The sequence below is a fragment of the Bos grunniens genome, chromosome 3 (genome assembly GCF_055505025.1).
Source record: "Bos grunniens cultivar Pamir isolate PY7600 chromosome 3, Bosgru_T2T1.0, whole genome shotgun sequence".
NCBI classification, from domain to species: Eukaryota; Metazoa; Chordata; class Mammalia; order Artiodactyla; family Bovidae; genus Bos; species Bos grunniens.
Window position 1 is genome coordinate 31043595 of NC_141167.1, and position 144179 is coordinate 31187773.

At 39.1% G+C, this 144179-nt stretch overlaps 1 long non-coding RNA gene and 1 pseudogene across 1 annotated transcript; one reads left to right on the plus strand and one right to left on the minus strand.

Annotated features, from left to right (window-relative positions):
- Positions 1–8115: 8115 nt before the first annotated feature.
- On the minus strand, positions 8116–69234 carry LOC147375418 (uncharacterized). The gene is made up of 2 exons (XR_015161545.1): positions 69068–69234; positions 8116–8567 (listed from the first exon to the last, which is right to left on the minus strand). It is a non-coding gene; the product is annotated as an uncharacterized LOC147375418 (long non-coding RNA).
- LOC147375419 (large ribosomal subunit protein eL14 pseudogene) lies at positions 53247–55964 on the plus strand (annotated as a pseudogene).
- Positions 69235–144179: the final 74945 nt, after the last annotated feature.

A 144179-nucleotide genomic window follows, 5' to 3' on the forward strand; every position in this document is an offset into this window, starting at 1 on the left:
TGTGGGAAATTCTGAAAGAGATGGGAATACCAGACCACCTGACCTGCCTCTTGAGAAATTTGTATGCAGGTCAGGAAGCAACAGTTAGAACTGGACATGGAACAACAGACTGGTTCCAAATAGGAAAAGGATTACGTCAAGGCTGTATATTGTCACCCTGCTTATTTAACTTAAATGCAGAGTACATCATGAGAAACGCTGGACTGGAAGAAACACAAGCTGGAATCAAGATTGCCGGGAGAAATATTAATAACCTCAGATATGTAGATGACAGATATGTAGATGACCACCTTTATGGCAGAAAATGAAGAGGAACTAAAAAGCCTCTTGATGAAAGTGAAAATGGAGAGTGAAAAAGTTGGCTTAAAGCTCAACATTCAGAGAATGATGATTATGGCATCCATTCCCATCACTTCATGGGAAATAGATGGGGAAACAGTGGAAACAGTGTCAGACTTTATTTTTTTGGGTTCCAAAATCACTGCCGATGGTGACTGCAGCCATGAAATTAAAAGACGCTTACTCCTTGGAAGGAAAGTTATGACCAACCTAGATAGCATATTCAAAAGCAGAGATATTACTTTGCCAACAAAGTTTCATCTAGTCAAGGCTATGGTTTTTCCTGTGGTCATGTATGGATGTGAGAGTTGGACTGTGAGGAAAGCTGAGCACCGAAGAATTGATGCTTTTGAACTGTGGTGTTGGAGAAGACTCTTGAGAGTCCCTTGGACTGCAAGGAGATCCAACCAGTCCATTCTGAAGGAGATAAGCCCTGGGATTTCTTTGGAAGGAATGATGCTAAAGCTGAAACTCCAGTATTTTGGCCACCTCATGTGAAGAGCTGACTCATTGGAAAAAACTCTGATGCTGGGAGGGATTGGGGGCAGGAGGCGAAGATGACAACAGAGGATGAGATGGCTGGATGGCATCATGGACTCAATGGACATGAGTTTGAGTGAACTCCGGGAGTCGGTGATGAACAGGGAGGCCTGGTGTGCTGCGATTCATGGGATCCAAAGAGTCGGACATGACTGAGTGACTGAACTGAACTGAGGACTCAATATTTTAAAAAAGTAAGATCATGGCATTCAGTCTCATCACTTCCTGCAAATAGATGGAGAAAAACTGAAAACAGTGACAGATTTTATCTTCTTGGGCTCCAAAATCATTAAGATTGTGACTATAGCCATGAAATTAAAAGATGCTTGCTCCTTGGAAGGAAAGCTGTGGCAAACTTAGTATATTAAAAAGATAGACATCATTTTGCCAACAAAAGTCCCTGTGTTAAAAGCTACAGTTTTTCCAATAATCATGTGTGGATGTGAGAGGTGGACCATAAAGAAGGTTGAGCGCCAAAGAATTGATATTTTTGAACTGTAGTGCTAGGGAAGACTCTTGAGAGTTCCTTGGACTGCAAGGAAATCAAACCAGAAAATCCTAAAGGAAATCAACCTTGAATATTCATTGGGAGAACTGATGCTGAAGCTCTAATACTTTGGCCACCTGATGCGAAGAGCTGATTCATTGGAAAAGACCCTGATGCTGGGAAAGATTGAAGGCAAAAGAAGAAGAGGATGGCAGAGAATGAGATAGTTAGATAGCATCACTAACTCAATGGACATGAGTTTGAGCAAACTCCGGGAGATAGTGAAGGACAGGGAAGCCTGGCATGCTGCAGTCTATGGGGTCACAAAGAGTCAGTCATGACTTAGTGACTCAACAATAACAACAACAAACTTTTGTGGACCTGAGGCACTGTGCCTGCTGTGACTAATGGGTAAGTCAGCTCTGACAAAGGGGTTGAAAGTACAAGAAAGCAAAATGGGAGATGAACCACCACACGGAGATCAGGAGGCTGCTGCCACCAGTGAGCAGGGCTCAGGAGCAACACGTAACCACTAGGTGTGGGACCCACCAACCCCTGCTACTAAGCTGGAGTCTTCATTGCTCCCTCTAATGCTCTGGTCACCTTACTGCTGATACTGCTGAAACTGCCATCACAGAAACTGCTGGAATCATGGCAGCTGCCACTGAGCAGAAAACACCAGGCTTACCATTGCCGGAGATACTGCCATTATCTCTGGTTTGGGGGTTTTAATTTCTCCCCCTTTCTTATCTTCATGTAATATTTGGCAGAACCTGACATGGTCAGCAGATTTGGGAGTCTGGGAGTTGTCATTTGCAGGATTCCAGTCCTAGCAGGTAAAACTAAGAGAACAAATGTGGGGTTAGTAATCAACCAATGAATACCTGGCACATGGATGTTAAGTTTGAGATGTCTGTGAAACATGCTAATGGAAATATTGAGTGAGGTCACTTTTAAGGCAATGTGAAGAAAGAATTGGTCAACTAAGAATGAGACAGAGTAGGACCTTGTGGGGTTCCTGGGTGTGAAAGCCTTTCTGTGTTTCCCGTATCTTGTTTGTAGTAAATAGGCTTCAGCCTCCATGAACATCCATGAATTCCAAAGGGCAGATTCTAACAGTTGCTAATGAGAGAAAGGAGAGAATTCAGAGACAAAAAAGGAGCATTCAAGAAATATAATAAAAGTGCACCCTTGGGACAGGATCCTTTGCCTGGCAAAGCAATAAAGCTATTCTTTTCTTGTTGTTGTTTAGTCATTAAGTCATGTCCAACTCTTTGTCACCCCATGGACTGCCACTCACCAGGCTTTTCTGTCCTTCACTATCTTTTGGAGTGTTCTCAAATTCATGTCCACTGAGTCTGAAATGCTATCTAACCGTCTCATCCTCTGCCACCCTCTTCTCTTTTTCCCTTCAATCTTTCTTTTCTACTTCACTGAAAACACTGTCTCTGACATTCAAATTGGCAGCTGTGCACAGAGGTTGAGTTTTCAGCATCAAGATCACCAAAGTTTTTTTTTTATCAGATAAAAGAGGACAAAATGGCAAAGGAAACTAAGAAGTAAGAGAGAAAAAGCAGGCATTTGTGTAAGTTAGATGGTGTATGGTCAGCGTGTTAAATCCTGCTGAAAGACTGAATAAGACAAAAACATACAGGTGCCATTGGATTTCACATCATGGACTTCATTGATAACCTTGACAAAGGTCATTTCAACCAAGTGCTATGCATAGAAGCCAAAAATGGCTTCACGTTTTCTCATTTATTTTTTGAAAAGCCCTGTGATGCGTGGATTATTACCATATATATCTACTGAATGGTGGAATAAAATTTCCAACTCAGGTTTCTGATAAGTCCAGTTTCCTTTCTACTATCTCAAAATTTTTTTAAATAATCAAGGTCCTTCCTTTACAAGCAATGACACTGCAAAATAAAAGGTTCCAATCCTTTCTTGCAAAAGTTCTGGCCACATGCAACTGGGTCTACATGGAATTTCAAATTAAAAAAATATACTTAGATACAAAATTCCACAGCCTGTAGGATTTCTCATTGAGAGGGACTTTGAGTGTGTACAGATGGAAACCAGGAGCAGGTATGGTCTTCCCATTACCACCTCCCCCAACACTTATTTTATCATTCTTCCGTAAAGAGCAGGGAAGATTTTGTGTTCTGATCCCTTTATTTTAAGGAAGCAGCAGGGAACTTTCGATCATAACTGCCAGCTAAAATTCCAAGGAAGCTGTCTGCATGTGAGTCAGGCTCAGAAGATGAAAGGTCAAGTAATAACTGGTGAGGTGATAGGAACTGCAAAAGAGGAAAATGAAAATCTATTGAAAAATGGGGAGTTACTGTGGAAGGCTAAGTAGCTGAGAAAGACCCCAGGAGAACATTTTCATCTGATTTCAGAAAGTCCACAGAATCATGGCCTGAAATGAGTGGCATCCACCGAAATATTAAGATGGAGAGGAAGATTTTAGCAAGAATGACGTTTTGTCATCTCTGAGGCTTTAAATTATTTGGAGAAAACCAGGTACATTCCTTGTGCCAGTTCCTAGACTTCTCTCTCACCTGGATTTTTGCAATAATCTCCTTATTTGTCTCCCCACCTTTGGTACACCTCCCCAGAATGACTCTCTCCGCAACAACTAAAGTGATCTTCCAAAAGCCCAAATCTAACCACCCCTTTAAACTCTCCAATGCTCTCAGGATAAAGTGAAAATTCCTTAACATAGTCTACTTCTTTTGCCTTCTCTACCCCTCTCCCACACACACACACCTAATGTTCCAACTACAATATAATATCCTATTGGTTGTGTTTCTCTGGAGAACCTTGACAAATATAGGGTCTTTAACACTTGTTATCATCAGATCTTATAGAATTGAAAAGAGTCTGAAGGAAATAATCTAAGTTTACATACTGTATACAAGCAAGTATAATAGAAGCAGCACAGAGTTCTGGAGTCAGATTGCTTGTTTTTGTATCCTAACTCCATCTCTTGCTTTGAAGAAATTACTAACCATTCTGCACACCAGTTTTTCTCATCTGAAAACCATGATACTGGTAGTGCCAACCTCAAGTTCAATGTGATTTTGAAATGACCTAATATGTGTCCAGCCCCTCTGTTAATGGTCTATTAAGAATTTTATCAAAGTCTCACTTTGTTTGATATATATCTGTATCTATCTACATTTATCAATCCATCCATCCACACATAAATATATATACAACGTATATACCATATACTTGAGCAGATTATATTTAGAAGTTTAATTAAGATGATATTATTTAATAGTATTTTGTAACAGTTACATGACTGCCCATGTCCTTCCTGTCCCGTCTCCTTTCATGCTTCTTATGATAGATGGAGACAAGGAGTGTCTTTTTCTCTTCACTTAGTACTTACGCAGTTTCTCTGCTTGAAGGAGCTGAGGCATACCCAGAGGGAATACTGGCTCTGTGACAAAGACTGTACTTGGGTATCACAGCCCAAGCTGGATAGTGCAACTTTGTCTTCTAGAGAAGCAGAATGATCAATTTCATGATATAGATAAGGATAAAGAAGATTTTGTTTAGAAAAAAAAACAAACAAACATTGACTCATGTTGGGACACAGCTGATGAGGGACACAGCTAGCACCAGAAAGTAGTTTTCTGCAACTGATGCAAAGCAGCAATATCCAGCCAGGCAATTCTGATGCCTACTAGAGCTATGACTTCTTCAGTTTGTCCTATTCTTTTTCTCACTTCCTAACTTCACTATTGACTTCTTCATTTCATCTCTCACTTCACAGTTGATCTTTCTCTTCTAAGTTGTGATAAAGACAAGGTTATTTTTTCCTGAGAGCAAAGTGTCAGCAGGTCTTTTGTTTTTTTGTTTTTGTTTTTTTTTTTGAGGCCTCACTCCTTGGCTTGCAGACAGATGCCCTCTTGCTGTGTCCTCACATTACCTTTCCTCCACTGATATCCCTGATATAAGTGATATCCCTGATATCCTGGTATCTCCTTGTATGTCCATATCTTCTCATTTCATAAAGCACCAGTAACGTATACAGATAACAGTCATATTGGCTTCATTTTAGCTTAATTGCTTAAAAGACCCTATTTCCAAATACAGTCACAATCTGAGGTACTGAAGGTTCAGTATGAATTTAGGGGGACACAATTCAGTCCACAATACTTACTAATGGATAGCAGCCATGCTGACTGGCATGAGATGGTACCTCATTGTGGTTTTGATTTGCTGCTATCCAAAAGTCTTCAAACAATAAATCCTGGAGAGGGTGTGGAGAAAAGGGAACCCTCTTACACTGTTGGTGGGAATGCAGACTAGTATAGCCACTATGGAGAACAGTGTGAAGATTCCTTAAAAAACTGGAAATAGAACTGCCATATAACCCAGCAATCCCACTGCTGGGCATACACACTGAGGAAACCAGAAGGGAAAGAGACACGTGTACCCCAATGTTCATCGCAGCACTGTTTATAATAGCCAGGACATGGAAGCAACCTAGATGCCCATCAGCAGATGAATGGATAAGAAAGCAGTGGTACATATACACAATGGAGTATTACTCAGTCATTAAAAAGAATACATTTGAATCAGTTCTAATGAGGTGGATGAAACTGGAGCCTATTATACAGAGTGAAGTAAGTCAGAAAGAAAAACACCAATCAGTATACTAACACATATATATGGAATTTAGAAAGATGGTAACAATGACCCTATATGTGAGACAGCAAAAGAGACACAGATGTATAGAACAGTCTGTTGGACTCTGTAAGAAAAGAAAAGGGTGGGATAATTTGAGAGAATAGCATTGAAACATGTATATTATCATATGTGAAGTGAAGTGAAGTCACTCAGTCGTGTCCGACTCTTTGCGACCCCGTGGACTGTAGCCTACCAGGCTCCTCCGTCCATGAGATTCTCCAGGCAAGAATACTGGAGTGGGTTGCCATTTCTTTCTCCAGGGGATCTTCCCAACCCAGGGATCGAACCCAGGTCTCCCGCATTGTAGGCAAACGCTTTAACCTCTGAGCCACCAGGGAAGTTCACCATCATATGTGAAACAGATCACCAATCCAGGTTTGATGCATGAGATAGGGTGCTCAGGGCTGGTACACTGGGATGACCCTGAGGGATGGGATGGGGAGGGATGTGAGAGGGGGGTTCAGGATCCAGAACACATGTACATCCATGGCTGATTCATGTCAATGTATGACAAAAACCACTACAATATTGTAAAGTAATTAGCCTCCAATTAAAATAAATAAAATAATAAAAAAATACTTACTAATGGGGTTTATGTGCCTATTGTACATTGTCCATGCTTGCTAAGCCTCTTCAGTCATGTCCAACTCTCTGGGGACTCTATGGACTGTGGCCTAGCAGGCTCCTCTGTCCATTGGATTCTCCAGGCAAGAACACTGGAGTGGATTGCCATGCCCTCCTGCAGGGCATCTTGCTGACCCAGGGATGGAACCCACTTCTCTTACATCTCCTGCATTGGCAGGCGGGGTCTTTAGCACTAGTGCCTCTTGGGAAGCCCATTGTACGTTGTACCCTTTCTCAAACCTTGGATCATACTAGACATTGCCAACTTCTCTTCAATTTTCGTGCATTACAAGCTTGACTTCAAAATCACGGATAAAAGCATGATAATATGACATTATCAAAAGGAATGTAGAACAGTATACCTTCCTATACTGCTAGAGTTAGTGTTGTTGTTAGTCGCTTAGTCGTGCCCAACTCTTTTTGACCCCCTGGACTGCAGCCCACCAGGCTCCTGTGTCCATGAGATTTTCCAGGCAAGGATACTGGAGTGGGTTGCTGTTTCCTTCTCCAGGGGATCTTCCCAACCTAGGGATCTAACCCAGGTCTCCTGCACCGCAGGCAGATTCTTTACCGACTGAGCTACAAGGGTGTACTGCTAGAAGCTAAGTTAAAAACCACTTTTTTGAAACTCCTTTGCAATTAGGGTTCAGGATGCAAGTTAGGATTTTCAAATTAGGTGTGTTCATGTGAACTTTTAAGATAGGAGTAGAAGAGAGGTCATCGTCATGCTTGACTCTTGTGCAATGGCATTCCTATAACTTACCTCTAGTCTTGAGCATCAAGATAGTTACAGCACTGAGCAGATTCAGTGCTCTGTTGCCTAGTCACCAAATTCCTGGAAGCCAAGTGCAGTGGTGATGACGGCAATAGGAGTTTCACAATCTGGCTTCCTGATTTTTCCACTGTAGTCGTTGAGGTAAATTCTGGAACTCAATAGTTTCAGTAGCCACCCCCAAATTCCTCACTTTTTGACTGCAACAAAAATATCAGCTATGGGATCGAGGGGGAGGGTCATTCTTGTGATGTACTGTAACACTCCACACTCCTAGCCCTTTGAACACTTTAAAAGCCATAACTTCCTTGTTAAAAGATCTTTAAAAATCCTTGAGTGATATATGTTTCCAACACATATGTCTGAGTGATATCATTATATTACACGTAATATAATACGACTTATGAGAGAAAACTACAATATTTGTGTTAAAGAAATAAACGCGTAAAAGAGCATTACAGCCAATGTGGCCTGAGTGTTTAGAAGGTTTAGACAGGATGAAATTCATGAACCTCAAAAGACATAATTAAATTCAATCTAAAGTCCAGTGGCTATTTAAAGAAAAAAATGCCAGGAAATTAATGAGCTACTACCCATTTAGAATTCATTAAACAGTTTAGACAGATGATTTGAAAGGAAAAAATCATTTCCATGTTTATACTACTAGCTTTATTTCTTGGGAAATAAACATGCATGCATATATATATATATATATACACACACACACCTAAATGGTTGAAGCTTGCCTTACTTTACTAAAAACATGAGGAAGGAAAGAGGCTCTATTTTAATACCAATAAAAGCGACTAGTAAATAAAACTTGGCTGAGTATCAAAAGAGCGAATTCCTTCTGATGAACCTAAATTTAAAAAGCTCCTCAATCTTGTATATTATCCTGAATTTAGGACATTATCTTTCCTAAAGGACTAGTCCCAACAAAAATAACTGGGCCGTGCCTTGGTAACTGGTCCATCAAAGAATGGGGCAGCCTCTGCTTCGTATCCAGTTGTAATATCATTCAGACGTAAATTTGTCTTGTAAATCAGAAAAGGCATCAGAGATGTTTCTCTCCTGAGGTCAGTGGTATCAGTCAGAGCCCTGCAGGAAAATGGAAAGCACACTCAAAAAGATAATCGAAGAGGGTTTAATGAAAGGTCTATTTACACTTAAGGTCAAGGTTAAGGGACCCAAGACTCAGAGACTAGCAATAGTGATTTACTGCAGCTTCTGCTATGCATACTCTCTTTTCCCTGTCCATTCAGAACTAGAAACCACTGTGGCCTATAAGCTCTAACTGGGCAGACAAGATGATCATTACTGGAACATGGTGAGAGCTTCAGTTATGGGAGAAAGTATGCCTGGCAGGAGCTGTAGCTCAGGTACAGAAAGGCAGCTACTGATAGCCTAGCAGAACAATGGAGCTGGCAATGATACACAAAAAGAAATGTCCCAAAGTGTCAGGGAACATTTAACAAGAGGATTCCTGCATGCTGTTTTCTATTTCTCAAGGATTCTCTGTTCCTTATCAGTTCCTATTCCAGAAACAAGTAGAGCTGCATGAAGTTCTCAGGACTGAGGTCATAGGATGAGACATGCAGTGACTCTTTTCAGCATCAGCAACCTTGTATGCATTAGACTATCCATATAGTGGCTATTGATAAAATTTCATCCTGTGTAATAGCTGAGTAATCATCTTACTAAAGATATATAAGCCTGCATTTCTGCTAATAAAGCACCCTTGCTCCATCAGAGCTTGGGTCCCTGTGTCTTTCTTTATTTCTTTCTCTCTCTCTTTCACTTTCTTATCGTCGACTCTGGACCACCAGGTTCCGGTCCATTAAAGGACCACAGCACCAAAGCCCATCCTACGTGGTTGGAGAGTTACAGATTTTGTGGCAAAACAAACAACAAACAAAAAAACGTGCTTCAATATGACATACTGATCAAATGTTTTGGGGCATGTTACTTATGTGTTCTGAAACTGTCCTCTCAATTTGAAAATAGGAATAATAATGCCAAGGATGTTGGAGGGATCAATGGGAAAAATACATCTAAGAGTGTTCTGAAAATGATAAAACACAAGAGAATGGCATTTATTTTAATCATCATTTCTATTGTGTTATCTTCATTAATCATCATTGTTATTATTATCATCTTCAGAGACACTCTAACTTCAAAAGAAAATTTGAATAAGCCATCTTATGACCAAATATGATTGTCTTATATGCAAGAATGTTTCATCGCTTAGTAGTCCCTGCTGGCTACTAATATTTAAATATCAGGGATCCAGGTACAGTAACATTTTCAGAGATTAATAGAATAGTCTTAAAAGAACTTATAGAAACACAAGTGAAAAGTCTCCTAAATTTTTGTCTATGTGAAAACTGGGAGAGATGTTCATTCAGTGGGTCCTTAAATCTAATGCAGCAAACAGCACAATCCTTGCAACGCCCACCTCATGCATCCATAGGAGACATTACAGAGCCTAGAGATACCATTAGAACAAAGACAACATTAGAGTTCAAGATAACATTAGTATCTTCCTTAATTCAGCATTCCAAGCAGTCACCAGTGAGTTATTGATTGGAGGTGGCACATGAAATGAATCATATCCACTATCCCTGGATATTCAACTGATAGGTACTTTGTTGAAACATACTGGTTTAAGTATTGTCTTGGGTTTCACAGTGGGTTAAGGATTTCAATAAATTGGAGAAAGTCCAGAAAAAAGCAATCAATTTAGTTGACGTTTTTCCTAAAAATGAGAAGACTTGGGAAGGACAAAAGTAAACTCTTCAAATATTTGCAAGGCTGTATGCTAAAGAAGGGACAATCAGCTTCATTGTGGCCCTATAAAAAGAACTAGAGCCAATGCATAGAAGTGTCTGAGAACCATCTATCAGCTCTTTAGCATCCAGAGCTAACCATCATGGTATAAACTTTAAAAATACTAAGTTCAGCTAAGCCGGGCTGAACCTCTAACAGAGGTGTTTTGAAATAAAATAATTCTTGATTTAGGAGAGTGGGGAAGCTAGACGACTAGTAATAGCCATTCCAGGTGTAAATTTCCACAGTTCTAGGTCAATCTGGGTGTTCAGTGGTGCACAGCAGTTCTCAGAGGGCAGTACATACTCAGAGCCATACTGGTTCATTTGGGAATCTTCAGATGGGTATAGAATTGGCAAAGTCCCATTTGATCCATTTGCCAGCTTTATTTTATAATGTGTCAGCCAGAACACCTATAGCCAATATTTTTGCCCCAGAAAGTAAAGCCCACAATGCAGTAAATTATCTGTGATGCTGCCAAAAAGGAATTTCACTCTCAGATCAAATTTGGATTAAATGTAGTAAATCCAGAGCATTAGTGTTTAATCAAAAAGTTCTGTTGATGTACTTTAAGAGAATAAAACTCCCCTCCTTTAAAGGTCTGTTTGATGTAACACTTGAAAGTTGAGATGCAATCAATCATTAACAATGCTTAATGTTCACTACCTTCTAGAAATACAATACAGTCAAGGTGCTGAGGTGTGAAAACTGGCCAAAGCTCAATTCTCATATTAGATGAAACCACTTTTGAAGTATCATTTTCATCTCTTCATTTGATTTAGCCATTTCTTCAGTATATCACCTTGATCCATCACCACTTATTTAAATTAAAACTTTACCTGTTTCTTGAGTCTCCAGGGACATGTAGACAAAAGAGGACATAACATAAAAGACACAAGAAGAGCAGATTCTAGTTCCCAATTTCTGTGTAAAATGACCAAGCAGCAAAATGGGATTTAGATTGACTAGGTATTTATTTAAATATGAGCTAACAAATGTCTGCAATGCTGCCTCTTTTGAGGACAACCTTGAGCTCATAGATTCTGTCTTCTCTGTTTCCTTAACTCTCAGCACAGTACTTGGAACATAACAGGGATTAATAGGTATGTAGTGAATTGAATCAAATATAAACCGCCAAGTGCTGCCTTCTCTGTACTCCTCAGAGTATTCAATGTGTGCAATTATCTTGTTTTTTTTTTTTTCTTTCTTAAGTGTGTTTCCCACACTAGCCTATGAGCTCCTTGACAGCCCAAAGGATTACACCTTATGTCACTGATTCCCAGTGTCTAATTCAGTGCCTGGTGGGCACTCCTTTAGTGTTTGTTGAAGGAATGATTTCTGCAGTGATATTACATCCACATACTCAAACAGGCTTTATTGAAGCCTGAATGGTTTTCAGAGTGACTGGAGTCCTAAATCAACCATTTACAAACAATATAATCTATGGAAACATATTTATTCTCTATGAGTTCAACATCCTTATTTGTAAACTAGGAAGAGTAGTAATTTAAATATATGACATTTATCACTTACAAAGCTCTTTCATGCATATATTCATTCTATTCTGTTTTCATCTTCCTAGTCACAGGGATGTACTCTAGGCAAGACAGTCACATGACAAGTAAGAGAAAAGGCTTTAGAGTTGGGTTTTCTGATTTGAAGCACAGATTTGATTCCTTAGAGATTTGATTTATTAGATATTAATTAGATATAGGGAGACTTACTCCTATGCCTCAAGTTCCTCTTCTATAAAATAGGGACAGTAATAGTACCTAATTGACAGATTGTTGCATGTAAAGCATGTAGAATGGTGTCTGGCACATGAATACAGAAATTTTAGCTATGCACATGACTATTATTGGTATTTATGCATCTCTGCCTTCCTTTGAATAGAACCTGGAAGCTTCCGTGTATTATTTAACCCAATTATCTAGCTGCTTAAACTGGAAATCATCATCATCCTCTTCTAATGACATTTTCTTGATAAAGTGATATTGGCTCATATTGTCTTTTTATTAATTTGATGAAGGCAATGGCACCCCACTCCAGGAAAATCCCATGGATGGAGGAGCCTGGTAGGCTGCAGTCCATGGGGTCACTAAGAGTCGGACACGACTGAGCAACTTCACTTTCACTTTTCACTTTCATGCATCGGAGAAGGAAATGGCAACCCACTCCAGTGTTCTTGCCTGGAGAATCCCAGGGACGGGGGAGCCTGGTGGGCTGCCGTCTATGGGGTCACACAGAGTCGGACACGACTGAAGTGACTTAGCATAGCATAGCATACAGCTAAACTTTTATTCCTCTAGTCATTGAGTGGTCTATAGAATCACTTAAATCCAACTTTAGCCTGGTGATCTAGCCCCTCTACAGTGAGATTCATCTCAATTAATTTTTCTTCTACCTTTCTAGCAACTCTCATTAAATGTTTCAAAATTGTCTTCCCTCTCCCTAACAGACTTTTATCTCAACATCTTAGTCTCTCTTCATAGTGTCTCCCAAATCCATCTTTATACTACTGAAAATGTAGTTCAGATCATACCATCTTTTACCTAGGCAATTGAATCAGACTCCTAACTGATCCTTCAGCTTGTAGTCCCCCAATTGCATCCTCTATTCCACAGTCAGGCCAACCTTTCTTAAGCACTGCTTAAGTATTATGAGCCTCTCCTCAACCTTATTCAATAAGGTTCCAGATTGCTGACAATGTAAAGGTGAAACATAAGGTTAACATCTGTAGTTCACTTAACCAGCACCCCTTTGCCTCTCTAGGTCTTAAGTTCCAAAATTATATGTGAAGGGAGGGACTTCTCCGGTGGTCCAGTGGTTAGGACTCCATGCTTTCACTGCAGGCGGCAGAGGATCAGTCCCTTGTCAGGAAACTAAGATATTGTATGCCACTAAAAAAAAAGGGCGGGGGGGAGTGCTAATATTTATTTTAGAACCTACCTAAGCTAGGATGATGCTAAGCCTTTCTACTCCATCTCGATTCTCATACATTCACTAGCATATGTCTTCCAGGAGACATAGAAACTACAGCAGGCTACTTTCCTTCCAGAACAGACATGATGCCAGACTTACTCACCCACCCGCATTGCCCTCTGTGAGTCTCCTCTTTCACTGGTTGTCACTTTTATTTGTATCTGCCTTCACAGTCTGCCTCCATTTCCTGGCCGTGACCCACTGGATCAGTGATGGAATTTCAGAGTACTCAGATGGGCCATGATCTAGTATTTCCTTAACGTACTCCTTTAATGAGCTGCAAGCATAGAAATTATTAGCAAAATGTGCCTTTTTGAGCTTTTGGAACACTGTGAGAGCTAGAAATATGTTCCAGCTTCTAGTACTGCAAGGTGGGCATCATTACCCCATTCTTAATGGAAACTGGAGCTTAGGGGACAGTGAAGTACCTGGTTCAAAGATGCACAGTTAGCAAGTAGCAGATCCACAATTAGAGTCCAAGTGGTTTGAGGTGAAATCCTATGCTATTTTCCAAGTACATGCTTCTTGCACAGATAGCGAAGTAGGTCACTTTGTTCTATGTACTTACACAATTCAGTAGTAAAAACAACATATCAAATTAGATGGGCTGGTGAAAATTCTTTTCTGTACTACTGTCTTCATTCCTAAACTCTCCGGAATAAAGTAAACTCTGACTTCTCATAATCAAATAGCCGAAAACATCCCCTTACACTATGGAGGCAGCGTGAAAGAGAAAAGGCTTAAGAATCAGACCAAATCGTAGTGTACTAGCATGATGACCTTGAGCAAGTTATTAACTCTCTGGAGGCATTTTCTCATGTAGAAAATGAGAAAGTACTTCACTGGGTATTGGGGAATGAAAACCATATTTTAAACACCTAGACAAATCAACAAACATTAACTCACCATCTCTTTTATTCCCTCAATGACTATCTCCTTTTTCTGCCAATAAAGAATGTTTTTAAAGAAGGAACTTATTTTGCCCATAAAATTCTACATCTTTCAATTATAGTCTTCCAAAGAAGACTGAATTTGGCTTTGTTTTGAGTGTTAACACTTTCATATAAAACAGCATCTATTGGGAAGTGTTGGGATCAAATGAAAGATCAGTCTAATTCCTTTCTGTAGATTCATTATTCAAGGAAGGCTAGAACCCACTAGCTGCCAAAGCCATGAGTAAAGCGCAATTTCAAAAACTAAACCATCTTACCACATAAAGAGCAATACAATTCTAACCTCAGAGTTATCCAACCTCAGATGGAGAGAAATGAAATAAAAATATGAGTTATATAAGTGAGGAGCCCAGAGCCAGTTTGCAATATTTTCCAAGAATTTCTTTATAAAAGCCATGGAAAAAACACGGAATAGTTATTTTGGCATTAACAGTGTGTGTGGCAGAGCACCTCACAAAGTTTTCTGATTAGTTTTTACTGCTATTTTATTATACAATCTGTGTTGTATAAAATTTTCAAAGTCAATTAGATTCAGAAGGTCCCTATTACATGATCTCAAGCAATATTCCACTCAGGGAGAGCTTCTCATCCTCAGTCTACAGGGCTGAATATTTACCCCCTGCTTGAGGGAAGAAAAATAGTGGGAGGGAAGATAAGAATAGCCATAAATGGTTATGAAACACTGTACTTCATAGGGTATTACTAATATTAAATGAGGTTACAGTACTTTTTATTCATCCAAATGTTACTTTCTTTGAGAAAACTGGCATTGAATTTAGCTCTGATAATATTTTTCTAGGTTTCACTCCTTTGTAAGTTCTTTATCCTCTGCCTCTAAGCTAGTCAGTGTCCATGATGGGATGCCAGCCTACACCCTCTTCTGTGATTCTTCTTGACAAGCTATGCATATTTACTGATTCAGTCTCTAACTCTTCATTGGTAATTCTTAAGTCTCTAGCTGCAGTTCACAATACTCTTGAGCACAAGAAACCATAGATCTGATTTCTAAATATCTTCACTTGACATGAAAGAGAAAATGTAAAAATTTAGTCCAAAATTAAACTTATCATACTTACCCCCAAATTTCTCTTTCTTCATGACAAATTAGTCAAAAGTATATCCATGGGGGTTTCCAGGCAAGAGTACTGGAGTGGGTTGCCATTGCCTTCTCCGATAATAAACCCTAATGTTTACTTAGAGGCTTTCAACTCAAGTTCTAGAGTCAAAGCAGAAGTCTAAACCATAATTAAAGGGAATAAGAATTCCCCCAAAGTATCTGCCACTAGCAAATACTCAGAATCTGATCAATTTATAGCAACATTATTTTTTTTTAAATAAACTTTTTGAAAAAGTATAACTGATGTGCAAATTACCTCTTTTTCTAGAACATAATGGAACAACAAGGAACATATCTGCTTTACTCCCTAAAACAACTTGAAATCTGTGAAGAAATAAATACAAAAAAAATTAGTCTTCAGGTATTGGACAATAGGTAGCACAAGACTGAGAGAAGGGAAACAGACAAGATGAGTCCTTTGCCCAGTCTGGTGTTGAAGAGCAGTCTAGAGTTGCAGAGTAGTCTAGAGAACACTCAAATAGATCAGAGTTTGACAGGCAAAATTTGCTAGAATTTGAGAGATGCAGTATCAGATTGTAGGGAACTCCAGAGATCTGCAGAGGGTTCCTTCAAATTTCTGGCTGAGGACTATTCTATGCTTGCATCAAAAAAATCATCTGAAGTCAGGGAAGAGCCATATAGAGGGCTGAAAGAGCATGTGTCAACCAACTAGAGTTAAATAAAATATAATAATTAGGGCATCAGATCAAGTTCTCAGAAAGAGGGTCATCTTAATAGTGGCACTAAGTTAGCTTTAGACATAAATATACTCTGGACATGCCTTTAAAAATCTTGAAAGCAAACAACTGATTCCAAATAACTTAGCCACATGCCAAAACAAAAAACTTTGCATTATATAAAGGAATATAACAAAACTCAACACCTAACAGTGTAAAATCACAATGTCTAGCATCCAATACAAAATTAACAGATATTCAGAGGAGCAAAATAATATAAAAAGTAATCAGGAGAAAAATTAATAGAAACAGACCCTTGTGTGATGAAATTAACAGACAAGTATGTTAAAGCATATGTTCTATGTATTTATGAAGACACAAAAAACATAAGGAGGATGCAAAGGAAAACGCAAGAGATAAAAATGAGACTCAAATGAAACATATATAAATAAGAAAAGCAATATCTGAAATGAAAAATAGATGGATTATATCTTGAAGAAGAAAAATTAACTTGAAGATCTAACAGTTGAAACTGTCAAAACTGAAACACATAGAGAATAGGAAGCAGAGCATCAGGACAGACCAAAGGAAATATTCTTCAAAATGAAATATGTTGTCTAAAAAAATTCAAGACCAGCAAAGCAGTATGAAATTCACATCCAAGCAGATCTTCACTGTAAGATTTGTTAAAGGAAATTTTTTAGACAGAAGAAAAGGCTACCAATTGGAGATTCAGATCTAAACAAAGGAATGACCCACCGCCAGAATGGTAAATATATATTTTCTCATTGTTAATATCTTTAAAACAATTAACTTAAAACAATAATAACAATGCTGAATTATGGAACATGGAACATAGACAGAAGTAAAATTAATAATAATACTAACACTAAGTATAGGAGAGGGAAACTGAAGTATGCTGTTGTACAGTTCTTACACAGTACATATGGTGGCATAATATTAATTGAAGGTGGACTGTAATAAATTAGAGAAATATTTTGTAAACCCTAAAACAACCATCAAAAAATTTAAGGAAAAGAGATTAAGCCAATAGTGAGGAAGGAGAAAATACTAAAACTATTCATTCCCAAAGAAGGCAGGAAAGAGGATAGAAAGGAATAAAGAATAGAAAGAAAACTAGAAAACAAATTGCAAGATGGCCATTTAAGGCCACCAGGTTGATAATTACATTAAATTTAGATGGCCAAAATGCCCCAGTTAAAAGAGGGTGATTTTCAGACTGACTACAAGAAATCCATTTTAATACATACACATTGATGTCTAAAAGTTCAGTTCAGTCGTGTCCGACTCTTTGTGACCCCACAAACTGAAGCATGCCAGGCTTCCCTGTCCATCACCAACTCCTGGAGCTTGCTCAAAGTCATATCCATAGAGTCAGTGATGCCATCCAACCATCTCAGCCTCTATTGTCCCCTTATCCTCCTGCCTTCAATCTTTCCCAGCATCAGGGTCTTTTCCAATGAATCAGTTTTTCCCACCAGCTGGCCAAAGTATGGGAGTTTCAGCTTCAGCATCAGTCCTTCCAATGAATATTCAGGGCTGATTTCCTTTAGGATTGGCTGGTTTGATCTCTTTGCAGTCCAAGGGACTCTCAAGAGTCTTCTCCAACACCACAGTTGATAAGCATCACTTCTTAGGTGCTCACCTTTCTTCATGGTCCAGCCCTCACATCCATACATGACTACTGGAAAAACCATAGCTTTGACTAGACAGACCTTTGTTGTTGTCTAAAAGTAGAACTTTGCAAAAAGTATACCCTGTTTACATCAAACAAAGGAATATTGGAATGATTATATTAATATCAGGCCAAGTAGATTTCAGAAGAAAGATTACTAGAGTTAGAGAGGAATATTTTATAAAATGATTAAAAATGTTACTTCATCAAGAAGGTATACCAATCTGAAAAAAAAATATATATATATATATGCGTGTAAGAACAGAGTTTCAAGATACTATGAAGCAAAACCAAGCAAAATTGAAAGTAGAAACAGAAACATCCACTACTACGGTTGGGTATTTCAAAACTTTACTCTCAGCAACCAGTAGAACAAAAAGAAAAATACCAGGATGTAAAAATCTTTAACAACACTCTCAGCCCACTTGACCTAAATAAAATGTATTGGTCATTCCACTCCAAAAGCAGAACACAAATTTTGCAATAAGATAGATCACAGTCTGGGCTACATGTCAGGTCTCAATAAATTTACTCATACATAATTGATCTGACCACAAGAAATTTAAACTGGAAATGGATGTCAAGAAGATATCTGAAAAATTTCCAAATATTTGGAAATTAAATAATACACTTCTAAAGAGCTCATTAATCAAAGAAGAAATAAGGGAAATTAGAAACTATTTTGAACTGAATGAAAATGAAAACACAACACATCAACACTTGTGGAATACAGATAGAGCAGTTCTTAGTGGGAAATTTATAGCACTAAATGCTTACGTTATAAAATAAAGTTCTTAAAATGATCTAAGATGCTATTTAGGGCTTCCCTGGTAGCTCAACTGATAAAGAATATGCCTGAAATGCTGGAGGGCTGGGTGGAATCCCTGAGTTGGGAAGATTCCCTGGAGAAGGGAAGGGCTACCCACTCCAGTATTCTGGCCTGGAGAATTCCATGGACTGTATAGTCCACGGGGTTGTAAAGAGTTGGACATGGCTGAACAACTTTCACTTCACTTCAAGATGTTATTTAAGAAACTAGGGGAAAAACAAATTTACCTACAATTAAATACACTCATTTTTAATGTACAGTTTAGTAAGTTGTGATAAATGCATGCTATCTATATGACCATAATCACCACCAAAGCACTTTGTGCTCTCTGAAGTTAGATTATCCCTACTACCACTATCACTGATACAAGCCCAGGGTGACAAGTGATCTGTTGTTAGTCATTATAGATTATTTTTGCTTATTGTAGAATTCCATATAAGCGGATTAATGTATTATACAACTCTTGTGTCTCTGGCTTCTTTTTCTCAGCATGTGTTTTGAGATTTAGCCATTCCATTTTATGTATCAATGCTTTTTTTTTTCCTTTTATTACTGGGTAACATTCCATTATACGAGTGACACAATTTGATTATCTACCTACCTGTTGATGAGCACTTATATTGTTTCCATTGACTACTATGGGTAAAATTGCTATGAACACTTGTGTACAAATAAGTTTGGGACTTGACCCAAATTTTCACATTTTCTTGGCTTCTTCTTCCCTTACCTGCTTCCACCATTCCTTTACTGATAGCCTCAGGGATATTTTATTAATTAATCACTTGCTCCAGAATTCTTGGCTCAGAATCTGTGCTGAGAAGAACCCAATCCTTTTTTTTTTTTTTCTGCTTCACAATTAGCCTTGGTTTATTTGACATCATCCAGACCACCATATCTCTCTCTTTAAGGTTAGACTCTTGTATTTCATTCAGTCACAACACGAGCCCCTGACTTCATGTCTAGACATCTCTTATAACATGTTAATGTTCCCATCCAACAGTTAAACTACCAGTGTCCATCTATAAAGGAGTGCATTTGAATCATTTGTATGAGCATGAAGGTTATAAGCATATAGAATTTAAATACAACATGTGGCACAGCCCAAACTGACTACTTGCATTTTCTTTTTTATTTTTTTTAAATTTTATTTTATTTTTAAATTTTACAATATTGTATTAGTTTTGCCAAATATCGAAATGAATCCGCCACAGGTATACATGTGTTCCCCATCCTGAACCCTCCTCCCTCCTCCCTCCCCATACCCTCCCTCTGGGTCGTCCCAGTGCACCAGCCCCAAGCATCCAGTATCGTGCCTCGAACCTGGACTGGTGACTCATTTCATACATGATATTATACATGTTTCAGTGCCATTCTCCCAAATCTCCCCACCCTCTCCCTCTCGCACAGAGTCCATAAGACTGATCTATACATCAGTGTCTCTTTTGCTGTCTTGTACACAGGGTTATTGTTACCATCATTCTAAATTCCATATATATGCGTTAGTATACTGTATTGGTGTTTTTCTTTCTGGCTTACTTCACTCTGTATAATAGGTTCCAGTTTCATCCATCTCATTAGAACTGATTCAAATGTATTCTTTTTAATGGCTGAGTAATACTCCATTGTGTATATGTACCACAGCTTTCTTATCCATTCATCTGCTGATGGGCATCTAGGTTGCTTCCATGCCCTGGCCATTATAAACAGTGCTGCGATGAACATTGGGGTACACGTGTCTCTTTCCCTTCTGGTTTCCTCAGTGTGTATGCCCAGCAGTGGGATTGCTGGATCATAAGGCAGTTCTATTTCCAGTTTTTTAAGGAATCTCCACACTGTTCTCCATAGTGGCTGTACTAGTTTGCATTCCCACCAACCGTGTAAGAGAGTTCCCTTTTCTCCACACCCTCTCCAGCATTTATTGCTTGTAGACTTTTGGATCGCAGCCATTCTGACTGGCGTGAAATGGTACCTCATAGTGGTTTTGATTTGCACTTCTCTGATAATGAGTGATGTTGAGCATCTTTTCATGTGTTTGTTAGCCATCTGTATGTCTTCTTTGGAGAAATGTCTATTTAGTTCTCTGGCCCATTTTTGACTGGGTCATTTATTTTTCTGGAGTTGAGCTGTAGGAGTTGCTTGTATATTTTTGAGGTTAGTTGTTTGTCCATTGCTTCATTTGCTATTATTTTCTCCCATTCTGAAGGTTGCCTTTTCACCTTGCTAATAGTTTCCTTTGTTGTGCAGAAGCTTTTAAGTTTAATTAGGTCCCGTTTGTTTATTTTTGCTTTTGTTTCCAATATTCTGGGAGGTGGGTCATAGAGGATCCTGCTGTGATGTATGTCAGAGAGTGTTTTGCCTATGTTCTCCTCTAGGAGTTTTATAGTTTCTGGTCTTACATTGAGATCTTTAATCCATTTTGAGTTTATTTTTGTGTATGGTGTTAAAAAGTGTTCTAGTTTCATTCTTTTACAAGTGGTTGACCAGTTTTCCCAGCACCACTTGTTAAAGAGATTGTCTTTAATCCATTGTATATTCTTGCCTCCTTTGTCAAAGATAAGGTGTCCATATGTGTGTGGATTTATCTCTGGGCTTTCTATTTTGTTCCATTGATCAATATTTCTGTCTTTGTGCCAGTACCATACTGTCTTGATAACTGTGGCTTTGTAGTAGAGCCTGAAGTCAGGTAGGTTGATTCCTCCAGTTCCATTCTTCTTTCTCAAGATCGCTTTGGCTATTCGAGGTTTTTTGTATTTCCATACAAATTGTGAAATTATTTGTTCTAGCTCTGTGAAGAATACCGTTGGTAGCTTGATAGGGATTGCATTGAATCTATAAATTGCTTTGGGTAGTATACTCATTTTCACTATATTGATTCTTCCAATCTATGAACATGGTATATTTTTCCATCTATTAGTGTCCTATTTGATTTCTTTCACCAGTGTTTTATAGTTTTCTATATAGAGATCTTTAGTTTCTTTAGGTAGATATATTCCTAAGTATTTTATTCTTTCCATTGCAATGGTGAACGGAATTGTTTCCTTAATTGTTTTCTCATTATTAGTGTATAGGAATGCAAGGGATTTCTGTGTGTTGATTTTATATCCTGCAACTTTACTATAATCATTGATTAGTTCTAGTAATTTTCTGGTGGAGTCTTTAGGGTTTTCTATGTAGAGGATCATGTCATCTGCAAATAGTGAGAGTTTTACTTCTTCTTTTCCAATTTGGATTCCTTTTATTTCTTTTTCTGCTCTGATTGCTGTGGCCAAAACTTCCAAAACTATGTTGAATAGTAATGGTGAAAGTGGGCACCCTTGTCTTGTTCCTGACTGTAGAGGAAATGGTTTCAATTCTTCACCATTGAGGATAATGTTTGCTGTGGGTTTGTCATATATAGCTTTTATTATGTTGAGGTATGTTCCTTTTATTCCTGCTTTCTGGAGAGTTCTTATCATAAATGGATGTTGAATTTTGTCAAAGGCTTTCTCTGCATCTACTGAGATAATCATATGGTTTTTATTTTTCAATTTGTTAATGTGGTGTATTACATTGATTGATTTGCAGATATTGAAGAATCCTTGCATCCCTGGGATAAAGCCCACTTGGTCATGGTGTATAATCTTTTTAATGTGTTGTTGGATTCTGATTGCTAGAATTTTGTTAAGGATTTTTGCATCTATGTTCATCAGTGATATTGGCCTGTAGTTTTCTTTTTTTGTGGGATCTTTGTCAGGTTTTGGTATTAGGGTGATGAACCCAATCCTTTTAAAACATCACGTGAAGCAAGTACTCTCAATATAATGCTTATACTTAAGATTTTCCTAGAAATCCCTCATTGCCTCCAGACTGATAGCCAAAGTCAAGTCTTAGTACAGCTTAGGCACGAAATTGCAGTCCCTGCTCCAAGAGGAAACATCTTCTTTCTCCTAACATTCACAGAACCATAGGGTATATGTAAGAATAGATCTTGAGGTGTGGGATCTAAGGAGGCAGAATACAAGACTAGATAGGCAAGAATTTTTTGACTCGAGATTCAACATTCTTGCAAGTATATCTGTCAGGTCAGTCCAGTTGCTCAGTTGTGTCCGACTCTTTGCAACCCGACGAATTGCAGCACGCCAGGCCTCCCTGTCCATCACCAGCTCCCGGAGTTCATTCAAACTCAGGTCCATCGAGTCAGTGATGCCATCCAGCCATCTCATCCTCTGTCGTCCCCTTCTCCTCCTGCCCCCAATCCCTCCCAGCATCAGAGTCTTTTCCAATGAGTCAACTCTTCGGATGAGGTGGCCAAAGTATTGGAGTTTCAGCTTCAGCATCAGTCCTTCCAAAGGACACCCAGGACTGGTCTCCTTCAGAATGGACTGGTTGGATCTCCTTGCAGTCCAAGGGACTCTCAAGAGTCTTCTCCAACACCACAGTTCAAAAGTATCAATTCTTCAGCGCTCAGCTTTCTTCACAGTCCAACTCTCACATCCATATATGACTACTGGAAAAACCACAGCCTTGACTAGATGGATTTTGCTGGCAAAGTAATGTCTCTGCTTTTTAATATGCTATCTAGGTTGATCATAACTTACCTTCCAAGGAGTAAGCGTCTTTTAATTTCATGGCTGCAACCACCATCTGCAGTGATTATGTAACTAGTTCTAATTCAAGATTTTGGATTTTAAAGGACCATGCCAAGCCACTTCAGTAGTGTCTGACTCTGTGTGACCCCACAGACGGCAGCCCACCAGGCTCCCCCGTCCCCAGGATTCTCCAGGCAAGAACACTGGAGTGGGTTGCCATTTCCTTCTCCAATGCATGAAGGTGAAAAGTGAAAGGGAAGTCGCTCAGTTGTGTCTGACTCTTAGCGACCCCATGGACTGCAGCCTAACAGGCTCCTCTGTCCATGGGATTTTCCAGGCAAGAGTACTGGAGTGGGGTGCCATTGCCTTCTCCTAAAGGACCATACTGAGATGGAAATGCAAAAAAAAAAAAAAAAGATCAGAAAGTAAGAGAAGTAAGAATATTAAAATGGATTTATTAGGTGAGAATAGAAATTCTACTATCTATGTTCCTGATAAGGATCAAGGGGATATTCAGTTTATCAAGGCAACATATACTATGCTATTATGTTATTTATTCTACATAAAATGCTATTGGCATCTTTGAGAAATTCAGTGACATCTATCTTTTATTGACCAGAGTGGGCAGGGGAGATGCTGCTGGAATTGTAGAGACCAGAAAATAATATTCAAGCATCAGAGATAAGGTGGACATAATTCCCAAAATGGGAAGCAACCTTGGAGTGGCAATTAAGATGCCTTGGCTTGCAGGGCTCTGTGGGCAATAGCTAATATATCATAGAATTTCTAGGTGTGAAATAGGTGGACAACACTATCTCCTAAAGTTTGCTCACATTCATGTCCATTGAGTTTGTGATGCTATCTAACCATCTCATTCTCTGTTCCCTCTTCTCTTTTTGCCTCCAATCTTTCCCAGTGTCAGGGTCTTTTCCAATGAGTTGGCTCTTCAAATTTGTGGCCAAAGTATTGGAGCTTCAGCATCAGTCCTTGCAATGAATATTCAGGGTTGATTTCCTTTAGGTTTGACTGGTTTGATTTCTCCTTAAAGTCCAAGGGACTGTCAAGAGTCTTCACAATACCCACTCATGACCCACTTTATAACATATCCGTTTGTTGTCTTTCTCTGCCTTATTCCCCAGTGTGAAAGAGCTGTTACATGAGACTCTATTGCTTCCATTTCCTACCAAGTTACTTAAATTTAAGCCAAAGCTCAAGCTCTGAATTCTAGGAAATTCTGACTAAGCAAGGAGGATGCAAAATTATCGTTATTTCAAGGTGATGACTATCTATCCAGAAAGTCAGAGACATAGCAAAAGCTACAATGAAACTCTAGGACTAGGATTCAAAGCACTGATTCATGATAAATATGCACAAAAATTAATAACTTCTATATGTCAGTAATAATAAAAATTGAGTAAAAAGGGAATATACTCAACCTAAGGAAGACAACAAATTTGGAAAACTCAGCAGTGGCCACAGGACTGGAAAAGGTTAGTTTTCATTCCAATCCCAAAGAAAGGCAATGCCAAAAAACGCTCAAACTACCACACAATTGCACTCATCTCACACACTAGGAAAGAAATGCTCAAAATTCTCCAAGCCAGGCTTCAGCAATACATGAACCGTGAACTTCCTGAAGTTCAAGCTGGTTTTAGAAAAGGCAGAGGAACCAGAGATCAAATTGCCAGCATCTGCTGGATCATGGAAAAAGCAAGAGAGTTCCAGAAAAACATCTATTTCTGCTTTATTGACTATGCCAAAGCCTTTGACTGTGTGGATCACAATAAACTGTGGAAAATTCTGAAAGACATGGGAATACCAGACCACCTGATCTGCCTCTTGAGTAATTTGTATGCAGGTCAGGAAGCAACAGTTAGAACTGGACATAGAACAACAGACTGGTTCCAAATAGGAAAAGGAGTACATCAAGGCTGTATATTGTCACCCTGCTTATTTAACTTATATGCAGAGTACATCATGAGAAACGCTGGACTGGAAGAAACACAAGCTGGAATCAAGATTGTTGGGAGAAATATCAATAACCTCAGATATGCAGATGACACCACCCTTACGGCAGAAAGTGAAGAGGAACTAAAAAGCCTCTTAATTAAAGTGAAAGAGCAGAGTGAAAAAGTGGGCTTAAAGCTCAACATTCAGAAAACGAAGGTCATGGCATCTGCTCCCATCACTTTATGGCAAATAGATGGGGAAACAGTGGAAACAGTGTCAGACTTTATATTTTTGGGGCTCCAAAATCATTGCAGATGGTGACTGCAGCCATGAAATTAAAAGAGGCTTACTCCTTGGAAGGAAAGTTATGACCAACCTAGATAGCATATTCAAAAGCAGAGACATTACTTTGTCAACAAAGGTCCGTCTAGTCAAGGCTATGGTTTTTCCTGTGGTCATGTATAGATGTGAGAGTTGGACTGTGAAGAAGGTTGAGCGCCGAAGAATTGATGCTTTTGAACTGTGGTGTTGGAGAAGACTCTTGAGAGTCCCTTGGACTGCAAGAAGATCCAATCAGTCCATACTGAAGGAGATCAGCCCTGGGATTTCTTTGGAAGGAATGATGCAAAAGCTGAAACTCCAGTACTTTGGCCACCTCATGTGAAGGGTTGACTCATTGGAAAAGACTCTGATGCTGGGAGGGATTGGGGGCAGGAGGAGAAGGGGACGACAGAGGATGAGATGGCTGGATGGCATCACTGACTTGATGGATGTGAGTCTCAGTGAACTCCAGGAGTTGGTGATGAACAGGGGGGCCTGGCGTGCTGTGATTCATGGGGTCGCAAAGAGTCAGACACGACTGAGCAACTGAACTGAACTGACATGAAGGAAGACAATGACTATATTCTGGGCCATAAAAGACATGAATTATTGGGAATACATGCCATTTTCTAATATGGAAAGCTTAATGTTATAAATATGCCAGTTCTCCACAAATTAACCTGTAAATTTAATAAAATCTTAATTAAAATTTTAATTCTTTAGACCAACAGCTTAATTTCAAAAGATATTTTAAAAAGTAAACACACGAAAATAGCCAGGGATATTTTTAGAAAGGGTAATAAGAGATAAATAACCCTGATAGGCAAGTCTGATATAAAGCTATAGTTAAAAAATTGTCCATTACAGCTGTAGACAGTTCAGGAACCCAGTCCAAGTAGAAACAGATATAATATATGTTAAAAGTGGCATAACATATCAGAGGGGAATTCTTGGATAGTTTTTAATAATAGCACAATTGACTAGTCACTTGGGAAAAAATATATCCCCCATCACCATTCACATAAAAATAACTTCCAGATGTAAAAACAGCATCTTAATTTGTTTTGTGTTCTTCCATACCTTTATTTTGGCATTTTCTTTTTCTTAACATTAAGGATTGCTTGCATATAATGTTCAACTTGTTTTCTTCATTTATTGACATTTACCTCTGGGTAGTGGAGTGGGACTGAGTTTCAGAGTGATAATAAAAAGGAGTTTATCATAAATTAGTTAGTTCATTCAACAAGCAATTATTGAGTGCCTGACATGTGCTGGACTCTGTTCTCAGGGATACAGTGAACAATAACTCTGCCCTCCTGATGCTGCATTCTAGTGGGGAGGAGAGAGACAAAATACATAAGTAAATATATACATCATGTGCTAAATGGTGAAAAAATGCTACAGAGGAAAATAAAGCAGAAAACAGGATAAGGAGGCCAGGTTTCACTGAGAAAGAGACATTTGAGTAAAGACATGAGAGAGGTGGGGGAGAGAGCTAGGTGGATTGGGACTATATGCTCAGGCAGAGGAAACAGTGAGCAAAAAGATCTTAGGAGGGAGTGAGCTTGGCATGTTCACTACCCTGGAATGGGTGCTGTTCCTTTGCATTGTTTGGAGAGAGAGTAGTAGGAAATGAGATCAGGAAGATGAGGCCTTGCATGCAGGGTCTTCAAGGTGTTTGAGGATGTGGTAGTTGCTCCCAATGAGAGAGCAAGTTGTTGGAAGTCTTCAGGCCAAGGACAGGCATGATCTAACTTAGTTTTTCTTAACAGGACTACTATGTGGTTGCTATGGGGAGAATTTTGCAATAAGGAGCTCATGATCTGAGTCAAGTCAGTTCCTGGTCTTATTTTTGCTGACTGTATTCTCCATCTTTGGCTGCAAAGAATATAATAAATCTGATATCAGTATTGACCATCTGGTGATGTCCATGTGCAGAGTCGTTTCCTGTATTGTTGAGAGAGGGTGTTTGCTATGACCAGTGTGTTCTCTTGGCAGAACTCTGTTAGCCTTTACCCTGTTGCCTTTTGTACTCCAAGGTCAAACCTGACTGTTACTCCAGGTATCTCTTGACTTTCTATTTTTGCATTCTAGTCCCCTATGATGAAAAGAACATCTTTTATGATGTTTGTCCTAGAAGGTCTTGTAGGTCATCAAAGAACCATTCAATTTCATCTTTTTCAGGATTAGTGATTGGGGCATAGACTTGGATTACTGTGGTGTTGAATGTCCCAAAGAAAGGCAATTCCAAAGAATGCTCAAACTACCGCACAATTGCACTCATCTCACACGTTAGTAAAGTAATGCTCAAAATTCTCCAAGCCAGGCTTCAGCAATACATGAACCATGAAATTCCAGATGTCCAAGCTGGTTTTAGAAAAAGCAGAGGAACCAGAGATCAAATTGCCAACATCCACTGGATCATGGAAAAAGTAAGCGAGTTCCAGAAAAACATATATTTCTGCTTTATTGACTATGCCAAAGCCTTTGACTGTGTGGATCACAATAAACTGTGGAAAATTCTGAAAGACATGGGAATACAAAGCCACCTGGCCTGCCTCTTAAGAAACCTGTATGCAGGTCAGGAAGCAACAGTTAGAACTGGACATAGAACAACAGACTGGTTCCAAATAGGAAAAGGAGTACATCAAGGCTGTATATTGTCACCCTGCTTATTTAAATTATATGCAGAGTACATCATAAGAAATGCTGGGCTGGAAGAAGCACAAGCTGGAATCAAGATTGGTGGGAGAAATATCAATAACCTCAGAAACACAGATGACACCAACCCTTATGGCAGAAAGTGAAGAGGAACTAAAAAGCCTCTTGATGAAAGTGAAAGTGGAGAGTGAAAAAGATGGCTTAAAGCTCAACATTCAGAAAACGAAGATCATGGCATCCGGTCCCATAACTTCATGGGAAATAGATGGGGAAACAGTGGAAACAATGGCTTACTTTATTTTTTGGGGCTCCAAAATCACAGCAGATGGTGATTGCAGCCATGAAATTAAAAGATGCTTATTCCTTGGAAGGAAACTTATGACCAACCTAGACAGCATATTAAAAAGAAGAGACATTAGTTTGTCAACAAAAGTCCATCAAGTCAAGGCTATGGTTTTTCCAGTAGTCATGTATGGATGTGAGAGTTGAACTATGAAGAAAGCTGAGTGCTGAAGAACTGATGCTTTTGAACTATGGTGTTGGAGAAGACTCTTGAGAGTCCCTTTGACTGCAAGGAGATCCAACCAGTTCATCCTAAAGGAGACCAGTCCTGGGTGTACACTGGAAGGATGGATGTTGAAGCTGAAACACCAATATTTTGGTCACCTGATATGACGAGCTGACTCATTTGAAAAGCCCCTGATGCTGGGAAAGATTGAGGGCAGGAGGAGAAGGGTCGACAGAGGATGAGATGGTTGGATGGCATCACCGACAAAATGGACACAGGTATGGTAGACTCCGGGAGCTGGTGATGGACAGGGAGGCCTGGCATGCTGCAGTCATGTGGTCGCTAAGTGTCAGACACAACTGAGCGACTGAACTGAACTGAACTGATGTTTAATGGTTTGCCTCGAAAATGAACAGAGATCATTCTGTCATTTTTTTTTCTTTTTTTTTTTTTCTTTTTCCCCCGAGGGACTGTGCCTCTTTTTACAAACATAGCCCAAATTGCCTGATTTTCATGAATTATTACAAGGAACATGGTCATTTTACTAGTTTACACTGAAGTGTGAATTAGTGTTTATATTCAGGAGCCGTCCAATCCCCAGGGCCTATTACTCCAAATGCATTAATCTGTATTAGAAACTCAAACTATATTAGGCTAAAGGGAGGAATATTACAGGTAGATGGAACTTTTTCCATGTTCCTCAAATTAAACACACTCAATCCAGTTATGTCATTCTCTGTGAACTGAAGTTCATAATTCTTAGGATGACATTCAAAGACTTTTTTGAGACTGCACCCAAGTACTGCATTTCTGACTCTTGTTGACTATGAAGGCTACTCCATTTCTTCTAAGGGATTGTTGCCAACAGTAGTAGATACAATGGTCATCTGAATTAATTCCACCCATTCCAGTCCATTTTAGTTCACTGATTCCTAAAATATAGGCGTTCACTCTTGCCATCTCCTGTTTGATCACTTCCAATTTGCCTTGATTCATGGACCTAACATTCCAGGTTCCTATCCAATGCTCTTTACAGCATTGGGCCTTGCTTCTGTCACCAGTCACATCAACAACTGTGTGTGTATGTGTTTTTGCTTTGGCTCCATCTCTTTATTCTCTCTGGAGTTATTTCTCCACTGATCTCCAGTAGCATATTGGGCACTTACCAACCTGGAGAGTTCATCTTTCACTGTCCTATCTTTTTGCCTTTTCATACTGTTTATGGGGTTCTCAAGGCAAGAATACTGAAGTGATTTGCCATTCATTCCCTTCTCCAGTAGACCACATTTTGTCAGAACTCTCTATCATGACACATCTATCTTGGGTGGTCCTACATGGCATGGCTCATAGTTTCATTGAGTTATACAAGGCTGTGGTTCATGTGTTCAGTTTGATTCATTTTCTGTGATTGTGGTTTTCATTTGTCTGCCCTCTGATAAATAAGGATAAGAGGCTTATGGAAGCTTCCTGATGGGAGAGACTGACTGTGGGGGAAACTGGGTCTTGTTCTGATGTTCTGTGCCATGATCTGTAAATCTATAATCCAATTTTCTGTCAATGGGTGGGGACTGTGTTCCCTCCCTGTTGTTTGGCCTCAGTCCAAACTGTCAACCCACACCTCTACCAGAGACTCCTGGACACTCACAAGCAAGTCTGATTCAATCTCTTTTGAGGATACTGCTCCTTTCTCCTGGCTGCTGGTGTGTAGATTTAAGGGATTATATCTGCTAGTCAGAGTGCCTGAGGAATATGGACAGACGTTTGTGACATTGTACAGGAGGTAGTGATCAAGACCATCCATAAGAAAAAGAAATCCAAAAAGGCAAAATGGTTGTCTGAGGAGGCCTCACAAGTAGCTGAGAAAAGAAGAGAAGCTAAAGGCAAAGGAGAAAAGGAAAGATATACGTCTCTGAATGCAGAATTACAATGAATAGCTAGGAGAGATATGAAAGCATTCCTAAGTGAACAATACAAACAGGAAAATAACAGAATGGGAAAGACTAGAGATCTCTTCTTCATGGGAGATAGATGGGGAAACAGTGGAAACAGTTTAAGACTGTTTTTTTTGGGCTCCAAAATCACTGCAGATGGTGATCGCAGCCATGAAATTAAAAGACGCTTACTCCTTGGAAGGAAAGTTATGACCAACCTAGATAGCACATTAAAAAGCAGAGATACTACTTTGCTAACAAAGGTCCATCTAGTCAAGGTTATGGTTTTTCCAGTGGTCATGTATGGATGTGAGAGTTGGACTGTGAAGAAAGCTGAGCACCAAAGAATTGATGCTTTTGAACTGTGGTGTTAGAAAAGACTCTTGAGAGTCCCTTGGACTGCAAAGGGATCCAACCAGTCCATCCTAAAGGAGATCAGTCCTGGGTGTTCTTTGGAAGGACTGATGCTGAAGCTGAAACTCCAATACTTTGGCCACCTCATGTGAAGAGCTGACTCATTGGAAAAGACCCTGATGCTGGGAGGGATTGGGGGCAGGAGGAGAAGGGAATGACAGAGAGTAAGATGGCTGGATGGCATCACCAACTCGATGGACATGAGTCTGAGTGAACTCCAGGAGCTGGTGATGGACAAGGAGGCCTGGCGTGCTGTGATTCATGGGGTCGCAAAGAGTTGGACATGACTGAGTGACTGAACTGAACTGAACTAAAAGATCTCTTCAAGAAAATTAGAGATACCAAGGGAACATTTCATGCAAAAAAGGACAGAAGTGGCATGGACCTAACAAAAGCAGAAGATATTAAGAAAAGGTGGCAAGAATACACAGAAGAACTATACAAAAAAGATCATCATGGCCCAGAGAACCACGGTGGTGTGATCACTCACCTACAGCCAAATATCTTGGAGTCCAAAGTCATGTGAGCCTTAAGACACATCACTACAAACAAAGCTAGTGGAGGTGATAGAATTCCAGCTGAACTATTTCAAGTCCTAAAATATGATGCTGTTAAAGTGTTGCACTCAATATGCCAGCACATTTGGGAAACTCAACCATGGCCACAGGACTGGAAAATGTCAGTTTTCATCCAGTCCCAAAGAAAGGCAATGCCAAAGAATGTTCAAACCCCACAATCACACTCATCTCACATGCTAGCAAAGTAATGCTCAAAATTCTCCAAGCCTGGTTTCAACAGTATGTGAACCAAGAAATTCCAGATGTTCAAGCTGGATTTAGAAAAGGGAGAGGAACTAGAAATCAAGTTGCCAACACCTGTTGGATCATAGAAAAAGAAAGAGAATTCCAGAAAAACAGCTACCTCTGCTTTACTGACTATGCCAGACCTCGACTATGTAGATAACAACAAACTGTAGAAAATTCTTAAAGAGATGGGAATACCAGACCACATGACCTGCCTCCTGAGAAATCTGTATGCAGGTCAAGAAGCAACAGTTAGAACCAGACATGGAACATAGAACTGGTTCCAAATTGGGAATCAGTCAAGGCTATATATTGTCATCCTACTTATTTAACTGATTTGCAGAGTACATTATGTGAAATGCCACGCTGTATGAAGCACAAGCTGGAATCAAGATTTTCGGGAGAAATGTCTATAAAACCTCAGTTATGCAGGTGACACCACCCTTATGAAAGAAAGTGAAGAGGAACTAAAGAGCGTCTTGATGAAAGTGAAAGAGGGGAGTGAAAAAGTTGGCTTAAAACTCAGCATTCTAAAAACTAAGATCATAGCATCTGTTCCTATCTGCTGCTGCTGCTGCTGCTAAGTCACTTCAGTCATGTCCAACTCTGTGTGACCCCGTGGATGGCAGCCTACCAGGCTCCCCCATCCCTGGGATTCTCCAGGCAAGAACACTGGAGTGGGTTGCCATTTCCTTCTCCAATGCATGAAAGTGAAAAGTGAAAGTAAAGTCGCTCAGTCATGTCGACTCTTAGAGACCCCAAGGACTGCAGCCTACCAGGCTTCTCCATCCATGGGATTTTCCAGGCAAGAGTACTGGAGTGGGGTGCCATTGCCTTCTCTGCTGTTCCCATCACTTCAGGGCAAATAGATGGGGAAACAATAGGAACAGTGACAGACTTTATCTTCTTGGACTCCAAAATCACTGCAAATGGTGACTGCAGCCATGAAATTAAAAAATGCTTGCTCCTTGAAAGAAAAGCTATGAGCAACCTAGACAGCATACAGAAAAGCAGAGACATTTCGTTGCTAACAAAGGTCCTTCCAGTAAAAGCTATGGTTTTTCCAGTGGTCATGTATGGATGTGAGAGTTGGACTATAAAGGTGAGTGCCAAAGAATTGATGCTTTTGAACTGTGGTGTTGGAAAAGACTCTTGAGAGTCCCTTGGGGCTCAGACAGTAAAGAATCTGCCTGAGTGAATAAGATAGCGGAGGAGTAGGTAGACGTGGAGTACATCTCTCTCCACGGATACATCAGGACTATACCTTCAGACACAGAAGTGCATGCAGAACACCAGCTGAGAACGGACAGGAGTATGTGATCAGCGGAAAAGAATATAAAGACCCATGCAAAACTCAGTAGGACCAAGGAACTATGGGAAAAAGCAGGAGTGATAATAGGACTGGACCTGCCTTTGGCGGGTGGGGGAACTGAAGCAGGGGTCCAATCCCCACATCAGAGCACCTCTCTGAGTCAGAGGAGAAACATTTAAGGCTGAGAGTGAAACAGCTTGTCTGTGGCAGCGTAAATGAATGAGAATCAGACAGTCCTCGCCACAGCCATACATACCCCAGACTGCACAGCTGCTGGGAGCTGGAGTTTAGAGATTGTGGTGCAATCCTCAGGCGAGGGCTGCTATTGACTGCAGAGTTACGGATCAAGGGGATGTGAAGGAGGATATTATGGTGGGAAATGCCTGTGGAGGAAAGCCGGGCAGCCATGGAAGCAAGGCGATACTGCTGAGTCTCTCTCGCCAACACGCCAGCATTGGCAGCTGAACAATAGAGAGGCTGGCCCATCAAATGCCTGACCCACTGAACTACAGAGTAGGACCCCACCCAGGGTGCTTCTTTAAGTGACTGATGTGCTGATCTACAGAGTAGGACCCCAGCCAGGGGAGCCCCCTCTATGTGCCTGATGCACTGAACAACAGAGAAGGACCCCAGGCAAGGGAGTCCTCTAAGTGCCCGAACAGGGCAAAGCTACAGAGAAAGACTGGCCAAAGAGGCCTTCTGATTGCCAGCTACAAGAGGCTTTTGAAAAAAGACTCTGATAGGGGCATAACTCCTGGGGTGGAGGCAGTCCATGCCCCTGCACACTTGGTGCTGCCAGGGTGTCCACAAGCCAAGCAGCTGTGACACCTTCATGCTCAACTCTCACTGGGGCAGAGCTGCCACAGGCAAAATAGTCTTGTGTCTATGAGCACAGGGTCACTTCAGTAGTGTCCAACTCTTTGTGACCCTGTAGACTGTGGTCTGTCAGGCTTCTTTGTCAGGGAGGGGTATTCTCCAGGCAAGAATACTGGAGTGTATTGGCCAATACTGGTTGCCATACCCTTCTAGAGCACTATATTTCCTGCTGCCCTAGCCACCAACTCCCCTGAGTACCTGGTGCTTCCAGAACTCCTGCGACCCAAGCAGCTGCACCACCTCTACATTTGGCCCTCACTGGGTAGACCCAAGTCCTCCAGGGCAGTCCCAGAAGCAAATCCCAGTGGATGACCCAAATGCAGAGGTGGAAATAAAACTACAATTGAAACCCAGGGGCAGTGTGACTAAAGAAGAAGACCAAAGCCTTCCCACAGCTGTACAAGCTGCAGATTAAATCCACAGGATCAACTAGGCAGACTCTGTGCCTATGGAATATATAAAAGGTCATTGAGAGCTCCCACAGAAGAAAACACACTAGTTATGATGGCTGTGGCTATTGGAAGCAAGAACACAGAGGCGTAGGAGCAGATTAGAATATGAGCTGCCCCCACAGCAGGTCCAGAGATCAGCACGGTGTTAGAGGGCATCCTAGGGAGGAGAGGTGGACTGTGACTCCCAGCGAGGGAAAGGACTCTGACAGCAGTGACTCAAGAACAACATTTATTATTCTTATGTTTTGACTTGTTCTGTAGATTCTTTTGGATTTTTCTTTTCTTTTTCTTCCCCACCCCGCTGTTGTAGTTGTCGATTTTATTGGCACTATGAAATATAATTAAGCTTTTGAGTTTTCTTTTTCTTTTTTTTTTCTCAGTCACACATTTATTGTTGTTATACTGCCTCTATGTTAGGCTTTTGCAGTTCTGAGGAGTTTCCCCCCACCCCCCCACCTTTTCTCTTTTTTAATTTAAAGTTTTAAAACCTATTTTTTTTTTTCTACACTTATTCCTTTGTTGGCCTTTCCCACTGTTCTTTTCCCCTTGCAGTTAATCTTTTATGTATATAAATTATTTTTCATTTACCTCTATTTAACTTTGCATATCTATTCTTTCTTTCCTTTCCTATCAATATATTTGTTAGTTTTATTTTCATTGCTTTAGTGCCCAATTGGCATCTTGCTTTAGGTTTTTTTCTTTTTTTTTTTTTCCAGTTTATGCTTTAGTTAGTTTTGTTCTGGTAGATATAATTTTTGGTTCCCTTTGTTTGCCAGGTCAACCTATTGTACTTTATTTTTGTTGGACTGTTTTGATTTTGCTTATAGGTGTATATGTGTATATTCAGTCACAATTTTTATTGTTGTTATAAATCTCTGTATCTACGTTGCGCTTTTGCAGTTCTGTGGAGTTTTTCTTCTTTCTTTCTTCTTCCATTTTTTTTCTGTTCTCTTTTTTATAATTTAAATTTTGTAAACCCAGTCTACTTTTTCTACCTTTACTCCTTTGTTTGCCTTTCCTGCTGCTCTTTTCCTCTTGCAGTTAATCTTTAGTGTATATAAATCTTCTTCATCTACCTCTATTTAACTTTGCATATCTATTTGTTCTTTCTTTTCTTTCTTTCCTTTACTTTCAACAAAGCTGTTAGTTTTGTTTTCATTGCTTTATTCCCCACTTGTCACCTTGCCTTAGTTTTGTTTTACAGTTTGTGCTTTAATTAGTTTTGTTCTTAGCTGGTAAATATAATTTTTTATTTCCTTTGTTTGCCAGGTCAATCTGTTGTACTTTACTTTTGTTGAGCTGTTTTGACTTTGATCATGGGTGTATATGTACATGTGTATATTGCATTATTTTAATTATTATTTGCCCAATTTTGTAACTGCCATTTTTGGGGGGTTCATCTTTGGTTTCTTCTTTGTGGATATTTGTTTTAATCTCACTTAATGCCATAACAACCACTTGTGGAATCTTTGTTCCTGACAAGATATAAAGCCCTGAGCCTTTGAAGTGGGAGCACTGACTCCAAGGCCCTAGACTATCAGAGAACTAACCCTAGGGTGTATCAAATAGAGAGAATCACACAAAGGAAACCACTGGAATACAAGACCTGGCATCACCCAACCACCAATAGTACATTGTGCAGGACACCTCATCTAAACAACAAACAAAAGAAAAATACAAACCCAGTCATCAGGAGACAGGATTACCACCTCACTCAGCCTTGCCCATGAGAGGAAAAGCAAATAAAACAAACAAACAAAAATTCAGCCCAAATCTCACCCCATATGAAGCTTACACAAACCACTGGGCAAACCTTAGGAGGGCAGAAACCAAAAGGAAGAAAGAATTCAACCTTGAAGCCTGGGAAAAGGAGACCTCAAACAAAATAAGTTTAAAAAAATAATGAAAAGGCAGAGAAATACTACACAAATGAAGGAACAAACTAGAAACACAGAAGTCCAAATAAGTGAAGGGGAACTAGGCAAACTACCTGAAAAAGAATTCAGAATAATGATAGTAAAGATGATCAAAAACCTTGAAAACAAAATGGAGAAAATGCAAGAATCAATTAACAAAGACCTAGAAGAATTAAAGAATAAACATCCAGAGACAAACAACACAATCACTGAAATTAATTGAAAGTAATTGTGAAAGTAATTCACAATTACTTTAGAAGGAATCAATGGCAGAATATCTGAAGCAGAAAAAATAATCTGTGAGCTGGAAGATAAAATGGTGGAAATAACTTCTGAAGAGCAGAAAAAAAGAAGAAAGAACGAAAAGAACTGGGGACAGTCTCAGAGACCTCTGGGACAATATCAAAAGCACCAACACTCAAATTATAGGGGTCCCAGAAGAAGAAGAAAAGAATAAAACGTATGAGAAATTTTTTGAAGAGATTATAGTTGAACATTTCCCCAACATGGAAAAGGAAATAGTCAATCAAGTCTATGAGGCACAAAGAATCCCATACAGGATAAACCCAAGGAGAAGCACACCAAGACACATAGTAATCAAACTAACAAAGACTAAACACAAAGAAAGAATATTAAAAGCAGCAAGGGGAGAGCAACAAATAACATACAAGGGAAACTCCATTTGCTTAATAGCTGATCTTTCAGCAGAAACTCTGCAGGCCAGAAAGGAATGGCAGGATATATTTAAAGTACTGAAAGGGAAAAATCTACAGCCAAGATTACTGTACCCAGGAAGGATTTCATTCAAAATTTAAAGAGAGATAAAAAAGTTTTTCAGATAAGCAAATGTTAAGAGAATTCAGTACCCCAAACCATCTTTACAACAAATGTTAAATGGACTTACATAGTCAAGAAATACAAGAGAAGAAAAAAAAAATCTACAAAATCAACCCAAAACAATTAAGAAAATGGCAATAGGAACATATATATCAATAATTACTTGAAATGTAAATGGATTAAATGTGTCAACCAAAAGACACAGACTGGTTGAATGGATACAAAAACAAGACCCATATATGTGCTGTCTACAAGAAACCCACTCCAGACCTAAAGACACCTATAGACTGAAAGAGGATGGAAAATTTTATTCCATGCAAATGGGAAGCAAAAGAAAGCTGGAGTAGCAATTCTCATATCAGACAAAATAGACCTTAAAATAAAGATTACAGGAGATAAGGAAGGACACTACATAATGATCAAGGGATCAATCCAAGAGGAAGATATAACAGTTGTAAATATCTATGCACCCAACAAAGGAGCACCTTAATGCATAAGACAAACACTAACAGATATAAAAGAAGAAATTGACAGTAACACAGTAAATAATAGTAGGTGATTTTAACATCCCACTCATACCAATGGACAGATCATCAAAACAGAAAATTAAGAAGGAAACACAAGTCTTAAATGATACATTAGATGAAATGGATCTCATTGATATCTTCAGGACATTCCATCCAAATGCAGAAGAATACACCTTATTCTCAAGTGCACATGGAACATTCTCCAGGATAGACAAACCTCAGTAAATTTAAGAAAATTGAAATTGTATCAGGTATTTTCTCCAGCCACAAAGCTATGAGACTAGATATCAATTACAAGAAAAAAAAGAACTGTAAAAAACACAAACACGTGGAGATTAAACAACACGTTTCTAAATAACCAACAGGTTACTGAAGAAATCAAAAGGGAAATAAAAAAATTTCTAGAAACAAATGACAATGAAAGCATGGCAACTCAAAACCTATGGAATGCAGCAAAAGCAGTCCTAAGAGGGAAGTTTAAAGCAATACAATCCTACCTCAAGAAACAAGAAAAACATCGAATAGACAACCTAACTTTATTCCTAAAACAACTGGAAAAAGAAGAACAGAAAACCCCAAAAATTAGTGGAAGGAAAGAAATGATAAAGATCCAAGTGGAAATAAATGAAAAAGAAATGAAAGAAACAATAGTAAAGATTAATAAAGCTAAAAGTTGTTTATCTTTGAGAAGATAAACAAAATTGACAAACTTTTAGCCAGACTCATCAAGGAAAAAAGAAGAATCAAATTAATAAAATTAGAAATGAAAAAGGAGAAGTTACAACAGACAGTGCAAAAATACAAAGGACTATGAGAGTATTATGAGCAACTATATGGCAAAACAATGGCTAACCTGGAAGAAATGGATAGTTTCTTAGAAAAGTTCAATCTTCCAAGACTGAACCAGGAAGAAATAGAAATTATTAACAACCCAATTACAAGCACTGAAATTGAAGCTGTGATTTAAAAAAAAAAACACAAAACTTCCCAAAAAACAAAAGCCCAGGGGCCAAATGGCTTCACAGGAGAATTCTATTAAACATTTAGAGAAGAGCTAATGCCTATCCTTTTAAAACTCTTTCAAAAAATTGCAGAGGAAGGAACACTTCCAAACTGATTCTACGAGGGTGCCATCACCCGATACCAAAACCAGTCAAAGACAACACGAAAAAAGAAAACTACAGGCCAATATCACTCATAAACATAGATTCAAAAATCCTCAAAAAATTTTAGCAAACAGAATTCAGCAACACATCAAAAAGCTCATAAACCATGATCAAGTTGGGTTTATTCCAGGAATGCAAGGATTCTTTAATATATGCAAATCAATCAATGTGATACACCATATTAACAAACTGAAAGATAAAGACCATATGATCATCTCAATAGAGGCAGAAAAAGCTTTTGACAAAATTCAGCACCCATTTATGATTAAAATTCTTCAAAAAATGGGTATAGAAAGAACCTACCTCCACATAGTAAAGGCCATATATGATAAGCTTACAGCAAACACTATTCTCAATGATGAAAAACTGAAAGCATTCTCCAAAGATCAGGAATAAGACAAGGGTGCCCACTTTCAACACTACTATTCAACATAGTTCTGGAAGTCCTAGCTATAGCAATCAGAGAAGAAAAAGAAATAAAAGGAATATGGATCAGAAAAGAAGAAGCAAAGCTCTCACTGTTTGCAGATGACATGATACTGTACATAGAAAACCCTAAATATAGTATCAGAAAATTACTAGAGCTAATCAGTGAATTTAGCAAAGTTGTAGGATACAAAATAAATACACAGAAATCACTTGCATTTCTATATACTAACAATGAAAAATCAGAAAGAGAAATTAAGGAATCCATCCCATTCACCATTGCAACAAAAAGAATTAAAGACCTAGGAATAAACTTACCTACAGAGACAAAAGAACTGTACACAGAAAATTATAAGACACTGATGAAGGAAATCATAAACAAATGGAGAGATATTCCATGTTCCTGGGTAGGAAGAATCGATATTGTGAAAACGACTATACTACCAAATGCAATCTATAGATTCAATGCAATCCCTATCAAATTACCAATGGTTTTTTTCACAGAACAAAAAATTTCACAATTCATATGGAAACACAAAAGACCCCAAATAGCCAAAGCAGTCTTGAGAAATAAGAATGGAGCTGGAGGAATCAACCTTCCTGACTTCAGATTATACTACAAAGCTACAGTCATGAATACAGTATGGTACTGGCACAAAAACAGAAATATAGACCAATGGAACAAGATAGAAAGCCCAGAAATAGACTCATGCACCTGTGGGTACGTTATTTTTTACAAAGGAGGCAAGAATATACAATGGGGCCAAGACAGCCTCTTCAATAAATGGTACTGGGCAAACTGGACAGCTACATGTAAAAGAATGAAATTAGAACAATTCTTAACACCATACACAAAGATAAACTAAAAATGGGTAAAAGACCTAAATATAAGACCAGAAACTATAAAACTCTTACAGGAAAACATAGGCAGAACACTCGATGACATAAATCAAAGCAAGATCCATTATGACCCACTTCCTAGAGTAATGGACATAAAAACAAAAGTAAACACGTGGGACCTGTTTACACTTAAAAGCTTTTGCCTAGCAAAGAAAACTATAAGCAAGGTGAAAGGACAACTCTCAGAATGGGAGAAAATAATAGCAAATGAAACAACTGACAAAGGATAAATTTCCAAAATACACAAGCTGCTCAAACAACTCAGTGCTAGAAAAACAAACAACCCAATCAAAAAGTGGTAAAAAGGCCTAAACAGAGATTTCTCCAAAGAAGACATACAGATGGCTAACAAACACATGAAAAGATGCTCAAATCACTCATTATTGCTGCTGCTGCTGCTAAGTTGCTTCAGTCATGTCTGACTCTGTGTGACCCCATAGACGGCGGCCCACTAAGCTCCTCTGTCCCTGGGATTCTCCAGGCAAGAACACTGGAGTGGGTTGCCATTTCCTTCTCCAATGCACTCATTATTAGAGAAATGCAAATCAAAACCACAATGAGGTATCACCTCACACCAGTCAGTATGGCTATCATCAAAAAGTCTACAAAAAATAAATGTTGGAGAGGATTTGAAGAAAATGGAATGCTCTTGCACTGTTGATGGGAATGTACATTGATACAGCCACTATGGAAGGTGGTATGGGGATTCCTTAAAAAAATAGGAATAAAACCACCATATGACCCAGCAATCCTACTCCTAAGCATATACCCTGAGGAAACCAAAATTGAAAAAGACACATGTATCCCATTGTTCATTTAACACTGTTTACAATAGCTAGAACATGAAAGCAATCTAGATGTCCATTGACAGATGAATGGATAAAGAAGTTGTGGTATATATACACAGTGGAATATTACTCAGCCATAAACAGGAATGCATTTGAGTCAGTTCTGATGAGGTAGATGATTCTAGAACCTATTACACAGAGTGAAATGATTCAGAAAGAGAAAGATAAATATCATATTCTAATGCACATATTAGAGCAGGGGCTTCCCTGGTGGCTCATAGGTTAAAGCATCTGCCTAGAATGCAGGAGAGCCGGGTTCAGAAGATCCCCTGGAGAAGGAAATGGCAACCTACTCCAGTACTCTTGCCCAGAGAATCCCATGGAGGGAGGAGCCTGGTAGGCTACAGTCCATGGGGTTGCAAAGAGTCGGACATGACTGAGCGACTTCACTCACTCACTCACTCAATGCACATATATGGAATCTAGGGAAATGGTACTGAAGAATTTATTTACAGGGCAGCAGTGAAGAAACAGACATAGAGAATAGACTTATGGACATGGAGAGAGGGGAGAAGGTGAGATGTATGAAGAGAGTAACATGGAAACTTATATTACCATATGTAAAGTAGATAGCCGATGGGAATTTGCTGTATGACTCAGGAAACTCAAACAGGGGCTCTATATCAACCTATAGTGGTGAGATGGGGAGGGAGATAGGAGGGAGGCTCAAAAGGAAGGGGTTATATGTATATATGTATACCTATGGCTGATTCATGTTGCTGTTTGACAGAAAACAACAAAATTATGTAAAGCAATTATCCTTCAATTAAAAAAAAAGAGAGAGAGAGAGATAGAGAGTCCCTTGGGCTGCAAGGTGATCAAATCAGTCTTAAAGGAAATCAGTCCTGAATATGCATTAAAATGACTGATGCTGAAGCTGAAGCTCCAATACTTTGGCCACCTGTTGGGCAGAGCTGACTCATTAGAAAAGACCCTGATGCTGGGAATGATTGAACGCAGGAGGAGGAGTGGATGAGGAATTTGTATTAAAAGGAGATGGTTGGATGGCATCACTGATTCAACGGACATGGGTTTGAGCAAACTCTGGGAGCTGATGATGGACAGGGAAGCCTGGAGTGCTGCAGTCCATCGGGTCGCAAAGAGTCAGACATGACTGAGTAACTGAACTGAACTGATGGGGAGAATAGGGTGACAGGAAAGCAGATGAGTCCACTGAAAACCTAGAGGAAAGGACTGATAGAGGTCAGGGTCAGGGTGGTGGCAGGACAGGTGTTGTATGATTCAGTTCATTTCAGTCACTCAGTTGGGATATATTTTGAATGTAGAGCTAGCAGGATTTATTGACTATCTAGATATTGACTGTAAAAGAGTGAGTAATTCATGGAGTCACAAAAGAGTCAGACATGACTGAGCAACTTTCACTTTCAGATTACATTTTTAAGCCATGAGAGTGAATGAGAAAACCAAGGGAATGTGGGAACATTTCAGTGATTCATCATAAATATTAAAGTTTTTACAATAAATTATCAGTTCAGTTGCTCAGTCGTATCCATCTCTTTGCGACCCCATGAATTGCAGCATGCCAGGCCTCCCTGTCTATCACCAACTCCCAGAGTTCACCCAAACTCATGTCCATTGAGTTGGTGATGCCATCCAGCCATCTCATCCTCTGTCATCCCCTTCTCCTCCTGCCCTCAATCCCTCTCAGCATCAGGGTCTTTCCAATGAGTCAACTCTTCACATGAGGTGGCCAAAGTATTGGAGTTTCAGCTTCAGCATCAATCCTTCCAAAGAACATCCAGGACTGACCTCCTTTAGAATGGACTGGTTGGATCTCCTTGCAGTCCAAGGGACTCTCAAGAGTCTTTTCCAACACCACAGTTCAAAAGCATCAATTCTTTGGCGCTCAGCTTTCTTCATAGTCCAACTCTCACAACCATTCATGACCATTGGAAAAACCATATCCTTGACTAGACAGACCTTTGTTGGCAAAGTAATGTCTCTGCTTTTCAATATGCTATCTAGGTTGGTCATAGGTCCTTTCTTTCCAAGGAGTAAGTGTCTTTTAATTTCATGGCTGCAATCACAATCTGCAGTGATTTTGGAGCCCCAAAAAATAAAGTCTGACACTGTTTCCACTGTTTCCCCATCCATTTCCCCTGAAGTGATGGGACCAGATGCCATGATCTTAGTTTTCTGAATGTTGAGATTTAAGCCATCTTTTTCACTCTCCTCTTTCACTTTCATCAAGAGGCTTTTCAGTTCCTCTCCACTTTCTGCCATAAGGGTGGTGTCATCTGCATATCTGAGGTTATTCATATTTCTCCCAGCAACCTTGATTCCAGCTTGTGCTTCTTCCAGCCCAGCGTTTCTCATGATGTACTCTGCATAAAAGTTAAATAAGCAGGGTGACGATATACAGCCTTGACGTACTCCTTTTCCTATTTGGAACCAGTCTGCTGTTCCATGTCCAGTTCTAACTGTTGCTTCCTGACCTGCATACAGGTTTCTCAAGAGGCAGGTCAGGTGGCCTGGTATTCCCTGCCTTTCAGAATTTTCCACAGTTTATTGTGATCCACACAGTCAAAGGCTTTGGCATAGTCAATAAGGCAGAAGTAGATATTTTTCTGGAACTCTCTTGCTTTTTCCATGATCCAGCAGATGTTGACAATTTGATCTCTGGTTCCTCTGCCTTTTCTAAAATCAGCTTGAACATCTGGAAGTTCATGGTTCACGTATTGCTGAAGCCCGGCTTAGAGAAATTTGAGCATTACTTTCCTAGCGTGTGAGATGAGTGCAATTGTGTGGTAGTTTGAGCATTCTTTGGCATTGCCTTTCTTTGGGATTGGAATGAAAACTAACCTTTTCCAGTCCTGTGGCCACTGCTGTTTTCCAAATGTGCAGGCATATTGAATGCAGCACTTTCACAGCATCATCTTTCAGGATTTGAAATAGCTCAAACTGGAATTCCATCACCTCCACTAGCTTTGTTTGTAGTGATGCTTCCTAAGGCCCACTTGACTTCACATTCCAGGATGTCTGGCTCTAGGTGAGTGATCACACCATCGTGATTATCTTGGTCATGAAGATCTTTTTTGTACAGTTCTTCTGTGTATTCTTGCCACCTCTTCTTAATATCTTCTGCTTCTGTTAGGTCCATGCGATTTCTGTCCTTTATCGAGCCCATCTTTGCATGAAATGTTCTCTTGGTATCTCTAATTTTCTTGAAGAGATTTGTAGTCTTTCCCATTCTGTTGTTTTCCTCTATTTCTTTGCATTGATTGCTGAGGAAGGCTTTCTTATCTCTCCTTGCTATTCTTTGAAACTCTGCATTCAGATGCTTATATCTTTCCTTTTCTCCTTTGCTACAAATAGCTGTGAAAAGAAGAGAAGCTAAAAGCAAAGGAGAAAAGGAAATATATAAGCTTCTGAGTGCAGAGTTCCAAAGAATAGCAAGGAGAGATAAGAAAGCCTTCTTCAGTGATCAATGCAAAGAAATAGAGGAAAACAACAGGATGGGAAAGACTAGAGATCTCTTCAAGAAAATCAGAGATACCAAGGGAACATTTCATGCAAAGATGGGCTCAGTAAAGGACAATAAATTATACTTATATACTATTTGTTCAGTTTTAAAGATTAGTAAAGTGCTAGGAGAAAATGTATCCAAAAATTTATATCATCTATAGAGTAAAACATTCTAGGCTTAATACCAAAGATAGACTTATAAAGGAAGTCACTAACAGATATGATTGTGTAATGTTTTCTTTCCTATAAATCACAAATCACATAGATAAAAATAAACTGATATTATGCAAAATTAGTGCCAATGTATATGATATACAAATGTCTAATCTTTATATGTAAATATTTTTGAAAATTAGTAATATTTCAAGATGAAAAGTAAGTAAAGATTTAAACTCAAAATTTACAACAACAACAAAAAAATGAAAATACTCATTAAGTATACAGGAAATGTACAAACTAAAATAATAACAGTTTCACCTAATTTGGTAAAAACTATCTATTTGATAAGACTTAGTTTGGGGAGTGGCTCTCAGAATAATACGTTCTTTATACTTTGACTGTAAGTTTGTATTAATTTCCTGAGTGGTGAAATCTGAACCTTAAAACACACATCATCTTGACTAGAAAGACCACCTCTCGTAATTTATCTTAACAGAAACGCTTTTGTTTATGGATCATGTTTCATTTAAAAGGTGGTGAATTATAATATTTAATTTAGTAAAATAGTAGTTATTAACTCAAGGGAGAGAAACTTAAATAATTATTAATAATATTAGTCAAATAAATAAATTTTGGTACATTTGTGCATTATGCCATTATAGGCATGAAAATCATATTCTAGAATGATAGTTATTTACAAAAATATTTGTGGGTGAATATTTTGTTTGTTAAATGAACAAAGTTGATAACAAAACAAAGGGTAACAGCTTTCCATAGTAAAATAATTATAATCCTATAATCTGCAGAGAAAAATCTGAAAGAACACATTTGAAAATATCCAATTCAGCTTTGTTTGGGTAGTGAAATCATAAGTGATTTTTCATTTTCTTCTTAATTATATTTTCTCAGTCTTTTACAACAACAACAAAAACAAAAGCAAAACAAGAGAGAGAGGGAAAAAAAGGTTTTCTAAGTTTATGTGGTTAAAAAATGAAATCAAAATAAAAAGGAGTAAAAGAAGAAGATCCAACAGTTCTGGTTGCCATCCAGTATTATATAATCCTGGAGTTCTTCAAAACCACTCAGTTGTATGCTGACAGCTTGAGCAACGTCTGGCATGAAAGTTACAGAACATCTTTGTCCCAGCAAATTGGATGGCTGGGCGTACAAATAACTTGCCCTTTATTTTATTTATTTGCACTCTGACAAGGCAGTTTTCCCTGGTATTATCATTTTGCCTTTCTGTTATAAATTCAAGGCATTTTACTATATACTTAATATACTTTATGGCATCCAGGCAAATAGCTCCCTTCAAGTTGAATGTTAATATTCCACTTGACCAATGAGGAAACTGAGGCACAAAGAATTGGAGTAACTTGCACGATGTAATCGACAAGTAAGAAGTAGAGCTAAATTTCAAAAGCTTGTCCTCTATCTCCAGAATTTTTCTTTTTCCTCTACATTTTTTTCCTAAAGAATGAGTGGGGAAAATATGATTTCAGTGACAGAAGGACATCAATTAAGTGACAATAAATCTAGTGTGAAACAACTTGACCCTTTTTCATTAAGTTTTAAACCCAACTAAACAGAGAAAAACTGCTTAGTTTTGTAAGAGTCTGTCTATACAAACTTTTCAGCATTTGTTAATTCTCCTTATTTTAATAATAAAAGGGCAGATCTAATGTTGAGCGCCTCCTTAAAATTTAATAATATTGCTTGATCTCATTGTATTTAGTTTTACCTTCTATTTAGAACAAGAGACATTGGTTTTTTCCATATATAGCTATAATATAAATTTTGTCTTTAAATAATTTAAATTTTTCATAAACATATTTAAATAAAATATTCTATCATTAACAGTATAAGTAAGACACCAACTATTTTAAAAATTGCCAAGGGTAAATGCAAAGGCTTCTAAAATATTATGTGCTGCCTTTTCTCTCCACTTTAGGAATCTGAAGTAGGACACAGTTAACATTTATTAATCCTTATTGTGTTCTAGTAGTTTCTATCTAGGACCCCACTTAATTCTCACAATTGTTCTGTGAGTTTGGTATTGATACACCCAGTTTACAAATTTGGAGATGGAGGTCCTGCATGGGTATGCAACCTAAGGACATCCAAGTAGTAAATGGTGAACTTGAGATTTGAGCTCAAAGTACTGGGTCTCTAAGGACTTAGTTTTAGACTATGCCATTCATAGAGAGATAGCTAACTTGTGTGCTTTTTGCAATTCTTTTCAAGTATGAAGTCATGAACATATAGTAAATCCAAGAGAAGTTCAGTTACTGGGATTGTTGTGGGCCAGGGTTGACACTGATGGCTTTGCAAAGTGGATGTGGCTGATTTAGTCTTCTCTGGAGAACAGGTGGAAGGAGATTCAAGTGCATTCTCAAGCAAACAACTGAAGTACCTTCCATACCATTCAGGCTGGCTGCTGAAACACAGCATCTTACCGCCCACCTGCTTTATCTCTGCAAATGCTCAGGGAGGGACAGCATTGTAAGTTTCTATCAACAGTTCACACCTTACTGTGAATTAATTTTTGATGATGTTAATTAACATTGATGACAGCAAGTTGAAACAATGGAATGTGATCCAAGATGTCATCAAAACACAAACACTACCAAATAGGCAGTGCGAAAGCAGTGAAGCTGAGACTCAAGTGTCTGCTCATTTTGATAATCACCAAGTCACTACCCACTTGGCTGTGTAAAGGGCTTTTCACCACAGTTGCTCAAATGTCAGGGGCATTCTTTACGAAAGCTCAGGACAGTTGTCTGGCTCATACAAATTTTCTAATACATTTCTTACTGTTGTGTTAGTCATTCCATTGTGTCTGACTCTTTGTGACCCCATGAACTGTAGCCCTCCACTCTTCTCTGTCCTTGGGATTCTCCAGGCAAGAATACTGGCATAGGTTTTCATTCCCTTCTCCAGGGGATCTTCCCAACCCAGGGATCAAACTTGGGTCTCCTACACTGCAGGCAGATTCTTTACCATCTGAACTACTGGGATAATATAAAAAAAAAAAAAAGAGTCTGGAGATTTTCAAGACTTTATGAAACACATGGTTAAAATTTCTGACCAAGCTTTCTAGCCTGTGTGTCGGTAATATTCTAGTCAGGGAAACAACCCTCATGGGCCTCTGCTGGCCAAGTCTCCGTGTTTATTGTTGGGAAGATCACTTTCAGCCCAAGGAGGTCACAGGGTTGACTTGACATGCTTCCTATCCTTTCTGCTCTTTAGCTGGTCATTGAAGACATTTAAACCTGACACCTCAGATCCTTTCATCCTGAAAACCAGATGTGCTCAGCTGGAGAGAGGAAAGGGTGGAACAGAATCCAAACGCTCCATAGAGAAGAGGGCCAAATGGACAAGCAGCCCAAAGGTTTGTCTTTTCTGCCCGCTCCCTGACCTCTGCCTCCTTCCTATTCCAAAATTGGCTTCAGCTTTCCATCTAAAAAGAAGGCCAAGTTTTATCAAATCCCCAGTTCTGAGCAGCCCATGAGACCCTGAGGTGTTTGTGTAATTTGCTACCGCATCTATACCACCCTGGCCCCTGAACTCATCCAAACTTCCTCCATGACTGCCCTAGATTATGAAATAATTTCTTTTCTCTTCCTTTCAAAGACAATTCTCTGCATTCTAATAATGTTTATCAAACAGGTAACCATGAAGATAGTGGCTACCACTGCTTGAGGGGGTTGCTGTCAATGTGATTAATGTAAGCATTTTACACACCTGGTTTCTTCTATCCTCGCTTCCTCCACTTCCACAGCATGGTCTTCACTAAAGATACCATGAGCTGCCTCCAGTTCCTCTGGGTACCTTACACAGTCTACCTCCTCAGTTCAGTTCAGTTCAGTTCAGTTGCTCAGTCGTGTCCAACTCTTTGAGACCCCATGGATTGCCGTTTGAAGTGGTATAATGGTGTAATCGACCCCATGAATCTATAGATAGATATATATATATCTATCTATATCTATATATATATAGATAGATAGATAGAGAGAGATATATCACTACTATCTATAAAATAGGTAAACTGGAAGGACCTGTTGTGTAGTGCAGGGAACAATACTTAAAATCTTATAATAACCACAACCTATAATGGAAAATAATCTGAAAAAGAATATATGTATATAATATATATATAGAGAGAGAACTGAATCACTTTGCTGTACACTTGAAACTGACACACTATAATTCAACTAACCTCTATAAAAAATAAAATAAAGAATATGTTTAAAAACCAAGGCTGAGACTCAGAACATTTGAGTCCAAAGCTCATACTGTTTCCATCATATCTATCATCCCATAACTATTTCTCATCTAATTGTTTTTAATTAATATAATTAAATTCTGTTGAGACATGCATAGAAGATGAAGCTCACAGCCTGGTGTTCTCCCCTGTGCTGAGCATCCACTGAGAGAACGTTTGTCTGTAGGTTCTGCATTCGACATCGCTTCCTCCCTCGCCTTCACATACCATAGCTATAATGCCATGTCTTTCCCTTCCACTCAAAAAAAGCATTCTGTAAGGTACATAGAGAGGTATTTTTACAGAGTTAACCTGACTCCATCTTGATATATTGTTATCTAAGTGATAGCCTTCCACGCTTCTCTCACTTCCAGGGTCATCTTCTTCAGAGTACCACTTGGCTTATTATTATGGATGGTCTCCCACATTTGGTCTCCCACCACTGGAAGCCCCTGCTTGTTTGGAAGTAGTCCTCACCTGAAACTCCTGGACTTTACTTCCCCTTGAGATGGTGCGGTACCCCCTATATAAGCAGCAGCATAGGCAGAAAAACCATGCCCCCCAATGCAGCCCCTTACCTCTGTTCTCCATTACACCACTTCAAATGGCCTTAGTAAAGTTTGAGAAGTTCTCTGAACAAAATTCAGAATATGGTAGAATGAAGCAGGGAAGATAGGCAAAAGATAAAAGATACCAATAGCAGACACCACCATGTTCCAACAGGACTTCAGAATGTGCCTGATAGATCTCTAAGAAATGAGAGATTTTGACAGTCTCTCTCTCCTTTAGTGAGTCCTGCCTACTCTTGCAAAGACCTGGCAGAAGCTTCTTTACTTTTAGATCTAATTCTCAGACAGCACTGTGAGGGAGGTATGATGAGCATCTAAAATCCTCAGACTTGGGATTTCCTGGGTGGTCCAATGGTTGGGACTGTGTGCTTGTGCTGCAGGGGTGCAGGTTTGATCCCTGGTCAGGGAACTAGGATCCTGCATGCCACATGGTATAGCCTAAAGTTAAAAAACAAACAAACAAAGATCTTCAGGCTGAACTAACACCCAAGGGTAGAATTCTTCCAGTAGTGTTAATTTTTTTAAATTAAATTTTATTGGAGTATAGTTGCTTAAAATTAAAAGATGCTTACTCCTTGGAAGGAAAGTTATGACCAACCTAGACAGCATATTCAAAAGCAGAGACATTACTTTGTCAACAAAGGTCTGTATAGTCAAGGCTATGGTTTTTCCAGTGGTCATGTATGGATGTAAGAGTTGGACTGTGAAGAAAGCTGAGTGCTGAAGAATTGATGCTTTTGAACTGTGGTGTTGGAGAAGACTCTTGAGAATCCCTTGGACTGCAAGGAGATCCAACCAGTCCATCCTAAAGAAGATCAGTCCTGGGTGTTCATTGGAAGGACTGATGTTGAAGCTGAAACACCAATACTTTGGCCACCTGATGCGAAGAGCTGACTCATTTGAGAAGACCTTGATGCTGGGAAAGATTGAGGGCAGGAGGATACGGGGATGACAGAGGATGAGATGATTGGATGGCATCACCAACTCAATGGACATGGGTTTGAGCAGACTCCAGCAGTTGGTGATGGACAGGGAGGCCTGGCGTGCTGTGGTTCATGGGGTTGCGAAGAGTCGGACATGACTGAGTGACTGAACTGAACTGAGTTGCTTGACAATGTTTTGTTAATTTCTACTGTACAGCAAAATGAATCAGCCATACATATATTTCCTCCCTTTTGAACTCCCTGGTTGGGAAGGTCCCTGGAGGAGGATGTGGCAATCTACTCCAATATTCTTGCCTGAAGAACCCCATGGACAGAAGAGCCTGGTGGGCTATAGTCCACGTGGTCACAAAGAGTTGGACATGACTGAACAACTAAGCACACACCATTCAGCAGCATTCCTTTTATTTTTATTTATTATTTGTTTTGAGTTGTGAGTTAAATTTTATTTGGAGGAAAATGAGGACTGCAGCCCGGGAGACAGCATCTCAGATAGCTCTAAGAGACTGCTCCAAAGCTGCAGTGGGGGAAAGTCAATATATAAGGTTTTGTTGAAGGGGGAGTACAATACCATGAAGCACCCATTTTACAAAGGTTTTTGTTAGTCATGAGGATCTGATAACACCATGAAGGGATTTAGTGCTTCTGTAGATAGGAAGGGATGCAAGCATTGAGATTATAAAATCTTTCCTAAAAACATCCAACTATCTAAAGTCCTGTCCCCCCAGATTCCCTGGAGCTCAGAGTGCCTCACTCCACCCTGAACTCCCTCAGGGGGTGTTGAAGGTCAACAGCTATAGCAACATGGGGTTCAATCTCTGTAGAGGCAGATGGCAAATGGCTTTGTTGTTCAGTCATTGGCACTGCTCTTGGTAAGTGCCAATTTGTAGTTGACATGGCCCCCTTGTTGTCATAAATCCAACCATACATTGGGGGCCATTTCCCACCATTTTGTCCAGTGTTGCTGGGAAGGCTCATTCCCAGTTCTGAAGAAGGTTTTTGATAAGACATTCAATGTGCTATTACTGGACTAGGTCTTAATAGTCAAAGATCTCTGGATACCTGTCTTCTAGTTATGGTCCAGGAAAGTATTCCTTCTCATTGGGTCTTTCCATACCTAGAGTTACACTGTTATAATCATTGATCATATATCAAGCTATACTTTAATCAACTGCTTCAAGTATAGTCATCATTTCCATTGGAGGCTCAGTCATATACTTGGTAATACAAGAAATAATCTTGTGAAACAAGCAAAATACAAATGGTATAGTTAATAACATCAGTGGAATTAAAAGTAAATATTTTAGCCATGAGCCTCCCACACCAGTTTTTTGTTTGTTTGTTTGTTTGTTTTTTAAGATCATGAAGACTAGGGAATGAATCACTTAAAGCAGAAATCTCATTTTTCATGTGGTTCAAATGTGTCACGTTAAAGGATTCATCAGGTATGAAAATACAGCATTCAGTTTGAATTGTAGCACAGACATCTCCCTGGAATGCTATAAGGTGTCAAGGGCCTTGCAGTTGTGTAGCACTGCCTTTCTTATCATAGAGACAGAATTCAATAGGCTAATAGCCCGATTACTATCATTTAAAGGTTATGAAAGTTGTTAAGGCTTCAGTTCAGTTCAGTTTAGTCGCTCAGTCGTGCCCAACTCTTTGCGACCCCATGAATCACAGCACGCCAGGCCTCCCTGTCCATCACCGACTCCCGGAATTCACTCAGACTCACATCCATCTAGTCAGTGATGCCACCCAGCCATCTCATCCTCTGTCATCCCTTTCTCCTCCTGCCCCCAATCCCTCTCAGCATCAGAGTCTTTTCCAATGAGTCAACTCTTCGCATGAGGTGGCCAAAGTACTGGAGTTTCAGCTTCAGCATCAGTCCTTCCAAAGAAATCCCAGGGCTGAGCTCCTTCAGAATGGACTGGTTGGATCTCCTTGCAGTCCAAGGGACTCTCAAGAGTCTTCTCCAACACTACAGTTCAAAAGCATCAATTCTTCGGTGCTCAGCTTTCCTCACAGTCCAACTCTCACATCCATACATGACCACAGGAAAAACCATAGCCTTGACTAGACGAACCTTTGTTGGCAAAGTAATGTCTCTGCTTTTGAATATGCTATCTAGGTTGGTCATAACTTTCCTTCCAAGGAGTAGGTGTCTTTTAATTTCGTGCCTGCAATCACCATCTGCAGTGATTTTGGAGCCCCCCAAAATAAAGTCTGACACTGTTTCCACTGTTTCCCCATCTATTTCCCATGACGTGTTGGGACCAGATGCCATGATCTTCGGTTTCTGAATGTTGAGCTTTAAGCCAACTTTTTCACTCTTCACTTTCACTTTCATCAAGAGGCTTTTTAGTTCCTCTTCAATAAGGCTTAGATATGGTCAATTACATCCTCCAACCCAACAGAAGGCACACACACACACACACAAACTGCTACTGACCACTCATCGAAAATAAATTTCCTAGGAGGTATCCAATCAGAGCCCAGAGAACAGAAATCCACCTAGAGAACAGGGAACCTAGAAGTACTAGGCACAGGTAATTGGCCAAAACCAAATAATTGGATTGAGTTTTAAACTAGCATAGAATCATGTCCACAATAGAAAATATGTGACTGATAGGCATAGGTCCAAGGAATCAAGAAAACATTATAAATGATCATAAAATTCAGATCAGCATCTTAGGCAAGCTATCTGCTTCTGATGCCATCTTCTTCTCATTCTAGTGCAGTGTAGTTTCCTCTGTTTGAGCACTGTTTTAAGGTGAGTTTGAGGTCAGCAGGCCTCTCTACAGACGAGTCCAGCTTAGGAGCCTTTTAAAAATAAGTTGTTCCCTCTTGCCAAACGCCACCAACATGGTGTTCAGGCACTTCATAGAGGTTGGCTGGGTGACCTACACCTCCTTGGAGTCTTGTGCCCAGAAGCTGGTCATGATTGTAGACATTGATAATCAGAACAGGACTTTGGTGGATGGACTTTGTACTCAAGTATGGAGCAAGGAGAGATAAGAAAGCCTTCCTCAGCGATCAATGCAAAGAAATAGAGGAAAACAACAGAATGGGAAAGACTAGAGATCTCTTCAAGTAAATTAGAGATACCAAGGGAACATTTCATGCAAAGATGGGCTTGATAAAGGACAGAAATGGTATGGACCTAACAGAAGCAGAAGATATTAAGAAGAGGTAGCAAGAATACATAGAAGAACTATACAAATAAGATCTTCACAACCAAGGTAATCACGATGGTGTGATCACTCACCTAGAGCCAGACATCCTGGAATGTGAAGTCAAGTGGGCCTTAGGAAGCATCACTATGAACAAAGCTAGTGGAGGTGATGGAATTCCAGTTGAGCTATTTCAAATCCTGAAGGATGATGCTGTGAAAGTACTGTATTCAATATGCCAGCAAATTTGGAAAACTCAGCAGTGGCCACAGGACTGGAAAAGGTTAGTTTTTATTCCAATCCCAAAGAAAGGCAATGCCAAAGAATGCTCAACTACCGCACAATTGCACTCATCTCACACGCTAGGAAAGTAATGCTCAAAATTCTCCAAGCCGGGCTTCAGCAATACGTGAACTGTGAACTTCCAGATGTTCAAGCTGGTTTTAGAAAAGTCAGAGGAACCAGAGATCAAATTGCCAACATCCGCTGGATCATCAAAAAAGCAAGAGAGTGCCAGAAAAAACATTTATTTCTGCCTTATTGACTATGCCAAAGCCTTTGACTGTGTGAATCACAATAAACTGTGGAAAGTTCTGAAAGAGATGGGAATACCAGACCACCTGACCTGCCTCTTGAGAAACCTATATGCAGGTCAGGAAGCAACAGTTAGAACGGGACATGGAACAACAGACTGGTTCCAAATAGGAAAAGGAGTACGTCAAGGCTGTATATTGTCACCCTGCTTATTTAACTTATATGCAGAGTACATCATGAGAAACACTGGACTGGAAGAAGCACAAGCTGGAATCAAGGTTGCTGGGAGAAATATCAATAACCTCAGATATGCAGATGACACCAACCCTTATGGCAGAAAGTGAAGAGGAACTTAAAAGCCTCTTGATGAAAGTGAAAGTGGAGAGTGAAAAAGTTGGCTTAAAGTTCAACATTCAGAAAACAAAACAAACCAGATCATGGCATCTGGTCCCATCATTTCATGGGAAATAGATGGGGAAACAGTGGAAACAGTGTCAGACTTTATTTTGGGGGGCTCCAAAATCATTGCAGATGGTGATTGCAGCCATGAAATTAAAAGACACCTACTCCTTGGAAGGAAAGTTATGACCAACCTAGATAGCATATTCAAAAGCAGAGACATAACTTTGCCAACAAAGGTCCGTCTAGTCAAGGCTATGGTTTTTCCTGTGGTCATGTATGGATGTGAGAGTTGGACTGTGAGGAAAGCTGAGCACCAAAGAATTGATGCTTTTGAACTGTAGTGTTGGATAAGACTCTTGAGAGTCCCCTGGACTGTACAGAGATCCAAACAGTCCATTCTAAAGGAGATCAGTCCTGGGTGTTCTTTGGAAGGACTGATGCTGAAGCTGAAACTCCAATACTTTGGCCACCTTATGCAAAGAGTTGACTCATTGGAAAAGACTCTGATGCTGAGAGGGATTGGGGGCAGGAGGAGAAAGGGATGACAGAGGATGAGATGGCTGGGTGGCATCACCAACTCAATGGACATGAGTTTGTGTGAACTCCGGAAGCTGGTGATGGACAGGGAGGCCTGGTGTGCTGCAATTCATGGGGTCTCAAAGAGTTGGACATGACTGTGCGACTGAACTGAATTGAACTGAACCGATGGAGACAGGCTATGCCTTTCAAATATATCAGCTCACTGATTTCCTCTTCAAGTTCCCACACAGTGCTCACCAGAATTATGTTGGAAAAGCCTAGGAGAAGGCAGATATCCCTGCAAAGTGAGCGGCCACAAGGTGGGTCAAGAAGATTGAAGCCAGAAAAAAGAAATCCAGGATGACAGATTTCAATTGTTAAAAAGTCACAAAGGCATTGAAACATGTATAATATCATACATGAAACAAATCGCCAGTCCAAGTTCAATGCATGATACTGGATGATTGGGGCTGGTGCACTGAGATGACCCAGAGGGATGGTATGGGGAGGGAGGAGGAAGGGGGGTTCAGGATGGGGAACATGTGTATACCTGTGGCAGATTCATGTTGATGTATGGCAAAACCAATACAATATTGTAAAGTAAAAAAATAAATAAAATATATTTGACTATAAAATTAAAAAAAAAAAAAGTCACAAAGGCAAGACTCATCAAGTTTGAAGTTAAGAAACTTGAAAAGGCAGCTCTCTTAAAAGCTTCTCCCAAAAAAGCACTTACTGTTAAGGGGACAGCTGCAGAAGCTGTTGCCACTGCCAGTGTTCCAGCAAAAAGAGAAAAAAAAAGATGACCATTGCGGGTAAGAAGGCATCAGCCCAGGAGGTTCCTGCCCAGAAAGCTGCAGGTCAGAATGTAGCACCTTCTCCAAAAGCTCAGAAGGGTCAGAAAGCTCCAGCCCAGAAAGCACTTGCTCCAAAGGCATCTGGCAAGAAAGCATGAGAACATAAACTATTCTAAACAGAATAAGGTGCTTTTTGACATGCTGGCAAATTAACATAAATAAGTGGTTCACACTCTTATATTGAGGCATCACTAGCCAACCCCTTGTGGTATACCTTGACTGAATTATACTGGGACATTGTGATATGGTGACTGAGATCTGACTTCTTGGACATGAACTAGGGATTCAGGCACTTGATTTCTTTTCTAGGTGTTGTTGTCTATGTTTGTGTGTCCTTCTGGAAGGATGAAATGTTTGCCTTTTTCTCGAGTTTTTACTTAAGTTTTATTCTAGATCACTTTGGAAAAAATGGTGCTTTCTCTTGGTTCTTTAATGCACTCACCATGTAAACAATTATAAGGGCTGTATAAAAAGTTACTTGAACATGTCTCCTTCACCACAGGCTTCCAATCTAAGACTTAAGAGACCATTCATTCTTTTATCTTTGTGACCCTAAGGAAGAAAGAGAATCATCTTCAAGCTGTATCCATAGAGCTGTATTTTGAAGACCTGCTAACTGAAAACAATATCTCACTCAGATTTGCCTTAGACAATTTTAAAGCAGATTATTTCCATCCCTTCTGTCCTATGGAACAACACTCCCTTTTGTGTTTCATGTGCAAACCTGTGGGTTCTTTTGGTTGTTTTGTCCTTGTTGCTGCTCTATATAATTAGAGAATTTCTGAGTTTGCAAAAAGCATATGAGTTGTCTAATCTAGTCTCTATACATTAGCAATATCCTCTGCTACTGTTGGAGAACTTACTACTTTGGTGTCAGTGTAGTCTATTGTTGGGTGATACTTAAGGCTTTAAAAGTTCTTAGTCTATAGTGATAAGAAGACTGCTTTCCTAGAACTTCTGTTCTGGATTCTATTTTTGACCTTGAGACATCATCATAGAAATATACTTAATCAAACCATAGTTTTTTTCTCTAAATGTGTGAGATACTGCTTTTATTGATCTCACTAGAATGTCCATCACTTCATGGCAAATAGATGAGGAAACAGTGGAAACAGTGGTTGACTATTTTTGGGGGCTCCAAAATCACTGCAGATGGTAATTGCAGCCATGAAATTAAAAGACGCTTACTCCTTGGAAGGAAAGCTATGACCTAGACAACATATTAAAAAGAAGAAACATTACTTTGTCAACAAAAGTCCATCTAGTCAAGGCTATGGTTTTTCCAGTAGTCATGTATTAATGTGAGAGTTGGACTAGAAAGAAAGCTGAGTGCCAAAGAATTGATGCTTTTTAACTGTGGTGTTCGAGAAGACTCTTGAGAGTCCCTTGGACTGCAAGGAGATCCAACCAGTCCATCCTAAAGGAAATCAGTCCTGGGTATTCATTGGAAGGACTGATTTTGAAGCTGAAATCCCAATACTTTGGCCACCTCCTGCGAAGAGCTGACTCATTTGAAAAGACCCTGATGCTGGGAAAGATTGAGGGCAGGAGGAGAAGGGGACAACAGAGGATGAGATGGTTGGATGGCATCACCGACTCAATGGACATGGGTTTGGGCGGACTTTGGTAGTTGATGCTGGACAGGGAAGCCTGGTGTGCTGCAGTTCATGGGGTCACAAAGAGTCAGATGACTGAGCGACTGAACTGAACTGAACTGAGAATGACTTATCCCTATACAGAGCCATAATATTCAATTAACTAATTTATTAATAATTGCCAAAAGCTTGTAAGGTATATATAACTGTTTCCCTTTTATAGGTGAGCAAATAAGTTGAGATTTAGCTATCCTATGAACATATGTTTATAACATATTGATGCTTTTGAACTGTGGTGTTGGAGAAGACTCCTGAGAGTCCCTTGCACTGCAAGGAGATCAAATCAGTCAACCCTAAAGGAAATCAGTCATTGATATTCATTAGAAGGACTGATGCTGAAGCTCCAATACTTTGGCCACCTGATGTGAAGAACTGACTCATTGGAAAAGACCCTGGTGCTGGGAAAGATTGCAGGCAGGATGAGAAGGGGATGACAGAGGATGAGATGGTTGGATGGCATTATTGACTCTATGGACATGTGTTTGAACAAGCTCTGGGAGTTGGTGATGAACAGGGAAGCCTGGCGTCCTGCAGTCCACGGGGTCACAAAGAGTCAGACACAACTGAGCAACTGAACTAATCTGAATGTGAAGGCATGGTGATAAGAGGGTATAGAATGTTATAGATAACAAACATTGTCTCTTATCTGTGTAGAGATTGCGACCTAGTCAAAACTCAAAAGAAGTACGTCTACATGTATAGACAAGTGCTAGGGAAATAAAAAGGGCAAAGTGCCCTGAGAGAATTTCCAGGGTTTGGGAGCAATGGCTGCAAGCTGAGTGTTCAGGGAAAGGAAGTTCTCTTTTAAAAAACATTCAAGAGTGACATGAGAGACAGGAGAAGTATGAGTCAAAGACTCATCTGAAGAGTTAGACCTGCAAGTAGGAAGATCTAGGGTAAAAGAGTTTCATGTGGTGAAGGAACTTCAGGAAGGCCAAAGTGATAGAGCCCAGTGATCAGAGAGGAGAGCTGGACAAGAAGAGTTTAGAGTAGGCATGTAGAGTGTGTTGTTGGTCAGGCACTAAGTCACATTTGACTCTTTGCAGCCCCATGGACTGCAGGATGCAAGGCTTCTCTGTCCTCCACTTTCTCATGGACACAAATAAATCCAAATTCATGTCCATTGGATCGGTGATTCCATGTAGAATATGATTAGGTATTTAAGTCAATGTTTATTTTAAGCCAATGGAAAAAGAGTTTTATGCAGGGGAATGACATGATCTGATTTATATTTTGAAAGAAATCTGTCTTGCTACACTGTGTAGTATGGATTAGGGTGAGGAATGAATAATGATTGGAAGGAGAAAATATATGAAGCAAGTGCAGCAATGAAGAAATGAGATAATAGCAGATACAACAATGTTGAAAATGGAAATGGAGAAAAGTTGATGAATAAAAGTGTTATTTGCAATGTAAGTTATATGTGGTTTGATAATGAATTAGAGATGAGTAAATGATAAGTGAAGGCTGAATCCTAAGTTTCTGGCCTAAGCAGCTTCTTCAATTAAATCACTTATTGTAATGGAGGAAGACCAGAGTGGGAACAGATGTTAAGGATGAAGGCAAGATTTTAGCTTTTCAGAATGCATGCATTTCTTTTTGAAGTCTAGTTAATTTACAATATTGTATTAGTTTCCAAAGTATAGCAAAGTAATTGTTATACATTTTTTTTTCAGATTCTTTTCATTATAGGTTATTGCTGTACCTATTTCATATATAGTGGTGTATATCTGTTAATCCCTTCCTACTAATTTATCCCCTCATTTTCCCCTTTGGAAACCATAAGTATGCATTTTATAGAATACCTAACTTTTTAATGAAATCCGTTCTTTAATGAAATCCATCCATCTAGACCTAGATGGATTTGCAACTCACTGATTTGTTCATTTTGACAAATATTTTTGAGCATCTTCTTAGTTCTGAAAACTATGTTGGCCAATGGAAACACAATATATAAGACAGGACCCTTGTGTATAAGAGGCTCACTATCCAGTTTGGAGGAAAAAATGGTAAATCAGTGATTAAGTATTTTAAATGTTGTGATAAAGATATACAGAAGGTGCCATGGACACAGAGAACATAGGTAACTAACATAAATTAAGATCAGAAAAAGGTCGCTGGGGAGGGAGGAGGGAGGAGGGTTCAGGATGGGAAACACAGGTATACCTGTGGCGGATTCATTTCGATATTTGGCAAAACTAATACAATATTGTAAAGTTTAAAAATAAAATAAAATTTAAAAAAAAAGAAAGAGTAAATGCCTTCGATTCAAGGTTTTAACCCTGATTTCAGCCTCTCAAACTGTGTGTCTTTAGACAGGTACCTAATTTCTCTAGTTTAATTTCTATTACATGTTATCAAAATACTAATTTTACTAGATTATGAAGTTTAAAAAGTAGTCAATATATGTTTAGGGAACCCTCTTTCCTGATTAAATCCTCTTTCTGATCAATATCTTTTCAATTTAATAGAGAGATACAGGGAGTGTGTTTTAAACAATTTTTATGAAAGAACATTTATTGGGCTATAAAAAAAGCAATGTTAACATTTTTACTTGTTGGGACATAGAGTTCTACAATTTCTTTTTATGGGTAAGCTTGTTTTCCTTCATCTTTTTTTTCCTCTCCTGCACTCAAAGCCAGCTCAAATATGGTAACAGTAAATCATTCCATTTGGGTTAATACATGTTGCTATAGGTGTAGGTACCTCTCAGTCCCCTTGCTCATCCCTGAGACAGAGAGGGAATTAGCCAGACCTTCATTAGAATCCTTGCTGTGCACATTAAACCCTTGAGTACCCTGTAATATGATCTCTATTTTCCTTACCTTTCAAAGTTCTGGCTCCAGAGAAACCACAGCTCTGTTGGTTTTTGTGAACAGACCACAATGATGTTTTTTAACTTTGCTTAATTTTCCTTCCATCTGTTTTTCCTTCAAAAGGCACTTGTTGCTTTTCCCTCTCCCTTTGCTGAATGCCAAGTTTGGTAGGTTTGTTTCTTTCCTTCTTCAGTTGGGCCAAAGTCCCTCCTCTGTAGCTTTGACCCATCTTGTAGACTCATCTTCCTGGACTCTAGGACATGATTCTCTCAGGATCACTGAAGTTTTATAATTTCATTTATGGTCATGTGATGGTCTCCCAAATGATGAAAAATTATTTTTTAAAATAAGCTTTGAAGATGCCCCATCTTGAACTATATTTTGTAAAAGGCTGAAATCTCAGTTGCCTAATCTTTCTCTTTTATGCTGTGTAGCCTGTGGTCTACCCAAACATGAGGGAATACATTAGACCCTGTTCAGAATGGCTCCCTTAAAGGAGGTAACTGCTGCATGCTCTCTGGGTGCCATGATCTTGAGTACAAATGAGGGTTGGATCAGTATTGAGAGAAATTTTAAAGTGTGGATGTCTCAGTTAATAGAAGTAGTGTGGTAAAGTTCAGTGGTCTCCTGACCATGGCACATTTGATGCCAGTAGCATACAGAATTGCTTCATATAGTTCACAGCAGTAAATAACATTGAATCACACAGTGAGAAAATCATTTCTTTTTCTTTTCTCTTTAAATAATGATCAGGGGCCATCTTTCTGTTATGTAACTTGTCCTCCTCTCTAGAATTTCCTAAGTCCTCTCTTTAACTCAGAAAGAGAAAAGATATCAAGTTCAGAACCTCAACGGAAAGGAACAGCATGTAGCTGGAATTTAGTAATGTTGCTTTGTCTAATTGTATGTTTGCATTTTGCCTTTTATGATTGCCTTTGTGCTGCACTGATTTTCTGTTCATGATAGAAATATAAAGTGTCCTTATAAAACTTCTTTATGTGACTAAAAAATGAGTCAGTTCAAAGTAAAATATCTTTTAAAATACTAGCATAAGAGTTACGTATATGGAGTAAAGATATTGAAAATTACATACAAATGATTGAAGTCAGGAAAATGGTTGAATGACTGTAAATTTTGGCAGACAGCCAGAGACTTGATTTTAAATCCTACCTTTCCTGCTTGTTATCCATATTTGTAATATATTAGTATTTGTAGTATTTATAAATAGCTTACTTATTTAGTCAAAGCCTTTGTTTCCTTGTCTTTAAATTAGGGGGAAAGATCTAATCTATCGGGTCATTTAAAAATAAAATATAATAATATCTGTAATACGTGCCTAGCATAGTACTTGATGCAGAGTAGAAACTCAATAACTGATATCTTCCTTTTCCCTTTTATTTTTGTGTTATACTTGTAACTTTAAAAAAATAATAAAGATTGGCTAAGGATAACAGAACTATGCATCCTTTCCTAGACAGTTAATATATATTTTAGTGAGTTACAAAAATATGTAGCTGTCAGTGCAGCATGGACCTACTGTTAACTACCAAGTACAACTCAAAAAAGCACTGGAAAAATTATTAAGCAAGAGTCACTGAAGACAAGTCTGTGTCAAGATTCCCATTTGGGTCATGTAACCCACTTCCACTGCTAATCTTTCCTTTTGCAACTTCTCGCTTTATATTCAAAAGGTGCCTTTGGAGCACTTCCTGTCTCAGAGTGGCTCTATTAATCACACAGATCTGCTAGCCAGAAGGCTGAGGGAGAGGCTTGTCCTGCTCCCCTCCATTCTCTTTTTCTTCCTCTTTCTCCATCTCTCCACCTCTTTCTCCCTCTCTCCATCTCTTTCTATCCCTCTCTCCCCCTCCATCCTCTATAATCCTAGGTATATTTCAATATCAAACTGTCTCATAAACCTTTTTAATGCCCTTCACACTTTTATATAGTTATATAAATATATATTTATATAAATAAATATATATACTTATTCTCCCTAATGTATGCTTTGTCCATAGCAGTAACTACCTAGAAGATCTATCATATTTCAGTCTCTTCATCTCATCCCATCTTCCTCCATCCAGGGCCACCAAATTCTTCAAATGCTTCATAACATATGTTCCCTGCCTTTTCAAGCCTTATCATAAACCACCTTCTCCTCTTTCACTGCCATCCACTTTTTACACACACCTTGCCTTCCTCCTGGAAAGTTCAATGTCCTTCCCATCTCCTTGCCCTACTTCCCATTTAGCTACTATTCATCAGATCAGTGGTTCCTTCCTCTGGAAATCTTCCCTGATCTTCACCCAAAACATTCAGTTAGGCCAAGGCTTTTGATTATACATTTTCTTTCCTTGATAACATTTATCTGTAGTTAAACTTTAAAGAATTATTTGTTACTTTTCTCTCCCTGTAGTAAAATGCATATAACATAAAATTCACCATTAATTTAATTAAATGGTAACATTTAATATATTACACTTTTGTGCAACCATCACCACTTTCTAGTTCCAGAAAAGTGTTATCACACCAAAAGGAAACCCCATACCCATCAAGCAGTCAGTCCCTATTTCCTCTGTCCACAGACCCTGGCAACCACTAATCTGCTTTCTGTCTTTATGAATTTGCTGACACTGGATATTTCATATAAATAGGATCATCACTTCATTGTTTTACAACTGCCAATGGGAGTCTCTCTCTCCTAGTCTAGATTTGCCTTTATTATTATCAAACCCTATCTTACAGTACAATTCTTTGCATGTAGACAGTATGGAAAAAATGTTTCTTGAAATGAGTGTTTTTCATTTTTAATTTATCATACCATATATATATATATACACACAAAATATATTTTTAGTTATGAAAGTAAAGATTTTGCTGTATTTTCCCAGGAGGAAACTGAAGTGAAGATATATAGTATGTTTAATGCATTAATTTCTATTATTGTATACCCAGTACACTATCAAAAGTAGTTTTGAAACTAACAGACAATATGATTCTGGGAAATCAAATAAGATATTAAAGCAGAAATAGATTATCAAAAACTATTAAGGCAAAAGGGAAAACAAACCTATTAACCACTTATGCTGATAGATAACAACCACAATTAAGGACATCACTAAGCTTTCTACAAATGAATGTAAGAAAAGATACTATTATACAATGTTGGAAAGAATCATATCTATTTTAAATGTTGATAATTTTCCTTTAATGATTCCAAAAGAAATTTGTGATTTTTCATTCCTAAATATTTATAGCTAATGAACTTGGGTTAGAAACTACTTTGCAGAATGGATTTGAAGATAATGGTTTTTAGCACTACTTTTTAGGGGTTAAAGTTAGTATCTCTTTTATAAGACATTTATGGTGATGTATCCACTAGTGCTAAAAAAAAAAGTCAAGCTTAAGAGTCTATGCATGAACCTGGTGGAGTTATTTACTTACTCAGATACCAAATCCCTATTCTATAAGCTTGTCAGTCAAGCTACAATTCAAAGTAATTCCAGAGCAACAAGTTTGCTGAGCTGAGCAATTTTGAAAATACCCACTCTCAATCATAGCAGTGGGTGTAGTTTGGAAATAGGTTTCTATGAAGGCTGGTTTGAACTGTAGGTCAAGCAGAGTGACCTGTGATCATTTATACATAGGCACTATGATCATTTGTCATTATTTTGCACCACCTGGCAAAGATTGAGTCCAAAATAGCCCACCTGTTAGACATTATGTTTTGATCAAAAATCAGATCACATAGACTGGTGCTTCATTGGAAAATTCACCCATGAGTCTGCAAAAATAAAGTATAGTTAAAGCTATTTTCTGTATTTGCAAAACACAGACCTTCCTTTTCTGTAGCTTGGCAGAGAACAAAATTAATAGAAGGTTCTCGTGGGAAACTTTTGGATTTGTTAAGCATTTGATGCTAGCTAAAAGCACTCTGAGTCAATTGAGAGGAGCCGAAACTGCCCAAATTAGAGTTTCTGGTGTACTTAGGAACAATTGCAAGGTTATTTTAGGGAAGCTGGTCTGTAAGGTTTCCTGATTTTTCTGTCAGCACAACACCCCAGCCTCAGGGTTAGATTAATTAAGGCCACACTATGCACACTCCTCTTCCCATCCTGAGAATCATGGTAAAGGTCATAGCCACTAAAACCACAGAGGCCTCAATGACATCCCTTTTAGTGTTAGAATTCCAAGAAGGTTTTTGTTAAAATAAACATCAAGTGATTTTAAATAAACTAAACTGATTATTAGCTGACATGGTTTTCTCCCCCCCTTAAGAATGATCCACTGAAACTCAAGTCAAATGCATCCATTCATTCAATAAGTATTATTTGAGCAGACCTACTAAGTGGCACTAGAAATTCAATGATAAAGATTTACATGTTCAGGACACTTAAAGAAACATACATCCTAGATGAGTCATGCATTCACTCAGTCATTCAAAACATACTTTTTGAGTGTCTACTATGTTCCAGTCACTGTTAAATACATTAGAAAATATCACTGAACAAAATAGAACAAGCCTGCATTCCAGTAGGGATGAAAAGACAATAAGTAATAAATTTAATTAATAATTAAGCTATGTATTCTGATGAAAAATATAAATACTATGCAATCAAGAAATAATTAGCAATCAGGAGAACAATATTAAATAAGGTGGTCAAGGTTGGGCTTAGAGAGGAGCTGCCATTTGAGCAGAGACTTGAAGTAGTTGGAGAAGTGGGCCATGCTGACAAGGAATAAAGAGTATTCTAGGCAGTGGGAACTGCCAATGGAAAGGCTCTGTGACAGAGGTAAGCCAAATATATTTGAGAAATTGTGAAAGAGACCAAGGTGACTGCAGAGGAGTGAACAAGGTGGAAATGAGATTAGAAAATAAGCAGAGTTGAGTAGGAAACTGAAGAAGCAGGTGGCAGTTCATACAAAGCCCTGTAAGCCATTTAAAGGACTTGGGCTTTTATTCTTAATGAGATGGAAATCAGAGGAGGGTTTGATCTGATTTGTATTTTTAAAGGGTAAGTCTAGCTTCCACACTGGGAATATATGTTAGGGACTTTCAAGGATCAAAGCACAGAGAACTATTAGGAAGCTACTAGAGGAATCTTGGCTAGGGGCCACGATGGTTTAGACCAATGACAGCATTGAAGGTGGTGGGAAATAATCTGATTCTGGAAATAGTTTAAAGGTAGAGCCAACAGATTTCCTGATGGATTGAATGTGAGACCATAGGAGTAACTGTTCACCTAAATTCATAGGAGCAAAGAAAGTTAAGCAAAATTAAAAGGCAGAGGAACTAATTTGAAGTGAAAGAGCAAGAGAAGATTCCTAAAAAAATATAAAACAGAAATGAACAATTTGTCATAATATAAAAATGATCATTAGGGAAAAGAATTGATCTAAACACAAATTATTTCAAAAAGGAACTAGAAATTATAAAAGAGACCCTGTCAGAAATGAACAATTGAATAGTTGAAATTAAAAAAAAAAAAACACTAGAAGGAATGAATAGCAAACTAAGTGACTCAGAAAAAAAATGCATAGGTGATTTGGAAGATAGAACAAAAGAAATCATCCAATTAGAACAAGCAGAAAGAAAAAAAAATTACAATGAAAGCAATTTAATAGATCTGTATGGTAACATTAAGCAGTACAACATTGGCATTATAGGGGATTCAGAAAGAGGAGAGAGAGAAGCAGATAAAAAATGTATATGAGGACATTATGGCTAAAAAATTCACAAACCTGAAGAAGGAAACACATATCCAGCTACAGGAAGCACAGAAAGTCCTAAACATAATGAGCCCAAACAGACCCACATTAAGACATAGACTAATTAAAATGGCAAAAGTTAAAGATAAAAGGAGAGTACTAAAGGGAGAAGGCAATGGCACCCCACTCCAGTACTCTTGCCTGGAAAATCCCATGGATGGAGGAGCCTGGTAGGCTGCAGTCCATGGGGTCACTAGGAGTTGGACACGACTGAGCGACTTCCCTTTCACTTTTCACTTTCATGCATTGGAGAAAGAAATGGCAACCCAGTCCAGTGTTCTTGCCTGGAGAATCCCAGGGACCGGGGAGCCTGGTGGGCTGCTGTCTATGGGGTCACACAGACTCGGACACAACTGAAGCCACTTAGCAGCAGCAGCAGCAGCAAAGGCAGCAAGAGAAAAACTAAGAGTTATTTACAAAGGAATCCGCATGAGGCTACCAGTTTTCTCTGTAGAAACTTTGCAGGCCAGGAGGGAATGGCATAATATATTCAAAGTGCTGAAAGGGAAAATCCTACAAACTAGGATATTCTGCCCAGCAAGATTATCATTTAGAATAGAAGAAGAGATAAAGTACTTCTCAGACAAGCTGAAACTAAAAGAATTCATCATACTAAACCTTCTGTTAAAAAAAATGTTGAAGGGTCTTCTCTAAATGGAAAAGAAGTAAGAATCTATAGGAAAGGGAAAATCCCACTAAGAAAGGCAAATATATAGTAAGAATTTAAAATCAGTCACCTAAATAAACCAATATATAGATTAAAATAGAAACATTTTAAAAGCAGCTATAACTATAATCCATAGTTAAGGAAAAAGAATGAAGGTATAAAATATAACATCCAAAATAAATGTGGGGTAATGGAGTAAAAAAAGTAGAATGTGTTTGAACTTAAATGACTACCAATTTAAAACAGGTAGATCTAATTATCAGTCCACAGATCAAAAGCCTACAATAGATACAGAAAAACCAAAAAGAAAGGAAAAAATCATATGACTAAAGAAAAACTAATCACAAAACCACAAGGGAAGAAACAGAGAAGAACTACAAAAGCACCCATAAAACAAGTAATAAATGGAAATAAGTACATATCTATCAATAATTACTTTAAATTTCAGTAGAATAAATGTTCTTATCAAAAGATTCAGTTAAAAAAAAAAAAAAACAAGGGCTTTCTATATGCTGCATACAGGAGACTTACTTCAGGGGTAAAGACACACACAGACTAAAACTGAGGGGTGGAAAAATATATATCATGAAAAGAGAAATGACAAGAAAACATAGGTAGTAATACTCCTATCAGACAAAATAGATTTTAAAACAAAACTATAACAAAAGACAAAGGAATGCATTACATAATCATAAAGGGATCAGTACAAAAAGAGGATATTAAAACCATTATTATATATATGCCCAATACAAGAGCCCCTATATATAATACATAAAACAAATACTAACAGACAAAAAAGGAGAAATTGACAATAATTATAAGGGACTTTAACAGCCCACTTACATCAATGGACAAGTAGATTGTACAAGTAAATCCAAGCAGAAAATCAGTAAGAAAACAGTGGTCTTAAGTGACACAATAGGCCAGTTAGACTTAACAGATATCTACAGACTTTACATCCAAAAGGAGCAGAATAAACATTCTTTTCAAGTGCACATGGAACATTCTCCAGGATAGATTATATGCTAGGCCATAAAACAAGTTGCACCAAATTTAAAAGGATACAAATTAGGTCAAGCATTATATCAAGTATAAAACTAAAAATCTACAACAGAAAGAAAAATGGGAAAAGAACAAACATGTGGAGACTAAACAATATGCCATAAGAAAGGGTCAGTGAAGACAAAGAAGACATGAGAAAATACCTTGAGACAAATGAAGATGGAAACACAACATTGTAAAATTTATGGGATGCAGCAAGCAATTCTGAGAGGGAAGTTTATAGCAATACAGGCTTTCCTCAACAATCAATAAAATCTCAAGTAAACAACCTAATCTATCACCTAAAACAATGAGAAAAAGAAGAACAAATAAAGCCCAATGTCATCAGAAGGAAGGAAATAATAAAAAATCAGAGAGGAAATAATTTGAGATTTTTTAAAATAGAAAATATCAATTATAAAGAACTTTTCTCAAAAAAAAATTAAAATTTATAAGCCTTTAGCCAGGTTCACCAAAAAAAAAAAAAAGAGAGAGAGAGAGTAAACCCAAATTAAATTAAAAAAATGAAAGAAGAAAAATAACAACTGATACCACAGAGATACAAAAATTCATAAGAATACTATGAAGAGTTAAATGCCAACAAATTGGACAACTTAGAAGAAATGGACAAATTTCTAGAATCATACAACTGTCAAGGTTGAGTCAAGAAGAAATAGGCAATTTGAACAGACAGATCACTTGTAGTGAAATTAATTTTTAAGTAAAAAAATTCACAGTAAAGTCCAGAATCAGACAGCTTCACAGGGAATACTACCAAACACATAAAGAAGTATTAATATTTATCTCCTCAAACTATTTCAAAAAATTCAAGAAGACAAAGAACACTCCCAAATTTATTCTACAATACCAGCATTACCTTGATACCAAAACCAGGCAAAGACACTACCAAAAAAAAAAAAACCACCCCAAAATAGAATATTATAGGCCAATACCTTTGATAAATATAGATGTTAAAATCCCCAACAAAATATTAGCAAGCTGCACACAGGAATATATAAAAAGAATCATACACCTTTATCAACACAGACTTATTCCAGAGTCATAAAGATGGTTCAACATTCACAAACCAATCAAAGTGATACACCACAATAACAAAAGGAAGGGTAAAAATTACATGATCATCTCAATAGATGCAGAAAAAGAATTTGACAAAATTCAATATCAATTTGTGATTAAAAAAACTCATTAAAGTGGGTACAGAGGTGATGTATTTCAGTATAATAAAGGTCACTTACAACAAAGCCACAGCTAATGCCAAAGATCCAATAGTTTGGCCATCTGATGTGAAGTGCTGACTCATTAGAAAAGACCCTGGTGCTGTGAAAGATTGAAGGCAGGAGAAGGGGACGACAGTGGACATGCTGGTTACATGGCATCACTGACTCGATGGACATGAGTTTGAGCAAGCTGCAGGAGATGGTGAAGGACAGGGAAGCCTGCCAAGCTGCAGCCCATGGAGTCACAAAGACTGAGTGAGTAATAACAAAACAAATGGCAAACCCACAGCTAACATCAGTTATCATCATTTCAGTTCAGTTGGGTTGCTGACATCATGCTGCTGCTGCTAAGTCTCTTCAGTCGTGTCCTACTCTTAGCGACCCCATGGACTGCAGCCCACCAGGCTACTCCGTCTATGGGATTTTCCAGGCAAGAGTACTGGAGTGGGGTGCCATTGCCTTCTCTGCGCTGACATCATACTCAATAGTAAAAAGCTGAAAGCTTTTTCTCTAAATTCAGGAACAAGACAAGGATGCGCAGTCTTGCCACTTCTATGCCAAGATAGTACTGGAAATCCTAGCCACAACAATCAAATAAGAAAAGGCAATAAAAGGCATCCAAATTGGGGAAAGAAGTAAAACTGTCACTATTTCCAGATGATATAATACTTAACACTGATTAAAGATATTAAAGTGATAGAAAGAAATAGAACAATATCTTGTGCTCTAGGATTGGATGAATTAATATTGTTAAAATGGTCACACTACTCAGAGCAATTTACAATTTTAATACAAACCCTATCAAATACCCACAACATTTTCCCCAGATACAACATACATTCCTAAAATTCACATGGAACCACAAAAGACCCCAAATTGCCAAAACAATCTTGAGAAAAAAAGAACAAACAATCTTGAGAAAAAAGAATAAAGGGGGGAAAAAAAGGAAAAAAGAACAAACACCACCTTTGTTGATGTCACCTCCAACTCCCCATACCACAAAGCTATAGTAATCAAAAGAGCATGATGGTGGCACAAAACAGACCTATCGGTCAGTGGAACAGAGCAGAGAGCACCAAAATAAACCCAGAGAATCTAGTCTATGGTCAATTAGTCTGTGACAAAGGAGGCAAAAATATATACTGGAGAAAAGATGGCCTTTTCAGCAAGAGGTGTGGGGAAAACTGAATAACTACATATAAAATATGAGCTTAAGAATACTGTCTCATACCAAATATAAAAAATAAATAGAATAAAGACCTAAATGTAAGGCCTAAAATCCATGAAACTCCTAGAAGAGAACTTTGACACAAATCTAAGCAATATTTTTTTTTTTAGATCTGTCTCCTAAGGTAAAAGAAATGAAAGCAAAAATTTTTTAAAGGGACCTAATTAAACTTAAAAAAAAAATGAAACAAACCCTTTTTAACATCAATGGAAGCTATCAACCAAATGAAAAGGCAAACTATGGAATGGGAAAAATATTTGCAAATGATATGATTGATAAGGGGTTAATATCTGAAATTTATAAACACTAATACAACTCAATATAAACAACAAAAAAAACACAACCAAGTAATGGTTAGACGACATGTATATTTTTCTAAGGAAACCATACAGAGAGCCAACAGGCACATGAAAAGAGGTTCAACATTGCTGATTATTAACGAAATGCGAATCAAAACCACAATGAGCTATCATCTCACACCTGTCAAAATCACTGTCATCAAAAAGTCCACAAGTAACAAATGTTGGAAAGGATGCAGAGATAAGGGAACCCTTGCACACTGCTGATGAAAATGTAAATTTGTGCAACCAGCTACGGAAAACTGTATGGAATGGCCTCAAAAAATGAAAAATAGAACTTTCAAATGATCTAATAAGTGCACTCCTGGGTATACATACAGAAAAAACAAAAATACTAATTTAAAAGATTTGTGTGCCCCAATGTACAATGCAGCATTATTTACAATAGTCAAGGTTAGAAAGCAACCTGAATGCCCATCAACTTACCAATGGGTAAAGAAGAAGTGGCATACATACGCACACACCCCACCCCCACATATATATATATATTGTATATATATATATGTGTACAACGTATATATATGTTGTACACATGAAACACATATATATATGTATACAAACACACATACACATACATACAATGGAATATTACTCAACCACAAAATGAATTAAATTCTACCATTTGTGGAAACGTGGATAGACCTAAATAATGTTATACTTGGTCAAATTAGTGACACAGAGAAAGACATACTGTATGATATCACTTATACGTAGAATCTAAGATATAATACAAATGAATGTATATGAAAAACAGAAGAATAATTACACATATATACCTGTGGCGGATTCTTTTTGATATTTGGCAAAACTAATACAATTATGTAAAGTTTAAAAATAAAATAAAATTAAAAAAAAAAGAATAATTACAGATATAGAAAACAAGTTAGTGGTTACCAAGTGGGAGAGGGAAGAGGAGAGAGGCTAATTAGGGGTATAGGATAAGGGGGCAGCAGGACAAGATGGGAGAGTAGGACATGAGCTCACTTTTTCTTATGAAAACACCAAAATCACAACTAACTCCTGAATTAAAAAAAAAAAATCTAGAACCTACAAAAAAGATACCTTACATCCACAAACCAAGAAGAAAGTACAAGATGGTAGGACAGATACAACAACAATAAAATCAAATCCAATACACACTAGTGAGTGACCCACAAAATGGAAAACAATTACACCCATAGGAGTGAAAGTCCTGGGCCCCACACCAGGTTCCCCAGCCTGAGGGTCTGGCAAAGGAAGGAGGAGCCTCCAGAGTATCTGGCTATGAAAGCCAGAGGAGGTTGATCACAGGAACTGCACAGGACTGGAGGAAACAGAAACTCCAGTCTTGGAGGTCACACACAGGGATTCATGCACACCAGGACGCAGAGGGTGATCTCATAAAAGATTGTAACAGATTTACCTGCCAGGAGTATCAATAAAAGATACAATCTGCTATGTATACAATACTGCTCCTGCTAAGTCGCTTCAGTCGTGTCCAACTCTGTGCGACCCCAGAGACGGCAGCCCACCAGGCTCCCCTGTCCCTGGGATTCTCCAGGCAAGAACACTGGAGTGGGTTGCCATTTCCTTCTCCAAATGTATACAATAGATAAGCAAAAAACATAGATTGTACAACACAGGGAATTACAGTCATTATTTTGTATCAATAATAATTTTCAATGGATTACAATCTATATAAATACTGAATCACGTTATACACATAAAACTAATATAATATTGTTAATCAACTATATCTCAATTAAAGAGCAAAAAACAAACAAAAGATCAACCTGAACACTCCTTAAATATCTATTGGTCAAAACTGAGATCAAACTTCATCATGGGTTTGATTATTTAGGGATTGGAAATGAAGAAATGGGTGATAAGGTATTCCAAACAGGCTATCACAATGAACAAAGGCATGGCAGAGAAATAGGGGTGTGTTTTTGTGGGGAAAAAATTGCAGAAAGATGATGTCTGATAGTGTGTGGTCAGGGCGCAGCATGTATAACTGAGTGGGCTATGAGATAAAGGTTGGCAGAAATGTTGGTTAAGATGTTTTACTCTGCATACAATGATCATCTGTTGGTAAGTTGGATAAAGGGAAGGCAAGATCAAAGCTGTGTTTTGAGAAAAATCTGGAGGATTGGAGAGCGAGTAGAAGTAGGGAGATGAGTTTCAGAAAAACTGCTCAAGCAGAAATGAAACACCTGTTAAAGTTTGTCCACATCAGCTTACAAATTAGCTGGCCCCAACTCAAAGACTATTGCAAGACCAATAAACGAAGAAAGAGAATGTTTCTTGAAGCCTTATTTATTTTGTTTCATCATGTTTCACAATTGTCACTGTTGACTGTCTTCTAAAAACAACCAGGGCAGGATGGATGAAACCATTGGAATTTTTCTTATTTTGTTTTGTAATTTTTTTGCCATGTAATCTTGAGACTACATCTGAGAATCTGGAAATTACTCAGGTGATTTTCTTATTCTCTTTTGAAAAACAAAGATGATAGTCTCTTTTAATTCATCAGATAAAGCCCTGATGCTACTAGTCTGTGCAAACCGTTTATTGAAGCTTGGAATTTAGCACTCAGGGAATGTTTAAATTATCCTGGAGTATCATATCCTCCCCTGATGTCTTGCCAAAGGAAAGAATTCAAGAGATATTTATTGAAAGAATAATAATTTGCTGCAACATTTGTTGCAATAGTTTCTACCTGGATTTTGCCTTCACGGATTTTGTCCTACACATTAGGGTATATCACCTGGCCCCTCAGGCTTCTTGTCTAGTACTGACCTTGAAACTGTTTCTTTCATCTTTTGTGCTGAGTCAGAAAGGAGGGGGTGGGACTACATCTAGACAGTTTTACACATGGAGGTAATGCATAGGAAGTTGGAACGGGTATTAGGGTTGGCAAGACTGCTATTTGTAATTGACATCAGGAGGTATCATTTACAATGAAACCTATGTAAATATATGGGAACAATGGTTGGATCATCCTTCCAGTATTTGATAGATCTATTAGTATCTTATAGGTCAAAGTAACAAAAATAAATAAGGATAAAGAAGATATGAGCAACATTAGCAAGGTAATCCTTATAAATAGTGGATCAGTTTAACAAATTTTAAAATTCACCTTCTGTTCACAAGAAGCATTTAGAAAATATAGCAAGCAAAAGATCATAAACCATTTCACAGCAAATGTCAACAAATAAATATTTGCATCACTTAAAATATTTTCTAACTACAATGCAATTAAATTAAATAAGTAAAAATTCTCTATGCCAATATAACAAAATAGTACAGACTAATTACAGATTGAGAGGAGATATTTGTAATACAGATCTTCAGTTTATATCCCAATAAACCCATGGTAAGTTGAAAATACTGTAAGTCAAAAATTATTTAATACATCTAACCTACAGAATATCATAGCTTACCCTTGCCTACCTTAACACTTACATTACCCTACAGTTGAGCAAAATCATCTCACACAAGGCCTATAAGGTAATAAAGTATTGAAAAACTCATGTAATTTATAGAATAATGTACTGAAAGTAAAAAACAGAATGGTTGCCTGGGTATAGTATGTTGGTGAGTATAGCAGTTTTTTTTATCTTTGTGATCATGTGGCCAACCGGGAGCAGAAGCTTGCTGTCACTGTCTAACACCAAGAGAAAGTGTTATACTACATATTGCTAGCCAAGGAAAAGATCAAAATTAAAAATGCAAAATATGGTTTTGACTGAATGTCTATTGCTTTCACATCACTGTAAAACTGAAATATAGTAAGTGGAATCATTGTAAGTCAAGGACCATCTATGTATAAAATTAAGATGATCAGAACTTCTACCTTTGACTATGAGGAACTAATAGTTTCCAGAATTTTATACTGTAAACAAACAGAAAATGATCACAATATATAGAAATAACTATCTTCAGACAAACACATGTAAGCCCCAGCAGAAGAGAAATAAAATTAAGTGAGCCCTAGACTCACTCCTGCTTTCAGCCTAGAGGCAATTTCTGGACCAGGCAATAGGGAAGGAAACCAAAACAGAGCCCAACATTAATGTGTTAAAGAGGCCAAGATTTCTATTCAGGGAATCTTTGGAAACTTGGTTTTGTGGGCAAAAAAATCAGAGAAAGCAGAGCTAAGCAGAGAAAATCTTCAAAAATCTTCATATGGGTCCTTTTGTTTCTTTGACTAAATACTAATCAACATGCATAGGGCAAAACTCTAAGAAGCTAAGCAAAGAACATCTCAGGATAAAGCAGAATTACTGGGGACCTGGAAGCCAAACAAAAGTTCTCAGCAGCCAGAGTGAATACACAGTTATTCAACAGAGACCCCAAAAGAGTCATGTGTTATTACTGGTACTAAACTAACCATAGAGGAAAAGTATTCTAGGTTTGTCCTAAAATAAAAGAACGGAAACTTAAAAATAAGCTTAAAACTTATCAAACTACTTAATAATTAACACTCTGTCAGAAACAGTCCAGCATTCTTTGAAGAAATATAGCAAAATAGCATTTAACAAAGTAAAATTCAAATTCAAAATATCCAGCATTCAAACAAGGTAAATAGATAGCCAATAAGGCAAAAAAAAAAAAAAAAAAGTACTCATAATCCATGGAAAATTCTTTCAATAGAAATAAACCAAGAAATAACAAAAGTGATGGAACTGGCAAACATGAATATCAAATGTGTTCTTATAATTATGTTCAAAGATTTAAAGAAAAACATGAATACAATGAGAAAACATAATTTTAAAAGAACCAAATGTAACTTCTAGAGGTTAAAAATATAATATCTGAAATATAATTTTCATTAGATGGGCTTAGTAGAAAATAAAATTTCTTCCTTAGTGGAAGAAAAACATTATTGATTCTCAACATTATTAACCATCATGAGATAATACTATACAAGTTAAAATTAAAAGATTAACAGTATCAAATGTTGAGGATGTGTAGTAACTAGGGCTCTCATAAATCACTGCTATTAATATAAAATCTACAATATTAAAAAAAAACTTTTGGTGGTTCCTTAAATAACTAAGCATATAGTTACTGTACAACCTAACAATTAAATCCTTGAGTGTTTATCCATGAAAAATGAATATATCTGCCATAAAGACTTGTACAAAATTATTTTCAGAAGCATTACTAATAATCCCAAATCTGGAAACAACAAAAAAGCTCATTCAGAGGCAATAAATAAACTGTGGTATTGTCTATGAAGTGAAGTGTTACTTAGAAATAAAAAGCAATGAACTATGATACAGGTAAGAAGATGGATAAATCTCAAAAAAGATTGTGCCAAGCAAAAGAAGCTAGACAATAATATATACGATTTCATTTATATAAAACTCTAGGAAAAAACATATATTTTATAGTGATTGGAAACAGATCATTATTGCTAGGGTCAGATGAAGTTGAGGAATTGAATAGGAAGAGACACAAAGGGTGCTGGAAATATTTTATATCTCAGTTTTTGTGATGGTCAGTTACCTAAGTATACATATGTCAGAACTCATCAAATTGTACACTAAGAGTGGGTTCACTTTTGTATGTAACTTGCTCCTCACCAAGTTCATTTAAAACAATAAAAATTATGTTGTTATATATCCAAGTTTGTTAAAAAAAATCCTAATGTACTATTAAGTGTATCTTTGTACTTTCAAGATTATAACCCTATGTATAAATGACAAAGGACTTATCAGTTCAGTTTAGTCACTCAGTTGTGTCCAGCTCTTTGCAACCCCTCAGACTGTAGCACACCAGGCTTCCCTGTCCATCAACAACTCCCAGTTTGTTCAAATTCATGTCCATCAAGTCAGTGATGCCATCCAACCATCTCATCTTCTGTCGTCCCCTTCTCCTGCCTTCAGTCTGTCCCAGCACCAGGATCTTTTCCAATGAGTAGGTTCTTCATATCAGGTGACCAAAGTATTGGAGCTTCAGCTTCAGCATCAGTTCCTTCCAATGAATATTCAAGACTGATCTCCTTTAGGATGGACTGATTGGATCTCCTTGCAGTCCAAGGGACTCTCAAGAGTCTTCTCCAACACCACAGTTCAAAAGCATCAGTTCTTTGGTGCTCAGCCTTCTTTACGTCCAACGCTCACATCCATACATGACTACTGGAAAAACCGTAGCTTGGACTAGATGGACTTTTGTTGGTAAAGTAATGTCTCTGCTTTTCAATATGCTATCTAGGTTGGTCAAAGCTTTTCTTCCAAGGAGCAAGGGTCTTTTAGTTTCATGACTGCAGTCACCATCTGCAGTGATTTTGTTTCATGGCTGCAGTCACCATCTGCAGTGATTCTGGAGCCCAAGAAAATAAAGTCTGTCACTGTTTCTATTGTTTCTCCATCTATTTGCCATGAACTGATGGGACTGGATGCCATGATCTTAGTTTTCCGAACGTTGAGTTTTAAGCCAGTTTTTTCACTCTCTTCTTTCACTTTCATCAAAAGGCTCTTCATTTTCTGCCAAAGGGCTTATAGGTATAATAACTAAAGTCAACCAATAGAAAAATAACAGGACACTCAAAGAGAGGACATCAAGTGGTCACCAAATACATAAAACAATAATCAGGGAAGTGTTAATTAGTACCTCGTTTTCATCAAACACCTATCAATATGACTAAAATTAAAAACACTGATTATGCCATATGTTGCCAAACTTATGAAACAAGTAGAATTCTCAATTCCTGCCTGTAAGTTAGTAAATTGATGTGACTATTGAGAAAACCAGCAATTGTCTACTAAAATTGAATGTAAACACATCCTATGACCCATGAATTCCATCACTAATCATATATAAATTTGAAATGCATGGGTGCACTAAAGTATCTATATAAGAATATTTGTTGTTTTTGCTAAGTGGTGTCCAACTCTTTTGCAGTTCCATGAACTGTAACCCACCAGGCTCTCCTGTCCAAGAGATTTCCCAGACAAGAATATTGGAGAGTGTTGCCATTTCCTTCTCCAGGGGATCTTCCTGAACTAGGCATTGAACCTGCATGTCCTGCATTGCAGGCAGGATCTTTACCACTGAGGTACCAGGAATGCCCATAAGAAAGTTTCAGATCAGATCAGATCAGATTAGTCACTCAGTCATGTCCGACTCTTTGTGACCCCATGGATCGCAGCACGCCAGGCCTCCCTGTCCAGCACCAACTCCCGGAATTCACTCAGACTCACATCCATCGAGTCAGTGATGCCATCCAGCCATCTCATCCTCTGTCGTCTCCTTCTCCTCCTGCCCCCAATCCCTCCCAGCATCAGAGTCTTTTCCAATGAGTCAACTCTTCACATGAGGTGGCCAAAGTACTGGAGTTTCAGCTTTAGCATCATTCCTTCCAAAGAAATCCCAGGGCTAATCTCCTTCAGAATGGACTGGTTGGATCTCCTTGCAGTCCAAGGGACTCTTAAGAGTCTTCTCCAACACCACAGTTCAAAAGTATCAATTCTTCGGTGCTCAGCCTTCTTCACAGTCCAACTCTCAAAGTTTATAGGACCATTATTCATCATTATGTCAAACTGGAAGCAACCAAAAGCCTATAAATTATACAATGGATAAAAAACTTGTAGTTTATTCACATAGAATATTTCATTCAGTAATGGTACAGGAAACCAGGATAGTGATTACTTTTAAAGAAGAGAGGAACAGTAATTGGGAGAAAGGGACTTCTGGGATAGATACAATAGTACTCTGCTTTTTGACTTGCCAAGAAAATGCACTGGTCATAGCAAACACCCTCTTCCAACAACACAAGAGAAGACTCTACACATGGACATCACCAGATGGTCAACACCGAAATCAGATTAATTATATTCTTTGCAGCCAAAGATGGAGAAGCTCTATACAGTCAGCAAAAACAAGACCAGGAGCTGACTATGGCTTAGGTCATGAACTCCTTATTGCCAAATTCAGACTTAAATTGAAGAAAGTAGGGAAAACCACTAGACCATTCAGGTATGACCTAAATCAAATCCCTTATGATTATACAGTGGAAGTGAGAAATAGATTTAAGGGCCTAGATCTGATAGATAGAGTGCCTGATGAACTATGGAATGAGGTTTGTGACATTGTACAGGAGACAGGGATCAAGACCATCCCCATGGAAAAGAAATGCAAAAAAGCAAAATGGCTGTCTGGGGAGGCCTTACAAATAGCTGTGATAAGAAGAGAAGTGAAAAGCAAAGGAGAAAAGGAAAGATATAAGCATCTGAATGCAGAGTTCCAAAGAATAGCAAGAAGAGATAAGAAAGCCTTCCTCAGTGATCAATGCAAAGAAATAGAGGAAAACAACAGAATGGGAAAGACTAGAGATCTCTTCAAGAAAATTAGAGATACCAAGGGAACATTTCATGCAAAGATGGGCTTGATAAAGGACAGAAATGGTATGGACTTAACAGAAGCAGAAGATATTAAGAAGAGGTGGCAAGAATACACAGAAGAACTGTACAAAAAAGATCTTCACGACCAAGATAATCACGATGGTGTGATCACTGACCTAGAGCCAGACATCCTGGAATGTGAAGTCAAGTGGGCCTTAGGAAGCATCACTACGAACAAAGCTAGTGGAGGTGATGGAATTCCAGTTGAGCTATTTCAAATCCTGATGAATGATGATGTGAACTTGCTGCACTCAATATGCCAGCAAATTTGGAAAACTCAGCAGTGGCCACAGGACTGGAAAAGGTCAGTTTTTATTCCAATCCCAAAGAAAGGCAATGCCAAAGAATGCTCAAACTACCACACAATTGCACTCATCTCACACACTAGTAAAGGAATGCTCAAAATTCTCCAAGACAGGCTTCAGCAATACGTGAACTGTGAAATTCCTGATGTTCAAGCTGGTTTTAGAAAAGGCAGAGGAACCAGAGACCAAATTGCCAACATCTGCTGGATCATGGAAAAAGCAAGAGAGTTCCAGAAAAACATCTACTTCTGCCTTATTGACTATGCCAAAGCCTTTGACTGTGTGGATCACAATAAACTGGAAAATTCTGAAAGAGATGGGAATACCAGACCACTTGACCTGCCTCTTGAGAAACCTGTATGCAGGTCAGGAAGCAACAGTTAGATCTGGACATGGAATAACAGACTGGTTCCAAATAGGAAAAGGAGTACGTCAAAGCTATATATTGTCACCCTGCTTATTTAATTTGTATGCAGAGTACATCATGAGAAATGCTGGGCTGGAGGAAGCACAAGCTGGAATCAAGATTGCCGGGAGAAATATCAATAACCTCAGATATGCAGATGATACCACCCTTATGGCAGAAAGTGGAGAGGAACTAAAAAGCCTCTTGATAAAGTTGAAAGAGGAGAGTGAATCAACATTCAGAAAATGAAGATCATGATCTGGCCCCATCACTTCATGGGAAATAGATGGGGAAACAGTGTAAGACTTTATTTTTTGGGGCTCCAAAATCACTGCAGATGATGACTGCAGCCATGAAATTAAAAGACGCTTACTCCTTGGGAGGAAAGTTATGACCAACCTAGATAGTATATTGAAAAGCAGAGACATTACTTTGCCAACAAAGGTCTGTCTGGTCAAGGCTATGGTTTTTCCTGTGGTCATGTATGGATGTGAGAGTTGGACCTTGAAGAAAGCTGAGCACTGAAGAACTGATGCTTTTGAACTGTGGTGTTGGAGAAGACTCTTAAGAGTCCCTTGGACTGCAAGGAGATCCAACCAATCCATTCTAAAGGAGTTTAGCCCTGGGATTTCTTTGGAAGGACTGATGCTAAAGCTGAAACTCCAGTACTTTGGCCACCTCATGCGAAGAGTTGACTCATTAGAAAAGACTCTGATGCTGGGAGGGATTGGGGGCAGGAGGAGAAGGGGACGACAGAGGATGAGATGGCTGGATGGCATCACTGACTCAATGGATGTGAGTCTGAGTGAATTCCGGGAGTTGGTGATGGACAGGGAGGCCTGGCATGCTGCAATTCATGGGGTCACGAAGAGTCGGACATGACTGAGCGACTGAACTGATCTGAACTGAACTGTACTTACATGGATATGTTCAATTATAATAATTAGTTGAGCATTATACTTAAGTTTACGTACCTTCTCCTTGTAAATTTTATACTCACAGATTTAGAAATTAGAGATTAAAGGATGACAGATTATCACCAATATCTCATTTCTATCTAGTGGGCTTTTTTTTACTTTCAGTGTCTATTCTTCTAGATCACATAATAAAATAATTCTCTTTAGAAAAACTCTTATCTAAATTACTTTTTGTTTCTGACATTATGATAGGTTACGTGGAATAATCTTTCTGACAAAAGCAATGTACAAAGTTGAATTAAATATGAATAAATGTATTCTTGATACATCTAGATATGTATAGAATTAAATTACTTGTAGCATACAAATGTTTTAACTAATAATTATAAAAGCTAAATAAAAATTTTAAATAGCTCTTAAAAAGGTATCAGAAAACCACTAAGGATATGAAGACTTTGGCGGCCAAACTTAGGGGAAAAGAGAACCACAGAGAGGTGGGATGATATTCTGCATATGCTCTTTCTTTGGGGACATTTCCCAATTCTGACTTGAGAGTAAGAGGCTGAGAATATATATATATAGAAGATCATTGTTAAGGGTCAGAAAAATTAGTAAAACTTTTATGGGAAAATACATGGCCAGTTTTCCTTTTTAGACATTTGCCAAGTTCTCAGACAAAGCAAAAAGCCCCTGGAAGGCAGACTGGAGTTTTTTGCAGTTTTTCCATGCTGAAAAGACCAAGAATTTAGTACCCATTAGAAGGAAGAACATTGGTGAACACACTAGGATTTTAGTTGAAAGTCCTAAGGAGCTATTCCCTAAGAAAACAGGTTAAGCAGGGTAGATGTGTACTTTCCAAAATAACAACCCAGCTTTTGACTCAGAATAATTAGTTAGGTTCATATGCTCACTTCTCATACTCTATGGGGAGCCACTAAAAGGTAAACTATCTCTAGAGAAAAAAAATGCCATAATTTGCATAGTTTGTTACACACAATGTCTTACATTTAGTAAAAACTTACCAGACATAGTATCAAACAGGCCACTACATATAAAAAACCCAAAGTGAAAACAAAATAAACCAAAATCAGATGCATAGATCATTTAGACGTTAATCAGGCAATGATATTAACTCTGCTCGACATTTCCTCAAGTTATAACAAAAGATAGGTAAATAGTGATGTGATAGAGAATTTCACCAAGAATCAAACTCTGAAAATGGATTGCTGAGCTGCCAAAAATAAAGAAACATGAAGGAGCCAAATATGAAGGTAAAGCAGAAATTGCCAGATACTATATGCACGATAGGAGAAGGCAATGGCACCCCACTCCAGTATTCTTGCCTGGAACATCCCATGCGTGGAGAAGCCTGGTGGGCTGCAGTCCATGGGGTCGCTAAGAGTCTGACACGACTGAGCGACTTCACTTTCACTTTTATGCATTGGAGAAGGAAATGGCAACCCACTCCAGTGTTCTTGCCTGGAGAATCCCAGGGACAGGGGAGCCTGGTGGGCTGCCGTCTATGGGGTCGCACAGGGTCGGACACGACTGAAGCAACTTAGCAGCAGCAGCAGCATATGCACACTATACAATATGTTGGAGAAGGCGATGGCACCCCACTCCAGTACTCTTGCCTGGAAAATCCCATGGACGGAGGAGCCTGGTAGGCTGCAGTCCATGGGGTCGTGAAGAGTCGGACATGACTGAGCGACTTCACTTTCACTTTTCACTTTCATACATTGGAGAAGGAAATGGCAACCCACTCCAGTGTTCTTGCCTGGAGAATCCCAGGGATGGGGGAGCCTGGTGGGCTGCCGTCTCTGGGGTCGCACAGAGTTGGACACGACTGAAGCGATTCAGCTGCAGCAGCAGCAAAGGGTTCTGCAACATTTGTGGCTTTAGATTCGTTTGTTTTTGGTAATTGTGCAATGTAGAGGACTCAGGAGATGAAAGTTTAAGGTGTACTATGTTCTGAATTGTGCCCCCCCCCCTAAAATTTTTATGTTGAAGTTCTACTTCCCATTGTGACTGTATTTGAAGATGCGGCTTTTAGCAAGTAATTAAGGCTAAATAAAGTCATAAGGGCCCCAATTCAATAGGATTGGCAGCTTTACAAGAAAAGGGAGAGAGAGGTTAACCTGCCTCTTCACTGTGTGAGGACACAATGAGAAGACACCCATCAGAAAGCCAGAAGAAAATTCTCACCAGAAACCAACCATACTGGCACTCTGACCTGACTTCCAGCTCCCGAAATGTGAAGAAATAAAATTTCTGTTGTTCAAGCCATCTCTTCTATGTCATTCTGTCATGGCAGCTTGAGAAGACTAACATGGTTATAGGCAAATTTAGAAATTTAATAGGAAGTTGGGTATACACATAAATCTGGGCAAAGAATTGTATTCTCAGTTGAAGGGTAAATGAAGAACAAACTTCTTCACAGAGAAGAGCAAGGGAACATGCCTGTGATTTGATTCATATACCAAAGGAAAAATGAAAATCTTTCCATAGAATGTTAATATAAGTCAATTCTCAGATGGATTTTTCAGTCCAAATTTCTGCTACTTTGTAGTATGAAACACCTCATGAAAATAATTTAATTTGAAGTGGTTTTGAGTTATAGTGAACTAAAACAATTAGCAGAACCATATGCAAATCTTCTCAGAAAATGCAAAAACTCAGTCCATGCCACTAAATACTCCCACAGATAAAATTCCAAAAAAAACATGCTCTAAGTAAAAGAGAGCAAAAACAAAAAGGAACCAAAATACTGACAGTGAAAGTTAAGATAAAAAGTAGATAGAAGAATTAGAACTATAATGACTTCATATATTAGAAATATTCAATTTTCACATAAAATAAGAATGTTTAATTTAAAAAAAAATTAAAGGAGCTTAAAAATAGCAAGGAATAAGAAATAGGGGGAAATGACTAAGTATATTTGGAAAAGTACCAAAAATAATTTATAGAAATGGAAAATGTAATTATTAAAATTAAACTTTTAATGACTAGTTAAAACTTAGATTACATGCAACTGAGGAAAAAATGAGTGAACTAGATTATTAAGCCAAAAACATTACCCAAAATGAGTCCAGAGAAACAAAACTAAAATAAAAGAAAAAGGAAAAATATGAAAGGGAGATTAAGGTGCATAGAGGATATATTGGAAAGGTCTAACATATGAATAATCAGAGTTCCAAACAGAAACAAGAGAAAGAAAAGAAATGACATTCAGTTATATAATGGCTGAGCATTTTTCAGAATATAGAAGAACAAACAATATACTTCTGGTAGAAGTATGAATTTTGGCACACATTTTGGTATAACTTACTAGAGTTAAGGGGCTTCCCAGGTGGCTCAGTGGTAAGGAACCCACCTGCCAATGCAGGAGATACAGGTTTGACCTCTAGGTCAGGAAGATTCCCTGGAGGGGAAATGGCAACCCATTCCAGTATTCTTGCCTGAAAAGTTTCATGGACAGAAGAGCCTGGCAGACTACAGTCCATGGGATTGCAATGCGTTGGACACCACCGAACAACTGAGCATGCATGCTCACAATAGAATTAAATGTGATTATTCCTTAAAATTCATTCATTTTACTCCAACGGTCTGTACCTTAGACAAGTTCTTACACATGTGCATTTTAAGACATGTCCAGTGTTTTTCATAGGAGTGCTGCTCATAATAATTTGTGTGGTATATTCAGACAGTAGAATAACACACAACTAAAAGTATCATGGATTAAACTTGAAAACATTAGGAAGCAACTGAAAGGAAATACACAGCATATAATTACACTTAATAAAATACAAAACAATAATTTTTTAAATATAAATTTATTTATTTTAATTGGTGGTTAATTACTTTACAATATTGTATTGGTTTTGCCATACATCAACAAAACAAAAATTTTTATAGAGATTTATTTATCAGATGAACCCCCACACAAAGAACACCATTGCTATTATTGCTTGTCTACCCAATCTTTGTTCCATACTCCCATGAACAAATAAATAAGTAAACGTATATACACACATATTCTGTACATAGCATGTATTATATACATGCACAGATTTTTTTAAAAGCTTGCAACCATACCATATATATTTTTATAACATGCTTGCTTCACTTAGAATAAATTGTAAACAGTTTCTCGTGTCAAAAATAAAATCTGTAAATTATTTTATTGGCTGCATAGAATTGTAGCATATGGATGTACCATACTTAACCAATCTTTTACTATTCAACATTTAATTGATGCAAACATTCTTCCATAATAAACAGCATTGGAATAATGCATATCCTTACACATAAATTTTTATGTTATGTCACTTTTTATTTCAATAGATCACATTCCTTTCGGTAGAATAGCTTGTTGAATGGTTATTACACTATACACTGCCATCAGCAATATGAAAGTAATCACAACCCTACTAGCTTTTCTAGATACTAATGCTTAATTTTTATCAATTTGATATCAATGGCATCAAGCTGTTTTAATGAATCCTTCTCAATCTCTAGTGAGAATGAAACTTTTCATGTATAAATGGGTCTTTTCTTTTTATTCTTTTATAAATAGCTTGTACATCTGTTTCACTTACTTGTGTGTGTATATATATATATATATATATATATATATATATATACAACTTGTACAATTATCTTGTCTATTTTTCTTCTGAATAGACTGCTTTTCAAAAGCAATGTGAAATGCATGTGTGTAGAAAACACTATTGTTTTCTAGCATTGTATTTGGTCTGGCTTCCATGCCAGACAAACCAATATATTGTCACTGGTCTTGTTCTTAGTGCTGTTGCCTGCCGTGCCCTCCTCAGTGCTTGGTGAACTGTTCCATATACCCTGTGGCCCCTAGGCATTGCTGTAGAACAATGCCTTCAAAATGAATGTTTTAAAAAAATGATAAATAAATATCATATTCCATCTCTAATATGTCCCTTCCTTACCATTAGCTTTCACCTATATTGGGGATGTTAATGGGATTTTGCCAGAATCTTTTACTTTCTGCTGTAATGCTGGACATCTTTATCAGGAATAGATATCAAGAATAGATTTGAATAGATATCAAGATTTGAATAAATATCAAGAAGAGATTTGAATAGAATAGATATCAAGAATAGATAATCAAGAATAGATTTGAGCCCTATTTTATTTCAGTCTAGCTCCAGAAATTTCTTGAGGTATCTGGAATATAAAAGGCATTCTTCTTTATTTTGGCTTTGTGTGTATTTGTATCCATTTTAAATTCCTTTGTCCATTTTAATAGTGGTTTGCTATTAAGAAGAAAAAGATCTTACTTAATTCATGGCTATATTTGTAGCAATTTAAATCGGCATTTTAATCAGAGATCACACCCTCTAGGATTGGTATGGATCTTTCCTATCCCATTATAATCACTCTTGTTTGAGAATGTCTTGGGTAATGGAAAACAAGTTGGGAAAAAGTGATCAAAAGTTTAAATGAAAGAAAAATGCAGTTGATACCTGATTTGTTACCTAAGTTTATCTCACTAATATTTTGCAAGGGAGAAAAACAGTGTTTTTGAATCACTGGATGGCAATTGCTTTCATTTCATTGTTAAATCCAATGACTAGTCTGAGTAAGAAAGAAACACCATGTCCTTAATCCATGGTAGTGGCTTCCTCACTGTTTAGTAAAGTTTAAATCCTATAGATGTAATAATTGGTACAGACAGAACTAGATCAAAGGTCATGCCAGACTGAGGTTATTTGGCTCATCAATCTATCAGGAACACTAAAAAAAAAAAAAAAAAAGAGAGATTGAGAAAATGTTATCTATAAGAGCTCATCTCAAAGAAAGTACTACATGTGTCTGAGAGGAATACATCGATAAGTTACCTGGATCATTCTTGGGTTGCATAACATGATTACTAAACTTCCTTCTTGGAAAAGGAAATGACAACCCACTCCACTATTCTTGCCTTGAGAATTCCATGGACAAAGGAATCTGGCAGGCTATAGTCTGTGGGGTTGCAAGAGTCGGACACAACTTAGCAACAAAATCACCACCACCACCAAACTTCCTTCTAAGGCTGGTGGGTTCAGTTAGCAGCTGGGCTCTTGTTTTGCTAATGGAGTTATGTGAAAAAATAACTGGGATATTCCTTCTCATTTTTCTCCCTTGCAACTTTAAAGAGATGTTCTTAAAATAGCTATTTATATCAGCTTGAATGGGCATCAACTTTTCAGCCTCTAAGTCACCCACATATCATACCAGTCTGGGGAAAGGAGATCCCCATACAAATCTATGACAATACCCATCCTGACACTTCAACATTAGGTAAAGGGGTTTGATGTGCTTTTGTTTCTCACAGGATTATACTACAAAATACTTTAAAAGTAAAATATCTCCCCGGGCATATTGAACAGTGTTACTTGAGAAAATCAAAACATAGCCCAGTGGAAAATCAATGTTCATTTTCATTCTTTTCTGCAAAATCAGTATCTTTAATAGCAACGAGATCATTGGCATGAAGGAAAAGCACACCAGACACAGATACACATTTAGAGACATAAAAAAAATGGATCTCTGGAGCTAATAGTGCAGACTACATTGTACGAAACATATTAAAGCAAAATTAAAGACTATCAGTTCAGTTCAGTTCAGTCACTCAGTCGTGTCTGACTTTTTGTGACCCCATGAACTGCAGCACGCCAGGCCTCCCTGTCCATCACCAACTCCCGGAGTCCACCCAAACCCATGTCCATTGTGTCGGTGATGCCATCCAACCATCTCATCCTCTGTCGTCCCCTTCTCCTCCTGCCTTCAACTTTTCCCAGCATCAGGGTCTTTTCAAATGAGTCAAATCTTTGCATCAGGTGGCCAAAGTATTGGAGTTTCAGCTTCAACATCAGTCCTTCCAATGAACATCCAAGACTGATCTCCTTTAGGATGGACTGGTTGGATCTCCTTGCAATTCAAGGGACTCTCTAGAGTCTTCTCCAACACCACAGTTCAAAAGCATCAATTCTTCTGCGATCAGCTTTCTTTATACAGTCAATCAAGTTCTACTATAAGGAATAAAAACTGTCAGTATGTTTGTGCATGTATATATTATTTGTTTGTATTGTTGTTTGTTTATATATTGTTTGTATATTGTTGTTTGTTCAGTCACTAAGTTTTGTCCGATTGTTTGCAATGCCATGAACTGCAGAACGCCAGGCTTCGCTGTCCTTCAATATCTCCCAGAGTTTGCTCAAACTCATGTTCATGGAGTCAGTGATGCCATCAAACCATCTCATCCTCTGTTGCCCTCTTCTTTTCTTGCCTGATATTTCCCAGTGTTAGGATTTTCCCAAAGAGTCAGCGATGCCATCAAACCATCTCATCCTCTGTTGCCCTCTTCTTTTCTTGCCTGATATTTCCCAGTGTTAGTATTTTCCCAATGAGTCAGCTCTTCACATCAGGTGACCAAAGTATTAGAGCTTCAGATTCATCATCAACCTGCCCAGTACCATGATTTGAAAGCATCAATTCTAGTTAATTGCATCATACTAGTTAGTAGTAATCAACTAAGCGTGAAGAAAATACCAGAAACTGATTTCATAATTCCACTGAAAATATATCTATAAAAAAGAGTGGAGATATTTACAGAGATATGTTTTTAATTTTGAATCCACTGAGAGTACATTTTTAAAGGTTTCATTCAAGTTCACTCAGATATTTTTAAGAAACATTTTCATCATCCTCATTACATCTCAGGTTAAAAAATCTGTAGAAAACAATGGAAATGTAAAGTAAACGATGTTGATTAAACAAACTTGGGTACACTAGAGTCTAGATTCTAGATATGGGAATACTAGATTCTTATTAATATGCTCTTTTGATATAATTTCTGGCTGGGTATGCTATGTAATTTACTATGAAATTACTGAAATTTAGCATCATATATTCTAGATAAACATTAAACACTTAGGGGAATTTTTTAAAATTTATTTTTCTTATGACTTACACTTTTAACTTATACTTTGGTAACTTACACTTAATTTTCTATATAATCTTCCACCCACCTCTACCTTTTGCCCCCAAATCAGCCAGGCTCCTCTGTCCATGCAATTTTCCAGCAAGAATACTGGAGTGGGTTGCCATTTCTCACTACTGGGAATCTTCCCAACTCAGGGATCTAACCGGCATCACCTGTGTCTCCCGCTTTGGCAGGTGTACTCTTTACCACTGCAACACCTGGGAAGCCTTTAGTATTTAACTTAGCACAAACATTTCCACATAAACTAATCAAACTGTGAAATCTAAGTTATCCCAATTGCCTAAATGTCTGGATCTAATTTTATATCTCTAATACTTTCCAACTTGCTGATATTTGGATAGCTTATGATGATAGCTCATGAAGACCAAACTCCATGAAGACACCAGACTCTGGTATTTACAAGTTGTGGAATCTTGGGAAGGTTACTTGATATCTTGAGCCTTCATTCCCTCATCTGGAAAATATCTAGCTTAAGAAATGGTTATGAGGATGAAACAAACTCTTCTATGTATGTTACCTAACAAAGTGTCCACCTGGCTGCTGATACCTTCTTGATAACTCACTCTTTATAAGGACTGTTGCCTCAGACTCCTGAAAGTAGAGTCCTACTGTGAAAGACTAAATTGCCAGACAAGGTCAACTTCCTTCTGGCTTATAGTACTATCTGCTTCCTGCAATTCTACATGGAGTGCTGAGAATTTGCTCAAATGAGAAAGTATTATTTACCATAGTGGAGTAACATCATAAAGTCGATCATCCATCTTTTCCTTCTTTCTAGACTGTGGTCTCCAGAAACTATAGATACATGTAGAGGATATTCTTTTCTATGTCCCTAGCAAGTGGCTACTTCACTAGTAAATATGTTATTGATGAAGTTCCATGACTAATGATGCCTATTGGGACCAAACATACATTCTCTATGCCCCTTTGAATATTGAACATGATATCATTGCCCTGCCAAAGATTTGCCCTAAAGCCACAACAATTTTTCAAAATTTACCCAAACCTTCTGTAGTCAGTTCTATCTTCTTTCCTCTTCTCACTGACCCTGTGCTCCTAAGACCTTGTATATCTTTAAACTGTGTTTTTTTTTTAATGGCATCTCTCTTAAGATCTTTCCCATCTTCTACTGTGTAATAGAGGTATTTCTCTATGTCTTACATCCCAATATTAAGCATAAAGTTTTTGAGATTATGACTGGGCCTTCATTTAAGCTGCTTTTCAATAAATAATTATTGGATTTTGACATCCTTGGCTTGAGGCCTTCCCAGAGATATTATCCCCCCAGAAGTCTTTGCTATATTAGTTCTGAAGTTAGGATTGATTTAGGGGGATTTAGGCCACATGTGAATAGATGGGAAGAAAAGAGGACTTTAAGGAAAGTTTCATAAAAAAAAGAGGAATATCTGCACAGATGTTTAAAAAAAAAAAGAAAAAGAACAACGAAGGCAGGTTTCTGAGGTCAAACAAAACATTGGTTAAACAAAATTAAATTCTTTGTTGCAGAACATCTCAAATCCTGTGCTATCATAGATTGTGAAATATGCAAAGTTTCCTAACATGATTCGGCCATTAAAGATTTTTTTTTTTTTTCATGGAAAATCTAAAGGGATTAGTGGGAAACCCTGCTCTGTGTATCTATCCTGTCCATGATGGTTTCCTGTTGTCTACAGGGGAACAGTCTTGACAAGATTAATCAATTCCTTCTGAAGGCAATCTTGTAATAGCTTCCTTGACCCTTTGTCCTCTCAATTCACCAATGATCTTCATAGCTAAGTAAACCTTAATCAAAGTCACTGTTCTCTTAGGTTTTCTATAACATTATCTGGTTTAAATAACTGTTCCAGATTCAAGCTTTAATAGATGGGAATAAACAAGAGTATTAAAGACATCAAAGCCACCATGATTGTGCTTAATCTGGTCTTACAATTTTAAGCACAACAGGATAATAAGGTTCTACCATTTTACCTGAAGGATGCTAAGGTATTTTATTTTCCCCCATTCATTTATTCAACAAATATTTTTGAGGGCCTACTTTATGCCAGGCACTATTTTAGGCTTTTGAGATACACCAATGAACAAGGACTGCATTTGTAGAGCCTTCATTCTAGCTTGAAGAGGGAGGCAGACAATAAAAGTGAGCCTCATTCGTGAAAATGCTGTGTATGATACTATAGTGGTGGAGACACGTCTTTATACATTTGTCTAGATGCAGAGAAGGTAAAACACTGAGTGAACCCTAATGTAAACCATAGACCTCGAGTGACGATGATGTGTTGGTGCAGGCTCATCAGTTATTATAAATGCATCACTATGGTGGGGGAAGCTGAAATGGAGGCATCTATGCATCAATGGTGGAGAAGGCAATGGCACCCCACTCCAGTACTGTTGCCTGGAAAATCCATGGACAGAGGAGCCTGGTAGGCTGCAGTCTATGGGGTCGCTAAGAGTCAGACACGACTGAGTGACTTCACTTTCACTTTTCTCTTTCATGTATTGGAGAAGGAAATGGCAACCCACTCCAGTACTCTTGCCTGGAGAATCCCAGGGACGGCGGAGCCTGGTGGGCTGCCGTCTATGGGGTCACACAGAGTCGGACACGACTGAAGTGACTTAGCATAGCATTAGCATGCATCAATGGAGGCAGTGTGGCATCTGGGAATCCCTGTACTTTCCACTGAATTTTTCTGTGAACCTAAAACTGCTCCAAATAACAGTCTATCAAAATAAAAAACAGCCCTAGTAAATAAGCAAATGAACAATTAAATATGTTAGAAATCATACCTGCTACATGAATTTTTTTTTTAAAAAAAGGGGTGGAGGATACATTGAAATTTTAAATAAAGTGCTCTTGTTGAGAAAGTGGCACTTTTGTAAAATAAAGAAGTGAGAGGCACACACAGAGGCTCTTTCTCTACTGGACAGACAGAAACACATTTTTAATGTTTTGGCAAATGACAAAGCAAAGTTCAGGTGCCACACAGGTTAGAGGAAAACTCTCCAATCTAGGGACTAGGAAAGGCTTTTTGGAGGAGGTAACTACTGATACTAATTTTAAAAGGTGAATAAACTCTAATATAAAGCTTATATTTTCTATTCCTGATAAAGCGATATTTAGAAGATGAATTGACAATTAGATGAGTAACCACTTTGGGGGTGCAATTTTATGCAGGGCTCTGTTAAATATGACACCTCTCACTCAGTACTGTATTACTGATTAGCATATTTTGCATACTGTGTTTTCCCAGGGGAACTGCAATTGGCATTGGGGGTGGGGGTTGGGGGTAAAGGAGCTGTCTGGTTGAATGAAAGGGAGAAGGACCCAGAAATGGAATTTTGAGCAGGCATGCCTACAGATGGAGGGTGAGGGTGGAAGCGGGTCTGTAGTTTTCCACATAGGTGGCCAACTCGTTGGCTTCAGCGTGTTACCAGTCATGAGGCTGAAGCTAAATGCTTTGTCAGTGTCTGCTCCTCCAAAAGAACTGCCATGGCAACCGCAGTACCCACAGACTTTGCTGAAAGCCTTTTGAGTTTCAGCGGAAAGAAAGGGCCATGTCAAACAAATGCTGATTCCCCCTCCTTCAAGTGCAGAGTCTGTCCAAACCTGGGAGCTCTATTTTTCAGTCTGGCGGCTCCTCTTGTCCTAAAAGCCTAACCTTCAATTTGAAAATGTTCTGAAAGCTTTCCTCAAAATGAAAATATTTGTTCAAATCCTCAGAATGCAATAAGAAAATATCCTTCTAGCAAAAGCAATGACTTAGCATTTTGGGGTTGGCACAAAAGTAGGAAAACATAGCAGAGGGAATCATAGCCTGGCTGGCTATTGGCTGGGTCTTGCTTCTGAGGATTAAATCGCCTTATGAACTTGGCTTACCTTCTCTCTTGATGGCTCTTGGATAGTATTCCCAAGACCTCATACTTTTATGTGCTCTAATTTACTTGGAGAATCGCATAGAGACTTACAATATCATGCTGCAGAGACTAACTTCCACAACCTCTTTATTTTCAAGATGGGGAAACTGAGGTCCACAGAGGTTTTATAGTTTCTCTCCAAGGCCACACAGTTAGTTGGTGTCAGAACTGGGAATAAAACCCAGTTTCCTGACTCTTTCAATTACCTCACATTACCTTCTCCTCCTCTCAGAAACGTTTTTTCCCTATTATCCTTTTTATTCCTAGGTCGTAAGATGAAGTTTGTATTGATATTAGTAAACGTTCTTGGAGCACACTCCAGAGGAAGTATTCTCAAGTGTGTACTCTTTAGGGAAACATAATACATGAATGAGAAACTAGGTGGTCTGAAAGAGGAATTATAAATGATAACACTTATTTCAAGTTCTCAGCCTTACTGAATGATAGGAGCCAACTTGCTTAACTTCTCTGTTTCTGTATTTGCAAAGTCAGGATGATCTGTTTACATTTAGTGGTTACTCTGAGAAGAATTTGAAATCAGTGATGGGGGGAGTAGCATTTGGGGACTGAGGAGAAAAGAATCCCCATGCCCAGGTTTTGCTTTTAGTAGCTATAATTGTGTGCAGTCTACCCGAGTCGTCCCCAAGTTAAAATTCTACTTCCCTCCCTTTGTTGTAGTTAGACCCACTCTTATCTGTGTAACATGAAGACTCAATCTTACTATGTTTTGTAGTCAGATCTCTGAGTTGTGCAATATTTTGTATACTTAATTCAGCTACTCAAAAAATGTTTGCACACTAGATCATTGTGTTAAGTGCTGAGGTCACAAATGGTTTCTTTTTCAACATTCATTCAACAAAGGCTGCATTTAGTTAGTGTCTACTACATAGAAATTCTTGTGCTAGGTGCTGAGAATACTAAGCTAATTAAGATTAAAATGACTTTGAGAAACACATCTCTAGTGTGAGGCACAGGATGAACAAATAATATTTAAACTGAATTCAGGTTTATCATACATTATTAGGTTTCTTCCCTAAGAAAAATTAGGTAAATATTATTCAATGTCTCCCGTGAGTTTACAAAACATAATAAGATGTATTATTATCAAAATAAAGATAAGGAAGCTATGATATTAGACTGGATGTTGCTGTCTTCTTTCTCTTTCTGAAATTTCTACAATGTTGTAGAACATTCATGGAGCATATTTCAACTCTTAATAGTTGAAGAACCACTGCTAGGACTCAAGCCCAGTCCCTAACCTTGAAGTCCTCCTAGCATATGAGATTTTGCATTGTTATCCACTATTTTATCACCTTTATGGGTTTAAGTGTTAGTGTGCTCACTTTAGTGACCTCTGAAACACCCCCCTAGCTTGGATGGATATACCATGAGTCACCATGGCCGACAGATACTTTGTTCTATCTGCCAGGCAGGGTCCCTTTTAATATCCTCCAATGCTCTGTGTCATTAATGAGGCTTTGCAGAGCTGGTTTATAGCATGTGATATATCCCTCAAAGAGATGTAGACATGTGGGATGGTATCATGATTATACTTCAGACACATCAACTGAGAGTTTCCTTAAAGATTCAGAAGCTGCTCTTCCCTGTGGAAACATTAAGCAGAGTAATAACTGGAAAGGAGGAATAAGAAAGAAGATATGGGTGACTACATTTGGTGATATACATTTCATAATTGTGCATTAAGAAGCTTCTAATCCTATAGACTTGCTTTTAATAGAAACTAGATCCTTTTGAGCTTTTTATCTCCTAGGGCATCTTCCAGCATTGTAAGAAAATCTCCTACATAACAAGAAAAAATGAGGCATTAGGGTCTGAGCAATGGACTAGTGTCAGCAACAACAAAACGGCTTTAAGGCTGAGAAGTGTGGATTTTTCGAAACGAAGTGGGGGTCTTTAGGAAGGTATTAGATGAATAACAGCAGAAGAGAAAGCAAGAACATTCATGATGAATGTGTGGAAATGTCTCCCAAGCCAGATTGGGCAATACCAAAGAACCAGAGATCACGTGACTGAAAGAACCTAGCCCACACTGTTTTGTTATGGGTCTGAAGGTCCCTGGGCAGGGACACTACAGGGAAGTTACGCTGTTTGTTACAGATTGTTGCTGTTTTTCATGCCATGTGAATGTGACCCTAGAACAAAGCAATTATGCTGCTCTGAGGGAAGTTTAGACACACCCTCATAGAACAAGGGTCAAAACCAAAACCACGACTCTTAGTCTCTTAGTTTTGACTCTCCCAGAGGCAAACCCTGAGATGAGGATTCACATACAAGTAGTTTATTTGGGTCATGCAGACAACATTAGTAGGTAAATGGAGAAAAACAGAAGAATAAAGATGGCCCATAAAAGATGTATTATTAAGTCACCTACCAGCCAGGGAACTGAAGCTTAAGCCCTGGAACTTACAGTCTGGCAAGCTGAACAGGGCGGTATTCTGTGCTTCCAGGAATGAAGAATTGCACAACTGGCATCTGGGGGTGGGTGTGGCCTCTGCCAAGGGGTACTTAACAATACAAGAGACATAGAGGCAGGGAATGGATGCGGGAGGGAGTAGCACCAAGGGCATCTACTGTACCTCCAGCTAAGAGGTCGAGAGGGCTGGTTTAGTGCCTGCTACAGAAGAGATCTGTCCCAGTGGTGAAACCCACAGCATCCAAGTGAGCACGTGATCCCCTTCTGAGGCAGATTCAGGTCCTATAAACTCTTCTCTGCAGATTCAAACAATAATTATAAGGATGTATTAAGGAAGTTAATACATGATAACTACTAGCTTTCTCTAGAAAGGTTAGGGCATTCCACCCCAAGAGACTAGGCTAATTGGGTAACCCACAGCATCGTGACGTGCGATAGAGAATGGGCTTTCAACTCAGAGGAATCTGAGTCAGAATTCCAACTCTGATGTTGACTACGTAAATGATTCTTACTTTCTGGTGCTTGCTTTCCTCACCTGTCAAGTAAGGGTCTGATCAGTTACATTGCATGGTTCTTGGGAGAATTCTGAAGGTCTGCATCTGTGAAGTGCCTACTATGGTTTGTGGCATCTTGGAGGAATGCCACACATATGAATCAAAGGACATAAGCACCCACAGAACCTCTTTGTTCTCTCCCAGGTGCTGAGCACCACCCATTTGGGTCTCCTCATACAAACCTTGTTTTACAAACCACCTTACTGATCCAGGCTGATCTGACCTGCTGAGGCACAGTTTAGAACACTCTGCTACCATGGAGGGAGCTTCTCTGATGCCCTCTAACAGGGTTCACAGAAAATTGCCTCAAATGCAACATCCTATGGGAGAAAAGGAAAGCAGCATTGGACTCAGACAAACCTGGCTTTGCTACTTCCTATTCTGCTATGTAAAAATGTTTACTCAGTACCTATTTTATCCAGATCACTATATCAGACGCTACATAACCTTAGGAAAATCCAGGAATCTTGCCAGAAATGAGACCCTTGGGGATGGAGGAGGAACACACACAGGGATTGTCCCTTTTTTGAACACAGGAAAGGACTCCTCCTCCAACTCCTAAGTCTAGCTCAGCTATCCAGGGAACTGGCAAAAGGGGATCAGAAAGGCCATGATCACCTCAAAAGGGTTGGAAGAACTGGGAAAAAGATGCTTGAGGTTACCACCACATCATAACCTCTGAGATTTAGAACAGCAGAAATGCTAATTCCAAAACCCTACTAGGTGAAGAATGAAGGCGACTGACTTGTAAACATGTTTCCCTTTCGTTAATTTCTGGAGAACATCTCTAGGCCTTCCAAAGGTGACAGACCTGACACTGACACATGCACTGAAATGGATGGTAAGTACCAAGAGCTGGCATGAGGGTAGAATGATGTCAGGGAATAATAGTGTTCTACTTGCCTCAATCAAGTCAGCATGGATGGCTTTATAAAAAGTTAGGGGACATGCTGGCTAGTCTCCATAGACTCATACTCCTTCCTTTTCTACTGTGCCCTGGAAGGTTGACCTGAATAGGTGACATCAGAAAGGTCCCTGCTGCACCACCCTGGGATGGTTACGTCCTTCACCAAAGGTCACACCTATGGTCAGGGGACCCCTCCTGTGCAGCTAGACTCCTAGTTCTCTCCCTGACCCTTTGGGTCTCATGGTAGTCACACCTCCTGGCTAATAATCTGCAGCACTGATCTATTCCTTCATGGCTTCCATATATTCTGGATACATTTTTGGAAATAAACCATTTATTAAACTTTCCTCAATCACCCGGTTTGGGTGCAAACCCTCTGTTTCCTGCTGGGATCCTGATAGTGATCTATGCATTGGGAGCATGGAATGACCTCTTCTATTTGTTAAGTTTTGGTCAGTATAACAACTTTAGTGAGATGTCTCCAGGTACTGAAGAATAAATTTAAAACAGTTTATTCTTATTCTAACATTTATCAACTATATTCTGTTAAATCTCCTATTGGGGGCAGGATGCATGTTCTCTATATCATACTTCAATAAGAATCCATAGCTTTCAATTACTCTTGCTTACTAAGAAAACTCATTCTGTTTTTCAGAATAGTGTCATCCATTCTGAAAACTTCAGTCTCATTCTTGTAATCCTTCCTTCTCACCCCATGTAGGTTTGGTTAGTGGCTCTGGCCCTTGAGGACAGAGCCCATGGTCAGCTCTCACAGACATCCCCTCACCCTCCTTTCCCTCTGTTCTTCCCACATTATATTGGGGGTGATGGGAAGGAAACAGGAAAAACACATTGTCCCCACTTAAATGGCCGTGCCAGGGGAGGTTGCTGGATTCTCTAAGATGAATTGTGGTGTTTCTCTAACACTGACTGGCCATTAGCTTCTTTTGATGCAGAAGGCACTCCAATAATCATCTCAACTGGAAATTACTGGTTTACATTTTCCGTCTTCTCCTCCCATTCAGTACATCATCAAGGGCATCCTAGCTACCACTCTCTTGCTTTGGGAGTATCCCACTAACTGACTATTTTACATCAGTGATGCCAGCAAAACTGCTCAACTCCAGCCTGATGAAGGAAAATTCCCAAGTCCTTGCTGACTGTCCTTTGGCATTGAGCCCCCAAATCTCACTCTTTTCTTTCTCACACCCTGCCAGCATTGGGCATTCTAATTTGTTGGTTAAGCAACTCCAAGAGAAGAAATCCCCAGCTGAGTGCAGGGGGCACATCTTGAGTATCCTCTACCTTTATGAACACTTTTTATGGGTTATTTTTCTCTGTGCTTCAGGAAAGGGAAATTCCTGGAGAAGTGAACGGAAAGTCTAGCTCTCCCATGAGCTGTGATGTCCTCTCTCTGTGCCAGCCCTCCTCTACTGTGAAATTAGGAAGGAGATGAGCGTGTTCTCAGCAAGCCCTCTTGGGCAGGTGCTGCTTCCAAATCTGGCACTTTCTACTTTGTTCTCATCTTTAGTTCTTAGTCGTAATTCAAGGAAAATCAAAAAGTCTCACTCAGCATCTAACACTTGCCTAGTCCACCAAATTTTGATGGGAATCCCACATCTATTACATCATTTGATCTTCAAAAAAGGTCTAAATTTCTAGGGCTAATGTGAATCCCATTTCAAAAAGCAATAAACTTTACGAATAAGGTCTAAAGAAGACTAGTGATTTGTATGAAAATTAATGCTAGAATATGAATTTGATAATAGAAACCAGGCCTCTTGACACAGTCTTGTTGTTTATTGTTCAGTTGCTCAGTCGTGTCTGACTTTCTGAGATCCCATGGACTGCAGCACTTCAGGCTTCCCTGTCCTTCACAATCTCCTGGAGTTTGCTCAAACTCCTGTCCATTGAGTCAATGACATTATCCAAACATCTCATCCTCAGTCACCTCTTTCTCCTCCTGCCCTCAATCTTTTCCAGCATCAAGGTCTTTTTCAATGAGTTGGCTCTTTGTATCTTAAGTGGCCAGAGCTTCAGTTTCAGCATCAGTCCTTCCAATGAATATTCAGGATTGATTTCCTTTAGGATTGACTGGTTTGATCTTCTTACAGTCCAAGGGACTCTCAAGAGTCTTCTCCAACACCACAGTTTGAAAGCATCAATTCCTTGGCACTCAGCCTTCTTTATGGTCCAACTTTCACCTCCATACATGACCACCAGAAAAAAGCAAAGCTTTGACTAGACAGACCTTGGTTGGCAAAGTGATGTCTCTGTGTTTTAATATGCTGTCTAGGTTTGTCATAGGTTTTCTTCCAAGGAGCAAGCATCTTGGAATTTCATGGCTGCAGTCACCATTTGCAGTGATTTTGGAGCCCAAGAAAATAAAGTCTGTCACTGTTTCCATTGTTTCCCCATCTATTTGCCACGAGGACGTGGGACCAGATGCCGTGATCTTAGTTTTTACAGTCACCTTTTTCACTCTCCTCTTTCACCTTCATCAAGAGGCTCTTTAGCTCCTCTTTGCTTTCTGCCATTATGGTGGTGCCATCTGCATATCTGAGGCTATTGATATTTCTCCTGGCAATCTTAATTCCAGCTTGGGATTCATCCAGTCCAGCATTTCACATGATATACTCTGCATATAAGTTAAAGAAGCAGGGTGACAATATACAGCCTTGATGTACTCCTTTCCTAATTTTGAACCAGTCTGTTGTTCCATGTCTGGTTCTAACTGTTGCTTCTTGACTTGCATACAGGTTTCTCGGAGGCAGGTAGGGTCTAATGATTTTTCTGATGGCAGATTAGGCTGTAAACACCCTGAGGAACAAGAGCAGATCTTGCTTATTTCTGTTTTCTTACACACTTGACAAGGATAATATATGTCCTGCAAATATCAACTAAATAGAAGAGCAAATACGATTCTAGAATTTCCACTGAGTCTCAGAATCTCAGACTGGAACAGGTCATTAAAGGCATCTAATCCAACTATTCAGACAATGGTTGAATTCCATCTACAAATCCATTTTCCTCTTTACTGTTGCTCTTCAGTCTCTTAAAACTTATGATCATAAGCTCCAAGCATTTCCTTTTCTCAGCCAAACATTTTCAGCTAATATACTGATTCCAGAAGGGATGTGGTCTTGAATCTTTCATGGGCCATAACTGAACCATCAGAAGCAGTGCCATGAATTGACAGGCACTGTACTAATTTCTTTACTTACTCTCTTATTAAATTCTCACAAGAAACCTATGGAAGAAGATGTAATGATTATTATCCCAACTTTAAGATGAGAAAATTAGGCTTAGGCTAGTTATATTATTTTTCCAGCATCACAGAGCTAGAAAATAGTAGTGTCATATTTTGAAGCTTGAGACTGATTCCAGGGCCTGAGGTTTCACACACGACAGCTCTCAAACAGGATTCTTAGTTGTGGTCTGACCAGGACAGTGTACGCTGGAGACATCAATGCCCCCATTTCAGAATACTACACTTAAGGCTTCCTACACCATCTAGGAAAACATTTTTTATAATGAAAAACAGATTCTTGCTTCTCTGCACTGTCTTGAAAACACAGCTTTGTGGCATTCTCCTTTTTCATGTGTGATTCTCTTCCAGGCAGTCCCATTCCACAGAGCTGCTGGTTTTAAGAAACCAATATACATCTCTCTCACTATAAGGATCTGGCGAGAAGAGTGAAGTGTGAGCACATCAAGGCAAGTGCCATATCAATCCTGTCAGTAAAGGAAGGCTGCTTGCTGAGAAGAAGATTCAGGTTGTTTTGAATGAAATTGAAATAGGAAACTTCTCTGTGTCTTTCCAGTGCTCCACAATACCTGTGTCCACAAGGTATTTCTCCAGAGGGAGACTATGACTATGGCATTGGGAGATAGCCTGACATCTGTAGACATACTGACTGTAGTGTCATTGATTTATTAAACTAGGAGAAGCTTTAGGATCCATTGAGATAATCTCTCACTGAGAAGCAGAGGGGCAATCACTCATCCCGTGTCACAAAACAATTTACTGGTAAGCATAGTTCTAGGCCCCTGATTCCCAGGCTTGGATTCTTGTCACTGACTACTGCTCCCTCAACCAATGATTTGACAGATAAGACCATCTAGCCAGGGGATAGGTGAGAAATCTCACTTATTGACCTACTCTATGAGACTCATTGTGTATTTTGTCCTCATGAGCATTAAAACTTCATTGATAACTGATATTATCTTTATATTATAGATGAGAGGATTAAGGCTCAAAATTTTAAGTAACCTGGTATGTGCACATAGCAGGAAAGTGGAAGAATGTACCAGGTCTGTCCAACTCCAAAGCTTGTGTCCCCTCCAATAATAACATGGCTGTAGCTGAACCCTGATCATTCTCCTCTCCTCTTCTCTATCTCTCCCTCTTCTTTCTCGGTCTCTCTGTTTCTTCACTCTCTCTCTCTTTATAGGGTCCTTTCCCAGTATATAGAACCATCATGCACACAGTGACCAAACCAGAAACTAGTCTTCCTTTCCTTTCAAGCCCCACATTTAATCAAGCTCTAAGATTTGTACATGCTCTTTCCTAAAAATCTGCCTACTTCTTTCCCCTCCTACTGACACTACCCATGACATCACCAGCTATCACCTGGACCACCATAGAAAGCTTTCAATCAACCACTCCCCACCCCTCACCCCCCATCTCCACACTCCATGCAGGAGCTAGAGGGATCTTATCTGATTGTATCATTGCTCTACCTAAAACTCACTGATAACTCCCAAATTCCTAATAGAGTTGACAGGATCCTCAGATGGTGCATCTGATCTCCATTCAGACATGCCTTCCATCCTGCTCTCCAGGTCGCCACCCTGCCTTCTCATGTGCTTGGAGACATATTTGCTTTGTTAACACTCAGACTTCAGACCTCAGCCAAAACTTCATGTGTGCAAGTTCACCTTCCAACATTCCAGATCAGTTTTTTGTTGTTGTTGTTGTTCAGTCCCTTAGTCATGTCTAACTTTTTGTAACACAATGGACTGCAGCACCCAGGCTTCCCTGTCCTTCACCATCTCCCAGAGCTTGCTCAAACTCATTTCCATTGAGTCAGTGATGCCATCCAACCATCTCATCCTCTGTCATCCCCTTCTCATCCTGCCTTCAATCTTTCCCAGCATCAGGGTCTTTGCTAATGAGTCAGCTCTTCACATCAGGTGGCCAAAGTATTGGCACTTCAGATTCAGCACCAGTCCTTCCAATGAATATTCAGGATTGATTTTCTTTAGGATTGACTGGCTTGATCTCCTTGCTGTCCAAGGGACTCTCAAGAGTCTTCTCCAACACCACAGCTCAAAAGCATCAAATCTTTGGTGCTCAGCTTTCTTTATGGTCCAACTTTCACATCCATACATGACTACTGAAAAAAAACATAGCTTTGACTAGACAGACCTTTGTTGGCAAAGTAATGTCTCTGCTTTTTAATATGCTGTCCAGGTTTGTCACAGCTTTTCTTATAAGTAGCAAGCATCCTTTAATTTCATGGCAGCAGTCACCATCTACAGTGGTTTTGGAGTCCAAGAAAAGAAAGTCTGTCACTGTTTCCCCATCTATTTGCCATGAAGTGATGGGACCAGATGCCATAAACTTTGATTTTTGAAAGTTGAGTTTTAAGCCAGCTTTTTCACTCTCCTCTTTCACCTTCATGAAGAGGCTCTTTAGTTGCTCTTCACTTTCTGCCTTAAGGGTTGTGTCATCTGTATATTTGAGGTTATTGATGTTTCTCCCAGCCATCTTGATTCCAGTTTGTGCTTCGTCCAGCCTGGCATTTTGCATGATGTATTCTACATATAAGTTAAATAAACAGTGTGACACTATACAGCCTTGACATACTCCTCTCTGAATTTGGAACCAGTCCATTGTGCCATGTACAGTTTAAACAGTTGCTTCTTGACCTGCATACAGGTTTCTCAGGAGGCAGGTAAGGCATCTGATATTCCCATCTCTTTAAGAATTTTCCACAGTTTGTTGTGATCCACAGTCAAAGGCTTTAGTGTAGTCAACAAAGCAGAAGTAGATGTTTTTCTGGAATTCTCTTGTTTTTTGTTGACCCAACAAATGTTGGAAATTTGATTTCTGGTTCCTCTGTCTAAATCCAGCTTGAACATATGGAAGTTCTTGGTTCATGTATGTTGAAGCCTGGCTTGGAGAATTTTTATCATTACTTTGTTAGCATGTGAAATTAGTGCAATTGTGCAGTAGTATGAATATTCTTTGGCATTGCCTTTCTTTGGAATTGGAATGAAAAGTGATATTTTCCAGTCTTGTGGCCACTGCTGAGTTTCCCAAATTTGCTGGTATATTAAGTGCAGCACTTACACAGCATCATCTTTTAGGATTTGAAATAGCTCAACTGAAATTCCATCACCTCCACTAGCTTTGTTTGTAGTGATACTTTCTAAGGCCCACTTGACTTTACACTCCATGATGTCTGGTTCTAGGTGAGTGATCACACCATTGTAGTTATCTGGGTCATTAAGATCTTTTTTGTGTAGTTCTTCTGTGTATTCTTGCCACCTCTTCTTAATATCTTCTGCTTATGTTAGGTACATACCATTTCTGTCCTTTATTGTGCCCATCTTTGCATGAAATGTTCCCTTGGTATCTCTAATTTTCTTGAAGGGATCTCTAGTCTTTCCCATTCTGTTGTTTTCCTCTATTTATTTGCACGGGTAACTTAGAAAGGCTTTCTTATCTCTCCTTGCTATTCTTTGGAACTCTGCATTTGGATGGTATATCTTTCCTTTTCTCTTTTGCTTCTCTTCTTTTCTCAGCTATTTGTAAGGTCTCCTCAGACAACCATTTGCCTTTGCTCCTCGTTTAACACACTCCCATGGCAATCTTTGTTTAATCTATAGTCTCATTCAGCAGCCTTGAAACACATGGTCCTCATCTATCTTTCCTTGTGGACCATGTGCTCTGTGAGGACTGGTGCTCTGACTACCCTGAGTGCTCTGCTCTTCCATTTACCTAGCCCAGTGAGTGGAACATGATGTTTTTAAGTCACTTAGTCACGTCTGACTCTGCAACCACACAAACTGCAGCATACCAGGCTTCCCTGTTTTTCACTATCTCCCTGAGTTTGCTCAAATTCATACCCATGGTGTCAACGATGCCATCCAACCATCTCATCCTCTGTCACCCCTTCTCCTCTTGTCCTCAGTCTTTCCCAGCCTTAGGTCTTTTCCTAAGTGAGTCAGCTCTTTGCATCAGGTGGCCAAAGTATTGGAGCTGCAGTTTCAGCAATGGTTCTTGCAGTAAGTATTTGGGGTTGATTTACTCTAGGATTGACTGGTTTGATCTCTTTGCTGTCCAAGGGACTCTCAAGAGTTTTATATAGCACCACAGTTCAAAAGCATTTATTCTTTGAGCCTCAGTCTTCTTTATGGCCCAACTCTCACATGTTGAGTGTATAGTTAATACATGGTGAATGAATAAATTAAATTAAGGATTAACTCTCCAACTGAAAAGATGAGTAATGTGTGGAATCTGAGCATTTCTGCTACTACGACTACTACTAAGTCACTTCAGTCATGTCCGACTCTGTGCGACCCCAGAGATGACAGCCCAGCAGGCTCCCCCATCCCTGGGATTCTCCAGGCAAGAACACTGGAGTGGGTTGCCATTTCCTTCTCCAATGCATGAAGGTGAAAAGAGAAAGTGAAGTCACTCAGTCATGTCTGACTCTTAGCGACCCCATGGACTGCAGCCCACCAGGCTCCTCCATCCATGGGATTTTCCAGGCAAGAGTACTGGAGTGGGGTGCCATTGCCTTCTCCTACAGACAACCTCTAACTCACATCCTTATAGACTGCTACACATTGAATCATAGAATCGAGGTATCAAGTGTGGTTTGTCTTGTGCTGTTTAATGCTTCTTTGTTTTCCCAAAATGATGGTACTATTGTAAACAATAGCTTGTGTGGACTGGATTTGGATTCACTAGCATTGGTTCACGTGGTGAATTTAATCATTGCATGCAATGTATTGGCCATGTTTTTTGTTGTTGTTTTTTTTTTCCTTTCCATCACCAAATATTAAATGCATGCTGGCTTAACCTCCTACTAATGGTCTTCCTTCAAAGATAAATAACCAAAAGGCCAGCACATGTGTCTGAGTGTTGGCAGCAATATTTATATATAAACACAATGTGCCTAGATGTAGCAACTTCGAACAGCACAGTGCTTGAAGGATCTCTGGGAATCATTAAACACAAATCTCTTACATCACAGATGTGAACATTGGACTTCCAGGTCAAGAGGGTAGATTAAGTACATGCTAAAATTACCCCTTCCACAGTTCAAACTCATAGAAATTCTGGATGAAATATTTTTAAAAGGACATAAACCAACTACAAAGCAAAGAAGGAAAATGTCACTCTGCCAGAAATTTAGAGAGAACCCCAGTGGTGAGTGGAAGCTGAGGCTGAATTACCCCTAGGGGATTAGGTCCACCACAAGCTTCAGGAACCAAAGTTTCAATGCTACATTGGAAAAGGATTGGGGCAAGACTCAGATTTCTATGAGGATCTGAAGCTAGGACCCCTGCATGGACACAGGAGTTAGAATAGGCTTTTTGTCCATGAAGAAGGATATGAAAATCTCCAACAAGTGGCACTAGACCATAACCAGAAACAAGCCTAAAGTACCCGGGCCCCTTACTGAGAGTAGGCTGCAGCATGAAATGAGAATCTAAAATTGTGACTTACCAGGAACAAACTTAACTTGTCTTATACATGTGGGAAGTCAAAATTCTAGAAACTAACTAACATGGAAAACAATTTAGAGGAAACAAGCTCTACAATGTCTGGTCAAGGACAAACATTAAAATACCTTATTGACTTTGGACACGACTGAGTGACTGAACTGAACTGAACTGATTGACTTTGGACAGAAAATCAAAAGCTACTTTAAAGAATTTATAACTTTACACAGCATTTGGAAGGGCCTGGAGAACAAGATCAGGAAGGCCATTGCTGGCTTTCAGGATATGGCAGTGCAGGAATAGCAAGCAGACTGCTGCCAGTGAGTTCAGCTGCTTGAAGTGGGAGATTCTTCAGAGCAAGAGTCAGAAAGTTATGGTCTATGGGGCAAACCTGGATCACAGCCTGTTATTACACTGCTGGCTACCTACGAATGTTTCTTCTTTTTTTATATTTACAGAGGGAAGTTAAAAAGAAGATAGGATATGAAATGGAGACCATATAGCCTGCAAAGGTGGAAATATTTATAGCTTAGACCTTAACAGAAAAAGTTTTCTTGACCCTTCCTCATGAGGCTCTCTGGAAGGTGCTTGACAAAACCCCACCTTTGCTGTTGCCAGTGTTCTTGCACACTCTTGCAGCAGCTGTGCCTGAAGAACAGTTCTTACACTATCCAAGTCTTATGTGTTTCTCACTGTCAAATTCTAACCAAAGGATTCTGGGAAATGTAATTCTCATACTTCACTCCTAGATATAGTGGAGACTGTTCAAAGGACAGTGACAATCCAGATGTGACGTTCACAACCCAGCATAAATGTGGGAGAAAAATCCTGCATAAGATAACTCACACAGAAGATGAACCCATTCCAAAACATATATATATGTATGTATACACACACACATATAAAGGTAAATATATAATTAAATATATATATATATAATGTAGCATATAATATGTATTATGAAACATGTATATATGTTCAAAGACATAATTTTCTCAGTCAAACCTGATTCTGTATGACCCCATGGGCTATAGCCCGCCAGGCTCCTTTATCATTGGGATTCTCCAGGCAAGAATACTAGAGTGGGTTGTCATTTCCTCTTCCAGGGGATCTTCCCAACCCAGGGATCAAACTCATGTCTCCTATGTCTCCTGCATTCCAAGTGGATCCTTTACCCAATGAGCTATTAGGGAAGCCATTATTATATGTCATATAGTATATATTATAAAACATGTATATATATTCAAAGGAATAATAAATCAATACATAAATCAATGCATGTAAGAAGGATCATTAAGTGTCTAAGTGTCCCTGTAAAATAGGGACACTTAAACATGAAGACCAGAAAACATTGTGATCTGAAGAGAAATTTAATAAGCATACTTAAAATGTTTAAAGAACAAAGGCAAAATGGCAACAAAAAGAAAAAGGGAGATTTTTGAAAAGTAAATATAACAAAAACCAAGGTAAGTGTTAGTCGCTCAGTCATGTCTGACTCTCTGTGACCCCATGGACTGTAGCCCACCAAGCTTCTCTGTCCATGAAATTCTCCAGGCAAGAACACTGGAGAGGGTAGCCATTCCTTTCTGTAGGGGATCTTCCTGACCCAGGAATCAAATCCAGCTCTTCTGCATTGCAGGCAGATTTTTTACCATCTGAACCATCAGGGAAGCCCACAAAAACCAAAGTAACCACCAAGATATCACTTCATATTCACTTTACTATCAATGGAGCTTTGCTGGAAAATAAGTAACTGTTAGATAGAAGTACATATAAGAAATAACTATGAAGAAAAAAATGGCAAACTAATTGGTAATTCTAAATAAGTAAATAAGAATCAACTATAATATGAATAAACAATAAGCATGAAAATATTCATGTAAGTATTGAAAATGAGCTGAAAGTATAAAATTAGGTGGGCTTCTGTGGTGGCTTACAGGTAAGGAATCCACTTGCCAATGAGTCACACAAGAGTTGGATGTAACTTAGCGACTAAACAACAATAACATAAAAATAGATAACAGTATCATCATAGTGGGGGTAGGGCTTTGGCAGAGAGCTGTGAAAACACACTCAGATCCACATATCTTTTGAGAATAGGATATAAACACTGATTAGCTTTAGACTTAGAGTCCCTTAGGCAACAAGGAGATCAAACCATTCAATCCTAAAGGAAACCAACCCTCAATATTCATTGGATGGACTGATGCTAAGGCTGAAATTAAAGTACTTTCACCACCTTATGCAAAGAGCTGATTCATTGGAAAGGACCCTGATGCTGGGAAAGATTGAGGGCAGGAGGAGAAGGGGATGACAGAGAATGAGCTGGTTGGATGGTATCACAGACTCAAGGGACATGAGTTTTTGAGAAAACTCCTGGAGATAGTGAAGGACAGAGAGGTCTGGCATGCTGCAGTCTATGGTGTCGCAAAGAGTCAGACATGACTTAGTGACTGAACAACAACAAAAAGCTTTAGACTTTATTAGAAAATTGGAAATTTAGGCATATAATACATGCTAAAATCTTAAGTGTTAGTCGCTCAGTCGTGTCCAACTCTTTGTGACCCCATGGACTGTAGTCCACCAGTCTTCTCTGTTCATGGACTTCTCCAGGCAGGAATCCTGGAATGAGTAGCCATTCCCTTCTCCAGGGTGCCTTCCCTGGAGATTCAATCCCCATCCCAGGGATTGAATCCAGGTCTCCTGCATTGCAGCCAGATTCTTTACTGTCTGAACCATCAGGGAAGCCCCTATTGATAATTTTTAAATGAATAAATTTTACATTTTCTAAATATAGCAGTGTAAATATGAGCATCAAAGAAAATTTATCATTCCCACAGAAGGTAAAAAAGGATGAATAGCAGAAGACCCAGGGGCTCAAGAAGGAGTCCTGGAGAAGCTGAAGTCCTGCAGCCAGTTCAATCTGGATCAGGACCATGTCCATGGAGCAGGATTCCCAGGTCACTGTTATTATATTTACAACAAGATATCTCTTTCTATACAGCACAACTGATTTTTGCAGAGGAACCTTGTGAGTCAAGAAACACCTGGAGTAACAGTCAAATTTGGCCTTGGAATGAAGCAGGGCAAAGACTAATAGAGTTTTGCCAAGAAAATGCACTGGTCATAACAAACACCCTCTTCCAACAACACAAGAGAAGACTCTATGCATGGACATCACCAGATGGTCAACACCAAAATCAGATTGATTATATTCTTTGTAGCCAAAGATGGAGAAGCTCTATACAGTCAGCAAAAACAAGACCAGGAGCTGACTGTGGCTCAGACCATGAACTCCTTATTGCCAAATTCAGACTTAAATTGAAGAAAGTAGGGAAAACCACTAGACCATTCAGGTATGACCTAAATCAAATCCCTTATGATTATACAGTGGAAGTGAGAAATAGATTTAAGGGCCTAGATCTGATAGATAGAGTGCCTGATGAACTATGGAATGAGGTTTGTGATATTGTACAGGAGACAGGGATCAAGACCATTCCCACAGAAAAGAAATGCAAAAAAGCAAAATGGCTGTCTGGGGAGGGCTTACAAATAGCTGTGAAAAGAAGAGAAGTGAAAAGCAAAGGAGAAAAGGAAAGATACAAACATCTGAATGCAGAGTTCCAAAGAATAACAAGAAGAGATAAGAAAGCCTTCTTCAGCAATCAATGCAAAGAAATAGAGGAAAACAACAGAATGGGAAAGACTAGAGATCTCTTCAAGAAAATCAGAGATACCAAAGGAACATTTCATGCAAAGATGAGCTCGATAAAGGACAGAAATGGTATGGACCTAACAGAAGCAGAAGATATTAAGAAGAGATGGCAAGAATACACAGAAGGACTGTACAAAAAAGATCTTCATGACCCAGATAATCACGATGGTGTGATCACTCACCTAGAGCCAGACATCCTGGAATGTGAAGTCAAGTGGGCCTTAGAAAGCATCACTACAAACAAAGCTAATGGAGGTGATGGAATTCCAATTGAGCTATACCAAATCCTGAAAGATGATGCTGTGAAAGTGCTGCACTCAATATTCCAGCAAATTGGGAAAACTCAGCAGTGGCCACAGGACTGGAAAGGTCAGTTTTCATTCCAATCCCTAAGAAAGGCAATGCCAAAGAATGTTCAAACTACTGCACAATCGCACTCATCTCACACGCTAGTAAAGTAATGCTCAAAATTCTCCAAGCCACGCTTCAGCAATATGTGAACCGTGAACTTCCAGATGTTCAAGGTGGTTTTAGAAAAGGCAGAGGAACCAGAGATCAAATTGCCAACATCCTCTGGATCATAGAAAAAGCAAGAGAGTTTCAGAAAAACATCTATTTCTGCTTTATTGACTATGCCAAAGCCTTTGACTGTGTGAATCACAATAAACTGTGGAAAATTCTGAAAGAGATGGGAATACCAGACCACCTGATCTGCCTCTTGAGTAATTTGTATGCAGGTCAGGAAGCAACAGTTAGAACTGGACATGGAACAATAGACTGGTTCCAAATAGGAAAAGGAGTTCATCAAGGCTGTATATTTAACTTATATGCAGAGTACATCATGAGAAACGCTGGACTGGAAGAAACACAAGCTGGAATCAAGATTGCTGGGAGAAATATCAATAACCTCAGATATGCAGATGACACCACCCTTATGGCAGAAAGTGAAGAGGAACTAAAAAGCCTCTTGATGAAAGTGAAAGAGAAGAGTGAAAAAGTTGACTTAAAGCTCAACATTCAGAAAACGAAGATCATGGCATCCGGTCCCATCACTTCATGGGAAATAGATGGGGAAACAGTGGAAACAGTGTCAGACTTTATTTTTCTGGGCTCCAAAATCACTGCAGATGGTGACTGTAGCCATGAAATTAAAAGACGCTTACTCCTTGGAAGGAAAGTTATGACCAACCTAGATAGCATATTCAAAAGCAGAGACATTCCTTTGCCAACAAAGGTTTGTCTAGTCAAGGCTATGGTTTTTCCTGTGGTCATGTATGGATGTGAGAGTTGGACTGTGAAGAAGGCTGAGCGCCAAAGAATTGATGCTTTTGAACTGTGGTGTTGGAGAAGACTCTTGAGAGTCCCTTGGACTGCAAGGAGATCCAACCAGTCCATTCTGAAGGAGATCAGCCCTGGGATTTCTTTGGAAGGACTGATGCTAAAGCTGAAACTCCAGTCCTTTGGCCACCTCATGCGAAGAGTTGATTCATTGGAAAAGACTCTGATGCTGGAAGGGATTGGGGGCAGGAGGAGAAGGGGATGACAGAGGATGAGATGGCTGGATGGCATCACTGACTCGATGGACGTGAGTCTGAGTGAACTCCGGGAGTTGGTGATGGACAAGGAGGCCTGGCATGCTGTGATTCATGGGGTCACAAAGAGTCGGACATGACTGAGCGACTTATCTGATCTAATCTGATCTGATAAAAAGTTAGCATATAATTTGACAGTATAGTGAGTGGGGGAAAAAAGCAACAGCAGTGCACGTTGTGTTTAAATATACATAGTTTAAATTCCAACTGCTGCATCCACTGGCTATATCTTGGGATAAACTATTCAACATCTCAGATTAAAGTTCATTTGCTGAATTAAAGTAGTAATACCCATCTCACAGAGTTACTGTGAATATCAGTTTATTTAACATAGATTAAACAAACACAAAGCACCTGGTTTAATTCTGTATGCTTAAGGCAAGTTCAATAAATAGAGCTAGAGTTAATGCTAGAGGAATTTCCAAACTAAGAAGAAAGATGTCCACACTGGAAAGGTAGTGTTGAACATTAGCTTTAAAGAATTTGGCAAAACCATTAACCAATAGATAGATAAATTAATTTTAAAAATGGATGGTGAGGTGAGAAATAAAGAAGGTTAGGAAACACGTTGGGAAACATGGCATAAAATGAATGAAAGCAAAGCCTTAGCATTGATGTAGGAAGATTTAAGCCTGCCACAGTCTCACCTACATAGGGCCAGTTATGAGGCATGGAGACAGGTTAGGTACCTTAGCACAAGTTGGGCAAAAGGCTAATACCTGTTTTTGTAGACATAATTCTAATGAATCCCATCCACACCCATTGTTTATGTACTGTCTATGGCTACTTTTGCAACAGCTAGGTTGAGTAGTCATATCAGAGACCATGTTTCTAGAAGGCCTACAACATTTACTCTCTGGCCCTTTTAGAGGAAGTTGGCCAACTCCTAGTTTAAGGAATATGCATGCTTGAACCATCTCTCCTGCTATATAAATAGTGAGGTCAATTCTATGCCTTTAAAACAGATCAACTTATCATATAGTGGGTCAATTAAAGATGAGCTCCAACTACTTTCAACCTACTTTCTACAAGTGTTTTAACTCCCTTGCTTTGGTCCCATCTAGTTTTGACTATCTTCTCACCTCTAGCTTTATCTCTCATGTCTTATCTGTGCTTACTTCTTGAAACTGATCATTGAACCTGACTTTCCTAGTTTAGGAAACAGCCGCAAAAGTGCTCTCCTCTGTCTTTTCTTGTTCTGCCTGCTTTGTATAAATGTCCTGTCTTATCTGGATGTAGTCCTCCATGAAGGAAGAAGACACAAGAATCACTTTGAGAGCAAGGAGCATATCTTACCTCTGTTCTCAGATTCTGACACATGAGAGAACCTAAGGCAATATCTATTGAATAAATAACATTATGTAAAGAGAGGAAAATCCAGACATTTATAGAGAACAAGCTGGCCAAAAGAAAAGAGGAAAGAAAATGTACATACCTTAGTTTCATAGGAGCCAAGGAGTATTGGGGAATTGGTAAAAAAGCAGGAAGAGTCCAGATCAAAGAGGGCGACGTGTATATGGTAAGACATTTGGATCTGAGTTTGAAGGCAGCTGAATGGTTTACAATCAGGACTGGGACAAACTTTTTTTTCTTTTAAATTTGTTTCAATGTCCTGTGATTTGAAGCTAGAAGGATAGAGGTGACAGGGATGAGAAAAGAGAAAGGAGGGGTTTAAGGATTGTGATATCAACTCCCCACCCTGCTGGGCCTTGAAGAGCAGGAAAGCTGAATTCTGTGAAACTCTGGTTCCCAGGCACCCATGCCAACCAGCTTCAGTTCAGCTTGGCAATGTGAGGCACTGGTGGCAGTTTGGAAGGGGGAGGACGGAAGCTACCAGCGTATTTCTGCCCCCTCTTTCTGTTCCAGAGGTGTCCCCAGTAGCGTCAGCCTCTCCTTTACTGTCACAGCACCCTGTGCCAGCCCCTCTCTGGATATTCCCAGGCCCAGTTGGTTTTCCTCTCTCCTGGGTTAACGCTGTCATGCAGTATGAATTCCTTTGGTCCCTGAGGCCCTAAGAGTGGAAGCAGCTTTCTCTTAAATTTTTAATCTCTAGGTTGACTCACTGTCTCTACTTGACCTTGCAGTTCTGCTAACAAATTTGTCACCAGTTCATCAAGCTAAATCTCCCCTATTAAATGTCCTGGTAGGTTATGTTTCTCTGACTGGACTTGATTAAGACAATGATGAAAGAAGACCAAAGAATTAGCATTTATCCCTGCATTCCTAGTCCTTTGGATCAACATAGTAGATACTCGTTGAGTCAAACTATTGAATGAAATGAATGCTCTTTCCTTCTCTTTTCCAACTCTTAGTAATAATGAATCCAAAAAGCAAGGATGAAAATGATAGCTAAGATAAGAAAGCATTCTCTGGATTCATGCATGTGAAAGAATCATAATGAGACAAGCTCATGTGTTAGGGACTGCCATGCATTCTGAAGCCACAGAAAGCAACCTTCTCATAAGATCCAGTTTAGACAAAGTGGTTGGAATACAGAAGCTACCCCAATTTGTGTGGAAGGATCAAATTTAGATACAATGCTGGAATTCTAAACGCCTTGCGGTTCAGGTTGGAAGATTGGATGGAGGTTGACAGCTACATAGGGCTCAGCAGGACAGGAAGACCTAAGAGCAGCAGACATGGGCTCATTCTTCCCAGTATCGTATCCAGTTTCTAACCCTCAACCAACCCCTGGAATATTTTTTATAATCAGTCTTTCCGAGACTCTATGTTTTGATCAAACTTTCCGTAAGTGGCTGTATGACATTGGAATGAACACAGAACTTGGAATCTGAAAATAGGATACTAATTTTCACTTTGCTGCTTAATAACCTTGAAAGATGGTTAAGATATGAAACTCTTTAAGCTACAGTTTTTCATCTATAGATAGACACAATAATACCTACATCATAAGGGAATTGTGACGTCCAAATGAAATTTTCTACTATATTAATAAATAAGACTCAGGGAACTCAAACAAGGGCTCTGTAATCACCTAAAGGGGTGGGATGGGGAGGGAGATGTGAGAGAGGTTCAAGAGGGAGGCGACATATGTATACCTATGGCTGATTTATGTTGATGTTTGGCAGAAACCAACAAAATTCTGTAAAGCAATTATCTTTCAATTAAATAAAAATCAATTGATTTTTTAAAAAGTATGTAGGGCTTCTATGGTGACTCAGTGGTAAAGAATCTGCCTGCCAATGCAGGATACATGGGTTTGATCCCTGGTCCAGGAAGATTCCACATTTCCACATATGTGAAGCAACTAAACCCACGAGCCATAGCTACTGAAGTCTGCATACCCTAGAGCTGGTGCCCACAGTAAGAGAAGCCACCACAATGAAAAGCCTGGGTACCACAATGTAGCCCCCTCTCACTGCAACTAGATAAAGCCCACAAACACAGCAAAAAATAAATAAATAAATAAAATAAGTACAATGGTGATATGAAGTGGTGCTCTGAAGAAACAGATGTGCTGTGAAGTCAGATTTGGGTTGGAGCCTTATTCATTGCTTTAGCCCAGGGTCTCTTCACCTGTAAAATGAGGATAATAATAATAATATCTATTTGGTAGTGTTTTTATAAAGATTAAGATCAACAATTGTAAATCGCTCAGCACAGCCTTTGTAAATTGTAAGCATTCAGTGCTATCAACATCACGTCCTGCTTTGCACATTTGAAACACATGCTTATGTGCATACTTTAATCTCCAGAACACCCCTTAAGGTAATTATTGCTGTTAATCCCATTTTAAAGATGTTTATACTGAGGCTTCACTTGCCTAAGATAACATTCATCTTTGCCTAGGATTACATAGCTACTTGCATAGTCAGATCTGACCCTGACTGCAAAATCCTACTCAGAAATAATATGCATATTACCTCTGAATTATCAGCTATTAATATTATTGTTATTATTACTGAAACCTATGTAAGGTGGCTGGCACAGACTGGTTATTTTTTTTTAATTAATCTACTTTTTATGTGTAAAGGAGCATTTACTACCATCTATGATGTATACCAGGGCTTCCCTGGTGGCTCACATGGTAAAGGATCTGCCTGCAATGCGGGAGACCTGGGCTTGATTCCTGGGTCAGAAAGATCCACTAGAGAAGGAAATGGCAACCCACTCCAGGATTCTTGCCTGGAAAACCCCATGGACAGAGGAGCCTGGCAAGCTACAGTCCATGGGGTCGCAAAAGAATTGGACACGACTTAGCAACTAAACAACACCACCAAAGATGTACAGTATTGTGGGTGAGGTGCAACAGTCATTTTCTCAAGTGAATTAGGGTCATTTTGCCTGCTGACATACAAAGTGAGATTTTTTTTTTTCAATTTGCCATAGAGACAGTAAATCCTATTTTAAAAAATTTTTAAATTAACATCTAAATCAAAATGATGTATATTTGAGAGAGATTTTTAGTAAAAGTAATACAATGTTATCTGTATTTTTTTACAATAAGCCAAAAAAAGAGCAATGTGCTCAGAGTCCAGGACCCAAGGGGTTAGGTACAGCTCTGTGACCTTGAGCATATCCTCAGATCTTGCTGAGCTTCAGTTTCCTGGTCCATAAACTGAGAATATTGAATAATGTGACTTCTGGCATCTTTTCCAATTCTAAAATATGAATGTTATTGTGCCCCTAATGTCAATGTCTTTTATGGTGATGATGGCAATAGAAGAAATATATTTAACTGGGCACCTTCAAGTTTTCATCTGATAGCACTAATGCAGGCTCATATCCTCTCATACTTGGCTTGCAACAAAGTGTTATTCTAAAATTACAGCTCCCTCAAATCACATTATTTCAATGTATTAAGCTGAACCCTAACACTTGAAGTTTGAAGTTTTTATGATTTTGGCCAGAGTAGACATCCTGTTTTCCAGCAAGAGAGGCCTTTAAAATTCACTTCTCTGCAAATCCACTCTCTCTCAAAATTGTGTTTTGATGGGTTAAGTGCAAATGAATCAAAAACATACGGATTTCATTTTCCTTGAAATTCACATGGGTGAAAAGTGGGGAGTGGAAGAGAAGAGAAAGAGGAGAAAGAGATAGTGGGCAGCTACACAATAGAAGAGAGAGGTTCCATCAAATCAAAGAATTTGCATCAAATCTGATACAACTGCCAGGTGAGGGTTGTAACAGATTCACTGCCACTCTCCGATAGCTAAAGGGACTCTTGTGTCCCTAAAGATCGAACTACAAATGCAGCACAATGAGAGGAAAAGGACACTGGCTTTGAAATCAGATCACAGTTTGGACAATTGCTAGCAGTGTGAGTCCACGGAAGTCAGTTATCTTTGGAGCTGCATTTCTGTAAATGGAGATGGTAACACCTACTACATGTGGTTATTATAAGGCTTGTTAAACAACATGGATAAAGCTCTTAAGAACAGACCTGGAACACTGTATTAATAGTACCTACTATCTGTTCTTTCTTCTAGGTTATTTGGCATCTAACCTAACTGCCAGGGAGAATGGGCCTCTGGTGGAACCATCTCAATTTAGGCATCTGTAAATGTGCTTTATCAGCTCCGCCCTCCCTTCACCCTTCATTTCTAAGTCCTGTGGAAAGTCAGCATCCTGCAAAAATAATTGTGTGTGCCTTAGAATTACTGTGACTGCAAAACAGTATGCACATAAATACGTTATATCTGGTGGCGGGAAAGACACAAACAGAGGCAAGTCTCCAGCTCCTTCTCAGCTGTGAGGAAGGCAAGTTCCTCATTTGCTTCCTTCTGGACTCTTACAGGCTTGCTTCCTATCTCTGTTCAATTCCTGTCGCCCTCTGTCTTTCTAGCTGTTTCCAGAGTTTCCTTCTATTATTGATTCTCCCCAAGGCCTCTGGGGCTGGTTGTAAGGAAGAAATTAATTAAGACCAAGTCTCCCTCTCTGCTCCTCTAAAGCCTTGGGCCTGCTTTGTTCCTTTTATGTCACTACTTAATCCCACCCCCTCACCTCTTCCCCTCACAACTGGCCACCCCTTGAGAGTGGGAGGAAGGGAGGAGTAACCACACAGTTAATTTGCTGCTACTGCTGGTCCTAACAGATTAAGTGGATTGAAGTTTAAAATGCACCCTTACAACACTCTAAACCCTGAACCAAATTGCTTTTAAAGACCAATCTTTGGGTTGTACCCACACCCACGTATTCTGTGACTTGGCTTTTTTTTTGTCTTTAAAATGCATTTAGTAAGTCAGTCTTTCCTGAGTGTTATCTCTCACACATCTGTCACTATGCCTTAAGGAGGTAGGGTGTTGACCCTAGGTCTCTGATCTCTATAGAGGTGCTAAGGGTCCAGTGAAACTAGCAAAGGAGCTGATGGAAGACCAAAAAACAAAAAAACAAAAAACAAAAAAACCCATAGATTACCATTTTCTTCTTACAACCCCAAAAGATCAAACCTATACACATTTTTTTGCATTAGTCAGGAGGGAAATTATTATGAGAAAAATATATAATAAAAACAAGAAAAAATAATACCTACTTCCTGAGCATCTTGGAGAAGGCAATGGCACCCCACTCCAGCACTTTTGCCTGGAAAAGCCATGGGAAGAGGAGCCTGGTAGGCTGTAGTCCATAGGGTCACTAAGAGTCGGACACGACTGAATGACTTTGCTTTCACTTTTCATTTTCATGCATTGGAGAAGGAAATGGCAACCCACTCCAATGTTCTTGCCTGGAGAATCCCAGGGAACGGGGGAGCCCAGCGGGCTGCCGTCTATGGGGTCGTACAGAGTCGGACACGACTGAAGCGACTTAGCAGCAGCAGCAGCCTGAGCATCTACTATGTGCCAACACTGTATGAAATGCTTTACGTTCATCATCTTCCTCAACTGCAACAATTCTTGAAATGCATATTTTATACCAACCCTACAATTGAGGATACAGAAGGTCAGAGGGGTGAAGTAACTTGCCCAAGGCTGCACTGTTTGTTCAGAGCCAAGACTGGATACTAGGCTTTTCAGACTGCAAAATGTATGCTCTTTCTACTGTTGGAAGAAAAGAGAAAGAAAGAAAGTGAAATCGCTCAGTCGTTTTTGACTCTTTGCGACCCCATGGACACCAGGCTCCTCCGTCCATGGGATTTTCTAGGCAAGAGTACTGGAGTGGGTTGCCATTTCCTTCTCCAGGGAACTTCCTGACCCAGGGATTGAACCCAGGTCTCCCACATTGTAGGCAGACACCTGAGCCACCAGGGAAGTCACTGTTGGAAGAAGGTGATCCTTATTAGCTACCTATGGATAGGTAATGGATTAGAAAGACAGTGATGGAGGCAGGGCTTAGAACTTACTTTGGGAGACACCCACGACCTGAGCACCTGAAGCCAGGCAGGAAGCCAGCACTAATGAGGGTGCCAGCAATTGGAAGGTTGAGGCAGGGCTTGAATGCAGGGCAGCACATTTATGCCAAATAGAAGCTTTACCTGGAGATGCCAAATTGAGCCACTCCTGTATAAAGATGGTTTTCTGAACTCAGTTCCAAAACTAAAAGGAAATTCAATGGTCAGGATGGATCAACAGCCCAACGGTTCGGGCCTAGACCAATCCCACCACCATACATGAGTCTCCTCGTCTCACCTGTGCAGTGTGACAACAGAACATTATCATTTTTAAAATGTTACTATTAGTATCACTAATAACACATCATTATCATGTAAATATCATGTATTCAGTTCCTTCTATAGGATAAGCATGGGATTAGGCAATTGTAAATTATTTGATGTAACTCTTAGAACAAATTAAGTCCATATCAGGACCTCTTCAAGGGTTTAAAGAGTTGAATTACATTGTCCAATTACTTTGTAAGTAGCAGAATAAGGATATGAACAGAAAATTCTGAGGAATATATTGTATGAAACTGTGGGTATGAGGAACTACATATCTTGAATAACTGAAAACAAATAATAACAAAAGCGATGGAAGCCTGTGTTTTGCTTCCTCATTAAGAGGAAAAAAGGGAAGTCTTTGGCTCAGATGATAAAGCGTCTGCCTGCAATGTGGGAGACCCAGGTTTGATCCCTGGGTCAGGAAGATCCCCTGGAGAAGGAAATAGCAACCCACTCCAGTACTTCTCACCTGGAAAATCCCATGGATGGAGGAGCCTGGTAGGCTATAGTCCATGGGGTCGCAAAGAGTTGGACATGACTGAGGGACTTCACTTTCTTTCTTTTTCTTTTAAAGGGAAAAAAAATCAGTCAGTGATAATAAAGAAAAAGAAAATGGTTTATACCTAGTGAAAAGTCTTCAGCATAGTAGTTGTAATTCTATGAGTCTTTGGTTTTCTGAGTCTAAAGCAATCACTTCCAGTTCACAGTATATAGCAATTCAAACTCTTCATTTCTTCAAACTCGTTAAGTATGAGAGATGGGGGAAGGGAAAGAATGTGGTCTTATTGGTCTCATCATTATTAAAGTAAATTTCATAGCACACTGCCTTTATTGAAACACCATACCCACCGCTCACTTTTGTCTACCTTGAACGGACTGATAAACTTCTGTTCATCCTAAAAACTCCCCCTAGATGTCAATTTCTCAGGACATCACCCATTTCAGGCCAACCCTTCATTCTCTACCCATTATCAATGTGACTGCAGCAGCTGGGGCTCACTTGCCATGGTTCCTATTATACTGTTTTCACTGCATATTCTGTTCTGTGGACTCTGCTCCCCTTGAGGCAGGGGCTGCCCTTTTAATCTCTGTACCTCAGCGTATAGTATATGGCTCAGTAATCAATGAGTAAAGGAATGAATCAATAATTTTTTAATTTATTTGTTTTAATGGGAGGCTAATTACTTTGCAATATTGTAGTGGTTTTTGCCATACATTGACATGAATCAGCCATAAATTTTTAAGACTAAAACTTGGTTTCCCTGTTAATCCAGAATTCTATTTAAACGAACCCACATCCATGCTTCTAAACTGTCTGTAATTTACTCACCATAAATAATGTGAAATTATGTGTACATTCCCTAGGTAAAAACTAAGCCCAGAGGCCTCCACAAGGATTCTAATCAGGAATAGAAACTGCAGAGGGTATGAGCTGGCATTACATGAAAAAGGCTGTAGTCAGAAGCAACTATGACATCAACAGCTAGAAGCAATTCCAAGGCTTTGTTATTTAGCAAAGTGAATGTCATAAATATATTTAATTGGTGATATTGATAGTTGGAAAATCACCAAGACAAATGTTGGAATGGGCTCCCATTGGTGAAATACATACCAATTGGCTAAAGTATTTTAGAGATTCTCTCACACTCTTGTATATTCAGGGTGTTAAGAATCCAGCAAGGTTTAGAAGTTGTAACTCTTCAGAAAGTTGCCTTCACCTTTTGCCCTGGATGGCTGGTGGTAACTTCAAGAGTCATAGAACCCTGCCTCTGGGAAGTTGCTATATTTGCCTTGGGAGTCACATTTTATTCAAAATTCTGTTTATAGTAACTGAAAAGACAAAGAGCTAGATATTCAACTTTAGAAAGCACATGTATGAACTGTTGGGTATCAGCTTGTTAATGATATATTTGTTTTTTATGAAATGTTTATATGCATGGAATAATTTGATCTGAGATTAGCTTTTAAAATAACTTGGTAGCAAGGTTTTAAGGGAGCAGCTAAAGCGTGCCCACCCCAAACTCTTTGAACCTTCTACTTTCTACCAAAAAGAATCCAAGATGTGTGTTTAACCCAACTGACTTAAGTCAGTTTCTGACACATGACCTTAATATCTTGCATTATAACTAACCAAGGCAATTTGCACATATGAAAAAGGTTTCTGCAAAGAGAAATAAATGTTTACTTAAAGTGCATGGAAGCAAATTAGTGCCTCCACTGAAAATTTCCAGATTGTTTTAAACACAATCCAGTTTTGTCAACTGAGGATTTTTGTACTTGCCAATGCAAAGTTTGTACTTGCTAATTCAAGAGAACAGAAGTAGACTTCCCTCTAAGATCTGGTTCCCTATTACATAAGTGACCTTTTACTTCCTATTGTTTTACAAAACTGCTTTCAAAAGTGTCACATGCTAACCTCCCCCCACCAAAAAATTACTTTTGTGGTTATATGGTCAAACTTTCAGTTGTAGTCAATAGAACCGACACTAGCTAATTTCAGCAGAAAGAATTTTATAGAAACCACTATATAACCTAATATTAAGTACTACATGCAGCCAGTAAGGTGTCTATGCTAATGCTAAGTCACTTCAGTCGTGTCTGACTCTGTGCGACCCCATAGACAGCAGCCCACCAGGCTCTCCCGTCCCTGGGATTCTCCAGGCAAGAACACTGGAGTGGGTTGCCATTTCCTTCTCCAAGTAAGGTGTCTAGCTGCACCATAAGAACGGCCCATAGGACTCCAGTAAGCATTTTCTCAGACTTTAATATGTACACAAATCTTTTTTGACTCTGGTTAAAACAGATTCCCATTCTACAGGTCTAGGGTGTGGCCTGAGTTTTGCTTTTCTAACAAGCTCACTGGTGATGCCAGTGCTGGTCTGTGAGACACACTTTGGGTAGTGAGACTGCCTGTAGCACAGTCCTAACTATCATGGCTGCTACACGCCACAGGAGACTCATGATGCTAAAACTGGACATTCGAGCTTCTGCCTCAACTTCCTTTTCCCAAAACTAAACATCTCTCCATTTTCCCCTTCTAGAAGATTGAGTCATTCTGAGCTCCCTCCTCTCACTTACTCTTCTTCCTTTTAAAACTTGTTTGCTTGGCATGACTCAAGTCAAACACAGCATTTTAGTTCAAGGATGTCTAGCAAATGCAACTTTGGGATGTCTATCCAGTGTAGGAAGACACCCTAAAAATGGACTAAAATGGGTGCTGAGTGAGCCAATCTGTAATATTTTGATTAAGAACAATTATAGTGGCTAGCAACCCACTCCAGTACTCTTGCCTGGAAAGTCCCATGGATGGAGGAGCCTGGTGGGCTGCTGTCCATGGGGTTGCAAAGAGTCGGACATGACTGAGCAACTTCCAATTGCTCAGCAATTGGAGCAACTTCTCCAATGCAAGAAACTTTCACTTTCATGCATTGGAGAAGGAAATGGCAATCCACTCCAGTGTTCTTGCCTGGAGAATCCCAGGATCGGTGGAGCCTGGTGGGCTACCGTCTATGGGGTCGCACAGAATTGGACACGACTGAAGTGACTTAGCAGCAGCAGCAGCAGCAGCAACATCTATTTTAACTACTATATACTACTAGACATTATGAAAAATGTTTTACTTGTAGTATCTTAAAATCCCATGACATATGAATTATTTTTATCCATGCACAGATTAGGAAACTGAGAAGCAGAGCTGTTGGCAGTTTTGCCCAGTCACAAAGATGGACAATGATAAAGAACTAGAATACTGTCGTCAAACACCAAAGCCCACATTTACTATTAACCCATGCTGTCTTATATGAGACTGGAAAAATCCTATTGCCATGTTAGAGATGCATGATCTAGTGCCCTTTAAAGTCTCAGAGAAATTCTACAGTAAAAAAAAGAAAAAAAAAAAACCTGTTCAGTCTTGCTAAACCCACTATTTCCCAAACATACTTGAACATGGAAATTTTTATTTTGTCATAATATGTATCAACATTAGGAACATTAGAAAACATTGCACAAAACAAACTTTAGAAAATGTAGTCTTATATAATTTTTTGGCTTCAGATAGATTGTAGTTTAGGATTTTAAGCCAGGCCAAACTTCCACTGCTACCTTCTCCCCTGAAATGGTAGGTCTCGAAATTTCTTGTGCATCAGAACCACCTCGACTTCAGATTCCATAGTTCTAAAGAATTTTCCTTCCTAGAAAATTCTCAGGAGATGCTGATGTTGTGATCCACACTTTGACTATTGGCCTGGACATTAGGAAAGTCGTTGTCCATTTCTGAACTTTGTTTCTTTATTTGTAAAATGGAGACAATCATGTCTACTTCATAGTAGACAAAAATAGATAAATAAAAGAAGGCTTCATTCACTCAAGTATTTTGAGTGTTTACTATGTGCAAAATATGTTGCTTACTGTGGGGATACTGTGATGACTCCAAAAGAAAAGATCCCTGTCCTCAAGAACTTCCATCCTGCCTAAAGGAAGGACGTGAGATAACTGTGTGTGTCGTGTGTATGATCATACATGGCCCACTGGACGTGTTCATTAAGCATTCATTCTGTTGCTTCTTTCTCCTTTATTCACCTCCAAATAAGCCTTACCCATTCCTAAATCCCCATCTGCATCCATAGACATCATCTACTCCACACCTTTTCCCAAACCCAATCATATTAATCCTATAGTCCACAACCCAGAACCCACCTCCTTACTGGAGTCTTTCTTAAGTATACCATGCCATGATTACTTTTTATTACATTAAACTTCTATTATACTTATACCCCACTTTCTATGTGGGACTTTAAGTGCAATCATCATTTTCCATTAGTATACAGATATAGATATAAAAATATTCCTAAGCAGATTGTGGCAGAAAGTGAAGAGGAATGAAAAAGCCTCTTGATGAAAGTGAAAGTGAAGAGTGAAAAAGTTGGCTTAAAGCTCAACATTCAGAAAACGAAGATCATGGCATCTGGTCCCATCACTTCATGGGAAATAGATGGGGAAACAGTGGAAACAGTGTCAGACTTTATTTTGGGGGACTCCAAAATCACTGCAGATGGTGACTGTAGCCATGAAATTAAAAGACGCTTACTTCTTGGAAAAGAAGTTATGACCAACCTAGATAGCATATTGAAAAGCAGAGACATTCCTTTGCCAACAAAGGTCCATCTAGTCAAGGCTATGGTTTTTCCTGTGGTCATGTACGGATGTGAGAGTTGAACTGTGAAGAAAGCTGAGCGCCGAAAAATTGATGCTTTTGAACTGTGGTGTTGGAAAAGACTCTTGAGAGCCCCTTGGACTGCAGGGAGGTCCAAAAGTCCATTCTGAAGGAGATCAGCCCTGGAATTTCTTTGGAAGAAATGATGCTGAAGCTGAAACTCCAGTATTGTGGCCACCTCATGCAAAGAATTGACTCATTGGAAAAGACTCTGATGCTGGGAGGGATTGGGGGCAGGAGGAGAAGGGGACGACAGAGGATGAGATGGCTGGATGGCATCACTGAGTCTGAGTGAACCCCGGGAGTTGGTGATGGACAGGGAGGCCTGGCGTGCTGCAATTCATGGGGTCACAAAGAGTTGGACACAACTAAGCGACTGAACTGAACTGAACTGAACTGAAGCAGATTGTAATAATCTAGGGGAGACAGGGGCTTCATGCCTTACCCATGTCTTCAAATACTGATGGAGTACCTACTAGATACAAGACACCAAGGGCATGTTTTGCCTTCCTCAGAGTGCTCTGTTCACCAAAAATGCTTGTAAAATTGAATACTTGACTAATTTGATGAAACCTATAGAGCCCCTACTATTTGGTGAAAAGTGCTAGAAATTCAGAGATAAATATAATAATGGCCCTTTTTGTTAGATTGTGAGTTCCTTGGGGGCTGAGACAATGTTGGTTTCACATCTGAACCCTTAGCAGGAACACAGTATCTGGTGCAGTGGAGATTTTATTTTATTTTAATATATTTATCTATTTAAAAAAATAGATACATAAAAGAATGCTCTAGAATAACTTACAGAAAATCACTATAATACACGGTAGCAAAAACAATGATAGAAGTCCACCCAGAGTTCTATTAAATCCTAGAGGAATAAGTTTCTCTTTCTATGGAGTAGAAGTCTTCTTAGGAAATGGAAAAGTTGCATGAAGCTGATTGTGAAATATGAGAGCATTTCTCCAACTGAAGATTGAAAGAAAAGACCATAAGAGGAAAAGTAGATGCAATGGTCTTACAGAATAGAAGCATGAATTGTTATCAAAGAATGATAGAAATGAAAGTGATTGCCAAGAGTGGATAAAAATAAAGTGGAGAATAGAGGGAGGCAGGTACAAACTTGGAAAGGCATGGACTATATGCAAAGGAATCTGAATCTTATCTTAGGCTAGTGGTTGTACACCTGGAGGCCTATGTTTTGTGTGCCAAACCAGATTTGAGATAAGGTTAAATGACTTCCCAATATTAAAAGTGGTAAAATTTTACATAAATGTTCAGGCTTTTTTTCTTTTCTTGAAAATTTGAAAGATTTGGCAATACTAGGCTCGTATTATTTGTGGCATTCATGGCTAGTACTAAGTAGAGGTTGATCCCATAATTTGGGGTAAATAATGAAATAATCATGCTTTGATTTTCCATGTGTTTTTTTTTTTATCTTAGATTTATTTATTCATTCTTCATTCATCAAACATTCCTGAATATCATGTATCAAACTCTGTGTAAGGGAAGTAGACAGGGGTTCACAGTCTAGCAAAAAATATGAGTCTATAAATAAACTTTTACCAGAGTTACCAGCACTTTGCTAGAACTCTTTACTGGTATGGAGTAAGGGAAGTCAGATAGACCTGGTAAAGGCCTGAAAGCCTTTCCAGAAGAGCCGAGATACGAACAGTTTCTTAAACATCGAACAAATAAACCCCTTCCAAAAGAATAAATGGGGAAATGGGTTTCCCAAAGAGAGCAAAAGTGAGTGTGCTTGATACGGAGAGGGAATTAAAGAAAACTTTTACATGGCTTGACACAGGGGGAATTAAAAAATAAAGGTTGGGATGAAGAAAAGTGACTATGAATTGATAGGCAAGGGTGAGATCACAAGTTTTTAGCTCTTGTGTGAGGAAATGTAGACTGTGTTACCAGGAATACCATGGCTGCATAAAGTACAGATGTTCTGGGCACATCAATGGTGACTCTGATATTCTACAAATTCTGAAATTTTTTAGCCTTAGTACTATTTTCTTAGAAAGAGGCTAGGCTTCAAAACATACTTCAAAATATTTTCTGATAAATTAATGGATACAGATAAAGAGTACTATTAGATTTTATATTTCCAGTGTCCCAGAATCTTAAAGCTGGAAGTTATCCTATGCAGTAGTCCCCAACGTTTTTGGCACCAGGGATGGGTTTCCTAGCAGGCAATTTTTCCACAGACTGGGAGAAGGGGTGGTTTCGGGATGAGTCAATGCATTACATTTAGTATGCAGTTTATTTCTATTATTATTACATCAGCTCCACTTCAGATCATCAGACATCAGATCCAAGAAGGTTGGAGACCCCTGCAGAGAGTATCTAACCTCTCACTTCCCAATTAAGAAATGAAAGCACAAAGAGGGAGAATCTTGCCTAATGTCACACAGGATATACAAGAGAACTAGGTCTAGACTCTGAGCTTCTTCTCCTCCTTAGTCTGATGTTTAAGACCAATCTCTCCACTCCATTCAAGGACTTCCTGCAGCATAATCAAGCTGCATTGCTGAGTCCTGTTTTCTAGAATTAACTGCCTTTCTCAAACTGTTGTTTTAGTAACAATTTTCATTTCCAATGATTTTCATTTAAAAACTGGAATTGCATTACCCAGGTTGGTGGGGGGTTTGGGGGGAAGAAGGGGGATAAAATTTTGGTTTAAAGACAATGTAAAATTGCTCTTAAGTTTTTGATTAAAATCACCTAATTAGAGACATTGTGCTCTTTGGGGCAAGTCACAAATCAGAAAAGAAACTTTGCTAATGTTTTTGGACCATGTCCATAGGGAAGGGGACTTGGGGAATTAGAGGTGAGGTGGGGGAAGGGATTAATTACACTGTAAAGGAGTCACAAATTATCCCTGCACAGCGGCTAGGATCTGGGCCCCTGAATTTAAAAGTCTGCAGGAAATACAAGCAGGCTGTCTGCCTGAACAAAACTCCTAGATGAAAAAGTTCCTCTGCTTCTACATCTGGCTTTTCTCACTCTTTTTCCCATTAAGTAGCATTTGAGTAGATTTAGAGAAAAAAGTCTTATTATACCATGGCAATTGAGAACCAACATTTCGAATAAGCACAGATTATAAACAACTAAAGAGCACTGAGCAGAGAGTTAGGAAACCAATGGGTACCAATCAGTCTCCCAGGAAACCACCTCCAATTCCCAGCAAGCCAACTAGAGTTGGTCCTCATTATTTGTTGATTCTGTGTGTGTGAATGGATGTGACAGCTGGACAATAAAGAAGGCAGAGTGCCAAAGAACAGATGTGTTTGAACTGTGGTGTTGGAGAAGACTCTTGAGAGTCCCTTGGACTGCAAGGAGATCCAACCAGTAAATCTTAAAGGAAATCAACTCTGACTACTCTTTGGAAGGACTGATGCTGAAGCTGAAGCTCCAATACTTTGGCCACCTGATGTGAAGAGCTGGCTCATTGGACAAGAGCCTGATGTGGTAAAGATTGAAGGTGGAAGGAGAAGAGAGTGACAGAGAATGAGACGGTTGGATGGCATCACAGATTCAATGGACATGGACAAACATCTGGGAGATGCTGAAGGACAGGGAGGCCTGGCATGCTGCAGGCCACAGCGTCATGAAGAGTTGGACATGACTTGGTGACTGAGCAACAACAACAAAATATGTGTGAAATCACAAGCTTGCTAAAATTTATTTGTAATCCCCCGAGTCAATACTTAGGGGGCTTTCATGTTTATTCATAGACATGCACAAGGCGCAGAATATTTGAGATGCTCATCACACACAACACCAGCTAAGTTCAAACTAGGAGATGCTTGGTCTTCTCATCTTGGCCCACCCTATAAATGAGCGTCCTCCTTGTGTTCTAACAGGCCAGGTTTTTTCACACATTTTTGCTCTCTCTTGGTGATTTTACTGTTGAAAATGCCACCACCAAACATAGTTGCAATTCTGTCTAGGGTTTCTAAGTGTAGGAAGATTGTGATGTGCCTTACAGAGAAAAATATGTGTGTGTTTGACCAGCTTCCTTTAGCCATGAGTTATAGCACTGTTGGGTGTGAGCTCAAGGCTAATGATTCAACAATATATATTAAATAAGGTATCTTTAAACAGAAATTCACATAAAACAGGATTATGAATTGATTAGTTGACAAAGGTGTTGTGAACAGAGGCTCAGAGGAGCCTAACACTATATTTCCCCTAGGAGCCAAGGTTCAGTATTTTCTAATTTGGTACTTGTGGCAACTTTAGAGAACATAGGTCCATAAATAACAAGAATTAGCTGTAATTCAGTGACAGCTCAAAAGTCTCCAAATCTCTGACCTCTTTATTTAAACCAGTGCCACTCCTCTCCAGAGGCACTTCCCATTCCCTTTCTCACCATTAGTTTTCTCCACAGCACTAATCACCTTCTGACATATTCAATAGCATGACTTTAATTGTTTATTTTTTGCCTCTCTCCTCTAGAAAGTAAGTATACACACTACTATATATAAAATAAAAAACTAGTAAGAACCTTCATGACAAATAGATGGGGAAAAAGTGGATGGTGGCAGATTTTATTTTCTTAGGTTCCAAAATCACTGCTGACAGTGACTTGAGCTGTGAAATTAAAAGATGCTTGCTCCTTGAAAGAAGCTATGACAGACCTAGACAGTATATTGAAAAGCAAAGTTATCACTTTGCTGAAAAAGGGCCATATAGCCAAAGCTATGGTTTTTCCAGTAGTTATGTATGGATGTGAAAGTTTGACCATAAAGAAGGCTGAGTGCTGAAGAATTGATGCTTTTGAACTGCGGTGCTGGAGAAGACTCTTGAGAGTCTCTTGGACTGCAAGGAGATCAAACCAGTTAATCCTAAAGGAAATCAACCCTGAATATTCATTGGAAGGACTGATGCTAAGTCTGAAGATCCAATACTTTGGCCACCTGATGCAAAGAGCTGACTCATTGGACGAGATCCTGATTCTGGGAAAGATTGAGGGCAGGAAGAGAAAGGGACCACAGAAGATGATATGGTTGGATGGCATCACTGACTCCATGGACGTGACTTTGAGCAGACTCCAGGAGATAACAAAGGACAGGGAGTACTGGCATGCTGCAGTCCCTGGGGCCACAAAGAGTTGCACGTTTTAGCGACTGAACAGCAGCAGCAAGAAGAACCTACTGTACAGCACAGGGAATTTGACTCAATACTCTATAATGACCTATATGGGAAAAGAATCTTAAAAAGAGTTGATATATGTATCCGTATGTAAGTATAACTGAATCACTTTGCTGTACAGTGGAAACTAATACAACATTGTAAATCAACTATGCTCCAATAAAATTTTTAAAAAGTAAGCTTTACGAAGGCAGGGATGTTTGTCTGTTTGGTTCAATGCTCTAAACTCAGCACTTAAATAATAAGTAGTGCAGAGTAACCATATAAGAAAGAGTTGAAAGGGTGAATGAATGGGTGAATTAATTACGATATGCTTGTCAAGACTTCTGGGAGGAAAACCAGCAGGTCCTGTGTCTCTTCCTGATTCTATTAGTCTCTTGGTGACTATATTACTTTAGCTAAAATATGTGCTTCATTAGGCTTGTACTTCTTTAAGCTTCATTCATGAAGCATAAGGGTACAGTTTGAGCATTTTGTAGATTGTGTTCTGCTTTTAAAATAGAGAAAAGCTATGGATACCCTACCTAGAAAAAAATACATATTCAGATTTACATGCAACATTTTACACATATCTTCAGGTGCTTTGTGGAATGCTATCTATAATTTGTGGATCTCAGTTTGAGAAATGGCAACCTTGGACTAGACTGAGTATCTGAGTTATGTTCTTTTAACCTCTTTTTTTTTGACCCTCCCTTAGGAAAAAAAGGAGTCCTCAAAACTTACAACATACATAGCTTTGGGTTAGGTGATACGAGGAAAGCATCAGTTCAGTTCAGTTCACTTCAGTCACTCAGTCGTGTCAGACTCTTTGTGACCCCATGAATCATAGCATGCCAGGCTTCCTGTCCATCATCAACTCCCAGAGTTCACTCAAACTCATGTCCATCGAGTCAGTGATGTCATCCAGCCGTCTCATCCTTTGTCATCTCCTTCTCCTCCTGCCCCCAATCCCTTCCAGCATCAGGGTCTTTTCCAATGAGTCAACTCTTTGCATGAGGTGGCCAAAGTATTGGAGTTTCAGCTTCAGCATCAGTCCTTCCAAAGGACACCCAGGACTGGTCTCCTTCAGAATGGACTGGTTGGATCTCCTTGCAGTCCAAGGGACTCTCAAGAGTCTTCTCCAACACCACACTTCAAAAGCATCAATTCTTCTGCGATCAGCTTTCTTTACAGTCCAACTCTCACATCCATACATGACCACTGGAAAAACCATAGCCTTGACTAGATGGACCTTTGTTGGCAAAGTAACATCTCTGCTTTTGAATATGCTATCTAGGTTGGTCATAACTTTCCTTCCAAGGAGTAAACGTCTTTTAATTTTATGGCTGTAGTCACCATCTGCAGTGATTTTGAAGCCCCCAAAAATAAAGTATGACACTGTTTCCACTGTTTCCCCATCTATTTCCCATGAAGTGATAGGACCAGATGCCATGATCTTATTTTCTGAATGTTGAACTTTAAGCCAACTTTTTCACTCTCCTCTTTCACTTTCATCAAGAGGCTTTTTAGTTCCTCTTCATTTTTTTGCCATAAGGGTGCTGTTATCTGCATATGTGAGGTTATTGACATTTCTCCCAGCAATCTTGATTCCAGCTTGTGCTTCTTCCAGCCCAGTGTTTCTCATGATGTACTCTGCATATAAGTTAAATAAGCAGGGTGACAATATACAGCCTTGACGTACTCCTTTTCCTATTTGGAACCAGTCTGTTGCGCCATGCCCAATTCTAACTGTTGCTTCCTGAGCTGCATACAGGTTTTTCAAGAGGCAGGTCAGGTAGTCTGGTATTCCCATCTCTTTCAGAATTTCCACAGTTTATTGTGATCCACACAGTCAAAGGCTTTGACATAGTCAATAAAGCAGAAATAGAAGTTTTTCTGGAACTCTCTTGCTTTTTTGATGATCCAGCAGATGTTGGTGATTTGATCTCTGATTCCTCTGCCTTTTCTAAAACCAATTTGAACATCTGGAAGTTCACGGTTCATGTATTACTGAAGCCTGGCTTGGAGAATTTTGAGCATTACTTTACAAGCTTGTGAGATGAGTGCAATTGTGTGGTAGTTTAAGAATTCTTTGGCATTGCCTTTCTTTGGGATTGGAATGAAAACTGACCTTCTCCAGCCCTGTGGACACTGCTGAGTTTTCCAAATGTGCTTGCACATTGAATGCAGCACTTTCACAGCATCATCTTTTAGGATTTGAAATAGCTTAAATGGAATTCCATCACCTCCACTAGCTTTGTTCATAGTGATGCTTTCTAAGGCCACTTGACTTCACATTCCAGGATGTCTGGCTCTAGGTGAGTGATCACACCATTGTGATTATCTGGGTCATGAGAGGAAAGCATAGAAGATGTAGTAAAAATAAGACTCAATTTTCAGCCTCAGTGGTATAACAAAAGAGAACAGAGAGTAAAATATAAAAGAAATGAATTTTAGATGGAGGGCATATACTGGGCAAAGACAAAGATATGAAAAATTCAGGAGATGACTGTGGAATGAATAGTTCTGGTTTCTATCTGCGAACCCCTGTCAGGCTTAACTACACAAGTCGATTAGGAAAGAAACAAGTTGTCTTGTTTTGTCAGCAAGAGCACAGGAAGACTACAGTCATCTGCAACTGAAGCTATCGTGGATAATTTTGTTCCATCCCCACCACCTTGTCCTACCCCAAAACAGCCAATGTCTAGACCCAGTGGCCAGGAATTGCTTGGCTTTCTTCTTTCCACCCCTATCATTTATTATGCATGCACTAAGTACCTGTTCTGTATCATATATTTTCATATACATGGTCTCATTTATTTACTACTTTTTTTCAGATGAGGAAGTTGAAGCTCAAAAAGCCACATTTATTGGTAGAGCCAATGCTAAGAATCCATGGCTTATGACTGCAAATCCATGTTCTTTATCCTGCACCATACTGCTTTTGACTGGGCACACCTATCCTCAATTGTAATGGAGTGGAATTTGAAAGGATGCAGAGATAAGGATATAGCCTGAAGGAATTTGGAACAAGGTGATGGACATATGTCAGGATGTTATAACAGAGACACCAAGTTAAGATAATGCACCACAGAGAATGGACTGTTTACACCATGCTGCAGGTGATACCGGCATTGCGACACCCCTAAAATACAAACATCTCCTCTTAAAGTGTTTAATTATGACACCATTAAATCACAATAAATACTATTATTTTTTGGAATATATGGTTCAGGAGCTGAGAGACAAAAGACTTGTTTGAGTTCTTAGAACTTGTCAGGAAAAGACCCAGACTTTGGACCCAGGGGTGAATGATTCCACAGTTGGCCTTTTTCCTACCCTATAGCATTGCTTTTCTGGTTTGAACATAGACTTTGTTGTGAAAAGAGAACTCGCCAGTTAAGTATTCCATTCTGCACTTAGGAAAGTTTAGGTGGAGCCAATTGATTTCAAATGGTTCTTCTAGTAGACACTTTCACAACTCCAAATTTCCAACTTGTTTTATAGAACTCTTGGATCCCACATGTCTTCCTCCTGCTTTTATTCAAGGACATATGGCTTTCTAACTGGAATCCCTTCTCCATAAGCCAGTGAACCTTGATTGAACAGGAAATTAAGTTCCTTCCCTCTAGTTTGCACACTTGCCAGCTGTCCCCTCCATTTCCCTTTTACAGCCCAGGTAATATGCGAAGACAGACCCTGCGTGTACCAGTTGGTGAGAAACAATGCTAACTGTTGGTTGAACCTGAAGAATGGCCCTACAGATGTTTCTATAGCCATTGTATTCCACACATCCTGCTCTCTGCTTTCACTTAACTAATTAGTATTTCCACAATCAGGACATCCATGTGCCCCATCTTGGTGCCTCTGCTCAAACTATCTCATTTAATTTATGGCCCCTTAACCTCAAATCCTCTTGCCTAAAACTTGTTTATCTTTAAAACAAAGAAAAAAAGTAGCTCAAATGCTACTTCCTCTAAGAAGTCTTCACTGATCTCCAATGATGGTGATCTCTACTTTACATACTCACCTGTACACCTCTTATGGTACCTTATATTATCACAATTTATAAAAATGTATGAAAGTGTATTTTCTCCTCTACTTAGCTACTTGACACCTCAATTTTCTTATGACAGGAACTCTATGGGATTAACATTTGATTCCCCACAACACAGTGTTTTGTGTGTACTAGTTAAATTCCTCGCCAAAACGATCATTGTCATCATACTGTCTCTAACTTAACAAGCACTTATTTTGAGCCAAGTTATTTTTCATGCATTACTTCCATTTTTTACAATAACCCTGAAGGGTATTTTTCAATATCCTCATTGTTCAAGTGAGGAAATCAAGACTCAAGTCAGCCAATAATTGGAGGAGCAAGAATTCAATCTTGAGTCTAGGTTTCCAAAGCCCATTCTTCTTGACAATACAGTTTGATGTTACTGAGAAATATGCTTTAAATAAGTGAGGGATTGCATATATTCATGGAAGTCTCTCGCACCCCTACCATCTGAAACAAAATTAAGATCAGAAGAAGGTCACTGGGGAGGGAGGATGGAGGAGGGTTCAGGATGGGGAACACATGTATACCTGTGGTGGATTCATTTCGATATTTGGCAAAACCAATACAATATTGTAAAGTTTAAAAATAAAATTAAAAAAAAAAAAAAACTCAAGTGAAAAATCCCTCCCCCCAAAAAAGAGAAAAAGGTCACTGAGTACCTCCAATAGTTGTCAAGAAGTCCTTAAACAAAATAAATAAAGCCATTTATTTTGAGAAACATTGCAGTATAGTGATCTTGAACACAAATTCTAGAGCTAGATTTCCTTCAACTGAATGTTGATTCTCCTATTTGATAACTAGGTGTTCTTGGAATTACTTAACCTCTGTCTCATTTTGTCATTTGTAAAATGGGCATCATCATCATGATCATCTTCATCACCATTCCTGCTTCCAAAGGTTTATTGTGAGAATTAAATGAGTCATATAAATAAGGAACTTAGGAATGTGCTCAAAAGCTTAGTTCAGTTTTTATTGGGCCAGCCATTGCAAATTGCTGGCTTATAGATAGGATCCAGTTTACAGACTGTTTTTAACTGTAATTGTTTCACTTAGTATATTCTAAAGCAGTAATTTACTGCTAACATTTAAAATGCTTTAGATTATCCACAAAAAATGCAGATTTCTCTTGGAAAATCAGACAATCTAGTAACTCTGAAAACCTCTTGCTCCCTGGCCATAATCTATTGGTCCATGAGTAACAACTGGCCCTATTTTTAAAAAGCATGCTCCTAGGACTTCTCTCAGTGCCTAAGACTCCAAGCTACCAATGCAGGGGGCCTGGGTTGCATCCTCGTCAGGGCACTAGAATTTACATGCTGCAACTAACAAGCCCACGTGAGACAACCAAGACTAAATGCAGACAAATAAATTAATTAATTTAAAAATTAAAATAAAAAAGGATGAACTCTTCAGTATATTATCAGGATCCTTATATGCAGGTCAAGAAGCAACAGTTAGAACTGGACATGGAACAACAGACTGGTTCCAAATTGGGAAAGGAGTACATCAAAACTGTATATTGTCACCCTGCTTATTTAATTTGTATGCAGAGTACATCATGAGAAACACTGGGTTGGATGAAGCACAAGCTGGAATCAAGATTTCCAGAAGAAATATCAATAACATCAGATATGCAGATGACACCACTCTTACGGTAGAAAGCAAAAAAGAACTAAAGAGCCTCTTGATGAAAGTGAAAGAGGAGCATGAAAAAGTTGGCTTAAAGCTCAACATTCAGAAAGCTAAGATCATGGCATCTGGTTCCATCACTTCATGGCAAATAAATGGGGAAATAGTGGAAATAGTGGCAGACTTTACTTTTGGGGGCTCCAAAATCACTTCAGATGGTAATTGCAGCCATAAAATTAAAAGATACTTGCTCCTTGGAAGAAAAGCTATGACCAACCTAGACACAATATTAAAAAACAGAGACATTACTTTGCAACAAAGGTCCATCTAGTCAAAGCTATGGTTTTTCCAGTAGTCATGTATGGATAGAGAGTTGGAATATAAAGAAAGCTGAGTGCTGAAGAATTGATGCTTTTGAACTGCGGTGTTGGAGAAGACTCTTGAGAGTCTCTTGGACTGCAAGGAGATCCAACCAGTCCATCCTAAAGGAAATCAGTCCCGAATATTCATTGGAAGGACTGATGTTAAAGCTGAAGTTCCAACACTTTGGCCACCCTATGCAAAGAACTGACTTATTTGAAAAGACTCTGATGCTGAGAAATATTGAAGGCAGGAGGAGAAAGGGTCAACAGAGGATAAGATGGTTGGATGGCATCACTGACTCAATGAACATGAGTTTGAGTAAACTCTGGGAGTTGATGATACACAGGAAGGCCTGGTGTGCTGCAGTCCATGGGGTCACAAAGAGTCGGACACGACTGAGTGACTGAACTGACCTGAGCTGAACTAAGTCACCTTATGCTCAAACACTCTCACATATATATTTTGCTCCTGAAATTGTGATCCCTGTGTTCAGATCAGATCAGATCAGTCGCTCAGTCGTGTCCAACTCTTTGTGACCCCATGAATCGCAGCACACCAGGCCTCCCTGTCCCTCACCAACTCCCGGAGTTCACCCAGACTCACGTCCATTGAGTCAGTGATGCCATCCAGCCATCTTATCCTCTGTCGTCCCCTTCTCCTCCTGCCCCCAATCCCTCCCAGCATCAGAGGCTTTTCCAATGAGTCAACTCTTCGCATGAGGTGGCCAAAGTACTGGAGTTTCAGCTTTAGCATCATTCCTTCCAAAGAAATCCCAGGGCTGATCTCCTTCAGAATGGACTGGTCGGATCTCCTTGCAGTCCAAGGGACTCTCGAGAGTCTTCTCCAACACCACAGTTCAAAAGCATCAATTTTTCACCGCTCAGCCTTCTTCACAGTCCAACTCTCACATCCATACATGACCACAGGAAAAACCATAGCCTTGACTAGACGAACCTTTATTCACAAAGTAATGTCTCTGCTTTTGAATATGCTATCTAGGTTGGTCATAACTTTCCTTCCAAGGAGTAAGCGTCTTTTAATTTCATGGCTGCAGTCACCATCTGTAGTGATTTTGGAGCCCAGAAAAATAAAGTCTGACACTGTTTCCACTGTTTCCCCATCTATTTCCCATGAAGTGGTGGGACTGGATGCGATGATCTTATTTTCTGAATGTTGAGCTTTAAGCCAACTTTTTCACTCTCCACTTTCACTTTCATCAAGAGGCTTTTGAGTTACTCTTCACTTTCTGCCATAAGGGTGGTGTCATCTGCACATCTGAGGTTATTGATATTTCTCCCGGCAATCTTGATTCCAGCTTGTGTTTCTTCCAGTCCAGCGTTTCTCATGATGTACTCTGCATATAAGTTAAAAAAACAGGGTGACAATATACAGCCTTGATGAACTCCTTTTCCTATTTAGAACCAGTCTGTTGTTCCATGTCCAGTTCTAACTGTTGCTTCCTGACCTGCATACAAATTTCTCAAGAGGAAGATCAGGTGGTCTGGTATTCCCATCTCTTTCAGAATCGATCCCTGTGTTATGCCCATTCTAAAAATGTTTGAACAGTTATTTAACCTACCATGTGCTTCAGTGAGTTATCAAATTTTCCAGTCCAAGTACAATTTTAAAGACTAAACCAGGTAAGCATTTATATGAGTTGGCTGATAGAAAAATGGGTGTTGGAAGAGATATAGTTAATAATCAGGAGAAAGAAAAACCCAACAGCAGACATAACACTTCATTATCATAAAGTGTCATATCAAAATGTAGCATCACACTATGATATCATATTACATGAAGGCTTGTTTATAAGGTTGGTCCCTTCTCCTCTCTTCAACTTTAAGGCCTTACTCAAATATTATACCTCTTTAGGTCTATCCAAATCTTTTAATCATATTCTCTAAACAAAACCAGAAGGAATTTCTTACTCCCCTATCTCACAGTTTGAGAAATTCTCTTCTCATCCTTATCACAGCCTTCTCCACCAGACCATGAGTCTAGAACACAGACACATCATAGAATTTGCTTATGTGCCCCTTACGGCAAAGCAAAGTGCCTTGGAGTTATTTGAGAAGTCTGTATTTGAGTGAATTGAAGTAAGAAAATGAAAAAAAAAAATCATCCACTTCCTAGCCTACTTAAGCAGAGAGTATGAAATGCAATTTTTCACAAATAATTCAATAAAAAATTCAAAATGCATTAGGCATATAAGTAGGTCAACTCCCATTGGAAACATTTATGTTATTTTGCCCTTAGAGCCAGACATGAGTTGGCTTCCTCTTTGTTTTCCGTGCTAGGGCAGATGGCTTCGACTTTCTAAGTCAGTTTTCTCATTTTTTAAAATGAGAATTTCTATTTGTCCATCACATCTCACCTTGCACTTCACCTCCTATGAAAAGCCTTCCATAACATCTACAACTGGATTTAAGTGACTCTCTGTGAGCTCCTACAGCCCCCATGTTCCATCACACTACCCTGAAATTCCCTAGACTATCACTTCCAGAAAGGTAGAAATTATGCCCCGTTCACCACAGGATCCCTTGAAGAGACGAAGTGCTCAGAAAACATTTGCTGACTGAGAAAGTAGATGAATTAGTCAGTGACTGAGTATACGTCCAAGGTATCTGTAAGAACCCAGCGCAAGTTGTCATCAGTATTACCAGCAACGTCCAATACGGAGAAGCAAAGCTGAGAAGTCTGCTTTGGCCAAAGCTGCTGTCTGTTGCTCCCATCTGTCGCTGTCCTGGCCCCAGTCCTTCTCCCATTACACTCCCCTGAGCTTTCCTGAAGCTGACCCCATGCAGGCAAGGCTAGTGGGGTGTTTTCCAGCCTCACCAACCTAATTGTTCCTCATTTCCTGCCCATAAATGGTACAAGGTGCGGAGTTGCACCTCCCAATGTCCCTATTTCAATCATTTGTCTACATTAATCGACACTAATGGCTTTTACAAATGTAAGTCTTTAAGCTCCAGTAAGTTACATGTGTTTGAGGAGGCCACTGAAAAAAAGCAAATTCCCTGCTCCTTTAGCTTCCAGGGAAATGTTTTCCAAATATCCTGAAAGCAGGGGCAGAACCTAGCATTCCAAAGCCCTGTGCCTTTGCTCAGTGATCCCTCAAGAGATTGGGTTGTTATTATTAATAAAGTGTGACTTTCTCCAAATGAAAGAACAAAGCCCTGTGTGTTACCAACTGCATGGAAAAGACAGACGCAATCAGATTTGAATCACATCAGTTTACTTTGACACCAAAAATTGCATGTGTTTAACTGCTATTTACTTTAGAAATATTTTTAAGGAATTTAACAGCATTATATAACATTTTTAAAAAATATTTTTGTCCTTTAGCCCAAGACTAGAGTACTATACTATCTGTTACTATCTCAGAAGAATCACTGTCAACCTTTTTTTATAGTTATTGTATTCAATATAATACAGTTTTATTATTCTCTGTTTTCATTTAATGTTATACCATAAACATATTTTTCTGGTTATAGTTCTAGTTTTAAGAGCTAGTGCTATTTGTTGTTAATATGTACAGTTTAATCTCCCTAATCATTGACTATTATTAAACATTAAATATAAGATCAACAATTTAAAATAAAAAAAGCTAATTTAGAAAGTAAGCAACAGACTAGGAAAAAATCCATAGCAAATATAAATTGTTATGAAAGATTCATTACCCACCTTGTCATTAGCCATCTAATCAGCATCCCTAGTGAGAATTCCCAAATATCATTCTGAGAACCAGACACAGGAAGGCAAAAATCTGATGGTAAGAATAGACAACAGAAAAGAATTGTTAAAAATTGTTTGCAAACTGTAAGTAAAATGACTACCGTGAATAATTCAAAGTAAATTAAAAGGTGTGTGTGTGCTTAGTCACTCAGTAGTGTCCTTTGCAACACCATGGACTGTAGCCCACCAGGCTCCTCTATCCATGGAATTTTCTAGGCAAGAATACTGGAGTGGGTTACCATTTCCTACTCCAGGGGATCTTCCTAACTGAGGGATAGAACCTGCATCAAATTAAAAGGTAAGCAGTCTCCAATTCATCAAAACAAATAAAAATCTAATAATATAGTATTTACTTAATATATCTATATCTGTATATCTATATGTGTAATATAGTATCGCTACAGTCCATGGGGTTACAAAGAGTCGGACACGACTGAGCCACTTCACTTTCTTTCTTTCTATAGTTCCTTTCGGAGAAGGAAATGGCAACCCAATCTAGTGTTCTTGCCAGGAGAATCCCATGGACACAGAGGCCTGGTGGGGCTGCGGTCAATGGGGTTGCAAAGAGTCGGACACAACTAAGCAACTAAGACACACACAAGACTAGTTAGCCAGTACAATTAGAAGACAATCTCAAAACTACATGATCTTAACCTATCTACCCCTCTAAAGTAGACACTGAGAAAAAGGCTAGTGTGCAAATAATTTATTTGGGAAATGATTCCTGGAAATAGGAGTTGGGAGCAGAGCAAATGAAACAGAAAGAGAAAAGGAAAGAAAACTTACATGAGGATGAATCGTTATTAATTTGGTCACCACACAGGAGAGTGATGCTTGATCCTGCCAGCACTCCTAAGGAGTCTTCTAGAATGTATCTCAGAACTATTTGCCCAGGAGGTCAGTGGAAGCAGAATTTACTCACTGGCTATTGACCCCATTGTTCAAGCATAAAGATTTACTGAGCATGGCCCCTCCCATTAGAATAAGACCCAGTTTCCCCCCTCAGTCAGTTCTCCCATCAGGAAGGTTCCATAAGACTCTTATCCTTCTCCATCAGAGGGCAGACAAACTGAAAACCACAATCACAGAAAACTAACCAATCTAATCACATGGACCACAGCCTTTTCTAACTCAGTGAAACTATGAGCCATGCCATGTGGGGCCACCCAAGACAGCTGGGTGATGGTGGAGACTTCTGACAAAATGTGGTTCACTGGAGAAGGGAATTAATGGCAAACCACTTCAGTATTCCTGCCTTGAGAAAACCATGATCAGTATGAAAAGGCAAAAAGATAGGACACTGAAAGATGAACTCCCCAGATTGGTAGCTGCCCAATATGCTATTGTATCACTGGAAAAATAACTCCAAAGAATGAAGGACAGAGCCAAAGCAAAAACAACACCCAGTTGTGGATGTGACTGGTGATGGAAGTAAGGTCCAATGCTGTAAAGAATAATATTGCATAGGAACCTAGAATGTTAGGTCCATGATTCAAGGCAAATTGGAAATAATCTAACAGGAGATAGCAAGAGTGAACATCGACATTTTAGGAATCAACGAACTAAAATGGACTGGAATGAGTGAATTTAACTCAGATGACCATTATATCTACTACTGTGGGCAGGAATCCCTTAAAAGAAATGGAGGAGCCATCATAGTCAACAAAAGAATCCGAAATGCAATACTTGGATGCAACCTCAAAAATGACAGAATGATCTCTGTTCCTTTCCAAGGCAAACCATTCAATATCAAGGTAATCCAAGCCTATGCCCTGAGCAGTAGTGCTGAAGAAGCTGAGGTTGAACAGTTCTATGAAGACCTACATGACCTTCTAGAAATAACACCCAAAAAAGATGTCCTTTTCATTATAGGGGACTGGAATGCAAAAGTAGGAAGTCAAGAAACACCTGGAGTAACAGCCAAATTTGGCCTTGGAGTACAGAATGAAGCAGGGCAAAGGCTAATAGAGTTCTGCCAAGAGAATGCACTGGTCATAGCAAACACCCTCTTCCAACAACACAAGAGAAGACTCTGCACATGAACATCACCAGATGGTTGACACCGAAATCAGATTGATTATATTCTTTGCAGCCAAAGATGGAGAAGCTCTATACAGTCAGCAAAAACAAGACCGGGAGCTGACTGTGGCTCAGACGTGAACACCTTATTGCTAAATTCAGACTTAAATAGAAGAAAGTAGGGAAAACCACTAGACCATCCAGGTATAACCTAAATCAAATCCCTTATGATTATACAGTGGCAGTGAGAAATAGATTTAAGGGACTAGGTCTGATAGAGTGCCTGATGAACTATGGACAGAGGTTCATGACAATGTACAGGAAACAGGGAGCAAGACCATTTCCAAGAAAAAGAAATGCAAAAAAGCAAAATAGCTGTCTGAGGAGGACTTACAAATAGCTCTGAAAAGAAGAGAAGTGAAAAGCAAAGGAGGAAAGGAAAGATATACCCATTTGAATGCAGAGTTCCAAAGAATAACAAGGAGCAATAAGAAAGCCTTCTTCAGTGATCAATGCAAAGAAATAGCAGAAAGCAACAGAATGGGAAAGACTATAGGTCTTTTCAAGAAAATTAGAGATAACAAGGAAACATTTCAGGCAAAGATGGGCTCAATTAATGACAGAAATGGTGTGGACCTAACAGAAGCAGAAGATATTAAGAAGAGGTGGCAAAAATACACAGAAGAACTGTACAAAAAAGATCTTCACGACCGAGGTAACCATAATGGTGTGCTCACTCACCTAGAGCCAGACATCCTGGAATGTGAAAACAAGTGGGCCTTAGGAAGCATCACTACAAACAAAACTAGTGGAGGTGATGTAATTCCAGTTGAAATATTTCAAATCCTAAAAGATGATGCTGTGAAAATGCTGCACTCAATATGCCAGCAAATTTGGAAAACTCAACAGTGGCCACAGGACTGGAAAATGTCAGTTTTCATCCCAGTTCCAAAGAAAGGCAATGCCAAAGAATGCTCAAACTGCCGCACAAATGCACTCATCTCACATGCGAGTACAATAATGCTCAAAATTCTCCAAGCCAGACTTCAGCAATACATGAACCGTGAACTTCCAGATGTTCAAGCTGGTTTTAGAAAAGGCAGAAGAACTAGAGATCAAATTGCCAACATCCTCTGAAAGTCACTGTTGCTCAGTCATGTCCAACTCTTTGTGATCCCATGGACTATATAGTCCATGGAATTCTCCAGGCCAGAATACTGGAGTGGGTAGCCTTTCTGTTCTCCAGGGGATCTTTCCAACCCAGGGATGGAACCCAGGTCTCCCACATTGCTGGCAGATTCTTTACCAACTGAGTCACAAGGAAAGCTCATGAATACTGGCGTGGGTAGCGTATCCCTTCTCCAGGGGATCTTCCTGATCCAGGAATCTAATCGGGGTCTCCTGCATTGCAGGCAGATTCTTTACCAACTGAGCTATTAGAGAAGCCCAAACTTGTGGATCATCGATAAAGCAAGAGAGTTACAGAAAAACATCTATTTCTGCTTTATAGACTATGCCAAAGCCTTTGATTGTGTGGATCATAATAAACTGTGGAAAATTCTGAAAGAGATGGGAATACCAGACCACCTGACCTGCCTCTTGAGAAATCTGTATACAGGTCAGGAAGAAACACTTAGAACTGGACATGGAACAACAGACTGGTTCCAAATAGGAAAAGGAGTACTTCAAGGCTATATATTGTCACCCTGCTTATTTAATTTGTATACAGAGTATATAATGAGAAACGCTGGACTGGATGAAGCACAAGCTGGAATCAAGAGTGCCAGAAGAAATATCAATAACCTCAGATATGCAGATGATACCACCCTTATGGCAGGAAGCAAAGAAGAACTAAAGTGTCTCTTGATGAAAGTGAAAGAGGAGCGTGAAAAAGTTTGCTTAAAATTCAACATTAAAAAAACGAAGTTCATGGCATCTGGTCCTGTCACTTCATGGCAAATAGCCAGGAAAACAATGGAAACTGTGGTAGATGTTTTTTTGGGGGGCTCCAAAATCACTGCAGTTGGTGACTGGAGCCATGAAATTAAAAGACGCTTACTCCTTGGAAGGAAAGTTATGACCAACCTAGACAGCATATTAAAAAGCAGAGATATTACTTTGCCAAAAAAGATCCATCTACTCAAAACTATTGTGTTTCCAGGAGTCATGTATGAATGTGAGAGTTGGACTATAAAGAAAGCTGAGTGCCAAAGAATTGATGCTTTTGAACTGTGGTTTTGGAGAAGACTCTTGAGAGTCCCTTGGACTGCAAGGAGATCCAACCAGTCCATCATAAAGGAAATCAGTCCTGAATATTCATTGGAAGGACTGATGTTGAAGCTGAAACTCCAATCCTTTGGCCACCTGATGTGAAGAACTGACTCATTGGAAAAGACCCTGATGCTGGGAAAGATTGAAGGCAGGAGGAGAAGAGGACAATAAAGGATGAGATGGATGGATGGCATCACTGACTCAATGGACATGAGCTTGAGTAAACTCTGGGATCTGTGATGGACAGGGAAGCCTGGCGTGCTGCAGTCCATGGGGTCGCAGAGTCAGACATGATGAAGTGACTGAACTGAACTGAACTGAGATTTGCTCATGCCTTCCATTAAGTTCATCTCCTTCCAGGAGGTGCCTAGCCGCTATTCTGCAAGTGAAACAATCTAGATCCTCACAGTCTCAGCCGTTCCAAGCCTTAATTAGTATCTATCACCTCACTCCTCCAACACCTTCTACAGGTTGCCGTCACTCCCATCTAGCAGTTGAGTCAGTCTAGGCTGCTTTCCTGGCGACCTGCCCCAAGATGATATCTCTAAGGTGTCTAAGCCCATGGCAGCTCCTGGGCATGGTTGCTTCAGTTGTCAACTTATCAATCTCACCATACATGGAAGATGAGTCCCTTGAGTTTCTGATGTACTCAACCCTGCCTCCATTCTGTGGCAGCAACCCTAGCTTCTCTTGGGAGTCAGGATCCATTACTCCCACCAACTCAGCAACTCCTTCTTTGCTTCTTGGTCTAAAGATACCAGAGCCCAAAATGGCCAGGTGAAAATACAGTTTGAAACTCGGTGGAAATCTTATTGTGTCACCTGGTTGAAGTTCCCTTCTTGGAAACTAAGCTTTTGATCCCAAAGAGCCTACTGATCAATCCCAAAAATGTCATTCTAAGACTTCTATAATCAACTCTCTTAGTCTGGTTTCCCTCAAAGGCAGAACTCAAGACAAAAATGCAGGCAGTTTATTTATGAAGTGATTCCAGAAAGAGGGGATGAGGGGCAGCAGAAAAACACAGGCGAGAAAGAGGAAGGTGAGAAAGCCAATACAAGGTAACATTGTTGATTTGGCCATAGCTATGGTAGACAGGTGCTCAATAAATGCAACTTGAAACTGTCCACCCAGGAGTCAAAGAAAAAAAGCATAGTTATGTAGTTATTTTTTTTTTTCCCTTGCAAAAGCTAAGTCACTAGCCATTGCCAAAATTCCCTTTCTTTAAAACCCTGCCTTCCCAACATGCAGTGCAAGCTAATTTTATTTTATTGTCCAGGTCAGAGACCTTTTCTTGTATCAGATGTCATTTTCTATTTTCCTTGCTCTGAACTTCTAAATTACTCTGCCTTGACGCTCCAGTATTGGATTTCTCTCAATTCCAGGACTTCGACATTCCTCCTCTCTGTTTAATGTAACTTCCAACGGTTCACATAGTGTTCCTGATTCCAGGGGGGCTTTGCTCACCCCTCCCCTTGCTCCTCCTGACCCATCCTCCATGCATTATGGATAGATGTCATGCTTCACCATCCACGTCAACCCATTAGTCGTTCAGAACATACTGTGATGATAAAAATCTTTGCCAAAAATTTCTGGCTATGATCACGTT